This window comes from Salvelinus namaycush, chromosome 15 (genome assembly GCF_016432855.1).
Source record: "Salvelinus namaycush isolate Seneca chromosome 15, SaNama_1.0, whole genome shotgun sequence".
Taxonomy (NCBI): Eukaryota; Metazoa; Chordata; class Actinopteri; order Salmoniformes; family Salmonidae; genus Salvelinus; species Salvelinus namaycush.
In genome coordinates, this window is record NC_052321.1 from 24,280,612 (window position 1) to 24,413,618 (window position 133,007).

At 43.0% G+C, this 133,007-nt stretch overlaps 2 protein-coding genes and 2 pseudogenes across 3 annotated transcripts; 3 read left to right on the forward strand and 1 right to left on the reverse strand.

The window, feature by feature from the left end:
• The first annotated feature begins 8,413 nt into the window (after positions 1-8,413).
• LOC120060007 lies at positions 8,414-14,332 on the forward strand (annotated as a pseudogene).
• A 2,595-nt stretch (positions 14,333-16,927) lies between these two features.
• Positions 16,928-44,707, forward strand: LOC120060008 (ATP-dependent RNA helicase TDRD9-like). Its single transcript, XM_039009081.1, has 33 exons — positions 16,928-17,052; positions 19,876-20,057; positions 22,013-22,080; positions 22,582-22,803; positions 23,793-23,915; positions 26,289-26,369; positions 26,467-26,631; positions 27,416-27,519; positions 27,664-27,783; positions 27,897-27,981; positions 28,065-28,122; positions 28,229-28,333; positions 28,549-28,646; positions 29,301-29,432; positions 29,867-30,032; positions 30,113-30,176; positions 30,326-30,434; positions 32,224-32,277; positions 32,356-32,472; positions 34,251-34,358; positions 34,482-34,582; positions 34,749-34,922; positions 35,490-35,601; positions 35,788-36,003; positions 36,119-36,208; positions 36,968-37,225; positions 37,422-37,589; positions 37,982-38,052; positions 38,144-38,253; positions 43,731-43,827; positions 44,035-44,173; positions 44,274-44,465; positions 44,609-44,707. The coding sequence occupies exons 1-33, from the start codon at positions 16,928-16,930 to the stop codon at positions 44,705-44,707; spliced, it is 4,113 nt and encodes a 1,370-aa protein (XP_038865009.1).
• A 722-nt stretch (positions 44,708-45,429) lies between these two features.
• On the reverse strand, positions 45,430-98,241 carry LOC120060339 (reticulon-1-A-like). Of its 2 annotated transcripts, XM_039009558.1 has the most exons (9): positions 97,803-98,241; positions 64,617-65,333; positions 59,869-60,543; positions 47,876-48,083; positions 47,603-47,741; positions 47,268-47,337; positions 46,544-46,590; positions 46,398-46,456; positions 45,430-46,228 (listed from the first exon to the last, which is right to left on the reverse strand). In XM_039009558.1, the coding sequence occupies exons 1-9, from the start codon at positions 98,020-98,022 to the stop codon at positions 46,186-46,188; spliced, it is 2,178 nt and encodes a 725-aa protein (XP_038865486.1). In that variant the 5' UTR covers positions 98,023-98,241; the 3' UTR covers positions 45,430-46,185. The 2 variants fall into 2 exon arrangements, with proteins under 2 accessions (XP_038865486.1, XP_038865488.1); XM_039009560.1 differs by lacking the exons at positions 59,869-60,543; positions 64,617-65,333; positions 97,803-98,241 and adding an exon at positions 50,627-50,674 and having other exon boundaries at positions 46,172-46,228.
• Positions 98,242-107,842: 9,601 nt separating this feature from the next.
• LOC120060009 lies at positions 107,843-121,869 on the forward strand (annotated as a pseudogene).
• Positions 121,870-133,007: the final 11,138 nt, after the last annotated feature.

Consider the following 133,007-nt stretch of genomic DNA (forward strand, 5'->3'; position numbering starts at 1 on the left):
TTTAAAAAAAAAATTTTTTTAAATGTATCCTCATCAATCTACACACAATACCCCATAATGACAAAACAAAAACAGGGTCTTAGAAATTTTAGCAAATTTCTAAATAAATAAATTAAACATAAATACCTGATTTACAGTATACAGTATTCCGACCCTTTGCTGAGACTCGAAATGGAGCTTGGGTGCATCCTGTTTCCATTGATCATCCTTGAGATGTTTCTACAACTTGATTGAAGTCCACCTGTGGTAAATTCAATTAATTGGACATGATTTGGAAAGGCACACACCTGTCTATATAAGGTCCCACAGTTGACGGTGCATGTCAGAGCAAATCAGGCCTTTATGGTAGAGTGGCCAGACAGAAGCAACTCCTCAGTAAAAGGCACATGACAGCCCACTTGGAGTTTGGCAAAAGGCACCTAAAGGACTCTCAGACCATGAGAAACAAAATTCTCTGGTATGATGAAACCAAGATTGAACTCTTTGGCCTAAATGCCAAGTGTCACGTCTGGAGGAAACCTGGCACCATACCTGTGGTGAAGCATGGTGGTGGCAGCATCATGCTGCAGCATCAGCGGAAAAATGAACGGAGCAAAGTACAGAGAGATCCTTAATGAAAACCTGCTTCAGAGAAATTGCGGTGGGTACCATGAAGCCACGTCTTTCGAATGCCCCACATGGGTGAAAGAGAATGAGGTGGTCAAAGTCAGGGTTGTACAGAGCATTTCATATGCAGCAGCTGTGAAAAGGGTTGAAAGTTTGAATGGTGCACCAGAAGAGTCCATTGTGGTGGATAGGCCTACACTGCAGGCTGCAGGGGTTGCCTTTCACCAGCAGGATCCTGACATTTTAAAGGTTAAGAAGGTGGACTTTGTGGCCTTTAAAGCTATGGTAATTAATGGCAATGCCAAGGTGGGGAGACGGTCCAGGAAGATAGAAATCAAAGTGGATGCGGCGAAGCAGTTCCTGGGGCTGAAAGATTTCTCAGCGAAGGAGTTACATGGCGCAGCGGTCTAAGGCACTGCATCTTGGTGCTAGAGGCGTTACTACAGATCCTGGTTCGATTCCAGCTTGTATCACAAACGGCTGTGATTGGGAGTCCCATAGGGTGGCGCACAATCGTCCGGGTTAGGATTTGGCCGCGGTAGGCTGTTTTTTAATATTTTTTATTTCACCTTTATTTAACCAAGTAGGCCAGTTGAGAACAAGTTCTCATTTACAACTGCGACCTGGCCAAGATAAAGCAAAGCAGTGCGACACAAACAACAACAGAGTTACACATGGAATAAACAAACGTACAGTCAATAACACAATAGAAAAAGTCTATATACAGTGTGTGCAAATGGTGTGAGGGGGTAAGGCAATAAATAGGCCATAGTAGCAAAGTAATTACAATTTAGCAAATTAACACTGGAATGATAGATGTGCAGATGATGATGTGCAAGTAGAAATTCTGGTGTGCAAAATATTTAAAAAAATACATAAAAACAATATGGGGATGAGGTAGGTAGATTGGGTGGGCTATTTACAGATGGGCTGTGTACAGCTGCAGCGATCGGTAAGCTGCTCAGATAGCTGATGTTTAAAGTTAGTGAGGGACATATAAGTCTCCAACTTCAGCGATTTTTGTTTATAATATTTTTATTTCATTTTTTTTTTTTTATTATAATTTTTTAAATTTATTTTAGACATTTTTTGCAAATCGTTCCAGTCATTGGCAGCAGAGAACTGTAAGGAAAGGCAGCCAAAGGTAGTGTTGGCTTTGGGGATGACCAGCGAGATATACCGGCTGGAGCGTGTGCTACCGGTGGGTGTTGTTATGGTGACCAGTGAGCTGAGATAAGGCGGAGCTTTACCTAGCAAAGACTTATAGATGACCTGGAGCCAGTGGGTCTGGCGACGAATATGTAGCAAGGGCCAGCCGACGAGAGCATACAGGTCGCAGTGGTGGGTAGTATATGGGGCTTTGGTGACAAAATGGATGGCACTGTAATAGGCTGCATCCAGTTTGCTCAGTAGATTGTTGGAGGCTATTTTGTAAATGACATCGCCAAAGTCGAGGATCGGTAGGATAGTCACTTTTATGAGGGTATGTTTGGCAGCATGAGTGAAGGAGGCTTTGTTGCAAAATAGGAAGCCGATTCTAGATTTAATTTTGGATTGGAGATGTTGTAACGACTTTCCTCTTCTTCTGACGAGGAGTAAGAGATATCGGACTAATGTGCAGCGTGGTAAGTGTCCATTTTAATATATAAAACTGAACACTACAAAAATACAAAATAACAAAGTGAATGAACAAACGAAAATCGAAACAGTCCCGTATGGTGCAAACAGAGACACAGGAAACAACCACCCACAAAACACACTAGAAAACAGGCTACCTAAATATGGTTCCCAATCAGAGACAACGACTGACACCTGCCTCTGATTGAGAACCATACTAGGCCAAACACATAGAAATAGAACAACAGAACAAAACATAGAAAAACAACATAGAATGCCCACCCCAACTCACGCTCTGACCAAACTAAAAAAAAGACATAAAAAAGGAACTAAGGTCAGAACGTGACAGTACCCCCCCCCCCCCCAAAGGTGCGGACTCCGGAACCTATAGGGGAGGGTCTGGGTGGGCATTTACCGCGGTGGCGGCTCTGGAGCGGGACCCCACTCCACATAGTCTCGGCCCACTTCTGTGATACCTTAGGAGCGGCGACCCTCGTCACCGACCCTGGATTTGAGACCCTAGTAAAGGGTACCACTGTACTGAGGGGCAGCTCCGGACAGGAGGGCGACTCCGGTGGCTCCGGACAGGAGGGCGACTCCGGCGGCTCCGGACAGGAGGGCGACTCCGGCGGCTCCGGACAGGAGGGAGACTCCGGCGGATCCGGACTGGAGTGCGGCTCAGGCGGCTCAGGACAGACGGGCGACTCAGGCGGCTCAGGACAGACGGGCGACTCAGGACAGACGGGCGACTCAGGCGGCTCAGGACAGACGGGCGACTCAGGCGGCTCAGGACAGACGGGCGACTCTGGAGGGTCCGGACTGGAGGGAGGCTCTGGAGCATCCGGACTGGAGGAACACACAGGAGACTTGGTTCTTAGAACAGGCACAGTACTCACCAGGCTGGAGAGATCTACTGGAGGCCTGGTCCTTGGAGGAGGCACAGGATAGACCGGTCCGTGGAGGCGCACTGGAGGTCTCGATCTAAGGGCCTGAACAACCCGTCCTGGCTGGATGTTGATTTTCGCCCGGCACTTGCGGGGCGCAGGCACAGGACGCACTGGGCTGTGCAGACCCACGGGAGACACAGTGCATAGGGCTGGTGCCATATAACACGGACCGAGGAGACGCACTGGAGACCAGATGCGCTGAGCCGGCTTCATTAGTCCTGGCTCGATGCCCACTCTAGCCCGGCCGATTCGAGGAGCTGCAATGTAGCGCACCGGGCTACGTATGCACACTGGGGACACCGTGCGCTTCACCGCGTAACACGGTGCCTGCCCTGTCACTCTCTCTCCACGGTAAGCACGGGGAGTTGGCTCAGGTCTCCTACCTGACTTAGCCACACTCCCCGTGTGCCGCGCTGCCGTGCTGCCTCCTCATACCACCGCCGCTCAGCTTTCGCTGCCTCCAGCTCTGCCTTGGGACGGCGATATTCCCCAGCCTGTGCCTAGGGTCCTTCTCCGTCCAGAATCTCCTCCCATGTCCATGAGTCCAGAGATTTCTGCTGCTGCCCGATACCATGCTTCTTGGTCCTTTTTTGGTGGGTGGTTCTGTAACGACTTTCTTCTTCTTCTGACGAGGAGTAAGAGATATCGGACCAATGTGCAGCGTGGTAAGTGTCCATTTTAATATATAAAACTGAACACTACAAAAATACAAAATAACAAAGTGAATGAACAAACGAAAATCGAAACAGTCCCGTATGGTGCAAACAGAGACACAGGAAACAACCACCCACAAAACACACTAGAAAACAGGCTACCTAAATATGGTTCCCAATCAGAGACAACGACTGACACCTGCCTCTGATTGAGAACCATACTAGGCCAAACACATAGAAATAGAACAACAGAACAAAACATAGAAAAACAACATAGAATGCCCACCCCAACTCACGCTCTGACCAAACTAAAATAAAGACATAAAAAAGGAACTAAGGTCAGAACGTGACAGATGTTTAATATGAGTCTGGAAGGAGAGTTTACAGTCTAGCCAGACACCTAGATACTTGTAGTTGTTCACATATTCTAAGTCAGAACCGTCCAGAGTAGTGATGCTAGTCACAGATGGGCATATTGGACTGTTTTTCTCCACTACAACACCGGATTCCTGCCATAAGCCCTGGAACACTACTCCTGATCTTCGTAGCTAGCTAGCTGCCACCGGGTGGCCCCGCCCCGAAGCTAGCCTTGAGCCAGGCCCATGTCCCGGCCTGCTCAGTGGACCCTATGATCACTCGGCTACACAGCTGATGCCTCCCGGACTCTTCACTAACACGACTAGAAGCCACTACATCTCCGGATTCCTGCCGTAAGCTCTGGACCTTTGCATTGGATCATCGCAGCTAGCTATCTGCTACCGAGTGGCTATAGTGGCTAACGCCCTTGTCCCGAAGCTAGCACCAGTTAGCCTCAAGCCAGGCGCATCTCCCGGCTAGCAAACAAAATTACTCCAGCTACAATACCTCTTTTGCCAATTGGCCTGGACCCTTTGTCGACACGGAGCCCCACCGATCCATCACGACTGGTCTGCCGATGTAATTTTGTCCGTTGTGCCCTCAACCGGCCTTCGCCGGACGTTGGTGAAGACGCTTCCGCTAGCCCCGGCCTGCTATCTTTATGTATGCCGTGTCTCCCGCTTGCTAGCGTAGTAACGACTACCTAACGGCTTCCATGTTTCATCTATTGCTGTTCACTGGACCCTATGATCACCTGGCTACATAGCTGATGCCTGCTGGACTGTTCATTAATCACGGTACTCCATTTTGTTTATCTGTCGGCCCCTGCCTCGAACTCAGGCCCTGTGTGTAGTTAACTGACCCTCTCTGCCCATTCATCACCATTTTACCTGTTGTTGTCTTAGCTGATTAGCTGTTGTTGTCTTACCTGCTGTTGTCTTAGCTAGCTCTCCCAATCAACACCTGTGATTGCTTTATGCCTCTCCCTAATGTCAATATGCCTTGTATACTGTTGTCTAGGGTAGTTATCATTGTTATATTTGACTGCGGAGCCCCTAGCCCCACTCAACATGCCTCAGATACCTCTTTTGTCCCACCTCCCACACATGCGGTGACCTCACCTAGCATAACGAGTGCCTCCAGAGACGCAACCTCTCTCATCATTACTCAATGCCTGGGTTTACCTCCACTGTACCCGTACTCTACCATACCCGTCAGTACATTATGCGCTGAATCTATTCTACCACGCCCAGAAATCTGCTCCTTTTATTCTCTGTCCCCAACGCACTAGACGACCAGTTTTGATAGCCTTTAGCCATACCCTCATCCTACTCCTCCTCTGTTCCTCGGGTGATGTGGAGGTTAACCCAGGCCCTGTGTCCCCAGGCGCTCTCATCTGTTGACTTCTGTAACCGTAAAAGCCTTGGTTTCATGCATGTTAACATTAGAAGCCTCCTCCCTATGTTTGTTTTACTCACTGCTTTAGCACACTTCGCCAACCCTGATGTCCTTGCCGTGTCTGAATCCTGGCTTAGTAAGGCCACCTAAAATTCTGAGATTTCCATCCCCAACTACAACATTTTCCGTCAAGATAGAACTGCCAAAGGGGGAGGAGTTAACCTGAAAAGTTCTGTCATACTTTCCAGGTCTATGCCCAAACAGTTTGAGCTTCTAATTAAAAAAAATAATCTCTCCAGAAATAAGTCTCTCACTGTTGCCGCCTGATATAGACCCCCCTCAGCTCCCAGCTGTGCCCTGGATACCATATGTGAATTGATTGCCCCCCATCTATCTTCAGAGTTCGGTCTGTTAGGTGACCTAAACTGGTATATGCTTAACACCCCAGCAGTCCTACAATCTAAACTATATGCCCTCAATCTCACACAAATTATCAAGGAACCCACCAGTTACACCCATAAATCCGTAAAAATGGGCACCCTCATAGATATTATCCTGACCAACTTGCCCTCCAAATACACCTCTGCTGTTTTCAATCAGGATCTCAGCGATCCCTGCCTCATTGCCTGCATTCGCTCTGGTTCCGCGGTCAAACGACCACCCCTCATCACTGTCAAACGCTCCCTAAAACACCGCTGCGAGCAGGCCTTTTTAATTGACCTGGCCCGGGTATCCTGGAAGGATATTGACCTCATCCCGTCAGGTCCTAGAGCCTGAGAAGGGAGATATGGAAAATTAAAGGAAGAAGTGGGAGTTTTGTTTGTTTTGGCAATATACTATTTTTATTAGGGTGGACTAAGTTAGTTTCACTATTACCTTTGTATTTGTATTAGTTTATTTTGGGGGTTTCAACCTTTCCAGTTGGTGGCGACAATAACGTTACACCTTTTGGGGTGGTAGTCCTCCATAAAACCCACAGAAGATGATGGTCGAACCCGCCAAAGTCAAAGATGGATTTATGTAGATGATAGCTACACTAATGTTTTGACATTAGGTTGCAACAAAGCAACATGAATAAGAATGGAAAGGTTAGGTTACCTTAACGTTCAAATTTTCAAATTAACTTTTGTTTAAACTAACAGTAAGCTAGCTATTGGTTTGGCTGAATATTAGGATATTTGTAGGCAACACCGGCTTTGAGGGCATTATACAATGTGTTACCAACATATTCAAATAATGATGGACATATTTCCATTAACGTTATTTTAGTTGAATTTATTAATTCTATTTCATCCTTCCACAAGATATAGTCCCGACACAAATCTAGGGTTGCTACCCAAGTCGGCTCGTCGTTCGTTCTATCAGTTCGGTTGCCAGAGACGCAACCCAGTCAAGTCTGTTCAGTCTTTTTGTTCTGTATCTATGGACACAACCCAGTCGTTCGTTCTGAATGTTTTCAGTGATATTTATTTTCTATACATCCATAACAATGAGGTAATGAGGCACGATTTCGCCTGGTATTGAAAATGTGCCCTGGTTAGGACACTTGTTCATAGGAGCTAGCCAACAACACAGATAACACAACCACTTCAAACTGAAGCTGGAAAGGCTGCAAAAGAGCTGCACTTCGTTTCTTACCTTTTTTTAATTTACATTTTTGTATATATGCATAAAAGACTGAACGACTAGCCGGCTTCTTCTTCTTGGGTGGGGTTTGTCGGCGGTTGGCATCCAACATTCTGGTGTACTGTACTGGAGGGTGTGCCAGAGATAGGGAGAAACTAAATTCTACCTGCCAGCCGAGTTGCTCTTAAAAAGATAACACATTTGAGACTATATCGAATGACATTCTACTCAATATACTCTTTAAACTAATTTCCTGTATCCCCTTCTCCCTCATACTAAACTCAGCAAAAAAAGAAACAGCCCTTTTTCAGGACCCTGTCTTTCAAAGATTATTTGTAAAAATCCAAATAACTTCACAGATCTTCATTGTAAAGGGTTTAAACACAGTTTCCTATACTTGTTCAATGAAACATAAACAATTAATGAACATGCACCTGTGGAACGGTCGTTAAGACACTAACAGCTTACAGATTGTAGGCAATTAAGATCACAGTTCTGAAAATTTATGACACTAAAGAGGCCTTTCTACTGACTCTGAAAAACACCAAAAGATAGATGCCCAGGGTCCCTGCTCATCTGCGTAAACGTGCCTTTGGCATGCTGCAAGGAGGCATGAGGACTGCAGATGTGGCCGTGTGTATTAAAGTAGTCAAAAGTTTAGTATTTGGTCCCATATTCCTAGCATTCAATGATTACATCAGGCTTGAGATGCTACAAACTTGTTGAATGCATTTGCTGTTTGTTTTGGTTGTTACAGATTATTTTGTGCCCTTTAGAAATTATTGGTAAATAATGTATTGTCATTTGAGTCACTTTTATTGTAAATAAGAATAGGATATGTTTCTAAACACTTCTACATTAATGTGGATGCTACCATGATTACGGATAGTCTTGAATTAATCGTGAATAATGATTAGTGAGTAAGTTACTAGTATAGATGCTATTTCAATGACGGGAGGTTAGCATTTTTGGGGTGGTATGATATTTATGCCTGTAAAGTTCTCACTCATCATTATTCACAATTCATATAGGATTATCTGTAATCATGGAAGCATCCACCGCACTTTAACCTCAGTCATTGTATCATTTCAAATCCAAGGTGCTGGAGTACAAAGCCAAAACAACAAGTGTCACTGTCCCAGTACTTTTTAAGCTTGCTGTATACGTCTCTGTTATCAGATTCAAAATCTGGCAGTTGCTCAATGCAGCATGACCAAGTAACCAACAGGTAATGTGGCTTAATGTTATTGCTAATTTCTCACAAGAGCTGGCCATTGTCTCCAATTTAATAATAACGTGACACACTCTACACATACTGACACGAGTTGCCCTGCCTCATTTGGAAACTTATACTGCCAGTGGCTCATGTTTGTCATGACAATTCTAGAAGAAGTTGGCAAGAAAGTAGAAACTGGTACCCAGGCTGATAGTAAATTGTATTAACCCTTTAATGTTTGTGTTCTGTAATGTAGTGGTGACACTGACTCGATTAAAGTGTTTGTGCGGGTGAGACCTCTGATCCATGGGACCAGCCTAACCACTGATGGATACCAAGGTCTCTGTCACCTCTCCGAACACCATCTGCCTGCACATCAAGCCGGTGGGCAGACATTCACCTATGACCATGTTGCTGACATGGACGTCACTCAGGTCTGTGTTGGTGGACAGACTGTTACAGTTGCTGTAACCTGGAGTAATTCACACATCAGTGGATAGAGGTTTAAGTCAAACCAAGCTAAATTTTAATTGATTCATTTATTCCGTCTCTCTCTGTGTGCAACAGGATTCTGTATTCTCCAGTGTGGCCAAGAACATTGTCGTGTCATGTATGAATGGATACAATGGCACCATTTTTACCTAGTGAGTGATGTTCTTATTGTTTTAGAGTTTCATGCTCATTTATGTTTTATTAAGTGCTGTAATATCTCGCAGATTTTTCAGTGCTGAAATAGATTTTTTTCACAGTGGGCAAACTGTTTTTTTTTAAGACACCTTCATTTCTTTGAAGTGACTCAGTACTAAAGGTTGCGTGCGTTCTTTCCTGAGGTCTGTCTGATTTCGAAAACTTCACTGATGACCAACTGGGGGGTTATCCCTCTATGTTTTGAGTACCTGTTGTTCCTCATCAGCAAGGAGGTAGAAAGGGTGAGCAGAAAGTAACTGACATTGAAATATGAAAAGTGCCAGTGATTTTGTTTTATCGGTTCTCTCAGATTGATGATTTAATTAACCTTGTTTTTCCTGACAGTCTGGAAATGCCAAGAGCTTCCTGTGCAATTGCTCCTTCATTGAGATCTACAACGAGCAGGTTTATGACCTGCTGGACAGCGCTTCAGCCAGCCTGTTCCTCAGAGAGAACATCAAGAAGCGGGTGTTTGTGGAAGGGGCTGTAGAAAATGTTGTCACTTCAGCTGCTGAAGCTAACCAGGTACTAAATCATTTCATGTGATTGATCCAATGACTTGCTTTTGTCATAGCGTAAATTATACTCGCTTAATTTCTTGTGTAGGATTGATTTGACTGACGTTGAACTGTTGGCGTTGAATTTGTTTCTCCTGCTTCCCTCTCAGGTGCTGTCAATGGACTGGTGTAATAGGTGTGTGGCTTCTATCTCCATGAACAGGAAGTCATCGCAGTCCTATGTAGGCTTCACCATGACTCTGCAGTCCAAGGAGGTGGAGGTGGTGAACATCCGCACATCCCAGCTGAACTTGGTGGACCTGGCTGGGTTGGAGAGGCAGAGAGAGACGCACACACACACACACACACACACACACACACACACACACACACACACACACACACACACACACACACACACACACACACAGAGGGTTCCAGACTCAAGGTGATGCAGGAGTACTGTCCGCTGACTGAACATTCACAGCACACAACAAACCCTTTAGAAGGCTAAATTCCACCGTGAATCTGTTATTGTGTACACTCATTTGTTATATTGTTATCAGTTCTCTGAGATCAACCCCCTCTTTTCTCCTCTTTCAGGAGGCAAGCAGCATCAACCGCTCCCTCGTGATCATGACACTGGTGGATGAGTCCAATGGGAATAGCCGGCATATCTGCTACAGGGACTCCAAACTCCCCTTCTTGCTTTGGGTAAATTGAGTCTAAAAAAGCTCTTGCTTTCTTGGTGTTCCTGTTGTGTGCTAACATAACAACTATTTCCTGCAGGACTCTCTTGGAGGTAATGCTAAGACCTAGATTATAGCCAATGTGCACCCAAGTGCTTTGTGGAAACTGTATCCACCTTTCAAATCGCCCAGAGAGCCAAGTTGATCAAAAACAAGGTTAGTATGCAAAGTTGTATTTATCGCAATAGTTATTAAATATGCTACTAAACCTTTTCTCCATACAGGAGGGGAAGGGGAACCCTAGTCAGTTGCACAACTGAATGAATTCAACTGAAATGTGTCCTCCGCATTTAACCCAACCCCTCTGAATCATAGAGGTGCTGGGGGCTGCCTTAATCTACGTAATTGGCACCCGTGAGCAGTCATTGTTGAGGGTTAACTGCGTTGCTCAAGGGCAGAAAGACAGATTTCTCCATCTTGCCATCTCTGGGATTCGAACCAGCGACCTTTCGGTTACTGTCCCAATGTTTTTAACCGCTAGGCTATCTGCCACCATGATACTGTGTTGCTGATTGTAATAGATATTGTATCTGTGGTAGTTTAGTGAGCATCTTCTCATGTGATTCCTTGTGCTTTATCAGGCCCTGATCAACGAAGACATGCATGGGAACGTGAGGCAGCTACAGGCTGAGGTGAAAAAGCTGAAGGAGCAGCTAGCTCTGGCTCTCTCTACCCAGACACAATTGTACTTACACCATAGTAGTTTGCAGACTCATCTCACCCCCTCACATTTTCTCTCTCGCTCTCCTTTAGGCGGGAGTGGGAGCAGCCCCTGGGGCAGCAGCGGTCCCTGCAGGATGCCTTTGACCAGATCCAGGGCGAGGCCAAGTTTGAGGCAGACCAGTCCAGGCAGCAGCTAGAGGACAACCAGCAGGACATCATAGCTCAGCAGGCCCAAATCACTGTCAGTCAGCTCCTTTTTAAACCAACCAAGCCCGCTTCTCTGTTAAGGACATTCAGAGCCTACCTGTCTCATTTGTATGAAATTACAGTTTAACCCCTATGGAGGATTGAGTGTGATTAGTTTTTATTGATGAATATGTTGGTTGAATTGTAGGAATTGACAAAAGCTTTTCAGTCTGAAAGAACACACAAACCAATATGACCGCCCAGTTGAGAGAGGCTAGAGAGAGCACTTTAGAGTGAGTGGGTATAAAGGCGTATTTTCTATTTGTGCATGATGAGACCTTTTTGAAGTGTATTTTAAATGTTTTGTTGACATGTTTGATTTGTTTCTCCCCAGAGAGCTTGTTCAGAATATGGAGCAGAATGTAGTGCTAAAGAAGCAAGTGTCTGAATGGACTACACAAAACCAAAAACAGACCTGTCATTCATTCATTGTTATTGTGTACATGGTGGTTAATGTAGTGTTTTATTTATATTTCTTAGAAATTGTTATCACTAGTATGTGTTTTTAGTTTTGTCAAATACAGTTAAACTATTTGACATAATTGGATCTTAATCTCCAATCAACTGTAATTGGCCCGGTCTTCGTTTGTATTTTTACTTTGAAAGACTTCCAATATGGCAAGCCTTGAACCAAATCTGACAACTGCCAATGGGACCATATCCAGCCTTGAGAAAAAGTTTGAACAAGAAAAAGTAAGTCTGCTCACTTAAATTACCTGCCATTAATTACTATTATTTGGGGATATAATTCAGTTTGCATGTATTTGATACATCTAATCTCAGAAGTCTCTTGTTTTGTGTTGTTTGTCCTGGAGCTGATCAACCAGGCCATGGACCTCTGCAGTAAGCTGGGCCTGGTAGGATCAGGGCCTTGCCATGCTGTCTGCAGGTGTCAAGGACCTTACGGTACTGACTCAAGTCATTTGTGTACCTCTTAATTCATTATCATTTTTAACTTGTATACTTACATTTTTTACTGTAGTTTACCAATGTATTTATTTTTTACCTGGTTTGTTGTAATAGGATATGTACAATGCTCCTTGCACCGAGATAGAGGAGCTCAAGGAACACAACTCCATGATGCAAGCAGAGCTCCAGGACCAGAGAGAAGCAGCAGAAAGGAAGGTAGCTTCTAATCAGAGAGGTAAGACTTGGAGTATATTTTAAGCATAACAACTAGCGGCATCTTGAGCTTTGATGCGAGTTGCCCAGTGACGTGAGCCTACCAGACGGGCTAAAAGTATTTTTATGCTCGCTTCGAGCCAAGCAGCACTGAAGCATGCATGAGAGCACCAGCTGTTCCGGACGACGGTGTGACCATGCTCTCCTTAGCCGATGTGAGCAAGACCTTTAAACAGGTCAACATTCACAAGGCCGCGGGGCCAGATGGATTACCAGGATGTGTACTCGGAGCATGCGCGGACCAACTGGCAAGTGTTTTCACTGATATTTTCAACCTCAACCCCAAGTCATAGACTGGTCTCTCTGCTACCGCATGGCAAGCGGTACCGGAGCGCCAAGTATAGGTCCAAGAGGCTCCTAAACATCTTCTACCCCCCAAGCCATAAGACTGCTGAACAATTAATCAAATGGCCACCCAGACTTTTTGCATGCCTGGATTCCACCATTATGACAACGTCTGGATGGATGTTTTGTCCTCAGGTCGTGGTGTTACAGGAGGAGCTGGTCTATGCCACTGAGGAGGTGGAGCGACTCACCAAGGTGTTAGATGAGCAGGCAGGTCTTCTCCAAGCTTCACAAGATCAGACTGCCCAGAAGGAGGCTACCACTCTCCAGGGGAAGGTACCAGGCCATTTTTTTTCTATGCACTGAAAACAAATCAAGGGCTACAGTAGCATGGAAAATGTCCGATTTTAGACCAAACAAAATAGATTGTACAATTATCTCTACTTATGTGATTTCCCTACCTGCTTTTCACCAGTTCAAACAACAGCAAGAGGCGGTTGAGAGGACTGTCAGAGGTGAGAGTACCAATCATGTTCCACAGTCATCCGTCATCCCTAAAGTGCTTCCACAGGTAATGGATGCTTGTGTCTGATGGTTTTCCCTCCTGTATACTTTACTAGGGAACTCTGTCTGATCAAGAGAGGGTTTAATCGCTTATCTGGTTGATTTATCTGTCGGACACCTCACACCCCCTGAAGCTTCAACCCTGACCTGACTCTGGTGGTGGAGAGCCAGGAGAAGGAGCTGGAGAGCTGACGCTGCTCCATGATGACTATGGAGGTGCCCCTCACTGAGCTTAACTATGAAAGGACCGCCAAGAACGAGGAGATCCAGAAGCTCAAGGTGTGGTTTGTTTACTGCATGTCATGATGAATGCTAAACATCCACTCTTGAAACATTTAATTAACACATTGATATAACACATATGGTGTTTAACTAGTCTGTGATGATTTCCCACAGGGTCAGCTGAATGAGAAGGAAATGGTGCGAATGGAGATTCAAGCTGTTCTTGACGAGTTCTACGCCAAGCAGAACCAACTGGCTCAGAATGGGACACAAATGGGTTAGTCCATTCAAATAAAAATTTTACCGATGGATTTTTGCAACCCAAGTGTTATCAGGCTGTTGATTTGTGAAGTGTCTGATGTATATATTTTAATTGACAGGGATGTTTTAAATGAGGCCATTCATCAGAATGTCTTGAGAGAGCTGCAGGAGGAGAGGAGTGCAATGGTCTGTGTATCAATCACTCAACTCCCTTGTTCAACTGAAAATGTAGTTTTAGTAATTTGAAAATACCATTGTTTATAATAGGTGCTTTTTCATATTTCTTAATTTCCTTTCATTTGTAGAGAATAGTCATACAGAGGCTCACTGAGGCTCATGAAAGGTATGCAAATAACACTTTGTTCTCTTATCACACAGATTCTATGTGGAATATACTTGTGTAGTGTGTATGCAAATGCATTTTTTTGTTTCTTTTTTGTTGGTGTTGATTAGACTGACGAGTCAGGGATCCCTGTTGGCCCAGCCTCAGACCAGTGTCCAGGAGCTGAGGAACCACTGCCTAGAGGTGAGCCGAAAGGAGCGAGACCAGGAGTGACTGCTTCAGGTGAGAAGGGCATCAGGATCTGCTGGGGTTATTGTAATTGTATGTCGTTTTTAATAAATTAAATTATTAAATGGAATGCAGAAAATGGCAACTTGCTCTAGTTGACAGGCTGGATAATTTTATGGGAGGCTGTAACGCTCATCGGAAGGATGAGACCAAGGTGCAGCGTGATACGTGTTCATGATTCTTTATTAAATCCGAACTTGTAACGGATTTCCTCTTCGTCTGAGGAGGAGTAGCAAGGATCGGACCAATATGCAGCGTGGTAAGTGTCCATAATAGATTTTTAATAACTCAAAATGAACACAGAACAAAAATAACAAAACACGAACAAACAACCGAAACAGTCCCGTATGGTGCAAACACTGAAACAGGAAACAACCACCCACAAAACACACTAGAAAACAGGCTACCTAAATATGGCTCCCAATCAGAGACAACGACTGACACCTGCCTCTGATTGAGAACCATACTAGGCCAAACACATAGAAATATAACAGAACAAAACATAGAAAAACAACATAGAATGCCCACCCCAACTCACGCCCCGACCAACTAAAATAAAGACATAAAAAAGGAACTAAGGTCAGAATGTGACAGAACTCCAAACAAAACAACAACGAACGTCACTTTCCGTAGGCTACGCAGAGCTAACAAAAAATAACATCCCACAACCTAAGGTGGCAAAACAGGCTGCCTAAGTATGATTCCCAATCAGAGACAACGATAGACAGCTGTCCCTGATTGAGAACATACCCGGCCAAAACATAGAAAAACAAAACATAGAAATAAAGAACATAGAATGCCCACCCAAATCACACCCTGACCAAACCAAATAGAGACATAAAAAGGCTCTCTAAGGTCAGGGTGTGACAGAAGCATCAATCTCCATGCTGCTCCAGACGTGGCAATGATATCAGCTGCTGTCTTAGTCCATGATTTGCTTTAAGAGGGTCCCTTTGTAGTGAATCTAGCTAATGTGTGGTGATTTTAGTGAGATGCCTGAATGTCGGCAAACCTGTCCCCTACCTGTCTGAGGGGAACTGCAAGCTTGTGGGCCATAAGAACCATAAGCAGAGGATTGAGTACCTGGTCAAGCTCAAAGAAGAACACCAAACTTCAAGTGGTAATAATCATATTTAACATTTCATCACCTGGCTGCATGTTTACTTTTTGTAAGTGTTATAGTTGCCATCAAGAGACTTGGCCTCAGCAGTGAAATACTGAGGGGGAATTTCACTGCATTTATAGACTATAAGTAACAAACACAATTTTTCAAGGGAAATAAAACCTCAGATCTGAAATGAGTATCTGAGAAAATGCTTGGAGAGATTCTCATTGGCTGCTCAACATTTCTTGTTGACTGTGAACATGTCCCCCAAACAGAAAGCCTTTTCACCCTTTTTTAAGTTGACTAATAACCGTGTTATTGCATCACATAATAGGATAAACTGGTCAGTACAGTACATTACCTGTTTCAAATATTGTGATTCTCTAAGAAAAATGTCTTCATGTTTTTTCATATTTCTGTATGAATATTTTTCTACTAGGGCTGGGCAATCCATTGTGTATATTGTGATATGTATAATTGTGATATGCATATCATTGGATCTTAGTATTTCACTACCTCTCTGCAGCAACTGTAGCCTCCCTGGGTTACATTCAAAGGGAGGCTGTGCCACAGGCTCAGCTGCGTCTTCATTTCAGATATTCATTTCAGCAATAAGGCCCGAGGTGGTGTGGTATATGGCCAATATACCACGGCTAAACCCCTGAGGTGCCTTATTGTTATTATAAATTGGTTGCCAACATAATTGAGTAAAAATACATGTTTTGTCATACTTGTGGTTTATGGTCTGATATACCTCAGCCAATCAGCATTCAGGGCTCGAACCACCCAGTTAATAATTATGGTTAAATCATCATCCTTCATATTGTATTATATGAATTTTGGTGGTCCATATATCGCCCAGCCCTAGTATTTACCACAGGGGCTGACATGATTGAACAACTGTTATGCTGGATGAAATATATTTTAGAACTGTAAATTGACTGTGTATACATTTAGTCAGATCATCATTCATAAAGGCAAATTCCGGATGTTTTCCTAGTTGATTCTGCCCTAGCAACAGATCTATTTTGTTTTTGCTAACATCTGTATCTTGTCTATTTGTACAGTTGTGTGACCAATAAAATGTGATTTTAGTTTTAATGTTAATACTGAGTCTCACCTTTGTCCTCTAAATTCAGAGAATAGGTCCTGTGGAGATAATTCCCTGTTATTGGGTCTACTGCTTTTGTATGGGTTCTGTCTACTCATCATTACTCTAATTATGTCTTTGTAATATGGTTTATGTTATTTATATAATCGAATAAATGAATATATTTTAGTTTCTTGTTTACATTAAGAGTATGAAAGGACAGTACCCCTAGCTACCAGATGGAATGTTTGATTCAGACATAGAGTCAGCAGGTGTACTACTGTCACGTGTCTTTGAACCGATGATTTAACTAATTTAGAATTCTACAGCAACATCCACCCTTGAAAACGTATCAGCAGTCTCTGTAGTGAACAACATATGAAACATGAAGAAAGCAATAACTGCAGAACAGATAACAGAATGGTTTACATTAGGGACCCATTTTGCTAACATTCTAATCACGGATGAAGTTCCAAAAGAAGTAAAGTTAGAGGAGTCATCAATACAGAGGTGAGTTCAGTTGGCTAGCTAGCTAACGTTAGCTAGCAAAATGTAGATGGAATTGCTAGCTAACGTTAGCTAGCTTACACATGTTCCCTTGCACCATAGACGGTACAGTCTGCCTGTAGTAACCAGATTTCCCTCCAACCATTTTTATGCTATTAAAGTACGTCAGATAAAAAAATGCATTGACAGGCCAGATGGAAACAAACATTTTCGGGAAACTTCACATCTCGAAAAAACTAAATTTGCTAGACAAGGTGGGATATTTTTGTCTGTAAATTTAACTATGATAGAAATGTAACGTTAGGTGGATTTTTTTTAAATAGCAAATATTGATAGAATAACCATATCGAAAAAAAATGTGGAGTCACGTGATGACGCGTGGTCCTCTCACTAGATGTAAGTTATCGGAAAAGCGTGCAGTTTCAGGCTACATATTAAATACATTTAATTTTACAGGGTGGTGAAAGTGCAAGGTGATGAGTTTAATGCACATTTTAATAAATATCGAGCGTCTTATTCAGGTGACATGGTCATCGATGATTGGCTGCCGCGCTTGTCCATAATCTTATAATGTAGGCTATACATGCGCTCGGAGCGTTATCTACGTGCTGTTGTCTAGAGCACACGTGTTAATACCAGAGTGGGCACAAGCTATATAACCCACATTTTTTTTGAGAACCATCAGTAGAGTTAAATGCGATGCAAACACATTTCACTTGTATTTTTTATTCGGTACTTGGGAATTGAACCACACAATGTATTTGTATGTGCACTACGTCATTACGCACAGGCTTTTAGCGGCAACAAAACCATTTGGTAGAAAAATCTGGTGGGAATCTGTTGCCAATTGGATGGAACCTAGAAACTTTCACACATGTTCACATTTGTTGGCTGGCTAGCTAACATATGAAAGGAACGTTGCTTTAGTTAGGTACATAGCTAACTACTTACTTTTCTGTAAATATTAGTATTACTGTAGTAGCTAAATAATGCTAACACAGTAAAAGTAGCTAACTAGCCAGGTGCCAAAATTCCTAGGCAGGGGTTGATTTATTAAATCAGTGCAATTAAGTAGCTTTCTAACTTACAGTAGTAGCTAGAGTAACCGAGTAGTCTATTGAGATGCACCCCTAGTCCAGTTAGCTAGCAGTATCTATTGTTGTATGTATGAATCTGCCCCCATGCAAGTGCTGGTCCAGGGCAATATTTTGTTGCAGACCCATGAATTAAAATGAATCTGTAACATATTTTTTTAAGATGACAACTCTTTCAGTCATGAGCTAGTAAGGTCATGAGTTGGGTACTATTTTACTACCCAACCTGCTCTTACAGTGGGGTGCTGTAGGCCTCTGTGGAGTTGTGTGGCACTGGATAGTAGTAGGGAAGGTCCCAGACCCTATGGGCAGTGAAAGGATAAGAGCCTCTCATGGTACGGTCCACATAGCCAGAGATGGTTGGGATCTCTTCTCTTTGGGGCTCACCACAGTTGGGCACAGTAGGTGTGACAAATCCCTGCTTCATTTGGTATCGGTTGGTCCAGGCCTCCATTGGCCCAAGCAGTTCTGGCTGCGGCATGTGATCCTCCTCTTCTTCCCCTTCCTCTTTGTTGAGGAAGTCTCTCAGCACCTGCTGGAAGACGTACACCAGCTCCCAGGGCAGGATCTTGTTGCTGGCCAGCACGTCATGGAACCTGAGAATGAGATAGTGTGTTAATAAACTATTTAACCCAAACTGCATTATCCATAATAATGAAACTGTTTGGGCTTTCAATTATCCATTAGGCCTAGCTGACCAAATGATGCTGAAACTATTTCATCAAAGTATCATGTATTGTGTGAGGTGATAAGGCTGAGGTCGTGTTTATGCGCCCGCTCTAATTTCTAGTTGTCAGGAGGACATTTAGCAAAGAAGACAAAATAAATGCAGTGAAAGAGTCACACCAAATAATATTCCCGGAATAATCGGGCGATCTTGTTACTGTTGTGATGTGATTATGCAAACAGCCACCCCTGAAGAGGAGTGGAACAACATTCCACAGGCCACAATCATCAGCCTGATCAACTCTATGTGAAGGAGATGTCACTCTGCATGAGGCAGATGGTGGTCACGACAGATACTGACTGGTTTTCTGATCCACGCCCCTAACTTTAAAAACAAAATTATCTGTGAAATCCATAGAGTAGGGCCTAATTAATATATTTCAATTGACTGATTTCCTTATATGAACTGTACCTCAGTAAAATCTTTGAAATTGTTGCATGTTGCATTTACATTTTTGTTCAGTATAATTTATAGTCATTTTTACTAGACCCATGGTGGATTTAAAGGTTATTTAAAGTATGATTCCTCAGTTAGCCCCTCAGAAATACCAAATTCAGTCTGTTCATACAAATGTCACCATCACTGTAAAATGTTGGGGTCTGTGTTTTTATTTTAATAGGGATATGATACTGCTAATGGAAAACTCTTTCCCTTTGGGTTGTTTTTGCTGTGCTCAGCCCCATAGGGTCCCCTTCACCTTTGCATGATCACACCCCATGTAACCTACTTCTGTGACAATAACACAAAGTGGCTTCCCTGGCAGCTTTGCTCTACCCCCCCTCTCTTTGAGACTCTTGTCTCTTTCGCCTATTGTCATCCCGGTGTGGGGGCAGTACTGAATGAAGAGTGGTGTACGATGTACCTGGAGAGCACCGTAGCGGTGTGCATAGGGTGGATCTGGGCACACAAGTGCTCCAGCTGGCAGCGCTCCGATGCGGGGATCAGCGTGCGTAACCTGGGGTAGCTCTGGAGCCAGTGGGGGTATCCCGCGGTGTTGTGGGCCAGCTTGTGTTCCTGCTCCACCTCCCGCGCCATGCACTCCCTCTCCTCTACGTGCCACAGCAGCTCCCTGATCAGTGTGCAGCTGGGTGATACCCCTGTGGACGCCCCCTCATCCTGCGCCTTTTTTCGTTCAGAACGCGACCATTTCATCCAGCTGAACAGGGGCATGGTGGAGGAGTGCTGTGGTTACTGCAATGAGAAAAAAAGTATTTTACATCTGAAGCAAAAGTATTGACACTGCTGCCACGAGTATTGTACACTGCTGCCACGAGTATTGTACACTGCTGCCACGAGTATTGTACACTGCTGCCACGAGTGTCAAGGAATACCCCTCTGTTCTCCCAAAGTCTGTTTTAACAGAACAATTCAAAGGATTGCAATTGTACTATTGACTGATCTGCACTCATTGAAGACTCAACTTTTTTGAAAGTGAGAAATGGATCACCTCCACACAAGCTGATCCCTGGTCCCTGACTCTCTGTCATCATCAGTGTTTGATTTGCCTTCAGTGGCATTCTCACTCAGGTGAGGATGCCCAGGTGTGGGTGTGTAGTAATCTCCTCAGACTGATTGTTCTCTCTGTACCTCACACCTGAGCTACACACAGATTTGACAGCCTGGGGTCACAGGTCATGCTACGTGAACAGAGCACGCAGTGCTGTATACTTGACAGCAATGTCTTAAAGCACAATAAAAATATTTTTTGTTATTAAACCTGCCTGTCCTAGCTAATTTCTTCAAATAATGCAATTGAGATTCCTGATTTGTGCCTATTGTCTAGATGAGTGCTTTTTTTTATTGTTGGAACATTCTGATCATTGCAAATAGCCTATGTAGTGAGGAAAGAAAAGAGAAAACAAGCCATTGCATGGTTGGTACTTACTGTTGAATGCTGCAATGATGAGCCAGATGTAGACAGAGAGATCAAGGCAGGCGTCTCACAGAGTACCATCTCCAGGACTCTGTCTCCATGGGTCTGTCCGTGAGGTCTCCATTCTCTGGTTCTGACTGGACTCTGCTATCCGTCTGTAAGCAATCAAATGGTTCTCTTTCTCTCCTCTCTATACTGCGTAATTGTCCTCTTCACTTGTCCCTGTTCTTCTGTCCTCTGGACTGTTTACAGCAGAGTTACTCACTGTTCTCCTCTGACTCAGTGCTGTCTCCTCTCCTTTCACCTCACTCTCCTTTGTGCTGCTTTGTTGTAAGGTCAGCTGCTTTGTGGTTAGATGCTGAAGTGCGTGTGTAAGTCAGTCAACGCGTGTGCATATAAATGTGTGTGTGTGAGCTGCTCCCAGCTCTGACAGTGTGTCTGCCTGATATGTAGATAAAGTCCTCCTCTTGCCCAGAGAGAAGCTGAGATGACTGGGACTGCTCTCCCTGCCACACTGCCCCAGGCTTGACTGGCCCAGCCACGGAATGAGAGGAGTGGGAGAGATGAAGGGGAGGGCGAGTAAGAGACAGAGGAATGTTAGAAACCGAGCAAGTAGTGAAAGGGGGATTTCAGTGCAGAGGATGGAGAGGGAGGGTGATGTGAGGGGAGAAGGTAGTTCAGAAAGAGCAAAGGGGAGAACTATTTGACTTGACGAAGGCTCATTAGCATTACTCACATAACGTTACTTATTCACAGTGACAAAGCCACATTATCACCACTCACTACTAGTGTGCTTGCTGAGACAAAACACGCACGTTTTTCCCAAGCCATTTTCAGACTGGATTCTTCACACGTCTGTTGCCCTGGAGATGGCTTTGGTTTGTGTATTTGAATATGAGCCGAATATGAAGAGCCTGTTGCTGTTTAATAGTAGACCTATGGGGGGCGCTTTGTTTGACCTACCTTTTTTCCCTTTGATGCTTAATTGCTTGTGTGTGTGTTTACACTGAAATGTCAGACTTTTGATTTGACACACATGTTTCTTTATAGCCCTGCAAAAGCTTCCCAACAGCAGGGTAGTCCAAAGAGGGATGACTCAGATGGAGGACTGAGGAACAAGACAGGAAAGCCTGACTTTTTGGCGAGTGAGTTACACATTTATATAATCTTCTAATTAATTTGGCTTCCAATTGGATGCCTTTTGTTCCTCAACGATGAAGAAAGGCATTGAGCAAACCTTTCTGTGTTACCTCATCTCTCCAACTCTAGGTTCACCTCCACCTCCATTGACCACTTATGAGTACCCCAGCTTGCCCATCACAAAGAATAGACAGGAGGTAAAATAGTTTAGTAGCCTCACACACGCATTCAAACTGACACACGCATGCTTTTGTTCCTCCTGCCATGTCAGGACATTTTCAGGTCATAGACTTGGTCATCAGCAACAGTTCCTCAGGTCATAACACCACTCAAGGTTTTACAGTGTGCTTCAGATGAGCTCTGATTCTATCTGATGGAGCCATGAGTGCAATAAGAGGGGGAATAGCCCACTGAATGTCTTCACATGCACACAAGTAGGGCCATTAGTTGGCCATTGGTGAAGAGATGTGTTTTTCAGACTTTCATTTCATACTCAGATTCACATGTATTGTCCTACAATACCAAAATCTGAATGTTTTAATGTTATTGTGACTTTGTGAATATAAAAAACAGATTAGAATACTTTATTATAATTTAGATTGTTGAATCATATATTGTGTTCATCTTTAAATGGCTACAATATGTTCTTTCATTCCTTCTACTGAGTTTGATGTGCAGTTCTGTGTTTGTATTTCCAGCTCATCTCTCTGATTGAAAACAACTCCGTGGTGATCATCCGTGGAGCCACAGGCAGTGGGAAGACTACCCTGCTGCCCCAGTTCATCCTGGACTACTACAGCGAGAAGAATGCCCCTTGTAACCTCGTGGTCACCCAGCCTCGCAAAATAGGCGCCAGCAGCATCGCCCGATGGGTCGCCAGAGAGCGCAAGTGCACCCTGGGTAGTCTGGTGGGATACCAGGTTAGTGACTCACAGACACCTTGTTGATGATACCATTTTGTTATATATATCTATATCCCAAAAAACACATGACCATGCGTAGTATGTTACAAAGTCTGATTTGTGTACACATCCCTTCGTGGAAAGAAGATGGAGAAAAAGGTGCAAGAAACCAGAATTGCGTGTTCATGTTTCATAACAAGGGGCAGTGTACTGAGTCTTGCATCTCCAGCAATATTATTACCCCTTGATGAAGCTCTGTACAAAAAGACCATTTGAAGTTTCTCTTGCAGAGGGAGGAGTGGGGTGGACACTTCCATACTGGACTCTTTCCAGGCTGCCTAGTTGCTCTGTTTCCAGCTCTGGAACAGGAGACACAGTCTAGTTATAACTCCCTGCTCCTCCTCTGTCTGCTCTGCTGCGGTTTGCAGAAGCGGTGATGTCACTATTAGGCAGACAGTGAGTGAGACAGTGATGAGCTGACCTGATGAACACCTAAGTGCTTGAATCTGGGCCTTGAGGATGTATGGAGAGTAACAGAGCATTATCCACTTTCACAGTGACCTTCCCATGACACTCCTGCCATGAGAGAGGGCTGTTTTTGTACATTCCTCTGAGCATCAGCTTTGTCTGACTGTCCTAAGGGTAGTGTGATGGATGTTTACAGTACTTTCTATCTCTGTCTTTCGTTTCTTACTGAGAGTTTTGTGAAAGTCTTGCCTGAGTTTGTACTTGGATTTGAGTAGCAGGACATGAGAGCAACTCCTCAGGGAGAAGAAATGTTAGGATGGGCAATTTGTCTGATCTCTGAGAGTCACGTTGTGTGCTGAATTTGTTGTGAAGGTGAGTTGTTCAACAGAATGTTTGACATCACATAGCTAGATAGATAGATAGATAAATACCTACAGCTACAGTAGATTTTAAATCCTCACGTCTGCCTTTAGGCTTTAATTGTCTGTGTATTTTTGTGTTTATGTGCTTGTGTGTGAAAATGTATTTCTCTGTTTCAGGTGGGCCTGGAAAAGATGGTCACTGAACACACAAGACTCATCTACATGACCACTGGGGTGCTGCTGCAGAAACTGGTCGGAGCAAAGAGCCTGACTGAGTACTCCCACATCTTCATAGATGAGGTAACTGACACTCAGACTGGTCATCATTTCAAAGTGATTTCATTTTCATTTCATTTCATTTTGACTTTGATACCAGGTTTAGTATCACGATACTAAAACGATACCAACAAAAAAAGGTATATTAGCCAAAGTCACAAAATGGCACTTGATCCAGACAGATAAACTAATATACTGCTCTGTTCAATCATTGGGCATCTTTTGAGTTCAATTTCATTCCAAAAAATGTACGTCAACATCTTTCTGAGATGTATATGCATTAATTAAACAATCATACAATCAATTTGATTTTGTTTTTACCAATCTAACTACTTAACAACTTAATGGTAATCAGTTATTTCAATGGTAAATCTCTATTGATAAACTGGGTAAATCAAGATGTATCCTAGGCCTATTCACAATACAGGTGAATACATATTCAATAGGACTGTGTGCATGCATTGAGTTTTTGAGCTAGTTTTGGCTGATTTCATTGAGGTACAGATGACAATCTGTTTCACTTCCATTTGGGACTCATTTTATTGTACTGATCAACAACATTTGCATAGAACCGTCAGAGCCCTATTCACACACTCTTAGGCAATAGATCATCTTTGGCTGATGGAGAGATGTGACGGAGAGACCAATTTAAGTGAATTAATCAAGTTTTTGGTGGCAATCAGCTTTGAAATCAGCATATTTAGCTTTATGGTTTGCATATTATAAACAAAGTACAAGGGTAATGAATTGATGTTAGCTTCAGCTGTAAGCTAGCAATGAAAGTCTTACCATAGATTTTTAAGACAATTTAAGTAAAAACTGTAACTAGGCAACTCAGGAACATTCAATGTTGTCTTGGTAAGCAACTTGGTAAGCAATATATATTTGGCCTTGTTTTAGGCAATTGTCCTGCTGAAATATGAATTTGTCTCCCAGTGTCTGTTGGAAAGCAGGCTGAACCAAGTTTTCCTCTGTGATTTGCCTGTGCTTAGCTCTGTTCCATTTCCTTTTATCCCCCCACAAAACTCCCTAGTCCTTGACGATGACAAGCATACCCATAACATGATGCATCCACCGTCATGCTTGAAAAAAGGAAGAGTAATGTGTCGTGTTGGATTTGCCCCAAACATAACGCTTTGTATTCAGGACAAAAAGTTGTCTTTTCCAAATGTTTTGCAGTATTACTTCAGTGCCTTATTGTAAACAGGATACATGTTTTGGAATATTTTTATTCTGTACTGGCTTCCTTCTTTTCACTCTGTCATTTAGGTTAGTATTGTGGAGTAAGTACAATGTTGTTGATCCATCCTCAGTTTTCTCCTATCACAGCCATTCAACTCTAATTGTTTTAAAGTCACCATTGGCCTGATGGTGAAACCCTGATCGGTTTGCTTCCTCACTGGGCAACGGAGTTAGGAATAGCACCTGTATCTTTGTAGAGACTGGGTGTATTGATAAAAATATCCAAAGTGTAATTAATAACTTCACCATGCTCAAAGGGATATTCAATGTCTGCTCTTTTGTTTTTACCCATCTACCAATAGGTGCCCTTCTTTGCGACGCATTTGAAAACCTCCCTGGTCTATGTGGTTGAATCTGTGCTTGAAATTCACTCCTCGACTGAGGGACCTTACAATTATCTGTATGTGTGGGGTACAGAGATGGGGTAGTAATTTAACAATCATGTTAAACACTATTATTGCACACAGAGTCCATACAACTTACGTGACTTGTTAAGCATATTTTTACTCAATTTATTTAGGCTTGCCATAACAAAGGGGTTGAATACGTATTGACTCAACACATTTCAGCTTTTCAGCTTTTATTAATATGTAAAATTGTCCAAAAAAAACATAATTCTACTTAGACATTATGGGGTATTATGTGGAGGCCAGTGGCAAACAATCTAAATGTAATCCATTTAAAATTCAGGCTGTAACACAACAAAATGTGGAAAAAGTCAAGGGCTGTGAATACTTTCTGAGGGCACTGTATAAAGAGAAGAGGAGCTACCGGTATCTTACTGCATTGTAAAGTGTTCTGTGCAGCATGAGTGGGGAGCTAACATGAGGCAAACCCCGACTCCCAGTGCAGGCTACTAGTAATGAGTAAGTGGAGCAGGTATGGTGCACGCCTCTGCTAAAAGGGGACATCGGCTGCGCTGATAGACAGAGTTTGTGAGGCACATTTGACAGAAGTACCGAAAGTAGCAACAATTCTTGACACTATTTCAAAGTAGTCTACAGATATGACTTGACTGGTAATGATGATGTCCTATCTGGCGTACATTGTGTCTCTTAGTACCCAGTAACATAATTCAAGCTGAAGGTGAGTAACATCTTTTTACCATGGCGAGGATGAACCAGTCAGTAAGCAGGGTGGTTCTGTATGTTTCAGGTCCATGAGCGGACAGAGGAGCTGGACTTCCTTCTGTTGGTTGTGAGGAAGCTCCTCCATTCCAACTCCCGTTACATCAAGGTGAGCCCACGCTTCTCATCTCAGCATTCACCACCATGTGATCCTAAACCGTACTGACTGAACAGACACACACCGCCTCCCTTCCCCCTTTATGCAGGTCATCCTCATGTCAGCCACCATCAACTGCAGGGAGTTTGCGGAGTACTTTGGCACCCCCATCCGCAGCCAGATGAACCCAGCCTATGTGTTTGAGGTGGAGGGGGCTCCCTACGCCATCGAGGAGTTCTACCTGGAGGACCTCTGTAGCCTGATTCCCTACAGGGTGAGAGGGGGAGCGCCAAGCCTAGTCTGTGGATGTAGCTGGTACTCATGGTTTAGACTAACCTAACACATTTACATTTTACATTTAAGTCATTTAGCAGACGCTCTTATCCAGAGCGACTTACAAATTGGTGCATTCACCTTATGACATCCAGTGGAACAGCCACTTTACAATAGTGCATCTAAATCTTTTAAGGGGGGGTGGGGGGGGGGGGGGACAGAAGGATTACTTTATCCTATCCTAGGTATTCCTTAAAGAGGTGGGGTTTCAGGTGTCTCCGGAAGGTGGTGATTGACTCCGCTGTCCTGGCGTCGTGAGGGAGTTTGTTCCACCATTGGGGTGCCAGAGCAGCGAACAGTTTTGACTGGGCTGAGCGGGAACTGTACTTCCTCAGTGGTAGGGAGGCGAGCAGGCCAGAGGTGGATGAACGCAGTGCCCTTGTTTGGGTGTAGGGCCTGATCAGAGCCTGAAGGTACTGAGGTGCCGTTCCCCTCACAGCTCCGTAGGCAAGCACCATGGTCTTGTAGCGGATGCGAGCTTCAACTGGAAGCCAGTGGAGAGAGCGGAGGAGCGGGGTGACGTGAGAGAACTTGGGAAGGTTGAACACCAGACGGGCTGCGGCGTTCTGGATGAGTTGTAGGGGTTTAATGGCACAGGCAGGGAGCCCAGCCAACAGCGAGTTGCAGTAATCCAGGCGGGAGATGACAAGTGCCTGGATTAGGACCTGCGCCGCTTCCTGTGTGAGGCAGGGTCGTACTCTAACACGGTGTCTATTAACTATCAGGTGGATACCCGCCGTCCAGATGACCCTTACATCACTGTGGAGATGTACAATGTGGCTGTCAGCCTTATCCAGAGCTTTGACGAGCTAGAGGCCAAAGATCAGAGGTGAGGGATCAACAGCTTTACTCTTCATCTTAGCTCGCTTGATAAATAAACCATTTATTCACTATTTGTTAATTACTTAGATGATTGACTTAGATTGACTTAGGTGTCCTATAGTTGTCCTGGTGTGTTTGTGTATCTCAGCAGTAGGACTGCGAGGGAGGGAGGCCTGTCTCTGCCAGACCGGGGCAGTGTGCTGGTGTTCCTCCCTGGTCTGGGTGAGATCCACTACATGCAGGAGGCTTTGTCCAAGCTGGTGCGCAAGAGGTGGGTGCTGTGTGTGTACATGTGCACTTTCAGTGGTGGCGTCTCTGGAGCATGACTGGTAGTGTCCGGTGCATAGTAGAAACTTGATGGGGCTGTTATGGTGTATGTTTCAGACTGCAGGTGTACCCACTCCACTCCTCTGTCACTCTGGAGGAGCAGAATGGGGTGTTTCTGGTGCCTGTCCCAGGATACAGGAAGGTAACTATCACACCACAACCCAGTCTACTGAATAGACTTCTAGAACGCAAAGTGTTTTTGATGTTTTGTCTCTGTCTCAACAGATCATCCTCTCCACCAACATTGCAGAGAGCTCTGTTACAGTCCCAGATGTCAAATATGGTGTGTGTTTTCATTTTCATAATGTTTACAGACCTTTCTTGCTGTATGTACTGCCGTACTGTATTCACTCCACATGTCTGAGTTTGTGACGTATTCCTGTTGACAGTGATTGATTTCTGTCTGGCACGACACATGGTCTGTGACAAAGAGACCTGTTACCAGTCCCTCCGCCTCACCTGGGCCTCCAAGACCAACTGCAACCAGCGTAGAGGTACAGTACAGCAGGGTTTCTGGGGCCCCCCTGGGTGCACATTTTGTTTTTTGCCCTAGCACTACACAGCTGATTCAAATAATCAAAGCTTGATGATGAATTGGTTATTTGAATCAGCTGTGTAGTGCTAGGGTAACAACCAAAATGTGCACCCAGTGGGAGAATTAGAATTGCCACTGAGGATTTGTGACTCACGTCTCCTCTGTCCCTCTCAGGCAGGGCTGGGCGAGTGTCTAAGGGCTACTGTTACCGGCTGGTGACCAAGGAGTTCTGGAGGAATGAGATCCCAGACTATGTGGTTCCTGAGATGGTGGTAAGAGAGTCGAACATTAGGTCAGCCCTGATGGCAAAGAACCAAGTTCATAACTATGCTCGACAGTATGATGTTTTACAACTGCAAAGTTGATGGATTTATTTGTTGATGGATTGATGCACTGTATGTGATTACTGAAAGACAAGGCATGCTACTCTACTAGACCTACATTGAGTATACAAAACATTAGGAACACCTGCTTTTTGGTGAAAGTTATGATTCCTTATTAATGTCACTTGTTAAATCCACTTCAATCAGTGTAGATGAAGGGGAGGAGACACTTGAAACATGGATTGTGTATGTGTGCAATTCAGAGGGTGAATGGGCATTGGTAGTAGGTGCCAGGCGCACCGGTTTGTGTCAAGAACTACAATGCTGCTGGGTTTTTCATGCTCAACAGTTTCCCATGTGTGTATCAAGAATTGTCCACCACCCAAAGGACATCCAGCCAACTTGACACAACTGTGGGAAGCATTGGAGTCAACATGGGTCAGCATCCCTGTGTAATGCTTTTGACACCTTGTAGAGTCCATGCCCTAATGAATTGAGGCTGTTCTGAGGGCAAAATGGGGTGCAACTCAATATTAAGAAGGTGTTCCTAAAGTTTTGTACACTCAGTGTATAAAACTTCTATTTTATTCGGACTATTCCCAGCGTGCCCCCCTGGCTAACATCATGCTGAAGGTGAAGCTTCTGGACATGGGGGACCCCCGCTCCCTCCTCTCCACTGCTCTCTCACCCCCCCAACTCAATGACATTGAGAGGACCATACTCCAGCTCAAAGAGGTACCTCACTGTGGACCTTATCACAAACAACCATTGAAGTCATTGGATTCCTGTATTTGTGGAGAGGTTTCCAATAAGAATCTTAGATACAACATTGCTGAACACCCAAATCTGTCACTGTGTGTTTGTGATGTTGCAGTGGTTTCCTAACGTTGGTTCTGCTGTGTCAGGACCTCTGCGTCAGCTAGCATTAGCTCTCTCAGTGGTGTTTGTGTGTGTGTTTGTCAGCTGTGACTTAGCGGGGCGTAAAGTGTTTTGATTAAGTCTGTGTATGTGCTGTGGATGGGCTCTTTAGCTGGAAGGATTGATGGACAGAGCCATTTATGTATTTTTTATTACTATTTTTGACTGTGTGTGTGATGCTTAAGTATTTTTGCAGTCACTTGTTATTATTGAGGTAATGATAATTGTCATGACGTGTGTGTGAGGTGTAGATGGGTGCACTGTCTGTGGGGAACGATGGTCAAGGCCAGAAGCGTTTTGATGGAGAGCTGACGTTTCTGGGTCGGATCCTGGCTCACCTGCCTGTGGACCTGCACCTTGGGAAGATGATCGTGCTCGGCCACGTCTTTGGCTGTCTGGAGGAGTGCCTCATCATAGGTCAGTGGGGTCTGTGGTTTCTGCTTTGTCTGTAGGTGTGTGTTCAGGCCACGACTCCTCAACCTGTCTCTCTCCCTTAGCCGCCTCTCTGTCTCTGAAGAGCTTCTTTGCCATGCCCTCCCTGCAGCAGCTGGCAGGGTACAGGTGAGTCAGCACTTGAAAATATATTTTCTCTCATACAGCAAAAAATATATAATAACACTTCTACAATATCTACCTCGTCACTGCCATTTGAGTTATTGTCTGCTGTAAGACTGTCATCCCTGTCCTCTCTTAAATGTTTGAATATTCAGGAGCAAGCTGTCGTTCGCACACGGTGTGCAGAGTGATTCGATTGCTTTTGTCAACGCATTCAAGGCTTGGCACACGTCCAGAAGCAAAGGAGAGTTGAGGCACCCAAAGGTGAGAGCATTTACAGTTGAAGTCAGAAGTTTACATACACTTAGGTTGGAGTCATTAAAACTCGTTTTTCAACCATTCCCCAAATTTCTTGTTAACAAACTATAGTTTTGGCAAGTCGGTTAGGACATCTACTTTGTGCATGACACAAGTCATTTTTCCAACAATTGTTTACAGACAGATTATTTCACTTATAATTCACTGTATCACAATTCCAGTGGGTCAGAAGTTTACATACACTAAGTTGACTGTGCCTTTAAACAGCTTGGAAAATTCCAGAAAATGATGTCATGGCTTTAGAAGCTTCTGATAGGCTAATTGACAACATTTGAGTCAATTGGAGGTTTACCTGTGGATGTTTTTCAAGGCCTACCTTGAACTCAGTGCCTCTTTGCTTAACATCATGGGAAAATCAAAAGAAATCAGCCAAGACCTCAGAATTTTTTTTTGTAGACCTCCACAAGTCTGGTTCATCCTTGGGAGCAATTTCCAAATGCCTGAAGGTACCATGTTCATCTGTTCAAACAATAGTACGCAAGTATAAACACCATGGGACCACACAGCTGTCATACCGCTCAGGAAGGAGACGCATTCTGCCTCTTAGAGATTAATATACTTTGGTGTGAAAAGTGCAAATCAATCCCAAAACAATAGCAAAGGACCTTGTGAAGATGCTGGAGGAAACGAGTAAAAAATTATCTATAGCCACAGTAAAACGAGTCTTATATTGACATAACCTGAAAGGCCGCTCAGCAAGGAAAAAGCCACTGCTCCAAACCCGCCATAAAAAAAAAATAGACTACGATTTGCAACTGCACATGGGGACAAAGATCATACTTTTTTGAGAAATGTCCTCTGGTCTGATGAAACAAAAATAGAACTGTTTGGCCATAATGACCATCATGTTTGGAGGAAAAAGGGGGAGGCTTGCAAGCCGAAGAACACCATCCCAACCGTGAAGCACAGGGGTGGCAGCATCATGTTGTAGGGGTGCTTTGCTGCAGGAGGGACTGGTGCACTTCACAAAATAGATGGCGTCATGAGGGAGGAAAATTATGGGGATATGTTGAAGCAACATCTCAAGACATCAGTCAGGAAGTTAAAGCTTGGTTGCAAATGGGTCTTCCAAATGGACAATGACCCCAAGCATACTTCCAAAGTTGTGGCAAAATGGCTTAAGGACAACAAAGTCAAGGTATTGGAGTGGCCATCACAAAGACCTAACCTCAATCCCATAGAAAAGTTGTGAGCAGAACTGAAAAAGCGTGTGCGAGCAAGGAAGCCTACAAACCTGACTCAGTTCCACCAGCTCTGTCAGGAGGAATGGGCCAAAATTCACCCAACTTATTGTGGGAAGCTTGTGGAAGGCTACCTGAAACGTTTGACCCAAGTTAAACAACTCAAAGGCAATGCTACCAAATACGAATTGAGTTTGTGAACTTCTGACCCACTGGGAATGTGATGAAAGAAATAAAAGCTTAAATAAATCATTCTCTCTACTATTATTCTGACATTTCACATTCTTAAAATAAAGTGGTGATCCTAACTGACCAAAGACAGGAAATCTTTACTAGGATTAAGAATTGTGAAAAACTGAGTTTAAATGTATTTGGCTAAGGTGTATGTAAACTTCCGACTTCAACTGTAGATCGTTATGTTACGTCAATTAACTTTAAACATGGATAATACATAGACGTGTATGTAATAAAGGAGGTTCCTAAAGACATTAGACAAAGTTCCAGTATCTTGCTGAGATGGCTGCAGTAAGGTGTGTGTGTGTTCTTCCTCCCAGTCCGAGCTGGAGTGGGGCAAGGAGAACTGCATCCAGATCAAGAGGATCAGAGAGGTATAGAGACCAGCATCTCACGAAACACACACCAGGTGACCCCAATCCCTGACCTGACCCTGCCTCTGTGACCCCCAGGTGGCTGAGCTCTATGAGGACCTGAAGGAGAGAGCGTCCCAGTTCAACATGCACGTGATTGAGAACCCAGTGCCAATGGACTACTCCAGCCTTCACAAGCAGAGGTTCATCCTGCAGGTGAGACTGAGGCACATGCCAGTATTCTGGAGCTCTACACCTTACTTCCAACGTAAAGCTATATGGTTATTATTATGACACTATAATATTATCTGTTGTACCAACCCCTGCTATTCAGAATATCATTCGGCAGTGCTAACACTGTAGCCCCTGTCTATTTGATAGATTCTCCTCTTCTCTTTATACAGTGGCTTCAGAAAGTATTTATACTCCTTGACCTATTCCACATTTTGTTGTTACAGCCTGAATTGGAAATTGATTAAATTTATATATTTTTTCAGCCATCTACACACAATACCCATAATGATAAAATGCTAACATGATTTTAGAAATGTTAGCTAATTTATTGAAAATGAAATACGGAAATGTCTCATTTAGGTAAGTATTCACACCCCTTTGCTATGACACTCCAAATTGAGCTCCGGTGCATCCAATTTCCTTTGATCATCCTTGAGATGTCACTACTTGATTTGAGTCCACCGGTGGCCAATTAAATTGTTTGGACATGATTTAGAAAGAAACACATCTGTATATATAAGGTCCCAAAGTTGACAGTGCATGTCAGAGCAGAAACTATACCATGAAGTCTAAGGAACTGTCTGTAGATTGCTGAGATAGAATTGTGATGAGGCATATATCTGGGGAAGGGTATAACATTTCTAGAGTGTTGAAAGTTTCCAAGAGCACAGTGGTCTCCATTATCTGCCTAGAGCTGGCCGTCCGACCAAACTGAGCAATCAAGTAAGAAAGACCTTGGTCAGGGAAGTGACCAAGAATCCAAAGACCACTCTGACAGAACTACAGAGTTCCTTGGCTGAGATGGGAGAACCTGACAGAAGGTCTCTACAGCACTTCATCAATCTGGGCTTTATGGGAGAGTGGCCAGATGAAATCCACTCCTGAGAAAAGGCACATGACAGCACACCTGGAGTTTGCAAAACGGCATGTGAAAGACTCTGAAAGCATAAGGCGAAAGATTCTGGTCTGATGAAACAAAAATGTAACTCTTTGTCCTGAATGCAAAGCGCTATGTCTGGAGAAAACCAGGCACAGCTCATCACCCGCCTAACACCATCTCTACCGTGAAGCATGGTGGTGGCAGCATCATGCTATGGGGATACTTTTCAGCGGCAGGGACTGGGAGATTGGTAAGGATAGAGGGAACAATGAATGGAGCCAAATACAGGCAAATTGTTGAGAACCTGCTTCAGAGTGCAAACGACCTTAAACTGGGGCGAAGATTTATGTTCCAACAGGACAATGACCTTAACCACACAGCTAAAACAACTCTGGCATGGCTTCAGAACAAGAATGTGAAAGTCCTTAAGTGGCCCAGCCGAAGCCCAGACTTGAATCCCATTGAAAAGCTGTGGAAAGACTTGAAGATTGCTGTTCACCCCACCGCTCCCCATCTAACCTAACAGAGCTTGAGAAAATCTGCAGGGAAGAATGGGGGAAAATCACAAAATCCAGATGCGCAAAGCTGATATAGACATACCCAAGACCACTCAAAGCTGTAATTGCCACCAAAGGTGCTTCTAAAAAGTATTGACTCAGGTGTGAATATTTATGTGAATATGTTATTTAATTTGAAATACATTTGCAAAAATGTAAATAAATGATTAAAAAAACATGTTTTCATTTTGTCATTATGGGCTATTGTTTGTAGATTGGTGAAAACATATATTTGAATCAATTTTGAATTCAGGCTGTAACACAACAAAATGTAGAATAAGTCGAGGGGTATGAATACTTTCTGAAGGCACTCCATCTTTCAGGTGGTTATTGCTGGTGCCTACTACCCTAACTACTTTTCTCAAGGGGAAATGGATGAAGAGCTGGCCTCCAAAGACCTGTCAGGCCATGATCCCAAAAAAACTGTGCTGGTATGATGCCATTACCCCCTATCCCTGATTCCCTGATTTATCAGATTCCTATACATTCATGAACAATGTTTGTATGTTGTGAATGCTAGACCACTGCCATGATCTTTGATTGTCTCGTCTCAGGTGAGGAACCTGCCCCCCTACAGTTTCCTGTACTACAAGCAACTGCAGTCCCTGTTCCGCCAGTGTGGCCAGGTCAAGTCCATAGCCTTCGATGGATCCAGGTAACAAACGGATCAAACCTCCGCTGGACTTAGAATAACTCATCATGTTACCTGTTTCATAGATAGATACTTCATAGATGTTTTGACCTAAATGGTCTTACATAGCTTATAGAATACCCATAGTCCATTGGTAAGACAGAAAAACATTTGTTGTGCGTTCCTTCAGAGGGCATGTAGAGTTCTACCGGACGACTACTCGAGGGTCGGGGGTGCTCCCTGAGGTGTCACTGGCCCTCCTCTTGGCCCACCAGAGGCATCCTCTGGACCTTTTTGTGCATCCCAGTGACGAGGTGGAGACCTTTGCGGGGAGCAGGACCATCTGCCACATGAGATACGCTCGGTAGGGAGCCTATACATCCGTCTCAAACTACTAATCCACTCAGCTGGGGTTTTAATCCTTGTTTGCTACATGGGTGTAACATCATCTAACCCCAACTTCTCAAGAGGAATGCATTTAGCGGAGTGAAAGTCAGTCAGACAGTTGATGTATAGGTAATGCCAGCTCTGGCTCAGGGCCAAATACCTCTTCAGGAAGGTGGAGGTGTCCTGTTAGTGGTCATCTGGGTTTGGGGGGAGTGGGCTTTGCCCATAACCCTGCAGGCCTGCACCCCTCCACACTGGGCCTTGATGTAACCTGACATGCTTGCACTCTGGCTGACCCTCTACAGCCATCACACATCCTCTGAGAGGGTAGATTTAGGCCGAGTCAGACCCTCTCCCTCCTCCTCACACACATTTACAGACAGTGCTGTCATGAGTGAGTTACAGTCAGTTAGGTCAGTCCCATAGACTCCCTAATACAATGATGCAGCTCAGTGACTTTGACTGTTACACTAGCACTGTGTTCCCCCTTTGAGGGATCCTCCAGGCTTTTTAAGCATAATTCATTCTGTCCTGTGGTTTTCAGTGTGAATGTGGACTTCCAGAACAACTCGGTCTACCCAGTGGGGTTGCTGAGCAGCACCATTGACCCAGACAAGCTGCCCTCTAACCCCATCTTTGTGGTCAACATCACAGAGGTTCGTCAGGCTGAGACTCCTCTTTCAGTCAAATTTCTGGGACTTGTTTTTGTGTAAATAAGTAATCTGGTGACGATTCTATCTAGAGGAACTGAATTTAGGTGATCACATACCCTCCATTTTGGCTATGCATAGTCTGTAGTGGAGGTGGTAACCAAGCATGCCTCCTTCATCTTGGCTCCCTAGGTGGTGGAGGTGGGCCACTTCTGGGGCTTCCAGGCGGACGATGCCAGCATGGAGAAGCAGCGCCATCTGACAGCGGAGATTAATTCTCATGAGCTGTGTCCAGTTCCTGTCTCCCTCTACCCAAACCTGCTGTGCCTGGCACCTTTCTCTGAGGGCGACGAGCAGGGCCTCTACTACCGTGCCAAGATCCTGCATGTCTGCGGCAGCTCTGTGGAGGTACAAGCACATGCTCACTAAGCTCACTAGTACACACAATCACTCCCAGGTTGATTACAGTTGCAGTTTTAGTGGATGAACCATGTAAAGTATATGTGTGTTCTGAATGTTCAAGGTTTTCTTTCTGGACTTTGGAAACACCACTCTGGTGTTGTGTAGCTGCCTGAGGAAGCTACCTGCTGATATCATGGCCCACCCATTCCAGGTACAATGTTTTATTTAGGCAAAATGGTAAACATCTTTGGGCAACATCCTAATCAGGAGAGTTGATCTAGTATCCCTATATACTGTTAGGATTGTGTTCTGCCCTGTCTCCTCAGGCCCAGGAGTTCCAGATTAGGATTGTGTTCTGCCCTGTCTCCTCAGGCCCAGGAGTTCCAGATTAGGATTGTGTTCTGCCCTGTCTCCTCAGGCCCAGGAGTTCCAGATTAGGATTGTGTTCTGCCCTGTCTCCTCAGGCCCAGGAGTTCCAGATTAGGATTGTGTTCTGCCCTGTCTCCTCAGGCCCAGGAGTTCCAGATTAGGATTGTGTTCTGCCCTGTCTCCTCAGGCCCAGGAGTTCCAGATTAGGATTGTGTTCTGCCCTGTCTCCTCAGGCCCAGGAGTTCCAGATTAGGATTGTGTTCTGCCCTGTCTCCTCAGGCCCAGGAGTTCCAGATTAGGGTTGTGTTCTGCCCTGTCTCCTCAGGCCCAGGAGTTCCAGATTAGGATTGTGTTCTGCCCTGTCTCCTCAGGCCCAGGAGTTCCAGATTAGGATTGTGTTCTGCCCTGTCTCCTCAGGCCCAGGAGTTCCAGATTAGGATTGTGTTCTGCCCTGTCTCCTCAGGCCCAGGAGTTCCAGATTAGGATTGTGTTCTGCCCTGTCTCCTCAGGCCCAGGAGTTCCAGATTAGGATTGTGTTCTGCCCTGTCTCCTCAGGCCCAGGAGTTCCAGATTAGGATTGTGTTCTGCCCTGTCTCCTCAGGCCCAGGAGTTCCAGATCTCTGGGATGCGTCCATCGGCCCAGTCCATGATCCTGGGGGACCAGTGGAGCAGCCGTGCCCGCAACCGCTTTATCACGTTGGTGAACGGCCACCCGCTCATAGTCTCCCTGTTCTCCATCCTGCACGGCGTCATGCGCGTGGAGCTGCTCATCAACACTGACACGGTCACCTCCAGCGTGGCTGACATCATGATGCAGGAGGGATACGCCATCAAGGCCGAGGAGAGCTTTGAGTCTAAGGTACCTCAAACACAGGCCAGCGTTCTGTCTGTCTTCGCTGCAGCTTCTAGGGTGTTGTGCTCATGGGGAATTATTCAGTTATAGTATTCCTGTCAGGCTTGGCTATAAACATAAATCATTTAGTGTTTCCTAGCTGTCCAGCAGTAGAAACAAAGGCTGTGACCCTGACAGTGCTGTGTGGTTGTGTGTCTTGCAGCAGATCCACGACGTGCTGGTGTCTCTGTACAAAGACCTGCAGGACGGCACCTTCACTCCCAACGCTACCAGCAGCTCCTGGAAGACTAGCAAGGAGGAAGAGAAGCAGCTAATTGACAGCCTGCTCCAGTCCTTTGCCAAGACCAGCCAGTCCTCTCTGAAGAGCAAGGTAAGAACACTGGCCAAATGGCTGACTCACAGTTCATAGACTGCTACTGTGTTCAATAGACTGCCTGTCTGGTTTAACCAGGAGGTGTTGTTAGTTGTTCACCACAAGAGGGTGTCATCGTCTTTCTGCCTTTTGCCTGCCTCCTGTCCAGAGGGTGGAGACATTTTGGTAGTACGCGAGCTGGTGTACATTTTGTTCTACGGTGTATTAGTGGCTGTGGGCCAGGGCCACACATTCCTCTCAGGAATTCGTGGAACACAATTTGTTTCTGGGGGATGTTTTTACTGTTAACATGTATTAAATAATTGTGTATGAATGTTAATGGCTACAGGATGCCCATTGTGTCTTAATGCTCACTGTAAGTAAAGTGTTGCTGATGCTGTTTCCCACAGGTTCGTGTGCATGGCCCATCCAGTCCTCACAAAGTCAACTTCCACAGCTTTAGCAACGTCACCAACTACAGGTTAGTCAGTGTCACCCAGATCAGGTTAGAGTTTGGCCCAGTGCTGGTGACACTATATACCAGTGCTAATGAATGTGTTAACTCCTTACAGGTCGGTGATCATAGAGAAGGACAGCATCAACTCCATTGCGTTGAATGACAGTCCTCAGGACAGCCATCAGCGGATGCTGGTGGCTGGCTCCGTGTCTGTCAGTGCGACAGGTACAGTACTGGGAATGGGATATGATCTGGGACATAATAAGCCCATTAGAATAAGGGTTAGACCATGGGTGTCCAACTCATTTTGCCCTGCGGACTGCATTCGGTCTTCACCGAGGTCTGGAGGAACACCTTCCTAGTATTGAGTTGCAGATCCCCCCCCTTTGCCCTACGAACAGGATCAATTCGTCAGGGCATGGACTCTACAAGGTGTTGAAAGCATTCCACAGGGATGCTGGCCCATGTTGACTTCAATGCTTCCCACAGTTGTCAAGTTGGCTGGATGTTCTTTTGGTGGTGGATAAGTCTTGCCACACAGGGAGACTGTTGAGTGTGAAAAACCCAGCAGCGTTGCAGTTCTTGACACAAACCGGTGCACCTGGCACCTACTACCGTAACCCATTCAAAGGCACCCTCTGAATGGTACACATACACAATCCATGTCTCAATTGACTCAAGGCTTAAAAATAAATATTTAACCTTTCTCCTCCCCTTCATCTATACCAGGTATTCCCAAACTACACCAGGTATACCCCCAGGGGTACACCAAATACATGTGATTCACATAATAAAAAAAATATATATATATATATATTTATTAATATTATTTTTTAGACTTTTTTTTTTCTTCACATTTTCAAACAGTCCATTTATATTTCCCAACAGGGCTATACATTTTAGGCTTTTTTCTCACCTGAGTAGCTTGTTTGAGTTTTTTTTTTTTTACCATCTAGTGTTCAGCGAAATTACACAATGTCAAATACAGGTAGCCTAGTCAAATAATTAACATCCAATCACATTAACCGTTACTCTCTTGCGGGAATTCCACTAACGGTCTGTATGTAGCCAAACGTAGCTGATGCTCATGTTGGTATCTGCACTGATGGCGCAATAGCCATGACAGGGAGACATAGTGGAGTGGTAACGTGCATGCAAGCAGTTGCTCCCAACGCCACTTGGGTACACTGCAGCATCCACCAAGAGGCTCTTTCTGCCAAGGGAATGCCTGACAGCTTGAAAGATATTTTGGACACTACAGTGAAAATGGTTAACTTTGTTAAAGCAAGGCTCCTGAACTCTCGTGTATTTTCTGCACTATGCAATGATATGGGCAGCGACCATGTAACACTTTTACAACATACAGAAGTGCGCTGGTTATCAGGGTGCAAAGTATTGACACTTTTTCTTTTATTGAGAGACAAGCTTAAAGTTTTCTTTACATTTTCACTTCTCTGACCGCTTGCATGATGATGAGTTTCTCACACGACTGGCCTATCTGGGTGATGTTTTTTCTGGCCTGAATGATATGAATCTAGGATTACAGGGTCTCCGCAACTATATTCAATGTGCTGGACAAAATTGAGGCTATGATTTAAGAAGTTGGAGCTCTTCTCTGTCTGCATTAACAAGGACAACACACAGGTCTTTCCATCATTGTATGATTTTTTTGTGTGCAAATGAACTCAAGCTTACAGACAATGTCAAATGTGATATAGTGAAGCACCTGAGTGAGTTGGGTGCGCAATTACCCAGGTACTTTCCCGAAACGGATGATACAAACAACTAGATTCGTTATCTCTTTCATGCCCTGCCTCCAGTCCACTTACCGATATCTGAACAAGAGAGCCTCATCGACATTGCAACAAACTGTTCTGTGAAAATTTAATTTAATCAGAAGCCACTGCCAGATTTCTGGATTGGGCTGCGCTCAGAGTATCCTGCCTTGGCAAATCACGCTGTTAAGACCATGATGCCCTTTGCAACCACGTACCTATGTGAGAGTGGATTCTCGGCCCTCACTAACATAAAAACTAAATACAGGCACAGACTGTGTGTGAAAAATGATTTAAGACAGACTCTCTCCAATACAACCCAACACTGCAGAGTTATGTGCATCCTTTCAAGCACACCCTTCTCATTAACCTGTGGTGAGTTATTCACAATTTAATGAACAAATAAGGTTTTATATGTAAGATGGTTAAATAAAGAGCAAAATTATTATTTGTGCCCTGGTCCAATAAGAGTTCTTTGTCACTTCCCACTCATTCTTATGTTTAATAAATGTATCGTATAGTGTGTGTGTGGCAGGCTTACAGTGATGGCAAAAAACTATATTTGAGAGTGCGCTGACCCTGGTGCTAAAGGGGGTACGCAGTTGGAGTTTAAATGTTTGAAGGGGTACGGGACTATAAAAAGTTTGGGAACCGCTGATCTACACTGATTGAAGTGGATTTGAAGGGCTGTCCCCAACGGATAAAAAAATCTTAGTCGACCAAGTTGTCTGTTCTTTTGACCAATCAATTGCTCGACATTTTTAAACGTGTATGTTTCCATAAATAGACACACTCTGTGTTTTAATAAAATCAACTACGTGCAATGAGCTTGTCTGATGCTTTAAGCTTACGGTTTGATGCCTCAAGATGTCGCCAGAGATCTAGATAACCAGAAGGGGGAAAAATGTAGCCTGACCCAGCTATTCTCCTCCCGCTCCTGCTGGCTTTCGCAGATTCTACCATCATGCTCCTGAAGTTAATAGGCTACACGAGGAGTCGGCAACCTTTCTCATGTGCAATGCCAATTTATCTAACCTTTTCTACCGATCTGCGTGCCAGTTATGGTTTTCATATGCACATTTTTGTGAGACAGCTTAATTTTATAATAATGTCTTTATCTCAAAATCATTGTAATTTGGTAAATCAAATGTCTATCCAAATGAAAATGATACTAACCTAAAAAGTAACTTTATTGCCAACAAATATAAACATTGCAGCCTGCATGTAATATCCTGATTTAAAAAAAAAAAAATATATATATATCCTCATTACCGGCCGTAACTGGGAGTCCCGTAGGGCGGCGCACAATTGGCCCAGCGTAGTAGGTGTTAGGGAAGGGTTTGGCCAGGGCGGCTTTACTTGGCTCATCGCGCTCTAGAAACTCATTGTAGCGGGCCGGGCGCCTGCAGGCTGACATCGGTCGTCAGTTTCCTCAGACACATTGGTGCAGCTGGCTTCTGGGTTAAGCAAGCGGGTGTTAAGAAGCTCTGTTTGGCGGGTCATGTTTCGGAGGATGCATGATTCAACCTTCGCCTCTCCCCCAAGCCCATTGGGGAGTTGCAGCGATGAGACAAGATCGTAATAACAAAATTAGGGAGAAAAAACCCTTTACTCAGTACTTTGTTGAAGCACCTTAGGCAGCGATTATAGCCTCGAGTCTTCAAGCTTGGCACACCTGTATTTGGGGAGCTTCTCCCATTTCTTTCCTGCAGATCCTCTCAAGCTCTGTCAGGTTGGATGGGTAGCGTTGCTGCACAGCTATTTTCAGGTCTCTCCAAACATGTTCGATTTGATTCAAGTCCAGGCTCTGGCTGGGCCACTCAAGGGCCCGAAGCCACTCCTGCGTTGTCCTAGGTCCTAGGCGCTCTGGAAAAGGTTTTCATCAAGGATGTCTCTGTACTTTGCTCCGTTCATCTTTGCCTCGATCCTGACTAGTCACCCAGTCCCTGCTGCTGAAAAACATCCCCACAGCATGATGCTGCCACCACGATGCTTCACCGAAGGGATGGTGCCAGGTTTCCTCCAGATGTGACGCTTGGCATTCAGTCCAAAGAGTTACATCTTGGTTTCATCAGACCAGATAATCTGGTTTCTCATGGTCTGGGAGTCTTTAGGTGCCTTTTGGCAAACTCCAAGCGGGCTGTCATGTGCCTTTTACTGAGTGGCTTCCATCTGGCCACTCTACCATAAAGGCCTGATTGGTGGATGACTGCGGAGTTGGTTGTCCTTCTGGAAGGTTCTCCCATCTCCAAAGAGGAGCTTTGTCAGAGTGACCATGGGTTCTTGGTCACCTCCCTGACCAAGGGCCCTTCTCCCCCGATTGCTCATTTTGGCTGGGCGGCCAGCTCTAGGAAGAGTCTTGTTGGTTCCAAACTTCTTCCATTTAAGAATGATGGAGGCCACTGTTCTTGGACATTCAATGCTGCAGAAATGTTTTGGTACCCTTCCCCAGATCTGTGCCTCCACACAATCCTGTCTCGGAGCTCTACGGACAATTCCTTCTACCTCATGGCTTGATTTTTGCTCTGGCATGCACTGTCAACTATGGGACCTTTTTATATAGTCAGGTGTGTGCCTTTCTAAATCATGTCCAATCAATTGAATTTACCACAGGTGGACTCCAATCAAGTTGTAGAAACATCTCAAGGATGATCAATGGAAACGGGATGCACCTGAGCTCAATTTCGAGTCTCATAGTAAAGGGTCTGAATACTTATGTAAATAAGATATTTCCGTTTTTTTATTTAATACATTTGCAAAAATGTCTAAACCTGTCATTATGGGGTATTATGTGTAGATTGCTGATAATTTTGTTTTATTTAATCTATTTTAGAGTAAGGCTGTAATGTAACAAAATAAGGATAAAGTCAAGGGGTCTGAAAACTCTCTGAAGGCACTGTATATGTATATATCAGTGGAGGCTCCTCAGAGGAGGAAGGGGAGGACCAACCTCAGTGAATTTCATTTAAAAAATAATAATAAAGTTGTCCTTTTTAGATAAAACTCAACTAAATATATTCACGTAACCATATAATTGATTAAAACACACTGTTTTGCAATGGTCTATAGTATCCTCAACAGTAGGGTAGCACCATAGCGTAGCCGAAGGACAGCTGGCTTCCGTCCTCCTCTTGGTACATTGACTTTAATGCAAAACCTAGGAGGCTCTTTGTTCCCATGCCCTTCCATAGACTTACACAGTAATTATGACAACTTCAGAGGACGTCCTATCAGAGCTCTTGCAGCATGAAGTGACATGTTGTTCACCCAATCGAAGGATCAGAGAATGAATCTAGTACTGAAAGCATAAGCTACACCTAGCTAGCACTGCAGTGCATAAAATGTGGTGAGAAGTTGACTCATGCCAAGAGTGTGCAAAGCTGTCATCAAGGCAAAGGGTGGCTACTTTGAAGAATCTCAAATATAAAATATATTTTGATTTGTTTAACACTTTTTTGGTTACTACATGATTCCATATGTTATTTCATGTTTTTGATGTCTTCACTATTATTCTACAATGTAGAAAATTAGTAAAAATAAAGAAAAACCCTTGAATGAGTAGGTGTGTCCAAACTTTTGACTAGTTGTGTGTGTTTTAGTCGAGCAATAACACAATCTCGGTCAACCAACAGCCTAACGACCAAACAATCGACCAGTCGATTAATTGGGGTCAGGCCTAAAGGGATCATAGCTGTCACCTGGATTCACCTGGTCAGTCTGTCATGGAAAGAGCAGGTGTTTAATGTTTTGTCCATAATTTCTACACTGTTTTGATTTGAGTCGTTTCCATGTCGATTGCGATAGTTTTCTCATCAATTTTTTTTTTTTATCACTCAAACCACCCACGCTGTTAGTTTAGACAATACCAGAAATGTAAATTTGTCTTTGTCATAACAGTAAGATGCGTATATGTGTGTGCTGATCTAGGCACACAGATTCTACTGAAGGAGACCACACTGATGCCTCACATCCACGGCCTGCCTGCACTCATCACCATGCTCTTCACCCCTGCCATAGAGCTACGGTCAGTCTGCTTGGAGATGGTATACTCATCACATTTAATCAAATTACCTACCGTAGGGAATGTCAAAGGGAATGTGAGATCTTATAGGGAATGTAAAATGATGGGCGGGTTTTATTAAATGTTAACATAAATCATTTGTCATATTCACGTCAAATCATGCATTTAGTCATAAAGATCTGTTAATGTAAATTTGCCTGTTCTCTGCAGCACCAATGAGGAGAGGACCAGCTACACTGGTGCCCTCTGTGGTCTGGGGTGGAACGTCCAGTCTCAGGCAGCTGCCCTGCCTGAACATGACATGGAGCTCGCCTTTGATGTCAAATTTGATGTAGAGGACATCACCGAGGTAGCTAACATCCATATAGTTCCTCATAGACCCTTCATATCCATATGTATCGTGTTTTAAAACTTTCCACATATAATCAGTGTGTTTTGTGTTGGATCAGATCAATGCGTTGCGTGGTGCCATTAACCGTCTGGTGTGTGAGGGGTCCAACGGTCCTCTGCACCTGGGGCCTGACAGGATCAACACCCTGCAGGAGGACTGCCGCGAACGCCTCGTCAGTCTGTTTACAAAGTCACCCCCTCGAGAAGACCTTGTTCCTGTGTACCATGAGGAACCAAAGCAATGGAACCAGGTATGGCTTGAATTCATGGTGTAATGTTAGTTTTCCCCACTTCAATCAATTCTGTCCTGAGCTTTTATAGAGCGTAAGGTCCATACTTAATCATAATTTCTAGTGTTAAAACAACTCATGTTGAGCTTGTATGGTGTGTACAGGTGGATCCCAGTCAGAAGATGGAGATTGTCCAAAAGGAAGATGGAAAGAGCAAAGGGGTCCTGTTCCAGCTACACCCCGTCACACTGCTCAACATATGAGACCATTATAAAGCAGCAACCAGAAGCACAGCATGCTGTCCTGTTTTCACCTCCACTACTATTATGTTTTACAAGATTCTTGCTTATGGTAACCCTCAGGAGGGACAATCTCTTTTGATAATTCTTATTTCACTTTTCTTTTCTTTTTTGCAATTGTTATGACTTATTTTACTTAAGGTCCTGCCATGCTTCTCTGTCCTGTGTTATGTTGTTCAGCTTTTCTATTGCTGTGCTGGTGTAATTATTCTTTCCAAACACCTATCCTTTTCTATTTTGATAATTAGTGATATTTAAAACAATAAATGAATCTGACTTAGTCTGAAGGTATGGTGCTGGTTTCAGTTCGGTACTGTACTTACAAAAATACACATTTGAGTGCTTACAACAGATGAGACTTGTCTGTCACTGTCGGTCTCCATTCAAACTCAGGTTACTCTGACGGACTATTCCTAACAGCCAAGTTAAATTTGTCACCTCAGCATACTGACATGCGCATGCAGGCATGAAAGGGTCTTCTGTGCCAGAAGGAATCAACGTGTATTTATAGAATGTCATTTCAAATCCCTTTGGAGATTTTCCAAGTGTTGTATGCACCATGTACCCTACGAAACATGAACACCTCATATGTCCTCTTATTTCTAACAAGACTAGACTGTCCTAGTCAAATTAAACATTTTTGTCTTGGACCCCATTTTCAGTAAAGCGTCTGAAAAACTATAACATAATACATCAAGGAACATTTATTTTTCTTATTCTGTAATGAAATACATACTGTAAGTGCAAATAGTTAGTCCAGGGTCTAACAACTACATTGAGTATAGTTGGACAGTTAATTCAAACAAATTAAATATCAGATATTCCTTGTCTTCATAGTAGTCAAACAACGGTACCTAAAACACCAGCTTGTGTATAGTTCCTTATAGTTATACAAAAGCAAAAACCCTACAATTACCACATCTAAAACACATTGTCAAATTATTTTGTGCTTGAAAACACCAAAAGGAAATCATTTTATATATATTGTCATACTGAGAGAAGCCCCACCAGCAAACTCGAACATGAAGCGGTATTTCACATTGGCAGCAGAGCATTTCTGTAGGCATATCTCTTTTTTGTGCCAAATCTTAGTTTGTTGTAAGCACAGCAAAAAAACATAGCATGAAAAACTGCACAAAATATATCAAATATTTACTCAAGGCTTGACGTCATGCACTTAATAACAAGCAACACAAAAGAAAAAAAGGCTGGTTCTTTTTGTTGTTCAGAATTGTGTACTTGTCTACCTAGACATAAGATCTTGAACATGAGTGATTTTACTTTGTGTTAACCGTTCTAGACAGTTTTGGGGTCAGGGCTTCTTCAGTGGTTGGTTTTAGAGAACACCTAGATGAAATAGTACTACCCCACAGATAATGACAAGGCTCTCCAACAATGATCAAGCTGTCTGAGCTGGACCTCGCTGTTAGCTAGACTCGCGTCTACTCTTCCTTTCGCTTGGCCCCGGGGATCTTCGCCTGGATCCTGTTGCGACAAAACATGAGGTCAACTCGGATACAGTACTGATTTATGTCAGTGTAGTCATGAACCTTTTCTAGTTTGTATCAAGATGATCATTAGAATCTATTTCTTAGGTGGATGTTCCAGAAACTACCATGTTCATTCTTGAGTAGAAAAGGTCATAACCACTTACTTCCCCACTACGGAGTTCACTTGGGTCCGTATTAGTCCAACATATTGGTCAATCTGTGCCTGAGACAGAAAACAATTTAGATTCAATAAAAAATGTTTTTGTGAGTTAACAAAAATGCATTCGAGAGAGTGAGGGTAAATTCTTACCTGGTGTTTCTCATAGACGATGGGCATGCTAAACATGGACACCACGGCTGTAGGGGAAGAGAGAGGGAGAGACGGCGTGTTAAAGCAGTTTGACCTCGTCACCCCCTGGGAATATACTCAAATATGCACACATTGTGTCCACAGAGCCCCACTCCAGCTCAGAGACTTATCTACACTAGGTTAATAGAAAAATAACACATATGAGATACTTTATGTCTTCAGTTGTGAATGAAACCTTTGAACAAAGCCCTTCATAAATAACCTTTGGAATTTCATCACATGGATCTTTTTGGGAAGTGAAGCCGACTGAACTTTAATCTAAGATTAAAATCAATTGTTTTTGCTAAAAAGGGCAGAAGGGAGTAATCCACTTTGATAAAGAACTTAATTGATACAGATTGCAGTAAAACTCTGGTTCCATGAAGAACCATATGTTGTGATCTTGTCAGGTCGTGTGTTCTCTCTGTGTTGGGTTAATCATTTACTGACAATGGGGTACTGTGCAGCGTGCTTATTACAGCCCACTCCCCTGATTATAGTAAAAACTCATACAGACTGGCTTTGTGATCTTGTAGATTGAGAGGTTCCAATATGATGCATTATATTCAATTTTGATGTTAGAAGAGACAAAATATGAGCTGTATGTCAGGCTCAACATGGTGGGAAGGCAGTAAAGGGGTGCAGAGCTGAGTAGAACAGTAGCTAGTCATTGGAGGATCCTCACCTAGAATAAGCAGTGTCAGGCCATTGAAGAGAGCGCCCACATAGGTCAGCAGCCACATCAGCACAGCAAACTGCAACACAATGTAAAAACACTTAACTCTTGGCACTGCTTCACCAAACAAGCCCAACCCCACAATTTATGGTATGTGTATTTGATGATTGACAGAAGGTATAAAATACAAAAATAATTAAATATTTTAGGTTTTAACGTGTCCATTGATGACTTTTGACAGTAGAAATAGTAGTGAGATTACAGACATTAAAAAGTGGAGTGTTGGTAAGGTGTTTGTGTCCATGTCATTCTTGTAAAAGCCAAGAGATGAGAGAGAGGCTGACCTTCAGTGAGTCGATGAGGTCCTGGACCAGGAAAAGCCTACGGAGCTCCTTCATACAGGTATTGGCGTAGAGCAGAGCCTTGTCAGCATAATTACCAATCTGATCCTGGGACAGAGAGATCTCCACTTCCAGATAGGATCTGTCAGGGAAAAAGTACAAGAGACTGTTGGTGTCTAGGCTAAAGTGACTTTGTAAAATTGATTTGTTAATGTAAATGGCAGCTTTTTTATGTGCCGAGAAAACCTCTATCATCTTCTATCCTCTCTCACTCACTTGAACGGGTGTCCTTCATCAGTCTTCTGCACAGCCTGAAGCACAGACTTGTAGATCCTGAAGCTGATGCTGGCAGAGAGGGCGGCCAGGGCTAAGTAGGCTCCCACACTGACCACACTGAACTGGGTCAGCGAGAAGAGCAGCAGGAGCACGCTGCCGAACACAGCTCCAGACTGCTTCACGTTTCTCCAGTAGAGCAGGTCAATGGCTGGGGGAGGACAGAGACAGGAGAGCAGTTAGGATCCAGAGTTAGGCCCAGTATTACACAGTGACAGTATGATGACCTAACCGTAAGGTCACCCCAGCATGACACAGTATGACCCAACCATCGGTCACCTCAGCATTACAGTGATAGAATGACTTCGGTGCTCAATTTACAGTGTTCCTGTCTACATTGTGATATCACTTACAGTGCCGTAATCCCGTGTGTCCCAGGCATTTAGGTCAAATAACTGGAAGCCCATAGCAGCCAGAAGTCCTCAGAGACCCCTGACGTGTGGGATTTTGCTCTAACCTATATTATTATTGCGTTTGATTCAGCTGTGGATTCATAAACGTAGGTGTGAATGCATGTAAGTGAAAACTTTTCTATCCGGCTTCTTTTCCCCTATATATAGAATGACCTTTGCCAATGATAATAGCGAGCTGACTACTACTTGTTGAACAAGTGTCACTCAATTTATGTTGCCACACACCGGTGGTGGCACTCTATCTGCAAGTGACGTGTGATTATCAGTAGTAGTGGTCAGCACTCGGCCTGGTCACACACACAAGCGACCCTGCAGTACCCTAACACAACCTGGTTCCCCAGTAGTACAACTGTACTAGCCATTCACAGAGCTGGGTTAATCATTGACCTGGGGGCCTGTGGAGCCAGTGGCATAAATAGATCCAGATAGTGTCCAGAGATAACAGCTTAAAGTGACCTGGTCATTCTACAGCTCTACGGTCAGAGGAATTAGAGCACAGTAACAGATGAGAGGCCCATTTGGGACCATAAGAATGAACAAACTAGGCTACATCATAAGCCACACTAGTCAACACCCAAAGGAGATACAGCCTAGTTAAATTAGGGGATACAGCCTAGTTAAATTAGGGGATACAGCCTAGTTAAATAAGGGGATGCAGCCTAGTTAAATTAGGGGATACAGCCTAGTTAAATAAGGGGATGCAGCCTAGTTAAATTAGGGGATACAGCCTAGTTAAATTAGGGGATACAGCCTAGTTAAATTAGGGGATACAGCCTAGTTAAATAAGGGGATACAGCCTAGTTAAATAAGGGGATGCAGCCTAGTTAAATAAGGGGATACAGCCTAGTTAAATTAGGGGATACAGCCTAGTTAAATTAGGGGATACAGCCTAGTTAAATTAGGGGATACAGCCTAGTTAAATAAGGGGATACAGCCTAGTTAAATAAGGGGATACAGCCTAGTTAAATAAGGGGATGCAGCCTAGTTAAATAAGGGGATACAGCCTAGTTAAATAAGGGGATACAGCCTAGTTAAATAAGGGGATGCAGCCTAGTTAAATAAGGGGATACAGCCTAGTTAAATTAGGGGATACAGCCTAGTTAAATAAGGGGATGCAGCCTAGTTAAATAAGGGGATACAGCCTAGTTAAATAAGGGGATACAGCCTAGTTAAATAAGGGGATACAGCCTAGTTAAATAAGGGGATGCAGCCTAGTTGGCAACCTAAATAAGCTTTCTTTAATTTTTACTATTTCATACATCCAATTGAATTATGTCTTAAAAGACTGGTGCCATGTCCTGCTATCTCTGTTTTTTAGGGCATCCGTTTTCAGCCCCCAACAAAGATGACAGGTTTATCACCCCTGGATTCCAGCTCAACTCAGGTGACCCATACAACCCTCTCCTATGTTGGCTGTTAACACAGGCTTGTTTCCATGAGAACAGTGGCTGGTTCACCCACATTAGTGAGCTGTCTCCTCCACATCCAGTGACTGTGGCTCAGTGTAAATCCAGCAGCCAGCTGTTGATGTCACACCTGCAAGCCCTCTGTTTTACGAGGAGAAAAAGTCAGTTCCAGAGAGCTTGTGCTCCTGTTCTAGAGAGGAGTAAAACACTGCTGGGTCTCCTGGGTGTCTTCCTCCCTAAGCCCTCCTGCCTGCTTGCCCGCATGGACTAATTTTAGCCGTGGAGCTGTGAACAGCACAGAAATGACGGCCATCTTTATTTTCTACCATAGGCATCTATGGATGAAAAAAAGGCGTTCTAAAACAGGGTGCTGAAAGACACTCGTTTTACCGCCTCTCTGTGGGTGACAGGTGCAATGCTAGGCACGTTCTGCCATTTCCCCATAATCATCTACCCAAGTCAGCAAGACTGAGCTGCCCTCAATAACCAATACTGACTGACCTCTGTCCCTGTAATCAATAACTCTAATCAATCAGGCTGGATTACCTCTATATATCTGACTGAGTGCCACTCCCTTTAAACCAAGTACCAATATCACTAGTCACTAACCCACTCTCTATGATTTTCCATTTATCTACAGTATTGCTTGTAATGGAGATGCTCAACAACAAAAACACACACACATTCACACACACATTCACACACACATTCACACACGCACCAAGCAAAGCAGCTGTAAGACAGACAGGCAGGACAGCAACGCCGGAGAGACTTGACAAACAGCAGCAAATGTGCCTCATGTGCCTTGTGATCTGATCTACAGATTGCACAGAGAGAAAAGCTTTAGCTAGTGCAGTGGAAGTGTGTGTACTGACCTGCGGCTCCCATGGCTGAACAGGGAAAGAGGCAGCTGCTTTATCCACAGACAAAAGGAGAGCACTGAAGGGGGACTACCCCCCCTCCTCTCAGCCGGGGAGGGGAGGGGCCACAAGCACGCAGGCTAATCATCCTTGGTCTAGGCAGGTGGGTGGGCGTTAAGGGGAGCGGTTGCCAGAGAGCCGAGCTGCAATCCAACACACACGCACGCACACACACTCTCTCTCTCTCTCTCTCTGTGAGCTCTTTCATACCCTGGTTTTAAAGCACAGCCCCACTGACAAATGACAAAGACTGCCAAGCAAGGACCAAAATAAGGAGACTGTATCCGATTCAAAATGGTGGATGGGTATCTCCCTCCACCATGCAAGAAGATGGAGTTCTTTACGATCATTTACTTATTATCTTATCAATAGCCCACAGCATGTGACTTCATTGGCAGTGTAGCATCTTGTGAGTGGGCATCGCAGCAGATCTGCAAGGTCTGTGAAGGTGTTATAGGACTGTATACTGAGGATGAAAGATGCTACCTGAAATATACTGCTCTATTAAAATGCTTCAGCTCTCTCTGTGAGGATCTGTTGAGCGCCTGCCTGATGCAGTTACCATAGCTACAGTGCTCCATTTTCTCCCCCTCCACTCACAGAGAGAGAGAGGAGGGGGGAAGCAAGGAAGGAGAGAGATGGAGGGAGGGCGGGCGGGCGGATCGTGAAAGCACTTCCTGGAAAACAGAATCAGATTCACTTGATTTGTCTGAATCTAGGGAATGAGGGACACGAACTTTGTCTTCACCAACACACACCCAGTCACTCCCTTTATAGTTCAACACAAAAGGACAAGGGGCCGTTTAAACATGGAGGCAGGCATTAGTCAAAACAAGACTGTACGTCATGGTCATGGTGTGAATGGGTTTCGAAACGTAGCTGATAGAATATGACCAGGTTTAAATCCCACTATAAAAAGGGTAAATGGAGTCTGATGGCTGAATTAGGTTTAAAAATGTCAGATCATGACTCACATTAGGAATCATGCAAAAGTCTGGAACAAGAGACAATGTGGTTTTTTTATTCACTGAAAAAATACCTCCGTCCGAGAAATTATCTGCTTATCAACATTTATTTTTAAACAAAACCTAAGCTACTGGTGAACGAGACCGCTTCAAATAATATGTTCAATGCCCTTTTATTAACCCATTCATGTCCATAACGGATCATTTCCTTTAGTAAATACGTTCTCTGAGCTTTCTAATGGACAAATCTGAAAAATATAATAATAAATTGGCCAAAGTGTTTGTCTACAATGTGAGTTTTTGATATTGTACTACATTTAGTCTTTGGACACATGGTGTTTTTACGCATTTCATGAACCAAGTCCAGGGAACACATGTTAAAGTGATCAGATCAGAATAATATATATAAAACAATATCTAAAGAAATCCACACACACCACATGCAGTGTAAGCAAATCCAACGCAAGTCAATGGAGACTGAAGAGTGAGTCATTTTATAGTAAGTTCCCTATTTCTCAGATCTTTAAACATGTTCAGATCTTAATGTTTGGTAGATAGTCAGGACCAATATATAAATAAATCCACACACACACACACACACACACACACACACACACACACACACACACACACACACACACACACACACACACACACACACACACACACACTCACACACACTCACACACACTCACTCCTAGAGTATATTATACAGCATAAGCAAATTGAATGCAAGTCAATGGCGAGTGAGGCCTGCTACAGCATTCTCCCTCTTTCTCTCCCTCTCTCACAAGCACACCTGTGTACACACATACCACAGAAATCAATGCACACCCGCGTGTGAGTGCGTGTGGATTGCTTTAGATATTGTTTTTATATACACTGAGTGTACAAATCATTATGAATACGTGCTCTTTCCATGACAGACTGACCAGGTGAATCCAGGTGAAAGCTATGATCCCTTATTGATGTCACCTGTTAAATCCACTTCAAATCAGGGTAGATGAAGGGAGGAGACAAGTTAAAGAATGATTTTTAAGCCTTGAAACATGGATTGTGTATGTGTGCAATTCAGAGGGTAAATGGGCAAGACAAAATATTTAAGTGCCTTTGAACAGGGTATGGTATTAGGTGCCAGGCGCACCAGATGTGTCAAGAACTGCAACGCTGCTGGCTTTTTCACACTCAACAGTTTCCCATGTATCAAGCATGGTCCACCACCCAAAACACATCCAGCCAATTTGGCACAACTGTGGGAAGCATTGGAGTCAACATGGGCCAGCATCCCTGTGGAATGTTTTCGACACCTTGTAGAGTCCATGCCCCGATGAAGTGAGGCTGTTCTGAGTGCAAGAGGGTGCAACTTAATATTAGGAAGGTGTTCCTAATGTTTTGTACACTCAGCGGTCCAGATGTTTAAGATCTGACAGAGAAAAAAACTGATAAAATGACTCCATAAATGTGCCGGGGGTGTGTGTGAGAGAGAGAAGGGGGGGGGGGGGGGGGGGGGGGATTTTTATATATTGGTCCAGACAATCTATATACCAAACATTATTAAGATCTGAACATGTTTAAGTTCTGAGGAGAAAATGTAAAATGCTTATCCCTCCAGTCTCCATTGACTTGCAATGGATGTGCAAATACTGCATGCACTTTAGGGGTGTATGTGTGAGAGAGTGTGGATTTCTTTCAATATTGTTTTCATATACCGTACCAGTCAAAAGTTTGGACACACCTACTCATTTGTGGATTTTTCTTTATTTGTACTATTTTCTACAATGTAGAATAATAATGAAGACATCAAAACTATGAAATAACATATGGAATCATGTAGTAACCAAAAGAGTTAGTAGCCAACGTAGCCAAAAGTTGATGACAACTTTGCACACTCTTGGCATTCACCCAGCCAGCTTCATGATTAACAGGTGTGCCTTGTTTTATTATTTAACCTTTAGTTAACTAGGCAAGTCAGTTAAGAACAAATTCTTATTTGACAATGATGGCCTATCCCGGCCAAACCCTCCCCTATCCCGGCCAAACCCTCCCCTAACCCGGACGATGCTGGGCCAATTGTGCGCCGCCCTATGGGACTCCCAATCACGGCCGGTTGTGATACAGCCCAGGATCGAACCAGGGTCTGTAGTGATGGCTCTTGCACTCAGATGCAGTGCCTTAGACCGCTGCGCCACTCAGGAGCCCCAACTTTTGTTAAAAAGAGAAACGACAGTCCATCATTACTTCAAGACCTGAAGGTCAGTCAATACGGAACATTTCAAGTACTTTGAAAGTTTCTTCAATTGCAGTTGCAAAAACTATCAAGCACTATGAATGAAACTGGCTCTCATGAGGACCGCCACAGGAAAGGAAAACCCAAAGTTACCTCTGCTGCAGAGGATAAGTTCATTAGAGTTAACTGCACCTCAGATCAAGTAACAGACACATCACAACATCAACTGTTCAGAGGAAACTGCGTGAATCAGGTCTTCATGGTCGAATTGCTGCAAAGAAACCACTAAGAGACTTACTTGGGCCAAGAAACACGAGCAATAGACATCTGTGCTTCGGTCTGATGAGTCCAAATTTGAGATTTTTGGTTCCAACCGCCGTGTCTTTGTGAGACACAGAGTAGGTGAACGGATGATCTCTGCATGTGTGGTTCCCAAAGTTAAAGCATGGAGGATGAGGTGTGATGGTGTGGGGTTGCTTTTCTGGTGATACTGTCAGTGATTTATTTAGAATTCAAGGCACACTTAACCAGAATGACTAACACAGCATTCTGGAGCGATACACCATTCCATCTGGTTTGCGTTTAGTGGGACTATAATTTGTTTTTCAACAGAACAATGACCCAAAACACACCTCCAGGCTGTGTAAGGGCTATTTGACCAAGGAGAGTGATGAGTGCTGCATCAGATGACCTGGCCTCCACAATCACCCGACCACAACCAAATCGAGATGGTTTGGGATGAGTTGGACCACAGAGTGAAGGAAAAGCAGCCAACAACTGCTCAGCATATGTGGGAACTCCTTCAAGACTGTTGGAAAAGCATTCCTCATGAAGGTGGTTGAGAGAATGCCAAGAGTGTACAAAGCTGTATTCAAGGCAAGGGGTGGCTACTTTGAATAATCTCAAATATATTTTGATTTGTTTAACACTTTTTTGGTTACTACATGATTCCATGTGTTATTTCATAGTTTTGATGTCTTCACTATTATTCTACAATGTAGAAAATAGTAAAAATAAAGAAAAACCCTGGAATGAGTAGGTGTATATATATCTCAACAAGTATTTACATAACTTGGTTCGTGAAATGTGTAAAAAACAGTAACCCCATGTGTCCAAAGACTAAAATATATAGTACGATACAGAAACAGCTGTAGTTCACAAATGACAATGAGTTTAATCATATATTTGGCATATTTGGGCTTAGAACAAGTCAAATAACAATATTATACGCTTTTAAACAATTTCATTCTGAAATGTATTTCAAAAATACAAATGCTAACATCATTTTAAAATCCCAACTTCGATTGACACGTATTATGTCATTATCTATCAATCTTAAAACGTCAATGTGGCCTGTCTAGACACTATGTTGACACCACATTTCATGCATTAACACCAAACATAATGTGTTCAGTGGCGCATTTTGATATAGTACAAGGACGTGAATGATAATATGTGGATGGTACTCTGCACAGTAAATCATTAGTAATAGTAGTAGGCCTAGGTTATATTTCACTTAGGTAGTGACTGAGTGTACAGTCATGGGTGAGGCTTGCTGCCAAGCTCTCTGGTCTGTAGAGACCCTGGGGATTATTACTGTCCCTCCCAGCCAGCATGAACACCTGAAGTGGAACCAGAACGTACAAGAAGTACCGTGGCACGCAGCCAAACACTGATCACTGATACAGGCCTGGATCATTTCTGGTTCTGATCATCAAAATCAACAAGCTGATGCAATATTTATTATTCTTCAGGTTTGTCAATGATGTTCTAGACTACATTTTTGGGTAGAAGCAGAGTGAACCAGTTTGAGGCTGACCCGATTAGACAACTAAAGTTATCGATAGTGCCCCAAGCTAGCATGTGTAAACATGTAGACATGCCTGTATGTACAGTACTTTGCTTTAACAGCTTATTCAAACTAAATAACACCCAAATGGTCAATTTCACCCTTGGGTGTGTTGACTGTATCAACTTTTATTGGCAAGAGGGAAAGAAAGTGAATGTTTTAAACAAACCCAGTCAGAGAGATGGTGACACAGGCCTTTTAATAAACACAGCCTAAAAGCTTATTTCAGGCCATAGTGAAAGCTCAGTGAACACAAGCTATTCTGCTCACAACTCTGTGATGGAATAAAAATACCTACTTATTGTATCCCCAGGTTTATGTGTGGCTCCTTCTGTGTATTTTATTGAAGATAATGTAGGCTATAGTCTTACATTTTCATTTGGTAGATTCTATTCTCCATTCTAAATACATTCTTAAAATCACCCACTGTCATTCACAGGTAAGGAAAAGGCAGACCAACCAACTCCATCTTACACACAATACAGTATAATAAACATGGCTGCTATAGAAAATTACAGCCAGTTGGAAAGGCAGGGAGGAGGAAGGTAAACCATTTTCTCTCCCCGTCCCTCTTCCTAACCCAGAGGTGATACTAATGCACACCATGATGGAGAAAGAGACAGACGGAGGCTGTGCCTTTCTCTCCCAGTAGCTGCAAAGTGCCCTGGCAGCCGATGGATGAGACTGATGTAATCAGGATGGGTGCGCCCTGGTTGCCATGGAGACAGTCTGTCAGTGCTGTCCGGATGCTCCGACAGCCTCGCACACAAAAAACAACTCAAAGACTCTGAAAACAGCTTCCCCGCAGAGCCCTCAGACCGGGAGAGTGATAACAATGACACACCCTGGTTTCACATTAACACACGCATATAAAAACGCACACAGAACACACACAACACAGACGGCTCACAGCATGTGTGTGTACATTCATCATTACGTCTCACACCTACCTTTGCCCTTTGTCTCACACGGCAGAGAGAGAGCGTGATCAGGGCGTGTCTGCTGTCACCCCCCTGGTGAAGGTAAACAGCTCAGCCTGATCACCCAGGCCCCGACTAACACACACCTTGAATACCCCCCACAACCATACATGCAACATCCCCCTTTCATACATACACACAAACTACAGCTGCACTAGAAGCATAAATACACATGCTCCTCATACATACATAATTTCACCACTCACAGCCTAGATACACAAACGGAGATACACACAATAAACACAGCAAACGCGTCAGTACCCTGGCCTTTCCAGCTGCTCCAGGAGCACTCCTTCTTGGTACCGTCTGCAGTGGACTGCATGCTGATGATCAGTTATCTCCCTGATTTCCCTTTCTTTCAGTTCTCTGTTTTCTTCTAGCTCGTCCTCTTCTTGTGCCACTGACTCACTCAGTCATCCCACAATGGCATGAATGGTTGGAAGGATGAGATGAGGGAGAGATGCGGAGACGAGAGGGAGGGAGGCAAGGTTTTCAAGGTACTGGTTGGCTCGCAGAGCACAGACTGATGCTGTGGAGCAGTGTTGGCGAGAACAGAAGGAGGAGAGGGAGTGATCGAATTGTAAATACAACACCACAGTTGCTACTGCAGCAAATCATCCATGCAATGATTTAGTGCCTGGGGAGGGGGGGGGGGTAGTCTTTTTCAAGAAAGGGGAGGTAAGCACTATTTCACAATAAAAGTTCCCGTGCTGATCCTGATTCTCAAAGCAGACTAGGGCGGTGGGCAGGGGGAATTGGCAGTGAAAGAGTTAACCAACATGCCCTTTGATGAAGCTCAGTCGGAAATAGGCATATATCCTAGCCCACCCCAGGCTAGTTTTATCATGATCCATATTGTATATAAGATCATTTACAGATAAAGTGCAAGGTTGAAATTACGATGTAAAAAAATCTGACGTCATCTTTTACAGCGTTGAGACTAAAGACTCCGCCATGAAAACAGCTCTCCCGCAGAGCCCTCAGACTGGGAGAGTGATAACAATGACACACCCTGGTCAACCTACCGTTTCACATTAACACACCTATGAAACACACACAGAACACAGACTCACAACAGACGGCTCACAGCATGTGTGTACATTCATCATTATAAACAGAGTTTTGTGTTAGGAACTGAGGATTCTATAGGCTACTGCTGGGGTATGGACCTAGTGTTGCCAATGAATAATCTGGCAAATAGTCAACTCCTCTGCCCCTTGGTACAAAAGAATGTTTAAGTTTGCAGTCAATATCACGCAAATACTGTAGCTATTTTCAATATGTCTCACTAAATATTGAACAGCCTAAGTGCTGGTCTTTTCAATAATTCATAACCATCACACTGTAGCCTACAGTATAGCCCTGAATGTTCTTTTAGGTTTACTGCGTTCAGGCTGTGGTTCAGTTTGTGCTTCAGGTTTTTCCACCAGGATGCATTATCAGGGCAAATGGCCTGACAAACAGCTATGGACTCACAGTGATGCATGGAGGCATGTAACGAGCTGTGTGCAACGGACAGTATCATGTCTAAACAGTGTATGTGGGCTTGGATAGAGAATAACCATATCCTCATGATTTATAATGTTATATACATTGACCCCCTCTATTTCAGTGACATTGGTACAGTCAGTCTGTGCACAGACAGCCCTGTCGACGTCCCCGCCACACCTTCTGCTCACTGCAACCATAAAAAATATATGAGCCTGTGCTGTGTGCTCCCCCCTAGGAAGGTGTTGCCATGGCAACTGCGGTGGAGCTGCACAGGCTGTGGTACATGATGTCTGCTCTGCTTATCTTCTCTCCTCTCCAGCATACATACGGACCTCTGTTATAGTCTATGGTGCCCTGCACCACCAAGTGGTGGAAGAATATAAACTTCATCAAATGGGTTGACCTGCTTTTAGGAATTCGAGAACCTTCTGTGTGTGTGTGTGTGTCTGTTTGTAAACACCAGGAGAGGGGAGCTTCGGCTTTTACTCAAGCACATCCTTAATGTTTTCATTCCTCTTTCCTCTCTCCAACGGAATAAAAGAGCGGCAGTTACATACCACAGGTGGATATTGTGCCGTGACAGCTAAAGAACCATAGAATAACTGAAATGTGATATTTCTATCACTGCATCTAGCCATACATAAAGTGAATCCTCCTAAGCTTAAGTCGATGCTTGTGTTCCAGATTTTACATCACAGGGTTATATAAACCCACTGTTTACAAGAAGGATGAAAAAGAAGCAAACAGAAGAAAGACAAATAATAAATGCCAAAACAAAATGTCCGGCTTAACACACACAAAGAACTCTGGCTCGATGTGGTGCAAATTGGCTGGCGTGATCTGTGATGATATGTCTGTCTGGGTTACTTCCTGACATGATGATGGTACTGGGTGTTAGGAGACAGATGGTCTGTTTGGGATTTGGAAGAGAGAGTCAAGGCTGTGTCTAAAAATCCTATATGAGAGTGAGGGATTAGTTATGATACCTTCAATGACGTAGAATAGATAGAGGCTCATCCTTTGTTGATTATCATCGTAAAAATGCTGTTCTCAGACATGTTTTGTAACTGTAGCCTACCACCAGAGGGAAGCAGATCTTGAAATCATGCAGCAGCTCATAATCCAAGACGCTCACACCCATCACAGCACAGAGAGAACGGAATCAGCCATCTCACAGCAACACTTTCATTTCCTGACCTTGTCAACAAAGGCACTATAACAACACACCATGACCCTCCATGTTATCTCTTCTGGTGCATCACACACTCAGGGCAGTAAAAACAGTACGTGAACAACGTGCTGTAAGAGGGATTCCATAGTCATACCAACAGCCTGGTAAAAAAACGTGCAGTTACTAGTGTTAAAACACGGCAACCGAACAGCCACTGGATCCTCCACTGACAAACAAATGCACCAACAGATTCCATACTACCTGTTCCATAAGCTGGTTGAGCAATTTCTGTAGTGTTGTGATGATATAATGCAGATGCAACACAACTGCAACAAGGAAAGATAAGTTATGAAGATAACATGGTTTCAAGGAGGGATAATAGTGTGACTACAGTAGGTAGGTTTATCACTACAGATTGTATGTTGGAATGCAGGGTTCATCATGGGCAGCACGATTCCAGAAATAACATACAAATTCTGAATCAACAGACGAGTTAATGAATTACAGGACTTACTTTTCTGTTTGTCAAAGCCCTCCATAAAGACAGGCGCAGCAGGTTTAGCCAGGTCTCCTTTCCCCTCAGTGGCGTGCTTGTCGTCCAGGAGGGGCTTTTCGGACCTCACCTCCGGGGGCACGGTCGCCATGGGGAGCTTGGGCTTAGTTGGGCGATCCTCCTCCATCTTCATGGGGCTCTTGCTCTTTTCATTGGATGATTTAATCATTGAGCTCGTCACAGGCTCTGCTGGGACCAGTTCTGGGGCAGGGCGGGTGGGGGACGCGGCGGTGAGGATCAGAGGTGAAGGGGTGTTGACCCCCTGTTTGGGGCCGGACCCCTCTCTCTTGGGGCTCTCCTCATTGGCAGACTCAATGAAGAGCTCACTGTCCAGCTCAGCCTCCCTCTCCTCCCTCAGGATGCTGTAAGATGTGGGTCCCTTGGCGCTGGGGGGGTTGTCGAAGGGGTTGCCAGCCTGGCTGAAACCTCCCTTGCTGCTGGGAGACTGCTCAAAGGGGTTGTTACTGGACTTGGTGCTGGGGGGGCTCCGCAGGGGGGGCTCCTCAGAGACCAGCTCTATCTCAGAGTCCCCAGACTCTGCACTGCTGCCGTCCTGCTCACTGGCTTTGGTGGAGCCCGGGGTCGGCTTGCTGCTGGGGACAGCCGTGAACAGGTCTTGGGAAGGGGATTCTTTTTCTGCAGAGATAGAGAAAAAAATGAAAGAGACAAATTAGAGTACTAATATGAGACATTGAATGCATCTTTAACATGTTTTTATGTCCTTTTATGATTTGTTGTAAACCTATAAATTAGAGAGTGATGCATGCTGAACACTAAACGAGAGAGCTCGGTTGAGAGGGCTCGGTTTGTTGTTTTTGTAAAGTTGTGACAGTGTTTCCTCAGAAAGTTTGGTTTATATACTTAATGATTTTGGATCCCGCGATGCGGTTAGCCTCACTTGCTGTGACCGCTGCTATCTGGCCCGGGATCCTACCAAACCAAAAAGTCTGAAGCTGTTTGGTGTAGCTAGCTACCAGCCTCGTTTCCCTGTCTTGTGGCTGTATTCCCTGCTGCCGTTTTCCTGCCACCTGACCTAGCTTTAACTCTGTTGTATTGCTACCAACGTTACCTATTTTGTGTGTTTTTTCACACTGTTTGTTACTTATTTTGTACATAATGTTACCGTCTCTTATGACCGAAAAGAGCTTCTGGATATCAGAACAGTGATTATTCACCTCCAACTGGACTAAGATTTTTTCTTTAATGAGTCTGAAGGATATAACTGCTCACTTTCGGTTATTTGAAAACGAAATCTCCAAAATATAGTTACTTTTTAAACAATCCATAGAAAGTTGGTTGCAGTTTCAGTTTAATCCACCAGAAAAGACAGAACAAATAATACAACAAATAATGTGGTTACACTCAAATATACTAATTGATATCTATCCAATAGAGAGGGGTTTCTTCAATGGAAACTTCTCTAATGTAAAACATAAAGCTGTTCATACTGTTCTCTATTTTTACTAATGATCTACCACGAGCATTAAACAATGTCTGTGTGTTTATGTACACTGATGATTCAACCTTATACATGTTAGCAACCACAGCTAGTGAAATCACTGCAACCCTAAACAAAGCTTGCATTCCGTTTTGGAATGTGTGGATAGTCAAAAACTAAAAGCATTGTATTTGGTACAAACCATTCCCTAAGTTCAAGACCTCAGCTGAATCTGGTAATGAATGATGTGGCTCTTGAGCAAGTTGAGGAGACTAAACTTCTTGGTGTCACCTTAGACTGTAAATTGTCAAGGCATATTGATTAAATTGTTGTAAAGATGAGAGGGCTGTCTGTGATAAAGAGATTCTCAGCATTTTTAACACCACCGTTGACCAAACATGTCCTGCAGGCTTTAGTTTGATCTAATCTTGACTATTGCAAGGTGATATGGTCAAGGGCTGCAAAGAAGGACCTAGAAAAGCTGCAACTGGCCCAGAACACAGCAGCACATTTTGCCCTACAATATACACAGAGGTTTAATCTCAAGAGTATGCATGTCAGTCTCTCTTGTTTTAAAGTAGAGGAGATACTGACTGCATCAATTCTTGTTTTTGTGAGAAATATTAGTGTTCAAAATTCTAAATTGTCTGTATAATCAACTTACATATAACTCTGACAGACATACTTACCCCACCAGACATGCCACCAGGGGTCTCTTCACAGTCCCCACATAATTAATTCAAGGCAATGCAGAGTATTAATAAAGCCATGATCTCAAATTACTCAAGCAAACAGCAAAAGTTGATTAAAAACATAACGTCTCTCCCATATCTCACCTAAATAACTCTAACATGTTGCCAAACCGGCACTGCGTATGCGTCTCCGTGTGCCATCGTCTAAGTGTTGCTTTTGTCTGTCCCCACCAGATACGCAGGTTAAAATATCAAAACCAACTGTGAACCAACTATATTAATTTGCGGACAGGTCGAAACACACATGAAACATTCATGGACATTTAGCTAGCTTACTGTTGCTAGCTAATTTGTCCAGGAAAATAAACATTGGGTCGATAACCCACGTGGGTACAGTTGAAGTCAGAAGTTTACATACACCTTAGCCAAATACATTTAAACTCAGTTATTCACAATTCCTGACATTTTATCCTAGAAAAAAATCCCAGTCTTAGGTCAGTTAGGATCACCACTTTATTTTAAGAATGTGAAATGTCAGAATAATAGTAGAGAATGACTTATTTCAGCTTTTATTTCTTTCATCATATTCACAGTGAGTCAGAAATGTACATACACTCAATTAGTATTTGGTAGCAATGCCTTTAAATTGTGGGTCAAACGTTTAGGGTAGCCTTCCACAAGCTTCCCACAATAAGTTGGGTGAATTTTGGCCCGTTCATCCTGACAGAGCTGGTGTAACTGAGTCAGGTTTGTAGGCCTCCTTGCTCGCACACACTTTTTCAGTTCTGCCCGCACATTTTCTATAGGATTGGGGTCAGGGCTTTGTGATGGCCACTCCAATATCTTGACTTTGTTGTCCTCAAGCCATTTTGCCACAACTTTGGAGTATGCTTGGGGTCATTGTCCATTTGGAAGACCCATTTGCGACCAAGCTTTAACATCCTGACTGATGTCTTGAGATGTTGCTTCAATATATCCACATAATTTTCCTCCCTCATGATGCCATCTATTTTGTGAAGTGCACCAGTCCCTCCTGCAGCAAAGCACCCCCACAACATGATGCTGCCACCCCCGTGCTTCACCGTTGGGATGGTGTTCTTCGGCATACAAGCCTCCCCCTTTCTCCTCCAAACATAACGATAGTCATTATGGCCAAACAGTTCTATTTTTGTTTCATCAGACCAGAGGACATTTCTCCAAAAAGTACAATCTTTGTCCCCATGTGCAGTTGCAAACCGTAGTCTGGCTTTTTTTATGACGGGTTTGGAGCAGTGGCTTCTTCCTTGCTGAGCGGCCTTTCAGGTTATGTTGATATAGTACTCGTTTTACTGTGGATATTGATACTTTTGTACCCTTTTCCTCCAGCATCTTCACAAGGTCCTTTGCTGTTGTTCTGGGATTGATTTGTACTTTTCGCACCAAAGTACGTTAATCTCTAGGAGACAGAACGTGTCTCCTTCCTGAGCGGTATGACGGCTGCGTGGTTCCACCGTGTTTATGCTTGCGTACTATTGTTTGTACAGATGAACGTGGTACCTTCAGGCGTTTGGAAATTGCTCCCAAGGATGAACCAGACTTGTGGAGGTCTACAAATGTTTTTCTGAGGTCTTGGCTGATTTCTTTTGATTTTCCCATGATGTCAAGCAAAGAGGCACTGAGTTTGAAGGTAGGCCTTGAAATACATCCACGGGTACACCTTCAATTGACTCAAATGATGTCAACTAGCCTATCAGAAGCTTCTAAAGCCATGACATCATTTTCTGGAATTTTCCAGGCTATTTAAAGGCAGTCAACTTAGTGTATGTAAACTTCTGACCCACTGGAATTGTGATACAGTGAATTATAAGTGAAAGAATCTGTCTGTAAACAATTGTTGGAAAAATTACTTGTGTCATGCACAAATTAGATGTCCTAACCGACTTGCCAAAGCTATTGTTTGTTAACAAGAAATTTGTGGAGTGTTTGAAAATCGAGTTTTAATGACTCCAACCTAAGTGTATGTAAACTTCCGACTTCAACTGTATATGCTCCTAAAAAAAAAGAGGAGATGGGAGAGGCTGGACTTGCAGTGTGTCAAGCATATAAAATAAAACAAAGTTCTATTTTAGCCCCTGGCAATGAAGACACTCATTGACCTGCGCGAGCAGTTTAGATGAAATGATTGAATAACATATATGTCTATATTTACTATGCAACGCAAACGGTGTTGTCAGCATGTTTGGCATATGTATATGTACTGATGTGTTGGTAGCTGTCAGCAATGTGTGCAGCTGTCAATATAACTTTTTTTTGGTTCTTATTTTAAATGTATGTAGTTCAGTCCTTGAGCTGTTCTTGTCTATTGATGTTCTGTATTATGTCATGTTTTATGTGGACACCAGGAAAAGTAGCTGCTGCTTCAGCAAGAGCTAATGGGGATCTGAATAAGATACAAAAAAATACTTAAATATAGATTTGTTTTTTACCAACTTGAAAACTGTACATAAATTGTAATTAAACCATAGTCCAAGACCATAGACCGTGGTTATGGTGAACTCTAACTTACAAGGACACAGTGGGAGTGCGTGGGCGATAGATACCTGTTGGGGATGCATTGGGGGATGAGTTGGGGCTGTCGTCCTCTGGCTCAGAGAGCGTAACCGTGGGGACGCCCTGCAAGCCCAGGCTGAGGATGTTGTCAGACACGTTTGCCTGTGGGAGGATGGGTTTGGGGGCAGCAGGTGGGTGGGACTCGGTCAGGATGATCTTCACAGGGCTAGCGGTCTGAGGGGTGCCCAGGTTGCGGTAGGAGCGGTAGTCAGACAGCTCCTCATCCTCAGAAGGCTCCTCAACGTAAGGGAAGGAGTGGGAGTCCAGCGCCGGTCCCAGGTTCTCCTCCTCTTCTTCCTCGTGTCCTGCAGGGCTCTTATCCATGTAGCCTCCCAGGGAGTCCAGGCCAGACAGCCCGGCGTCCACCAGACTGTGCAGGGGTGCTGGTTCTGGACAGCTCAGGTTATGGACGTCATCACCATGGCTGATATCCATGTAGTTGTAGGCCTCCGTCTTCAACTCAGAGCTACCCAGCAGGGACTTGGGCATCTCATCAACCAGGTCAGTGGTCATCTTGGTGTGGGGGGAACCAAAGATGCCGTAGGAGTCGAAGGGGTCCTGGGAGGAGTGGTCAGAGGAACGCTTCAGATCATCAGACAGGTAAGAGGCATCCTGGCCTGAGGGGTAGCTCTGATTGGACAGGAGTGAGGTGTACAGTTCACCATCATCACTCATGGGCTTCCTAAAAAGGTCAGACATGGCATCACCTAGAAGCAGAAAAAGAGAAGATGGACATTGGATTTAAATCACAGACCTCAGAGACAATTGGATTAGGCAAACTTAAAAGTATAGAAAAGTGGATAGATGAAATAGGCAGAAGATAGTGTCACAGGCAACATAACATGTCATTGATAATTCAGTCAAAATTCAAAAGGCACTCGCACATCTGAGCAATCTTATTTGCAGGTACATGGCAACAATTGAACAAGATGAAGGAAAAAAGAAACCGCACACTGCTCTTGATAGTATCACTGATATTTAATAAGCTTACGTATCGACCACACGGCCTTCGTCAGAGCTTTTGTGATTTTTTGAAATTTGCACCCTTATGTAGACCTGGCCCCACCCACATCCGTTCTACACATCGAAGGGGGTTGGAGGCAAAGGAAAAACAAATAAGTGCTACCAAATATAACAATATGCATTTCATAAATATTATAAAAGTGTATAAATAAGGTGTATTGAACACGTCTGTAAAATCTCAATGAGGACATAGCAAGTTTTCATTAGTCATTGGGTACATCGTACAAAAATGTCAGAATAATCTACAAGAGACACATATTTCATGTTCAAATTCACAACATAACATACATAGGCATTTCATCATTAAGTCCTTTAGGAAATAATGTCTGGAGTGTGAAAATACAAAAACATTCTCTTTTACTCAGAGTATTATTAATATCTCCTCCCCTGTCTGATATCTTAACTTTCTCTATGCCACAAAATCTAAAAAGGTAGAAATGTCATGCTTTAGGTCATTGAAATGTACAGCAACTGGATAATCCCTGTCGTTTCTCCTGATTGAACTTTTATGTTCACTAATTCTCTGTTTGAGAGAGCGGGAGGTTTTACCAACATAGCTGAGCCCACATGGACATTTAATAATGTAAATAACATGGGTGGTGGAACACGTAATAATGTCATTTATTTGGAACCGTTTTCCTGTGTGTGGGTGGCAGAAATTGATAGAATTGATAATTCTGTCAACAATGAACTGGTGCAAATATGAAACTGTTGCGTCAGAGCTGAAATTATTAAAAACAAGTTCTACAATCAACTGCTGAACAGTTCCAATAAACTGTTAAATTGGCAATAACAAGATCGTTACATTTGTGTACGCCAGGCCTGATAGTGGAGACGTGTGGGATTGTGAGGAGAGTATGGGAATCAGTTGGGAGATGGCGGTGCAGATCAGTGATGCAGCACTAACAGAGGGCACTTGTGCCCTGAGCGGGACAAAGGCGGATTGTTCAAACCCCAAAACTCATCCTGCCAGCTCTTAATCCTCAGACAGTGAGGTGCGGGGGAAGGGCTCTGTATTCATTCACATCTCGTTTGTATTCGTAAATCTCCTCTGACAAGATGGCCGATTGTGTCACTGAGGCACACACACACACACTACTGTACCCTGTCCTTTTCTGTGTGACTTGCCACCTAGAGTAAAGCATGTCCAGTACGGCATGTAATGTAGGCTACCACAGCATGAGAGCATTGCAAAGGCATCCCAACAATACGGTACAATTCCACAGTAATTGAATTACGCTTTGACTCAGTTTTTTCACTTTAAAATGTATGCCAAACAAAAAACATTGATTTCAAGTTTAACAAACCATACAATTATGCACAATGACGACTTAACAATTTCCACTGAAAAATGTACAAAAACTAATTTAGTGGAAGAACTGTACAGATGCAAACTTTGGTAACGGAATTAAGGTCAAATCTCCCTCAGGTTTTTATGCAACCACGTTTTCCAAAAACTCTTAAATATCAGTTCCGTTTTAAGATTCAAAGATGTGCACAGAAAGAATGGGATGTAAGCTATGACATGGCACCTTGAGTTTGTAAAAAAAGAAATATTGGTTATTGAACTACAGTAAGTGAAGTGGATTTACACCTGGTAACGGAATTACATCATGGGTCCCTGATCTGAACTACACAGAAATGCATAGTTATGGATATGAATGTCATTCTCCTCATGTTTCACAAGTTTGGACATCACAGTGTAGCAGAGCACAGTGCAGTACAATACACCACAGCGCAGCACAGCTGAGCAGAGTAGAGTTCAGAACAGTACAATATACAGTTGAATCCAGACGTTTACATACACCTTAGCCAAATACATTTCAACTCAGTTTTTCACAATTCCTGACATTTAATCCTAGTAAAGATTCCCTGTCTTAGGTCAGTTAGGATCACCACTTTATTTTAAGAATGTGAAATGTCAGAATAATAGAAAAGAATGATTTATTTCAGATTTTATTTCTTTCATCCCATTCGCAGAGGGTCAGAAGTTTACATACACTCAATTAGTATTTGGTAGCATTGCCTTTACATTGTTTAACTTGGGTCAAACTTTTTGTGTAGCCTTCCACAATAAGTTGGGTGAATGTTGTACAATTCCTCCTGACAGAGCTGGTGTAACTGAGTCAGGTTTGTAGGCCTCCTTGCTTGCACACACTTTTTCAGTTCTGCTCACAAATTTTCTATGGGATTGAGGTCAGGGCTTTGTGATGGCCACTTCAATACCTTGACTTTGTTGTCCTTAAGCCATTTTGCCACAACTTTGGAAGTATGCTTGGGGTCATTGTCCATTTTGAAGAACCATTTGTGACCAAGCTTTAACTTCCTGACTGATGTCTTGAGATGTTGCTTCAATATATCCACATAATTTTCCTCCCTCATGATGCCATCTATTTTGTGAAGTGCACCAGTCCCTCCTGCAGCAAAGCACCCCTACAACATGATGCTGCCACCCCCGTACTTCACAGTTGGGATGGTGTTCTTTGGCTTGCAAGCCTCCCCCTTTTTCGTCCAAACATAACGATGGTAATTATTTTATCTTTATTTAACTAGGCAAGTCAGTTAAGAACAAATTCTTATTTTCAATAATGGCCTAGGAACAGTGGGTTAACTGCCTTGTTCAGGGGCAGAACGACAGATTTGAACCTTGTCAGCTCGGGGATTCAAGCTTGCAACCTTTCGGTTACTAGTACAACGCTCTAACCACTAGGTTACCTGCCGCCCAATTATGGCCAAACAGTTCTATTTTTGTTTCATCAGACCAGAGGACATTTCTCCAAAAAGCACAATATTTGTCTCCATGTGCAGTTGCAAACCGTACTCTGTCTTTTTTATGGCGGTTTTGGAGCAGTGGCTTCTTCCTTGCTGAGCAGCCTTTCAGGTTATATCGATATAGGACTCGTTTTACTGTACTGTAGATATAGATACTTTTGTAGCTGTTTCCTCCAGCATCTTCACAAGGTCCTTTGCTGTTGTTCTGGGATTGATTTGCACTTTTCGCACCAAAGTACGTTCATCTCTAGGAGACAGAACGCGTCTCCTTCCTGAGCGGTATGACAGCTGCGTGGTCCCATGGTGTTTATACTTGCATACTATTGTTTGAACAGATGAACGTGGTACTTTCAGGAGTTTTGAAATTGCTCCCAGGGATGAAACAGACTTTTTTTTCTGAGGTCTTGGCTGATTTCTTTTGATTTTCCCATGATGTCAAGCAAAGAGGCACTGGGTTTGAAGGTAGGCCTTGAAATACATCCACAGGTACACCTCCAATTGACTCAAATGATGTCAATTAGCCTATCAGAAGCTTCTAAAGCCATGACATCATTTTCTGGAATTTTCCAAGCTGTTTAAAGGCACAGAAAAATTAATTGTGTCATGCATAAAGTAGATGTCCTAACCGACTTGCCAAAACTATAGTTTGTTAACAAGAAATTTGTGGAGTGGTTGAAAAACGAGTTTTAATGACTCCAACCGAAGTGTATGTAAACTCCCGACTTCAACTGTATATACTGTACTCTAGTCTGTACTATATTATACTCTACTTTTCATTACAGTACTACTTATTGGACTGTACTCTTCTGTGCTCTACTCACTGTACTCTATTCACTGTACAGTAATGTGCTGTACTCAGTACCAGGGATTGGAACCGGTTCAGGGAACAGAACCAAAAACTGTAAAAGAATGACATTATTCAAGGAACAGAAACGGAACAAAAGTGATCCATACTGTTCCGGAACAGAATCATTATTTTAAAAGCATGGAAACCGGTTAATAAAGTTAAATTATGTTCCAGGCATTTTTTCTAGTCTCACAAAAACATGCAAGAAAGCCCTCTCATTCATTCAGAAACTTATTCCAGCATCTGCCAGGAAGCTGAAAATCTTTACCACTGTGTGTGTGTTTAGGCTACATGCCCCTTCCCCCTCTGAAGCAAAGCATAGACTACTGTACTGACGTTAGAAGCATGAGGAGATTTTTAATAAACTAGAGAAGAATGGATTAACTTTTTCAATGCTAGTTAAGGATACTATAGGCCTAGTTATCAAGTTCCACAATAGATTTATTAACTACAAAAAGGTAAGATGTGTTTTTCATTCTGGTGCCTCTCTGCACTCACAAGCTTGTTAGCTCGCTAGCTAGCTCAAAGAACATTAAAAGTTCCTTCATAGAAGCCACTTCTCCTAGGTATAATTCTGTGGACCTAATTCAGATAATACATCTCTCCCCACCTGTAAAATGTCTGTCACATCTTGTGCCATAGGCTACACTTTTGTCTGTCATTCTGGCATGTAAACAACTAGCTTGCCTGCTATTTCTGCACTGATTGGTGAAGTAATTTAATGAGCTAAATGTAAAAAATCTTGATTTCACAGGTTAAAAAAGTAACAGAAAGGAACAATATAAATCAGTAATTTTTGGGGGGGTTTGAACCGGTTCAGAACTTTATTTAGCTGGTCGGAATTGTGGAACGGAACGAAAAAAATAGTGTGTGTGTGTTCAGAACGAAGCAATTGGACACTGATTTTGTTTCCAACCCCTGCTCAGTACTGTACTGTATTGTACTGTGCTCTCCTCACTGTACTGTCCAAACTTGTGAAACATACATAGTGCATTAGGAAAGTATTCAGACCCCTTCACTTGTTCCACATTTTTGTTACATTACAGCCTCAATCTACAAACAAAACTCCATAATGACAAAGCAAAAACAGACTTTTATTTTTTTTTGCAAATGTATAAAAAAAATGAAATATTACATTTAAACAAGTATTCAGACCCTTTACTCAGTTCTTTGTCAGCGATTACAGCCTTGAGTCTTGGGCATGACGCTACAAGCTTGGCACACATGTATTTGGGGAGTTTCTCCCATTCTTTTCTGCAGGGGCTTCCGAGTGGTGCAGCAGTCTAAGGCACTGCATCTCAGTGCTAGAGGTGTCACTACAAACCCTGGTTCGATTCCAGGCTGTATCACAACTGTCCGTAATTGGGAGTCCCATAGTGTGGCCCAGAAATGGCCCAGCGTCGTTAGGGTTTGGCCGGGGTAGGCTGTCATTGTAATTAAGAATTTGTTCTTAACTAACTTGCCTATTTAAATAAAGGTTAAAATGTAATTAAAAAGATCTTCTCAAGCTCTGTCAGGTTGGAGGAGAGCGTCGCTGCACAGCTATTTTCAGGTTTCTCCAGAGATGTTCGATCGGGTTCAAGTCCGGGCTCTGGCTGGGCCACATAAGGACATTCAGAGACTTGTCCCGAAGCCCCTCTTGCGTTGTCTTGGCCGTGTGCTTAGGTTCGTTGTTCTGTTGGAAGGTGAACCTTCACCCAGTCTGAGATCCTGAGCACTCTGGAGCTGGTTTTCTTCAATGATCTCTCTGTACTTTACTCCATTCATCTTTCCCTCAATCCTGACTAGTTTCCCAGTCCCTGCTACTGAAAAACATCCCAAAAGCATCATGCTGCCACCACCATGCTTCACTGTAGGGATGGTGCCAGGTTTCCTCCAGACGTGACGCTTGGCTTTCAGGCCAGAGTTCAATCCTGGTTTCATCAGACCAGAGAATCTCAGCTTCCGTCTAGCCACTCTACCATAAAGGCCTGATTGGTGGAGTGCTGCAGTGATGGTTGTCCTTCTGGAAGGTTCTCCCATCTCCACAGAGGAACTCGGGAGCTCTGTCAGAGTGACCATTGGGTTCTTGGTCACCTCCCTGACCAAGGGCCCTTCTCCCCCAATTGCTGTTTGGCTGGGCGGCCAGCTCTAGGAAGAGTCTTGGTGGTTCCAAACTTCCTCCATTTAAGAATGATGGAGGCCACTGTGTTCTTGGGGACCTTCAATGCTGCAGGCATTTTTTGGTACCCTTCCCCAGATCTGTGCCTCAACACAATCCTGTCTCTGAGAATTCCTTCGCCTTTATGGCTAAGTTTTTCCTCTGACATGCACTATCAACTGTGGGACCTTATATAGACAGGTTTGTGCCTTTTCAAATCATGTCCAACCAATTGAATTTACCACAGGTGGACTCCAATCAAGTTGTAGAAACATCTCAAGGATGCTCAATGGAAACAGGATGCACCTGAACTCAATTTCGAGTCATAGCAAAGGGGCTGAACACTTATGTAAATAAGGTATTTCTGTGTTTTATTTGTAATAAATTTGCAAAATTTTAATTTAATTTTATTCTGAATGCACTACAGTCTGGTCAATCTGTGGATGTTAACAGGCATGGGTGGACTGACCAAATGTAAACTTTTCAACGTCCATGGACATCCGCTGTTGGTCGGTTCTCAGTGGGCGAGGATGCTGGACACAGTAAATGGAAAGAGAGGGGGCTCATGGGAGAGGTGTCAGTAAGAACCGGGAGAGGTGACATTAACTGGTGAGTGAGTGAGTGATCGAGAGAGAGAGAGATTGTCCAGACAGACTATTTTAACACGCTTGGTTTGACACCTAGACAACAGAAAGACAAAGAAAACAGTTATGAGCAGAACATAACAGTATGCAGGTGGAAGGGAGGAGAGTAGCAGGTGGCCCAACTGGTTTGGTACTATTATAATTTCCCATTATAGCCAATTCATTTGCAGTAATAACGTTACTGATTTTTGGGTAATTCCGTTACCAATCACTTCATAATTGATAAACAAAATTGATATCAGTTAAATCACACTAAATTGGTAGATTTACCATTACTTTACACTTCTGTGAACTTTCAATATACTCCCTCATGAGGGAGAGAAATTAGAAAATATCTTAAAGATATCTGGGTTTTTGGTAAAGGAATTACAAGGCACAAGGCGATATTTCCTAAACTTACAGAAGGTAAACAATTTCTCCAAAACTAAATATAAGTGTTGATATTAGTTAGCAGGGGTCTTAACTTCAACATTATTATGTTTTAATGTATTTCTGATACCTTTTAAAACTTTCTGGTAGATGTTTTCTAAGACCCCTTTTCTATCTGTTTATCAAGAAATCAGATGGAAAATTGTAAAATAAATGTTTTATCTATACCTTCATTTCAGATTTAATTTGACACCCAATTAGATATGCTCCTATGACTTCATATGTTGGTGCTCATGGGTCTTTTTCGATGGAAATTACTGTAATCTTTTGTTTACATCATGTGTCGTCTACTGCCAAAAATCCAAAGCTTAACTTGAAAATAAATATTTGGTTTCCGTGAACTTGATAGATCAGACTTACAGTGCAGCAAGCCAACATTTTTGTGCAAAGTGATTGGACACAGGTTGCACAGGCAGTGAGGCCCATGGCTGGAATGTGTGCTGTGTTGCACAGCTGAGTGCAAAGCGTAGTTTACTCCCCCACTAACTGTGCTGGGAGCGCCTCCCCTCCCTCCCCAGAGCTGCTCTACAGTCTTCAACTCTCACTGGGCAGCGGTGCCTCTATAAATAGGCCGAGTCCAGCTGCTGGGGTGGGTGAGGATAAGGATAAGGGATTTAAATAGGAACTTTCAGGCTCTCACAGAGAATGTAGGCTGAGTACCCTACCGTTCAGGACGTCCCTTCCCATCCTTCCCCCCCGTTCTGTTCTCCCTGCAGGTCCTGCTCCCTTTCCTCATGGTATTGTACAACGTCTACAATGTCCTTGTCAGTAAATCATACAAAACACAATGTCCTTAACACTAGACTACACCCACGATCCAGAGAAAACACAAACACTCTAAAATGAAATAACATGGTGAGATCCTAAGCAGAGCAACATGGCAGCAGGCTATTCTCTGTTAGGTAGAATGTAGTCAGGGCAGCATATGAAATGTCTGAGCATCATCAGGCTGTTCCTAAAGCAGATGGGAACAGCTGTGGTTTTGGTGTCTGGAGTTCAGTGGGGTTCATGAAGCCATAGATCTACTGACAGCCAGCCTACTACTGTATAATCCTCTTATGGCTCTCATTTCGCCCCATTCTGCCATCCCCCTGACAATACCAGCAGCATAATCTACCATTGACTGAGTCACATTAACTACACAGAAGAGGGCAGGACTCTGGACTCATAAATACAACATACTGTGAAGAGAGGTGACCTCTGGAACTGGTTGCAGTTGATTTCTGGCAGTGGGTCACACGCACCCCCCATATTCTCTCTCCACACCGCTGGCTGCTTTAGAGAATGACAGTGACGTAGCGCTGAGCGGTTGCTTGCTAACCACTCCTGGAGGCATCGAAGCAGCAGAATGATGGGAATAGACTGGATAAGTGTTCAGCAGACAGACATCAAGGCAGCAGCGGCTGTAAGAGGCTGCTCAGACAGACAGGAGAGCTGTCTACTGATCCACATCTACATACAGCAGCGGCCATTGTGGCGCAGCAGCAGTACCCAGACAGTCAGACACTGGAAAAACCCCACAAGGCCAAGCGAGCGCTTCAGCTCATTCAGACAGGATCAGACGTGACAGCACATAAACTCTCGTTTCAGAATTTGCCACAACATAATCATGCTTCTGAGTGGATAACACAGTTAAATCAATCATCTCTGGTGGATGTGTTGTGAAGGGGCAGTCACATTGTTAATCCTACACACAAGCAACACAGCCATTAACCTAATGCACCCTGACAATTGTTGCTACGCTAAGCCCAGGCATCTCTAATTATATGGCTGGAGACAAAAACGTGATAACAGATGACATCAAAAGTATTGGCTATTATGTATAGGCCTGGAAGCAGAGGTTCAATGAACTGCATGTAGGCGGCTGCGGCCTGATGCATTCACTCCACAAGACTATGCCATTGAACTCATGATAATGACAGTGATCTTCAATATCAACCATCTTTTTCTCTATTGTGTTTGGCTGCTCGCTAATTTGATATTTATAAAATGAAAGGCAAACCTGAACAACAATCAAGTTGATTTTAAATCCAAGAGGGTCATGTAGTCTTGGTTTGTTTTCCTAATGGCTTGCAGTTGCATACAAAACTGTCAGTTCTCCTCTAGCTTTTGAGAGCCCCACTCCCGCAACCTCTCCACTCCCTCAACCTCTCCACTCCCTCAACCTCTCCACTCCCACAATCTCTCCACCTCTCCACTCCCTCAACCATGCAGCCTTCTGGCCCTGAGGGGGACATAGGAGATGCCGTGCTGTATCAGCAGAGCTCTGGAGCACGAAGGCCTTTAATAAACCTCCACTACTTCCATCTAGCCTCTTCCGATGAGAAGAGAGACAGCCTATAGGGAGGTCTGTGACCTGGCAGTGTGTTGCCAGGACAACAACCTCTCCCTCAACGTCAGCAAGACAAAGGAGCTGATCGTGGACTACAGGAAGCTGAGGGCCGAGCACACCCACATCGATGGGGCTGTAGTGGAGCGGGTTGAGAGATTCAAGTTTCTCGGTGTCCACATCACTAAGAAATTAACATGGTCCACACACACCCCACCACAGTCGTGAAGAAGGCACAATAACAATTATTCTCCCTCAGGAGGCTGAAAAGATTCAGCATGGGCCCTTAGATCCTCAAAAAGTTCTACAGCTGCACCACTGAGAGCATCTTGACTGGATGCATCACCGCTCGGTATGGCAACTGCTTGGAATCAGACCGCAAGGCGCTACAGAGGGTAGGGCGTATGGCCCAGTACATCACTGGGGCCAAGCTCCCTCCCATCCAGAACCTCTATACCTGGCGGTATCAGGGGAAGGCCCTAAAGATTGTCAGAGACTCCAGCCACCCAACTCATGGACTGTTCTCTCTGCTACCGCACAGCAAGCACTACCGATGGACCAAGTTGGGAACCAACTAAGACTGCTAAATAGTTAATCAAATAGCTGCCTGGACTATCTGCATTAGGGCTGTCCCAGAATAAATAAAAAATATTGGTTGACCGAAAGTCGTCTGTTCTTTCGACCAATTGATTGCTAGAAAATTTTAAACGTGTATTTTTCCATATATAGACATGGTTTTTATTTTTTATTTAACACATCCATTTTGTCCTCTCCGGAGTACAAATATATTTTTTGTTTTTTAAAATATGTTCTGCTACATGCACAGTACCAGTCAAAAGTTTGAACACACCTACTCATTCAAGGGTTTTTCTTTATTTTTACTATTTTCTACATTGTAGAATAATAGTGAAGACATCAAAAATATGAAACAACATATATGGAATCATGTAGTAACCAAAAAAGTGTTAAACAAATCAAAATATATATTTTATATTTGATTCTTCAAAGTAGCCACCCTTTGCCTTGATGACAGCTTTGCAAACTCTTGGCATTCTCTCAACCAGCTTCACTTTTGACTGGTACTGTACATACACATGTTGCATTCATGGTACTTTTATATAAAGCAATGACACAACAATAACACATTACCAAACATAAGCTCTTTAATCCCACCCCTCAGCCACTCAGCCCATCCCAACTATCACCATATACCACCCTTGTTTGGTTTCCATGTGCCATATATTAATTGTGCTGTGATGTTTTACATAAATGTTGAACCTTTCTAATCGTATACTATCCACAGATTGTGAGCTAAAGTTGAAAACCTTTCCTACGAGTATTATTATATTATTTATTGACTGACTATGGTTTTCCAAATCACCCAACACTGCTATTTGTTTATTTAACTATAAGTGAATGTTGTGATTTTTATACATTCCTGAACCTGTGACCAGAAACAAGCTACCAGAATAAGGGACCTAGTGATTCTGTCTCTTCGCAGCTGAGACTGTCGAGATTGTCGTATGCCCCATATATATAGCATTTTGTTGGTGGGAAGAATTTTGTACAATCATTTAAATTGAAAAACTCGAAGCGCTGCATCAAGTGTTGTTTTTTGTACCAGTTCATAAACCATGTGCCCTGCCATGTGTTTTAATAAAATCAACTATATCCATTGAGCTTGTCTGATGCTTTAAGCTTACGGTTTGATGCATGAAGATGGGCCAGAGATCTAGATAACCAGAAGGAGAAAAAGAAATGTAACCTGACCCAACTATTCTCATCCCGCTCCTGCTGGCTTTTGCAGATTCTGCCATCACTCTCCTGAAGTTGCTGGTAATAACTACACGAGGAGTCGGCAACCTTTCTCATGTGGAATGCCAATTTATCTAACCTTTTCTATCGATCTGCGTGCCTGTTATGGTTTTCATATGCACATTTTCATGAAACAGTTTCATTTAATTTATAATAATGTCTTTATATTTCAAAATCATTGTCATGTGGTTAATCAACATTCTATCCAAATCTAAATGAAAAACCTAAAAAGTAACTTCTATTGCTATTGCCAACTATGTAAAAATAGCCTACATAAAGCCAACAAATGAAAACATTGCAGCCTGCAGGTAGAAAATATCCTGATAAAAATAAATATCCTATAAAAATCACATTGGCTACGCATGATCTGTCTGCAACTAACTTGAAACATTGTATCAACTATTAACTTGGGTCTCCCCCCTGCCAGAATCCCCCCCCCCCCCCCTTCGAGCTCTTCATTGCTGCGACTTGCTTGTTGAGATTTCTGCTCTTCATTCCGTCGTCAGTTTAGCCTACATTTCACTTATCTTAGTTTTCGGTTTGGCTATTTGTTTCAAGTGTATGTGGCGGTTCTAGCTTGTATGGCGCGCTGGGCGAACCCCCCCCTTCAGCATGCGCACCCGCCTGCGCACCCGAAAGATGCAGCCCTGGGCGGCTGCCCATGTTGCCCGTACCTAAATCCGCTACTGATTTGTATTAGTCTATAAATAAATCTCTTTGCCAAAATTCGTCATCTCTCCCATGTCTTATTCGACTCGTATTTTTGAAAGTGTAAGGATAATAATTCAGCCATAGTTGTTCTGAAATGTTTATTGCTTGCCAACATTTTACTCCCTCTATGTTTAATATAAACACACATACATTAATTATTAATTTCGGTTGCCTATCCTGACATGAATTTTGATCTATAGAAAGTATTTGACTCTGATGTGTGACACAAAAGTATTTGACTCTAGCTACAAAATGAAGGAAATTAGAAGGGGGAGAATTCTGGCAGGGGGGAGATTTAGGGAGGGGGGAGAATTCTGGCAGGGGGGAGATTCAGCACAACACCTGAACCTATTTCAGTCCAAGTCCAGCACTGATAAGAAGCCTTTATGACATTTCACTGGATCAGAGCATGACATTTTTCCCTTTCACGCTGAGTGGTTATCGAAAGGAAGAGAGCTGGAAAGATTTTTCAAATACATTGAGAAACTATTGTAATTCTCAATGGATGTAGAAACAGACTTCCGTTTGCTTGCTGTTTGAGGTGAAGAAAACATTACTTTGACAAGCTCCACAGGTCATTAGTGGTTGTGTGTTAAGCCAATCAGAAATACTATCAGATCCCAAAATGGGCACATTTATATGCCTACATTTGCTCGCAGGCCAGGTAGCCTATAGGCCTACTTCTATGTGTGCACGTCCTTACTCAACATTGACAGGAGCGCTCCAAACAAAAAACAATGACTAAATTGACAGAACTCATGAATGGAATTAAAGAAACCAAAACTTGTTTCTCACAAGTGTAGCATAGGTTGTGCACTCTGCAAACAATGTGTCCACTCAGACAAGGAGAACAGGAAGACTGGAATAATAATATTGAATGCATTAAAATAAATGACCATAACCAAAGTAACAAACATTGTAGATTAGAAATGATAGGAATTAACGTTAAATGTACTACTGGTGATATATGTAATGGGGAATTGATATACACTAACAATCAAACGCAAACAATTCATACAATGAAGTTATGAAACAATGAATATGCACTAATTGTCGCGAAGGAGCGCATTCTGGAGAAAGAAGTGCATTGCGCATCTGGGTGCATGGTCAATCCGATGTCTGCATTGGCCATGCAGCATTTATGGTGATATGGCCTCAGCAGAAGTCAGGGCATTCATACTTCTTGTGCTTTATGGAGCAGTGCAGCACTGTTGTCAAGGAAGTGAGTTTGTGTTGATACAGGATGTACCACCCCACCTACTGTCAACTAATCATGTCAATTCAGAGCTATACATAGCCTCCGCATTGTTACAAAATTTGGGAGACGCCTGGCGACGCGGTACAGAGATATTTGTTACAGCTCGACTAAAACAGTCTTGGTAGACCAACAGCCTAACAACCAAACAATCAACTAATTGGGGTCAGCCCTAATCTGCATTGACCCTTTTTGCACTAACTCTTTTGACTCATCACATACACTGCTGCTACTGTTGATTATCTATCCTGTTGCCTAGTCACTTTAACCCTACCTATATGTGCATAATGCATCTACCTCCATTAGCTCGTACCTCTGCACATCGACTCAGTACTGGTACCCTGTGTACAGTGGCAAGAAAAAGTATGTGAACCCTTTGGAATTACCTGGATTTCTGCATAAATTGGTCATCAAATTTGATTTGATCTGATCTTCATCTAAGTCACAACAATAGACAAACATTGTGTGCTTAAAATAATAACACACAAATTATTGTATTTCTTGTCTATATTGAAGAGATCATTTAAACATTCACAGTGTAGGTTGGAAAAAGTATGCAAACCCCTAGGCTAATGACTTCTCCAAAAGCTAATTGGAGTCAGAAGTCAGTTAACCTGGAGTCCAATCAATGAGACGAGATTGGAGATGTTGGTTAGAGCTGCCTTGCCCTATAAAAAACTCACAAAATTTGAGTTTTCTATTCACAAGAAGCATTGCCTGATGTGAACCATGTCTCGAACAAAAGAGATCTCAGAAGACCTAAGATTAAGAATGTGTTGACTTGCATAAAGCTGGAAAGGGTTACAAAAGTATCTCTAAAAGCCTTGAAGTGCATCAGTCCGCAGTAAGACAAATTGTCTATAAATGTAGAAAGTTCAGCACTATTGCTACTCTCCCTAGGAGTGGCCGTCCTGCAAAGATGACTGCAAGAGCACAGCGCAGAATGCTCAATGAGGTTAAGAAGAATCCTCGAGTGTCAGCTAAAGACTTACAGAAATCTCTGGAACATGCTAACATCTCTGTTGACCAGTCCACGATACGTAAAACAAGAATGATGTTCATGGGAGGACACCACGGAAGAAGCCACTGCTGTCCAAAAAAAACATTGCTGCACGTCTGAAGTTTGCAAAGGTGCACCTGGATGTTCCACAGCGCTACTGACAAAATATTCTGTGGACCGATGAAACTACAGTTGAGTTGTTTGGAAGAAACACACAACACCTTGTGTGGAGAAAAAAAGGCACAGCACACCAACATCAAAGCCTCATGGTTTAGGGCTGCATTGCTGCCTCAGGGCCTGGGACAGCTTGCTATCATCGACGGAAAAATGAATTCCCAAGTTTATCAAGACATTTTGCAGGAGAATGTTAGGCCATCTGTCCGCCAATTGAAGCTCAACAGAAGTTGGGTGATGCAACAGGACAACGACCCAAAACACAGAAGTAAATCAACAACCGAATGGCTTCAACAGCAGAAAATACGCCTTCAGGGGTGGCCCAGTCAGAGTCCTGACCACAATCCAATTGAGATGCTGTGGTATGACCTCAAGAGAGCAGTTCACAACAGACATCCCAAGAATATTGCTGAACTGAGACAGTTTTGTAATGAGGAACAGTCTAAAATTCCTCCTGACCGTTGTGCAGTTATGATCCGCAACTACAGAAAAACGTTTGGTTGAGGTTATTGCTGCCAAAGGAGGGTCAACCAGTTATGAAATCCACGGGTTCACATACTTTTCCCACCCTGCACTGTGAATGTTTACACAGTGTGTTCAATAAAGACATGAAAACGTATAATTGTGTTATTAGTTAAAGCAGACTGTGTTTGTCTGTTGTTGTGACCTAGATGATCAAATTTATGAAGAAATCCAGGTATTTCTAAAGGGTTCACATACTTTTTCTTACCACTGTATATAGCCAAGTAATCTTTACTCATTGTGTATTTATTCCTCTTGTTATAATAAAATTCTCCCTGCATTGTTGAAGGGCGGCCCGTAAGCATTTCACTGTTAGTCTACACCTGTTGTTTACGAAGGACCTGACAAATACATTTTATTGTATTGACGCTCAAAACAACTTGTGTTTTCCAGACACTGTAGTTCATCTTTACTGTACAATGCTATAATTACTAGATTGACATGTCTCTTTAAATAAAAGCAACTGAAAAGTGAATGTATGCCTGGGTGATTCTAATGAAACCAGTTTTAATGTCTGTAGCAAAACCATGATGCATCTGCATTTCCCTTCCTCCGCTGAGACTAATGCTGTGTTCAAAACAACTGGGAACTTGGAAATGTCTGACTTCCGACTTCAGTGCATTCAAGACAACTGAGAATTCGGGGGAAAAAACGAGATCTGACTGGGGAAAATAGTTTTGAATGGTCATCCAACTCGGAATTCCAAGAGCTCCGACTTCCCGACCTGATTGACGTCATGATTTGACCTAGCTATCCCCCCGAGTTCCCAGTTGTCTTGAAAGCACCATGACCATCAGATGCAGGTACCATCAGTCCAGTAAAATGTAAAAAAGCTAATTATTTCAATTTGTTCTACACCAACTGATCTATTTTGTTATCAAAGCTCGAGTTTTTAAATATAATATGGTCTGAGAATAACAATATTGGCAGGCCAGGCATATAGCCAATATGCTATGATAATTTATTAGGCATATGGCCCAAACCTCATTCCTACAGATTTGTTTATACTAGGTTAATGTAAAAAATAAAAAAATAAAGTAATGTTTAAACATTTATGAGCGGTAGATCTCGGCTTGCTTTTTGACTGTGAAAGTGATCTTGACTCAGATAAGGTTGGTGACCACTAATTTTGAGGAGTAGTCCTTAGATGTGCACAAGTTAAGTTAATTTATAGCTCAGGTTGGTAGAGCCAAGGTAGTGGGTTCGATTCCCGGGACTATCCATATGTAAAATTTATGCACGCATGACTGTAAGTTGCTTTGGATAAAAGCATCTGCTAAATGGCATATATTATTACATTATATGCCTTCAGAATGAGGTTCTTATTCTCAAACACCCCCTTTACCCCACTTGGCCATCTCATTAGCGAAATGGCTAAAGAGCTCAAATTGGGGGAAAGTCTGATTTAATTTTATAACAGTTGTATATTTTCATTTGAAATATTTATATTTTCAGTGTTATGTTTTAACTCAGGCTTTTTCATTAGGGGAGCATGCCAAAAATATTACAAATATTGATTTGATTATTACTTTTTTGGACTTCAAAAACGATTACTGTAATGAACATTGTGAAAATGTTGGTCAAATGCATATCTGATAAAAAAACATTTTTTAAAAATTAAATAGATAAGTACAGATCCTAATATGAGGAATTCAAGAAGAAACTTTGTGAAAAATGACTCGTGATAATTTTTAAAAAACAGTTTAGTGAGAATGATTTGCCTATAATGTAGTGTATATAGTGTTAATCTATGTTCGACCTGTGTGATGTTTCCTTTCAAGAGTCCTCTCCCATTTCTGCTGCATGCTACAGCAAACCAGCCAAACAGAGGGTGAGAGGGGCCTTACAAGATCATAGAGGCTGCTGTGTTGTTAGCTCTTCAAATTGAAACTTAAGAGAAGAGGGTAGGCTTTAGGCAGCAAACTAGGGGTGACAATGAGAAGGGGGAAGAAAGAAAACAAAAAGGTGTTGAATTGAGGGAAGTAAGCAAGCAGCTACCACGAACACACAAATATAAGTGGCTCAAAAATTACAACGGGGATATGAATACCGAAGGAGGTCGATAGGTAGGTAGGCAGCTGAAAGGTCAGAGGATACAGTTGCTCATGAGCTATTGTTATCCACCATCTTCTTAAACTCCCATGATGGCTGGACATTGTTATTGTCAACTGGGATGAGAAAATGCTATAAAAACAGTCAGCCTACACACAAGAAGTCTTATTGCATTGAAGTTGTGAAGTCAGTGGAAGCTTTGGTTGCCACCTGTCACTTATCGATCCCAGCAAAGTCTTTACCTGAGTGGAATGGTGAGGATAGATTATCTGAAGATCCAGACGGAGTGTCTACAAGCTGTCAGCTTTGGAGCCCAGCTGTCAATTAACTGTGTTGTCTTACTTCACTTCCATTGTTAGCTTTAGCCAAGACACACACACACACTCAAGGACACACACGAGCACACACACAAAGGACACGTAGGATAGAATACCTTTCTTTTGTCTACAGTATTTGGACCAAATGCTGAGGACAGTGGCAACTGACTGCTAACAGCTCTCTGCATCAAACTACCAAGAGATGTGGACAGAGTTGAGTCTTTAGAGAAGCCTAATTAGCACTATTTAGCAATTCAGCAAGTAAAATTCGAGCCTCTCTGCATAGCTTTTTTTTTTATAAAGCCATTCAAGCAGACTGGCAGGTGGAAGGTTTGAGAAGCATTAGGCTAGATTCAAAGATGGTGCAGAGTTGTCTGTCGGGGGATTGAAAAAGATTTGGAGAATAATCTATTTAGGCCCACAGTTCACGACAGCTGACATACTGTGTTGTCCCCTGGGGTGGAGCTTTCCTGACCCTGTCCTTCATTGCTTTATCTGTGTCCTTCCCACAGCATTAGCTAATTGGCTCTGGAAGCTGAAGAAGACGAATGAGATTTGAAGGCAGGCTGGCAAGAAACAGGACAAGCAGAGGGGCCCAAGTAATTCTGTGAGGCAGCACAGACAGAGACACTAGCAGCACAGTCTCCATCTTCATCATCCTTCCTCCCGGCAACAGCCCAGGACTGCTGGGGCTCTGCGAATAACAGCAGAGCAGAGATCTCCCAGGTTGATGAACATGTACCCTACTGTTAATGTAGACCTAAGTAAGGCTATGGTGGTCATGACATTTTGTCATGCACATTTTCTGGCAATGCTCCATGGCAGAGGCTGTAGGCTTGTTTGTTGAGCTGACAAGATCTGCTTATCGTCCAACGGCATTATTTTATATTATTTTATAGGAAGAAAAATATAATTTAACGTAGCTGAATAAAATATAAAGGATATCTTTCCCATTCCGGAGCGTGTGCATATGAAGTGGCTATGTTGAGCATAAAAGTGATCATTTGAAACAGGTTTTATATGCTAGAGTCATTTGGCAACGTTAGTTGTGAATGATACAGCCCTTAGAATGTCTTAGAAATCCAAACATATACGGGCTGTATGACGCGAAAGTATCAAAAAAGATTGCGCTCTGTGCCTTGCCTCAGGCTGCACAGCTGTTCTCTCATCAAGTAATCATATTTTCACCCATCAGACAATTCTCAATTTATTATTGTCATTACTAATATTTAAAATGTGTTTCGATTTAGAATGGCACATTATCAAATGGGCAGGGTAATAAAAATACGTAATCTGTATACACTTGAATAGCAAATGGAGGCCGCGCGATTTCCTGCCGGTCAGTTTTTCAATGATGACAGGGAGGCCACTTCGGTTGTATATCGGAGCATGCGCGTAACATGAGCAGCTGAGAAATAAATATAACACTTATTTCACTCCACCCATTAACCACTGTTTGAGGAGCATGCTCTTGCTGCGCGACAAGTGATATTCTGCCCAAATGTTGTATGCCATGGGCTCTCCAACCTTGTTCCTGCAGCTACCCAGTGCTTAAATTTGGGAAACCAACATCGATAGTAACATGTTTTCGCAACAAACCATATGTAATGTAATTGTTGACAGCTCCTCTGCGCGCTCAAGTAAGGAAGAAAGGAAAGAGAGGAGATGGAAACGCATGGTGGTGAGATATTCTGTATAGCTAAAGGTAACGTGTCACCCAATTATTACTAGGCTATTCAAAATCGCTCTGCACAACCAATTACATCGGCTAGGGCAACTTATTTATTTGTTATTTTACCAGGTAAATTGACAGAACACGTTCTCATTTACAGCAACGACCTGGGGAATAGTTACAGGGAGAGGAGGGGTATGAATGAGCCAATTGTAAACTGGGGATTATTAGGTGACCGTGATGGTTGGAGGGCCGGATTGGGAATTACGCCAGGGTTAACACCCCTACTCTTACGATAAGTGCCATGGGATCTTTAATGACCTCAGAGAGTCAGGACACCCATTTAACATCCCATCCAAAAGACAGCACCCTACACAGGGCAGTGTCCCCAATCACTGCCCTGGGGCATTGGGATATTTTTTAGACCAGAGGAAAGAGTGCCTCCTACTGGCCCTCCAACACCACTTCCAGCAGTCTCTGGTCTCCCATCCAGGGACTGACCAGTACCAACCCTGCTTAGCTTCAGAAGCAAGCCAGCAGTGGTATGCAGGGTGGTATCCTGCTGGCAAATTTACTATACAGTACGTTATCTCCCAGACTAGTGGATATACATTTTGGAGCATACCATAAGGTAACCAGTCCATCCAGTATGCATAATAACACAGTCCACACTCAAAGGAAGTTACTCTAATTTGTTTAATTTTGGAGTATAGGGTAGACCAGTTATGTACCATCTTAAATCAGTTTTGTTTTATGTTTTTCTGCCATATGTAATATCTGCAGTAGGCTATGTACACTGCTCAAAAAAATAAAGGGAACACTTAAACAACACAATGTAACTCCAAGTCAATCACACTTCTGTGAAATCAAACTGTCCACTTAGGAAGCAACACTGATTGACAATACATTTCACATGCTGTTGTGCAAATGGAATAGACAAAAGGTGGAAATTATAGGCAATTAGCAAGACACCCCCAATAAAGGAGTGATTCTGCAGGTGGTGACCACAGACCACTTCTCAGTTCCTATGCTTCCTGGCTGATGTTTTGGTCACTTTTGAATGCTGGCGGTGCTCTCACTCTAGTGGTAGCATGAGACGGAGTCTACAACCCACACAAGTGGCTCAGGTAGTGCAGCTCATCCAGGATGGCACATCAATGCGAGCTGTGGCAAGAAGGTTTGCTGTGTCTGTCAGTGTAGTGTCCAGAGCATGGAGGCGCTACCAGGAGACAGGCCAGTACATCAGGAGACGTGGAGGAGGCCGTAGGAGGGCAACAACCCAGCAGCAGGACCGCTACCTCCGCCTTTGTGCAAGGAGGAGCACTACCAGAGCCCTGCAAAATGACCTCCAGCAGGCCACAAATGTGCATGTGTCAGCATATGGTCTCACAAGGGCTCTGAGGATCTCATCTCGGTACCTAATGGCAGTCAGGCTACCTCTGGCGAGCACATGGAGGGCTGTGCGGCCCCACAAAGAAATGCCACCCCACACCATGACTGACCCACCGCCAAACCGGTCATGCTGGAGGATGGTGCAGGCAGCAGAACGTTCTCCACGGCGTCTCCAGACTCTGTCACATGTGCTCATGTGCCCAGTGTGAACCTGCTGTCATCTGTGAAGAGCACAGGGCGCCAAAGGCGAATTTGCCAATATTGGTGTTCTCTGGCAAATGCCAAACGTCCTGTACGGTGTTGGGCTGTAAGCACAACCCCCACCTGTGGACGTCGGGCCCTCATACCACCCTCATGGAGTCTGTTTCTGACCGTTTGAGCAGACACATGCACATTTGTGGCCTGCTGGAGGTCATTTTGCAGGGCTCTGGTAGTGCTCCTCCTTGCACAAAGGCGGAGGTAGCGGTCCTGCTGCTGGGTTGTTGCCCTCCTACGGCCTCCTCCACGTCTCCTGATGTACTGGCCTGTCTCCTGGTAGCGCCTCCATGCTCTGGACACTACGCTGACAGACACAGCAAACCTTCTTGCCACAGCTCGCATTGATGTGCCATCCTGGATGAGCTGCACTACCTGAGCCACTTGTGTGGGTTGTAGACTCCATCTCATGCTACCACTAGAGTGAGAGCACCGCCAGCATTCAAAAGTGACCAAAACATCAGCCAGGAAGCATAGGAACTGAGAAGTGGTCTGTGGTCACCACCTGCAGAATCACTCCTTTATTGGGGGTGTCTTGCTAATTGCCTATAATTTCCACCTTTTGTCTATTCCATTTGCACAACAGCATGTGAAATGTATTGTCAATCAGTGTTGCTTCCTAAGTGGACAGTTTGATTTCACAGAAGTGTGATTGACTTGGAGTTACATTGTGTTGTTTAAGTGTTCCCTTTATTTTTTTGAGCAGTGTATTTTATAATAGCACAATCATACTTCCAATTCTGTTTTTTTTCTGGGGGGGGGGGGGGGGGGGGGGGGGTGCTTGGGCTCATAAGCCTATGCATAAGCTCTAATATGGGTGTGGTTAGAGTGACAATAGAGCCCTGAGTACCAGGCCATTAGGACCATGGTTTTAGTAAATTGGGTTTTTACTGAGGTCATGACTCATGACTGCCGGTAATATGGTCACCTTATGAGCCCTTGGCCTAAGTGCCTTCTCTCTCCTGGTTATGGAAAGGTCTCAGGCAGTAGACACCCTCTCTCATGCTTTATGCTGAGATGCAGAAGAAGCACAAGTAACCCATTAGTCACTGTGTCAAAATTAGGCTAGTGCGTAAAGATTGTTGTGCTTGATATGTCTGGATGGGAGATGTATAGAAGGAATGTACTAGTGGCCTAATATTTTATCTGCAGAGAGTAAAATGTGTATTTCACAGACAAATCAGGAGCATTACATAGGAAGGTGGGAACACTACAGAAGCTCTACAACAGGGACTATTGATGTGAAATATGCATACCGTGAAACAGTCCTATTGCCTTAAATCCATTGGCTCTCGGAATATCAAACACTGACTTCAAAACATAAAATATTCACAAAAATAGAGAAGAAATGCCCAAATTCTCTAACTTTCAGCATGGGGAACCCATTAGATGCACCATCTGCTGTGAATATAATGAACAAGTGAAGCGATGTCCTCATGTGCATTTCACAGCGTGGTCAGATCTGGTCAGAATTCTGGATGTCCTGCTCATCATTAACACATTGTTTTGTCATCTTTCTAAGACATCGTTGTGTGCAACATCTTTATGTGCAGAGGATGGGGATGATTGGGCATCACTTAGCCTTAGGAAGAACAGGCATGCTGTATGGCTAAAGATTTTTCTCCACATGTCCTGCTGCTGTAATTGAATATGTGCAGCTGAGACCAGCACTATCTATGGCCTGAACGGGAGAGGACTAATGTACAGTAAGTAGCCTTACTGAGGTTCTGTGAGTTACAGGAAATGATGTCCAATAAGTATGCAGTTTAATTTCCTGGAGCATGATATCCACAGGCGAGAGTGAGATTGTGTGAGTACATTGTTGCATGGAGAGGGTCAGGCCCAAGGTCCTAGACAGGACAGAACCGGCTAGGGCTTTTCTGCTCCAAACACTATCCTAGATCTGGCTGGTCAGTGTCTGGTTAGTTGAAAGCAGTGTAGATCTGTAAAGATCCACATTGTGCCCACCAAGACCACAAGTGTCACAACAGATTACTTCTATACTGTAGACAGGGCCCAGCAAGCATGGCTAAAAGGCAGTTATGTTTGCCTTTTGATGATTTTCTGAAATGGCTGCTGTGTGTTTGCATGTGTCCGTGTGTGTGTGTGTGTTTGGGAACAGGTCAATCCTCTGTCTCGAGCTGTGAAGCCACAGTCAGTAAACTATTAACACACACCTTTTATCTTGCCGTAAGGGAAAATAATCTGGCAGGCTGAACTGTAGCCATGTTTAGAAGACACCTTCAGTTTCTGAACAACAAAAACACCAATGTTTTTGTAAACACTGATATGCAATACCACACTTACTAAAAGACTGCATTAAAATCAGATTACAGGCTTAAAATAGCCTAGATGCCTCTGTTAATGTAGCAAAAAACATTCATCTTAAGACTGACAGGGCTGAAAGAGCTAAAGAAAAGGCCTGGGTTAAGAAGAGAGCAAGCTAGTCATGGATTTTAAACACCATCTTATGAATATTTTAGAGGGACCGTGAATGAAAATGCAAGTGCAGGACTCCAGTTCCCTCCTCTACAAGCGGATGGTGAGCCCTGTTTTTCCAGGATTAAAAATAGCAGTATGAGCTGAGCTCTGCTGAAGAGGGTGACGGACTTAGAGATGAAGCATGAATGATGCTCCCACAAAAACACTGCTTTGAGGTTCTACAGCAATCTGCTTAATCAGTGCTAGCAAACCTTACTAAATTCATTGGCTTACATGTGAGATTCCATGGCTACAAATAGCCTCAACTTGAAATAAACTCACAATTAAGTTTATGTTTAGGGACTAGGCCTATGTTATGCAAATGTTAGATTGATCCACAACCCGGATGAGAAAGAGAATCTCTTTTCTCATAGAAATCAGCTCTGGCAATCTATCCTGCCCAGTATCACTCCGACCTTGCGGGGGTCCAGAGAAACTGCGTTACGCCAGTGACCTAGATGGGAAACTATTGAGAAAGGTAGCAGACTGTATTGCCACCTATTTGCTATGTCTTTAATCAAAGCCTAAAGGAGTGTGTGTCGACAGGCATGGAAGGAAGCTAGAGTAATTCCTCTACATAAAAATAGTCAAGCACCCTTTGCTGGCTCTAACAGCTGCCCAATCAGTTTGCTGCCTCTTAGTAAAATGACAGAGAAAATTGTGGTTGAACAAATACAATACTATTTTTCGAAGGACAAGTTCACAATTGACTTTCAGCATGTGAATAGGGAAGGGCACTCAACTTGTACTGCACTGACTCAGATGACTGATGATTAACTAAAATAAATGGATAATAAGATGATAGTTGAAGCTGTATTGTTAGATTTCAGTGCAGCCTTTGATGTTATTGGTCATAATTTGTTATAGAAAAAACTAACTTGCTATGGCTTTACACCATCTTACATAACATGGTTGGAGAGTTACTTATCCAATAGAATTTAGAGTATTCTTCAATGGAAGCTTCTCTAACAGATATGTACAGTGCGGTATCCCTCAGGGCAGTTGCCTAGGGCAGTTACTCTTCTCTATTTTTACAAATGATTTGCCACTTGTCTTACAATAAGCTAAAATGACTATGCACACTCTACACATCAGCACCTAAAGCCAGTGAGCGCACTGAGACTCTTAGCCAGGAGTTAGTCAAATCACATTTTATTGGTCACATACGTGATTAGCAGATGTTATTGCGTGTGTAGCAAAATTCCTGTGCTTCTAGCTCCGACAGTGCAGTAATATCTAACAAATTACACAACATATACCCAATACACACAAATCTATGTAGGAATGAATTAAGACTATATACATATGGACGAGCGATGTCAGACCGGAATGGACTAAGGTATAGAATATAGTATATACATATGAGACGAGTAATGCAAGATATGTAAACATTATTAAGTGAATGAGATACCGTAGAATAGTATAGAAAACAGTATATACATATGAGATGAGTAATGCCAGATATGTAAACATTTAAGTGATAATTAGCAAACTGGTCTTAATTACATCTAAAACCAAAAGCATTGTATTTGGTACAAAGCATTATCTTAGACCTAAACATCAACTGAAGTTGTGCATAAAGTGTGAACATTGAACAAATTGAAGAAGCTGAACCCCTAGGAGTAACATTGGATGGTCAGTTATCATAGTCAAGTTGTTGTGAAGATGGGGAGAGGTGCACTACAGTTGAAGTCCCTAGTTTACATACACTTAGGTTGGAGTCATTAAAACTCGTTTTTCAACCACACCACAAATTTCTTGTTAACAAACAATTGTTTTGGCAAGACATATAGGACATCTACTTTGTGCATGATAGTTTATAGACAGATTATTTCACTTATAATTCACTGAATCACAATTCCAGTGGGTCAGAAGTTTACATACACTAAGAAAATGATGTCATGGCTTTTGAAGCTTCTGTTAAGCTAATTGACATCATTTGAGTCAATTGGAGGTGTACCTGTGGATGTATTTCAAGGCCTACCTTCGAACTCAGTGCCTCTTTGCTTGACATCATGGGAAATCTAAAGAAATCAGCCAAGACCTCAGGAAAAAAATTGTAGACCTCTACAAGTCTGGTTCATCCTCGGGAGAAATTTACAAATGCCTGAATGTACTACGTTCATCTGTTCAAACAATAGTATGCAAGTATAAACACCATGGGACCACGCAGCCGTCAAACAATTTAAAGGCAATGCTACCAAATACTAATTGAGTGTATGTAAACTTCTGAGCCACAGGGAATGTAATGAAAGAAATAAAAGCTGAAATAAATCATACTCTGCTATTATTCTGGCATTTCACATTCTTAAAATAAAGTGGTGATAACTGACCTAAAACAGGGAATTTTTACTAGGATTAAATGTCAGGAATTGTGAAACTGAGTTTAAATGTATTTGGCTAAGGTGTATGTAAACTTCCGACTTCAACTGTATATATACAAAAGTATGTGAACAGCCCTTCAAATTAGTGGCATCGGCTATTTCAGTCACACCCGTTGCTGACAGGTATATAAAACTGAGCACAGCCATGCAATCTCCATAGACAAACACTGGTAGGAGAATGGCCTTACTGAAGATCTCAGCGACTTTCAACGTGGCCCAGTCGGCCACCTTTTCGTCAAATTTCTGCACTGTTGAGCTGCCCCGGTCAACTGTATGTGCTGTTTGCATTTTTATTAATTATGGATCCCCATTAGCTGCTGCCAAGGCAGAACCTGTTTTATATATCAAATTTTACTGCTTGCATCAGTTACTTGATGTGGAATAGAGTTCCATGTAGTCATGGCTCTGTTGTACTGTGCGCCTTCCATAGTCTGTTCTGGACTTCGGGATTGTGAAGTGACCTCTTGTGGCATGTCTTGTGGGGTATGCATGGGTGTCCAAGCTGTGCACCAGTAGTTCAAACAGACAGCTCGGTGCATTCAACATGTCAATACCTCTCATAAATACAAGTAGTGATGAAGTCAATCACTCCTCCACTTTGAGCCAAGAGAGATTGACATGCATATTATTAATGTTAGCGCTCTGTGTCCATCCAAGGGCCAGCCGTGCTGCCCTGTTCTGAGCCAATTGCAATTGTGGCACCTGACCACACGACTGAACAATAGTCCAGGTGCGACAAAACTAGGGCCTGTAGGACCTTCCTTTTTGATAGTGCTGTTAAGGTAGAGCAGCGCTTTATTATGGACAGACTTCTCCCCATCTTAGCTACTGTTGCATCAATATGTTTTGACCATGACAGTTAACAATCCAGGGTTTCTCCAAGCAGTTTAGTCACCTCAACTTGCTGAAATTCCACATAATTTATTACAAGATTTAGTTGAGGTTTAGGATTTAGTGAATGATTTGTCCCAAATACAATGCTTTTAGTTTTAGAAATATTTAGGACTAACTTATTCCTTGCTGAAACTAACTGCAGCTCTTTGTTGAGTGTTGCAGTCATTTCAGCCACTGTAGTAGCTGACGTGTATAGTGTTGCGTCATCCGCATACATAGATACACTGGCTTTACTCAAAGCCAGTGGCATGTCGTTAGTAAAGATTGAAAGAAGGGGCATAGACAGCTTCCCTGGGGAATTCCTGATTCTACCTGGATTATGTTGAAGAGGCTTCCATTAAAGAACACCCTCTGTGTTCTGTTAGACAGGTAACTATCTACAATATAGCAGGATGTGTAAAGCCATTACACATACGTTTTCCCAGCATCAGACTGTGATCGATAATGTCAAAAGCTGCACTGAAGTCTAACAAAACAGCCCCCACAATCTTTTTATCATCAATTTCGCTCAGCCAATCAGTCATTTGTGTAAGTGCTGTGCTTGTCCTTCCTATAAGCGTGCTGAAAGTCTGTTCACTGTAAAATAGCATTGTATCTGGTCAAACTATTTTTTCCCAAAAGTTTACTAAGGGTTGGTAACAGGCTGAATGGTCGGCTATTTGAGCCAGTAAAGGGGGCTGCTTAGGTAGCGGAATTACTTTTGCTTCCCTCTAGGCCTAGGGGCACACACTTTCTAGTAGGCTTAAATTGAAAATATGGTAAATAGGAGTGGCAATATTGTCCGCTATTATCCTCAGTAATTTTCCATCCAAGTTGTGAGACCCCATTGGCTTGCCATTTTTGATAGACAACTATTTTTTTCACCTCTTCCACACTCACTTTACGGAATTCAAAATTACAATGCTTGTGTTTAATAATTTGGTCACATATACTTGGTTGTGTCAGTGTTTTTTGCTGGTATGTCATGCCTAAATTTGCTAATCTTGCCAATTAAAATTTTATTAAAGTAACCATATCAGTCGGTTTTGTGATGAACGAGCCATTTGCTTCAATGAATGATAGAGCTGAGTTTGCCTTTTTTTCTAAAGATTTCATTTAAGGTTCTCCAAAGCTTTTTACTATCATTCTTTGTCATTTATCTTTGTTTCATTTTGTAGTTTCTTCTTCTTTCTATTCAGTTTAGTCACATGATTTGTCAATTTGCAATATGTTTGCCAATCGGTTGTGCAGACAGACTTATTTGCCATTCCTTTTGCCTCATCCCTCTCAACCATACAATTTTTTAATTCCTCATCACTCCACGGGGATTTAATAGTCTCGGTAGTTGATAGGCTTGAAGTCATAAACAGCGCAATGCTTGAAGCACAACAAAGAGCTGCTGGCAAAACGCACAAAAGTGCTGTTTGAATGAATGCTTACGAGCCTGCTGCTGCCTACCACCGCTCAGTCAGACTGCTCTATCTAATCAATAAATACGAGCCTTAGGTCATTAATATGGTCGAATCCAGAAACTATCATCTCGAAAACAAGACGTTTATTCTTTCAGTGAAATACGGAACCGTTCCGTATTTTATTTAACGGGTGGCATCCATAAGTCTAAATATTCCTGTTACATTGCACAACCTTCAATGTTATGTCATAATTACGTAAAATTCTGGCAAATTAGGCGGCCCAAACTGTTGCATATACACTGACTCTGCGTGCAATGAACGCAAGAGAAGTGACAATTTCACCTGGTTAATATTGCCTGCTAACTTGGATTTCTTTTAGCTAAATATGCAGGTTTAAAAATATATACTTCTGTGTATTGATTTTATGGCATTGATGTTTAGGTACACATTGGAGCAACGATACGCACCGCATCGATTATATGCAACGCAGGACACGCTAGATAAACTAGTAATATCATCAACCATGTGTAGTTAACTAGTGATTATGATTGATTGATTGTTTTTTATAAGATAAGTTTAATGCTAGCTAGCAACTTACCTTGGCTTACTGCATTCGCGTAAAAGGCAGTCTCCTCGTGGAGTGCAATGAGAGGCAGGTGGTTAGAGCGTTGGACTAGTTAACTGTAAGGTTGCAAGATTAAATCCCCCGAGCTGACAAGGTAAAAATCTGTCGTTCTGCCCCTTAACGAGGCAGTTAACCCACCGTTCCTAGGCCGTCATTGAAAGTAAGAATGTGTTCTTAACTGACTTGCCTAGTTAAATAAAGGTGTAAAAATATATATATTTTTTAAATCGGCCAAATCGGTGTCCAAAAATACAGATTTCTGATTGTTATGAAAACTTGAATCGGTCCTAATTAAAATCGGCCATTCCGATTAAGTCGGTCGACCTCTAGTTTGGGTCATTGATAAGTCATTGTCTCAATGCAGCCTTATAAATGCTGTGAAAGGATCCAAGAACCCAAATGATTTGGGTGGCTCTCATCCTCCTTATAAAACATGTTTGTTATTGTGAAGTGGAAACGTCTAGGAGCAACAACGATCTAAGGCACTGCATCTCAGTGCTAGAGGTATCACTAGAGTGCCTGGTTCGATTCCAGGCTGTATCACAACCGGCCATGATTGAGAGTCCCATAGGGCGGTGCACAATTGGCCCAGCGTCGCCCGAGTTAGGGTTTGGCCAGGGTAGGCCGTCATTGTAGATAAGAATTTGTTCTTAACTGACTTGCCTAGTTAAATAAATAAAATAAATAAAAACAACCACTCAGCCGCGAAGTGGTAGGCCACACAAGCTCACAGAACAGGACCGCCAAGTGCTGAAGCGCCGTAGCGTGTAAAAATCGTCTGTCCTCAGTTGCAACACTGACTACCGAGTTCTGCTGGAAGCAACGTCAGAACAAGAAATGTTCGTCGGGAGCTTCATGAAATGTGTTTCCATGGGCGAGCAGCCGCACACAAGCCTAACATCACCATGCGCAATGCCAAGCATTGGCTGGAGTGGTGTAAAACTCGCAGCCATTGGACTGGAGCAGTGGAAACGCGTTCTCTGGAGTGATGAATCACAGACGAATGTGGGTTTGGCAGATGCCAGGAGAACGCTACCTGCCCCAATGTATAGTGCCAACTGTAAAGTTTGGCAGAGGAGTAATGGTCTGGGGCTGTTTTTAATAAAGCAGCACGCCTTGCCCTTAACTGCACACATGGTACTAACAACATGCATGATAGTCTTTCATGGTTGAGAGTTGAGAAATTGACTACTTCTCTTCTATCCTTTTTAAGAAACATGTATGTTGAAAATGTCTAACCACTCGATAATCTATTGGCATAAACGTCAAACAGAAATGCATACATAGCCATAGTGGCATGTCTGGTGGGTTATCTTCACGGTACCCAAACCAAAACCAGATGTAATACGTTGCTCAGTTATGTACAGTGGGGAGAACAAGTATTTGATAACCTGCCGATTTTGCAGGTTTTCCTACTTACAAAGCATGTAGAGGTCTGTCATTTTTATCATAGGTACACTTCAACTGTGAGACGGAATCTAAAACAAAAATCCAGAAAATCACATTGTATGATTTTTAAGTAATTAATTTGCATTTTATTGCATAACATAAGTATTTGATACATCAGAAAAGCATAACTTAATATTTGGTACAGAAACCTTTGTTTGCAATTAGAGATCATACGTTTCCTGTAGTTCTTGACCAGGTTTGCACACACTGCAGCAGGGATTTTGGCCCACTCCTCCATACAGACCTTCTCCAGATCCTTCAGGTTTCAGGGCTGTTGCTGTGCAATATGGACTTTCAGCTCCCTCCAAAGATTATGTATTGGGTTCAGGTCTGGAGACTGGCTAGGCCACTCCAGGACCTTGAGATGCTTCTTACGGAGCCACTCCTTAGTTGCCCTGGCTGTGTGTTTTGGGTCGTTGTCATGCTGGAAGACCCAGCCACGACCCATCTTCAATGCTCTTACTGAGAGAAGGAGGTTGTTGGCCAAGATCTCGCGATACATGGCCCCATCCATCCTCCCCTCAATACGGTGCAGTCGTCCTGTCCCATTTGCAGAAAAGCATCCCCAAAGAATGACGTTTCCACCTCCATGCTTCACGGTTGGGATGGTGTTCTTGGGGTTGTACTCATCCTTCTTCCTCCAAACACGGCGAGTGTAGTTTAGACCAAAAGCTCTATTTTTGTCTCATCAGACCACTTGACCTTCTCCCATTCCTCCTCTGGATCATCCAGATGGTCATTGGCAAACTTCAGACGGGCCTGGACATGCGCTGGTTTGAGCAGGGGGACCTTGCGTGCGCTGCAGGATTTTAATCCATGACGGCGTAGTGTGTTACTAATGGTTTTCTTTGAGACTGTAGTCCCAGCTCTCTTCAGGTCATTGACCAGGTCCTGCCGTGTAGTTCTGGGCTGATCCCTCACCTTCCTCATGATCATTGATGCCCCACGAGGTGAGATCTTGCATGGAGCCCCAGACCGAGGGTGATTGACCATCATCTTGAACTTCTTCCATTTTCTAATAATTGCGCCAACAGTTGTTGCCTTCTCACCAAGCTGCTTGCCTATTGTCCTGTGGCCCATCCCAGCCTTGTGCAGGTCTACAATTTTATCCCTGATGTCTTTACACAGCTCCCTGGTCTTGGCCATTGTGGAGAGGTTGGAGTCTGTTTGATTGAGTGTGTGGACAGGTATCTTTTATACAGGTAACGAGTTCAAACAGGTGCAGTTAATACAGGTAATGAGTGGAGAACAGGAGGGCTTCTTAAAGAAAAACTAACAGGTCTGTGAGAGCCGGAATTCTTACTGGTTGGTAGGTGATCAAATACTTATGTCATGCAATAAAATGCAAATGAATTACTTAAAAATCATACAATGTGATTTTCTGGATTTTTGTTTTAGATTCCGTCTCTCACAGTTGAAGTGTACCTATGATAAAAATTACAGACCTCTACATGCTTTGTAAGTAGGAAAACCTGCAAAATCGGCAGTGTATCAAATACTTGTTCTCCCCACTGTATATAGTTATGTCATTGTGGAATGCTCTGCCACAAGAGGTTACTCTGGCAAAAAGCAAGTTTAGCTTTAAAAAATATATTTAAAAAACATTGTATCACAGCGCCTCTCCTCTTTCTAAAGATCTAATGTAACTAATGTATATAACAATATTCATATGAATAGAGTGTAAATTGAATCTTATGTTCTTGTCTAACTGTTCTGTACATTTTTCAAGTATTTGTAAAAAAAAGTGTGGACCCCAGGAAGAGTAGCTGCTGCAGGTGTAGTAGCTAATGGGGGATCCTAATATACTAAACAAGCTTAGGCGGTGATGAGCTTAGGCTGTGAGTGACACATTGTATCCCAGCCAGGCTGCCTTTGTAAACAAACAATTAGGGCTATTTTTGAAATTTAGGCCTATACCAGGACCTGTTTATCGTCAGGGGAGAGCTAACAATTTCAGTTAAGACTGTTATGGAAACACCCGAAAGGTATTACTGTTAGAATATTCAGAAACTTTCAGTTTAACATTTGTGATATAGCTATGCAACTATTTTTCCCAGTATGTTGTTCCAAGCTTTAAGAATGTAAAACTTAAACTAAAAGGACTGCACCCTACCAATGTTTGTAGCCTAATAAATAGGCCTATGTCTAGGCCATAGAGTGCCTGTTGTTTTCTTGGTCTGTTCTGTTTCTCTGAGAGACTCATTTCAATTTTATGTAGACCTAGATTTCATAGTCGAAAATAAACACAGTTATGAATTTTATACACATCTCTTCTATTTTGTACCCACTAATAGGACGTCGACTCCATTACCAGACTTGCACTTTCAAGCACATTTCCCAGCCAAACCCATGGTTCGATATCCTAAACTTCTCAGACTTCGTGAGAAGGTACAGAACGCCTGGCACACTCTGCGATGACGAAGGTTCCATCTCAGACTGCCTCATACTACACCCCAAAAGGCTGCCTGGGTGAGCATGTTCCGCTATGAGATGTGTAAACAGCCAAATGCAAATTACACACTACATATCTATATAAATGCAAGTATAGGCTATGAATGATAAAATTAATGTTACTGATAAATGTTATTGATAAACCGTCTTACCTGTAGATGCAGTTTCCATAGCAACGGGAGGCCTTTTCCCATCGTCCTCAAATTTGTGGATTTGTTGATCCAGGTCGCTCGTCTCTTCCCTGCTTTTCGGTTTTAAATCTTCACGTAGCTCAAACAGAGGTGGTGTACTTCCAAATAGGCCATTTCTTTCACAATCGTTCCCAAACCATTTCCCTTCCGAACCTAGTTCGTCACCGGGCTTCGAAGACATGCTTTTAGGGAGAGGTTCAGGTTGCGCGAGAGATAATAGGCACTGAGGCACAAGCTTTAACGCGGGCTACACAATGGATATTGGGTTGATCTAAGCAATAAACAGGAAATTATGATTTGAAATCTGACTGGATTTACAAATGTATGCTTAAATTGATATTGTAAAATTCTAATGGCTGCGCGGTCCAGTCCGAGAGCACAAGTGAGTGAGGTTGGTTTGTTTTAGTTCAGCGCTTCTATGCTGACGTCATGTCTGTGTAGCTTATGGTTGGCACTTATTTGGGGCAGTCAGCGTGACTATTATAAGTGTGTGAATATACCATGGAAGTCTACACAGTATATTTACAAGAGTACAGCATACATAAAATACATTTTAGACCTTGAAGCTTATTTAAGCATATTTCAGGTTTGCTTAGAGACCATTAAATTATTAACGCAAATTGTACAATTTTTGAACATACAACACTGTTGTATTTTTATTTTTGTTAAACGCTTACAAGTTAGTAGCCTATGGATGCAAGTCATTTCACTCTTATGCGAATACCCAGGGGGACTTTCATTTGTTCTTCATGCAAGTTTGTTCTCAAATTACTCGTGCTGCAGCGCCCTCGTGTGGGGTTTATCAAAAGTACAACGAAAAAGTTAAAGGGGACGCACTTGCCTGGATACGGGTTGATGACAAAACCATGCTTGAGCATGCTACAGTAGCTAACTTACATGTGCATACTGTTTATCATATAAACACACAAATTATAATTTATTTTCATAAATATAATAGCAGCAATAACAGATGTCTGAAACAAGTATGACGTTAGTTGTCTGAGCAGACAGCGAACTCTTGTTCAGCTTCAATGTAAGTAACTTACATTTGGTTAGATAACTGTTACAGTTAGCCAGCTAACATATAGCTAACGTTAGCTTACTAAGTAAGCAAATGTTTTTGTTCTGTGAAGTAAATTAGAAAAATAGCTAGCTAACTAGCTAGTAACATAGCTAATTTGTGAGTCAGACAGAAATCACACATTGTTGCTCTTTATACTTGGCCTCCTGAGTGGAGCAGCGGTCCAAGGCACTGCATCTCTGTACTTTTCAAATCCAGGCTGTATCACATTCGGCCGTGATTGGGAGTCCCATAGGGCGGTGCACAATTGGCCTAGCGTCATCTTGGTTTGGCCGGGGTAGACCGTCATTGTAAATAATAATTTGTTTATAACTGACTTGCCGGGTTAAATATTATTATTTTTAAATCTTATTGGTCTATTAACTAATTTACCCAGGAAGGCCAAAACTCCGTTCCACCAAAACTAGCAGAAATGTTCAAACAGCTCTTACGCTAAAAGGGCATTATTATTATTTTCACAGTATTATTTCAACCTCGCAGTGTGGAAATATATATATATATATATAAAACACATGAAATTCACTTTTTTGACAGCACTGGGCCTTTAAAAAAAATCATTAAATAGCTTCAAACTCACCTGTTTATCTTTTGCAGTGATGATGAATACATGGATGTCTCATGGTATGGTGGGATATGCAAAATGTGTCAGCTATGGGCACCTTTATCTCTTGAATGTTTTGACATTCAGGTTCAAAAAGTCACTTTATGACCACTTGTACCATGGGCAAATATGTATTGGCATTTTAGTTCAAATCAAAAGGGGTGTGGTCAAAAAGTGATTGAAATCAAATGGAATGGCCCTGTAATTACTTTTTCCAGATGTTTGTTTACTGATACAGTCAGTGTAGCTTGTACCTTAACCTAATTGAAACCCTCAGACAACACCCCCAGTCCCCAACACAAGCTAAGTTTAGCAATGTTCCTTGCTTGAGCTACTTGACTTGGTCAACAGTTGCTTATATTTCAGCACAGAAAAACATGATGAAGAGTGAAAAGCAAAGACATAATGGTGAGGAAGAGGTTATCAAAGAACAGGTATGGTCCTCCCGAGTGGCGCAGCGGTCTAAGGCACTGCATTGCGGTGCTAGAGGCGTCACTACAGACCCGGGTTCGATCCCAGGCTGCGTTGCAGCCAGCCACGCCCGGGAGAACAATGAGGTGGTGAACAATTGGCCCAGCGTCGTCCGGGTCAGGGGAGGGTTCGGCCGACCGGGATGTCCTTGTACCATCGCGCTTTAGCGACTCCTGTGGCGGGCCGGACACATGCTGACTTTGGTCACCAGTTGTAGTGTTTCCTACGACACATTGGTGCTTCTGCGGCTTGGCAAGGTCGCGTTTTGGAGGACACATGACCTTCGCCTCTCCCGAGTCCGTACAGGAGTTGCAGCAATGGGACAAGAAAAAGGGGTTCAAAGTTAAAAAATAAACAAAAAATCTAACTGGTGAGTAATTTTGTCACAATGTCGTGTATAATTTTCAGAGTTTGGCTATCGAAGACACCCTTTTTTGTAACTCCTTGCAAACAGGGCATCTTATGAGAAGATAACCCAGGATGGTAACAGCATCACATCCCTGGAGATGTTCTTCTCAGGTTATCCGCGTATGGTTGGACTCCCTTTTCCTCAGGCTGTGCCAGCTGACAATGGTAGGCCAGAATATCAGCCACATCCAGGGCCTTGAGTCTTGTCCCCTGTTTCAGGAGCACTGATTGGTGGAATGGCAGCTGACAACAAGATCCAGGTTTCTCTTCATTCCTTCATGATGACATCTTGGAAATGTGTGTGTAGAGTTTAATCTAAAGAGTATCTATATAGAACAGAATTATATTGTCCATCTTTGATTTCTCGATTCAGAATAGACTCCAAAATGTCTGCAAAATAACTAATCTAGCTATGATTTGCATTATTATCTTTAATACCAACAATTTTGGGGGGTATTTATTTTCATTATTGCAAGCCATTTCTGGATTTAAGAATTGCCATCAGCTACATAATCTGTGCCTCTATGATAATCAGATCAGTGATATTGAGAATTTGGAGTCACTTGTTAATCTACAGGTGCTGTGGTTTAAGAATAATTTACTGAGAGGTATGGATGCTTTTCTGTGTCATGCGGTGTTTGTAAAGTACCTAATAATCTGAATAGATTGGTTTTGTTGAAATCACCCATTTTGTTGTCTCATCCTTTCTTCATAACTGTTTAAAGGGATTGAACACGCTTCAAAAGATGAGAGCTGAACCTAGCTGACAATAACATTGAAAAGATAGGTAAATTGAAGGGTCATCGCCAATGACTGTAAACTTTACGTCTTTGATATACTTTATAATAATAATTGTTCAATTATCTGTTAACTGTTTCACAGGATCCTAATATCAGCCATGAAAATCCTAAAATCCTGATCCTAATATCAGCCATTGAAAATCTGAATTTATCTGGGAACAAGATTAGCTCAGTGTGAAAATTAAGTTAAGAAGTTAAGAAAATTCACTTATTTTCAATAATGCAAAGTTGTAATTTTGCACTTTCTCAATCTAATATTTGACTACGGCCTTTGCGTATGGTCAATTACAGGCTTGCTTCTCAGTCAAATATATTGATTGCCTAATCTATGGTAGATTTATATAAATATGTGACCGACCGGCTCAAATCAGTCTTATGTAGATACACTACAGTTGATGAACAATGGGAAGTTTATACATCTTTGAAAGTTGATAAACTTGTAAACTCCCTTTTGAGAAAATGTCCTCTGAATGATTTGGTACTATTACTGGAGACCCCTTCTTTGTCTACACCCATTCAGTGTCGTTCACACCCTCTTAAGCTTTATCCCCACCCATCAATCAATCAAATGTATGGATGATCCAAGCGTTCTGTACTAACAGCAATCATGCACCCAAGCTAACTTGCTAGCTATTTCCAGACACAAATGAGAACAGCTCACTGAACATTACTCGCCCTAGCAGAGCTGGTTAGGCTGTTATGTTATCCAGAGCGTTGGTGACTGCAACTGTGCTGTCAGTTTGTCCATATAATGAATTTTCATTGAAACCTTTATCCTAGTCGACAATGTAGAAATCAGTAACCCAACAAAGGATTGGCTATTATGTTTGATTGGCCGTCAGTCTGGATAGTTTCCTATTTTCCCAGTCTCGGATTGATTTTAAAAGATCTGTACAGCAATTCCCTGCATTTTGTTTATTGAAGCTCTATTATTAGGGCAGTTCAGAAAAGATCTGCTGATTTTTACCTGTTGCACAATTCATCTGAAGCTTTCCATCTTTGTAATTTTGATGTGGCATTTATCCTTTAGTAGCCCGAGTTGTAAGTATGGTTAAAGAAAGAAAAATAAGAAAAGAAAATAAGTCTTGCCCTTTCAAATAATAGAAACACTTATTTTCATTCACTCAGACACTAATTTCATTGAGCTGCATGAATTGTCTGTCAAATTTGCATGTTTCTTTTTTACTGTGTAATCAACAAGGTAGGGTTGAAGGAGGGATTCCATGAAGTGGTGCATGAAATTGTTTGTCTCATCCATAATTTTTTACTATTTTCTTACAACATATTTGAAGTCAAGTATGGCTTTTAGGTGAAGAAACAGTTGGTCCTCTCATGAAACCTCAGATAAACCCTCTACCAACAAACAAGTGGGAATCCTATCATCTCATTAATTATGTTAATGTCCATCGCATCCATTAAGGAGATGCCGTCCTCTCGGATTTACAGTGCATTCGGAACGTATTCAGACCCCTTCACTTTTTCCACATTTTGTTACGTTACAGCCTTATTCTAAAATTGATTAAATAAAAATGTTTCCTCATCAATCTACACACAATGCCCCATAATGACAAAGCGAAAACAGGTTTTTAAAAACAAAAAATGCCTTATTTACATAAGTATTCAGATCCTTTGCTATGAGACTTGAAATTGAGCTCAGGTGCATCCTGTTTCCATTGATCATTCTTGAGAAGTTTCTACAACTTGGAGTCCACCTGTGGTAAATACAATTGATTGGACAAGATTTTGAAAGGCACACAACCTGTCTATATAAGGTCCCACAGTTGACAGTGCATGTCCGAGCAAAAACCAAGTCATGAGGTCGAAGGAATTATACGTAGAGCTCCGAGACAGGATGGTGTTGAGGCTCAGATCTAGGGACGGGTACAAACAAATTTCTGTAGCATTGAAGGTCCCCAATAACACACTGGCTTCCATCATTCTTAAATGGAAGAAGTCTGGAACCACCAAGACTCTTCCTAGAGCTGGCCTCCTGGCCAAACTGAGCAATTGGGGGAGAAGGGCCTTGATCAGGGATGTGACCAAGAACCCGATGGTCACTCTGACAGAGCTCCAGAGTTTTTCTGTGGAGATGGGAGAACCTTCCAGAAGGACAACCATCTCTGCAGCACTCCACCAATGAGGCCTTTATGGTAGAGTGGCCAGATGGAAGTCACTCCTCAGTAAAAGGCACATGACAGCCCACATGGAGATTGCCAAATGGCACCTAAAGGACTCAAGATTCTCCGGTCTGATGAAACCAAGATTGAACTCTTTGGCCTGAAAGCCAAGCGTCACACCTGGAGGAAACCTGGCACCATCCCTTTGGTGAAGCATAGTGGTGGCAGCATCATGCTGTGGGGATGTTTTTCAGCTGGAGGGACTGAGAGACTAGTCAGGATCGTGGCAAAGGTTGTAGCAGTATTTATTAGAGGGGTAAAGAAAGATTTTGTTCAGGCGCCAGGCAGGTATTAACCATGCCGAAAGGCGGGCATTAACCATGCCGAAAGGAAAAGAGTAGAATAGAGAGAGTACCACTACCAGACCCACACGCATCAGCAGAAGAGACTGCCTATAGTGTAGCCTGTTTACCAGATAGCCAGTGGAGAGAAAAGAGAATACACACCCTATAAAACCCACATCACAGCACAGGGGTAACCTCACCAAGAATACCTCATACAATAATAATAATAATAAATAGCAGAGCAATTGAACAGCAACTTCATACAAGAAAGAACCCAGTCAGAGGATTTGCAGTAATATGTATTATCTTCCAGTGGAGGAGTGCAGAGGGTATGAATGTGGGGGGTGTTCATAGACACAACAAAGGCCTTAAAAATGTCCACAATCTTCTCGGCCACATGTCATTAGTACACCCCACCTGAATACAGTTCAAATAACAATACACAACTTGTAAGCAACCTCCATTTTAACTAAAATGTCCACCCAAATACTTCTGTCAGGGCAATACTAGTCCAGCTCTAATGAACTTCAATGGGAAGTGCATTTGAAAAATAGAAAGTCTGTTGCAGGGTAAAGCACTGGAACGATAGAGTGAAGAGAACAAGAGAGATCTTAGCTGTGGTCTTCAGGCGTGCCGGTGTACTGTCTGACCGTCCGATGGTTTGTTGGTTTCTACGTTAAAGCTTCGCAACAATGTAATCCATGCGATCCATAACCGGCGCGGTCCCAAACGAAAACAACCACGACCTAGAGCGGTCACACCGATGATTGAGTTAAATACTTTATAATCTACACATGCTGTAAACAAACCTTCTGCAGCATAGCACACACAATCAAACTGTCGCGCCACCCAAGAGCTCCTCCCCAAAGATCTGAACGAGCTGTCTATTTCCTCCTTCCTTACTGCTGATGCGCTCTTAAAGTGGCAGCGCACGGTGAAGGCTCCGTGCAGGATTTCTCCACAAGGTGAACGGAGTAAAGTACAGGGAGATCCTTGATGAAAACCTGCTCCAGAGCGCTCAGGACCTCAGATTGGGGTGAAGGTTCACCTTCCAACAGGACAACGACCTTATGCACACAGCCAAGACAACACAGGAGTGACTTTGGGACAAGTTTCTGAATGTCCTTGAGTGGCCCAGCCAGAGTTCGGACTTTAACCCGATTGAACATCTCTGGAGAGACTTGAAAATAGCTGTGCAGCGACGCTCCCCATCCAACCTGACAGAGCTTGAGAGGATCTACAGAGAAGAATGGGAAGAACTCCCAAAATACATGTTTGCCAGGCTTGTAGTGTCATACTCAAGAAGTCTCAAGGCTGTAATCACTGCCAAAGGTGCTTGAACAAAGTACTGAGTAAAGGGTCTGAATGCAATAAGAATATATGGAAGATAAATACACAACACAGAGACAGAGGACTAGAATTAACGATCAATGGAAATAGTGTTTTTTTCTGTAATAGGGAATTAATTAGCAATGGGTTAGAGACATGGAATTTGTCTATATATTGAGCCTGAAATAGGATACTTGTTATTTGGCCATTGGCCCAGTTTTATTGCAAGGAATTCTAATTGGTCAACCACGGGCTAGGGCTGGGTTAAAAACGACATCCTGTCCCTTTATTCTGGAGCGAGAATCACTGGAGAGAATCTCTGAGGACAGGGGAGAATGACCGTATGATTTGTCCTCTTCGAATATACCTATTTTCCTCCCCCTGATTTGCTTTGGGGTCTGTGTTATTAAAGAATGACATCAACTGCTAACAATACTTATGTAAATGTGATATTTACATTTTTTATTTTTAATAAATGTGCAAAAAACCTTTCACAACTTCTGTCACTGTGTGGTCTCCAGGGCTCTGATACTCTCTACTCCTGAGAGATTACAGCATTTGTTTAATGAGTTGTCCCTGAACTCTGATGATGGGTGTATTTTTCAGGTGTTGCATTTCTTCTAATCTTCTAGTGTAATTACAGTCCAATGAACTAAACATGTATGCTATGAATAAAGGGGTTCCATTGCACACAGTACATACAGTTGAAGTCGGATGTTTACATACACCTTACATACATTTAAACTCAGTTTTTCACAATTCCTGACATTTAATCCTAGTAAAAATTCCCAATCTTAGGTCAGTTAGGATCACCACTTTATTTTAAGAATGTGAAATGTCAGAATAATAATAGAGAATGATTTATTTCAGCTTTGATTTCTTTTATCACATTCCCAGTGGGTCAGAAGTTTACATACACTCAATTAATATTTGGTAGCATTGCCTTTAAATTGTTTAACTTGGTTCAAACGTTTAGGGTAGCCTTCCACAAACTTCCCACAATAAGTTGGGTGAATTTTGACCCATTCCTCCTGACAGAGCTGGTGGAACTGAGTCAGGGTTGTAGGCCTCCTTGCTCGCACACGCTTTTTCAGTTCTGCCCACAAATGTTCTATAGGCTTGAGGTCAGGGCTTTGTGATGGCCACTACAATACCTTGACTTTGTTGTCCTTAAGCCATTTTGCCACAACTTTGGAAGTATGCTTGGGGTCATTGTCCATTTGGAAGACCCATTTGCGACCACTTTAACTTCCTGACTAATGTCTTGAGATGTTGCTTTAATATATCCACATAATGGGCCTCCCGGGTGGTGCAGTGGTCTAGGGCTGCGCCACCAGAATCTCTGGGTTCGCGCCCAGGCTCTGTCACAGCCGGCAGCGACCGGGAGGTCCGTGGGGCGACGCACAATTGGCATAGCGTCGTCCGGGTTAGGGAGGGTTTGGCCGGTAGGGATATCCTTGTCTCATCGCGCTCCAGCGACTCCTGTGGCGGGCCGGGCGCAGTGCGCGCTAACCAAGGGGGCCAGGTACACGGTGTTTCCTCCGACACATTGGTGCGGCTGGCTTCCGGGTTGGAGGCGCGCTGTGTTAAGAAGCAGTGCGGCTTGGTTGGGTTGTGCTTCGGAGGACGCATGGCTTTCGACCTTCGTCTCTCCCGAGCCCGTACGGGAGTTGTAGCGATGAGACAAGATAGTAATTACTAGCGATTGGATACCACGAAAATTGGGGAGAAAATGGGATTAAAAAAAAAAATATATATATATATATATATCCACATAATTTCCCTTCCTCATGATGTCATCTATTTTGTGAAGTGCACCAGTCCCTCCTGCAGCAAAGCACCCCCACAACATGATGCTGCCACCCCCGTGCTTCACGGTTGGGATGGTGTTCTTCGGCTTGCAAGCCTCCCCCTTTTTCCTCCAAACATAATGATGGTCATTATGGCCAAACAGTTCTGTTTTTGTTTCATCAGACCAGAGGACATTTCTCCAAAAAGTACGATCTTTGTCCCCATGTGCAGTTGCAAACCATGTCTGGCTTTTTTTATAGTGGTTTTAGAGCAGTGGCTTCTTCCTTGCTGAGTGGCCGTTCAGGTTATGTCGATATAGGACTCGTTTTACTGTGGATATAGATACTTTTGTACCTGTTTCCTCCAGCATCTTCACAAGGTCCTTTGCTGTTGTTCTGGGATTGATTTGCACTTTTCGCACCAAAGTAGGTTCATATCTAGGAGACAGAACGTGTCTCCTTCCTGAGCAGTATGATGGCTGCGTGGTCCCATGGTGTTTATACTTGCGTACTATTGTTTGTACTGATGAACGTGGTACCTTCAGGCATTTGGAAATTGCTCCCAAGGATGAACCAGACTTGTGGAGGCGTACAATTCTTTTTTCCTGAGGTCTTGGCTGATTTTCTTTTGATTTTCTCATGATTTCATGCAAAGAGACACTGAGTTTGAAGGTAGGCCTTGAAATACATCCACAAGTACACCTCCAATTGACTCAAATTATGTCAATTAGCCTATCAGAACCTTCAAAAACCATGACATAATTTTCTTGAATTTTCCAAGCTGTTTAAAGGCACAGTCAACTTAGTGTATGTAAACTTCTGACCCACTGGAATTGTGATTCAGTGAATTATAAGTGAAATAATCTGTCTGTAAACAATTGTTGGGAAAATTACTTGTGTCATGCACAAAGTAGATGTCCTATCCGACTTGCCAAAATTATAGTTTGTTAAGAAGAAATTTGTGGAGTGGTTGAAAAATCAGTTTTAATGACTCCAACCTAAGTGTATGTAAACTTCTGACTTCAACTGTAGTAACATCTGTTCCTTTCAGTCCACGGTGATGAAGAAGAAAATGATGTACTACAACATGCATGTGCGGACAGCCCAGAGGAACCTGGCAGAGAACCAGGCCAATCTGCTGTAGAACAAGAGGAATCTCTTACAGCTGCCAGAGGACAGCCCAGAGGAACCTGGCAGAGAACCAGGCCAATCTGCTGTAGAACAAGAGGAATCTCTTACAGCTGCCAGAGGACAGCCCAGAGGAACCTGGCAGAGAACCAGGCCAATCTGCTGTAGAACAAGAGGAATCTCTTACAGCTGCCAGAGGACAGCCCAGAGGAACCTGTCAGAGAACCAGGCCAATTTGCTGTAGAACAAGAGGAATCTCTTACAACTGCCAGAGGACAGCCCAGAGGAACTTGGCAAGAACCAGGCCAATTTGCTGTAGAACAAGAGGAATCTCTTACAGCTGCCAGAGGACAGCCCAGAGGAACCTGGCAGAGAACCAGGCCAATCTCCTGTAGAACAAGAGGAATCTCAATTACACCCTCAGAAATGTCAGTACAACGCTATGCCTTCAAAAATAGACTTTTGATACGTTTGTCATTCATTTACAGTGGTGCTTAATATGATTGTTGTGTTGGTGTCTTGAGCAGCTGGAGTGTGAGCTGTCTGAGGTGCAGGCCTTGTGCCGGAAGTCAGCCCGTACCTGGGAGAATGGACTGTCCTCGCTGAGTGACGGCTCTGGACCGCAGTGACACCCCTGCTAATATTACCCACGACCCCAGCCTGGGATCCTCTCCAAGCTAGACGCCCTGTAGTCCATGACCTGACAAATTGAGGCTTTTCTGAGGGCAAAAGGGGGTGCAACTCAATATTAGGAAGTGTTCCTAATGTTTTGTACACTCAGCATACATGAATAATGGATTAGACCTCCAAGAGAGATCTTTGAGTTTAGAGGGGCTGAATACAGTCTGATTTTGCATTGTTGTTTACATGTAAGCTTTCTATTGGCACGTAGATAATCAAGTGTAAAAAGTAGAGTTATTTTGCCTTGTTTTGCAGGTATGAGTCCTGGGAACTGCGGGACTTGACCCAAGCCACCAACAGGAACGAACTGATGATCCACTTTCTGCTGATGGAGCTTGAAACAGTGGGGAATATTTGGTTTGAAGAAGGCTACTCTACAGACCCCTGGTACAAATGAACTCCTTTTACATAATTGTGGCATTATGAGTTTACTTCGTTTGTGTAGGTTCTATGTGTATGTGATTTGCATGCAGCGTTTAGCTACTGAGTCCACTGTTTTCTCTCTCCCAACAGGTTTACTTCCTTCCGGTTCTGTGTGTAGGACTACAAGGCTTATGGCATTACTGGCATCAAGATCAACAGTATCATCCACATCCATATCCGCTCCCTGTGGCTTCGCTTCGAGGACAAGCTTCATACCCTGTTGGCCAGCGAGGAGTTGACAATGTTCTCACAGTGAGTGCCCATGATGATACTGGGAAATCTTAAAATGGCACCTTTCTCCTTTACTCTGTGATATTCACCTCAGGTCTTCAGTGTTATGTGTCTGTTTAAAATTAGAAATTGGAAAAAAACAAGTAGGCCGAGATGCAAAAATATACTTAATTACAAAATAACACTTTGCACTTTCACCTTTTGTATTCTTTCTAGCATGGATTAAATTAAGTATAATTTTGCATCTTGGCCTCCTTGTTTTTTCCATTAAAGGTTGGAGTCGAGTACCTTTTCTCACGCACCAGCTACCCTTCAATCTAGCCAGAGCGCAGTTCCTCATACTGGCTATCTATGTCTAAAATAATGCAGAAATAGTTGAAGAACAGACTACATAAACTGCAATATTAGACCTGTCAGTAGCTCTGTTTGAGACAGATCCTTATGCTTTCTGTACTCCTAATGTTTGGGCAGTAATTACAAACGCTGGCTGGAGTATCTGTTCTATGTGTCTGATCCTGAAAGAACCAGTAAGAAAAAGGAGATGTTGCACATTCCAGAGGACGGCTTTTAAACAGCAGATATTTATAAGGTATTATTTAGATTGTACGCTATGCCTGTGATTGGGCCATTGTTTTAGGGCCTGTGATTGGGCCATTGTTTTAGTTCCTGTGATTGGGTCTTTGTTTTAGTTCCTGATATTGTATCTTGTGTCTGTGTTAGGCCCTGGGCAGAGAGAGGGTTGTACTCTTTTCTAACAGCCGGAGTGTGACGGACAGGCCTAGGAGTACACACAGTGACAGGCCAACGAAGGTACCTCCAAGCAGAGCATAGATCCTCTCCTTTTCAGACACGATCTGTATGGTCCTATTTCATGTTTCACACAATTCAATGACTTTGTATTGCTAATGAATTCTTGAGGATATAAATCAGGATAAAACTGTAAATGTGTTTACGATATTAATTTGATTTAGAATTTGATGTATCAGAGAAACATAAATGAAATGTCCTCCTGTCCTCCTGTTTCCAGGTCAGATCATTGATTCCAATGTGTTCCTGGGCCGCAGCATCCCTAACAGAGAAGGGGATTCAGTGGACCCCCTCAACTACCCTAAAGCTCATTCTGTTTACCACAATGTGAGCCCAGAGCAGGGCCATAAGACAAATGGAGGTAATGTAATTTGAAATATCACAGCTGTTACTTTAGAACAAAATAATTCTTACTGGTGACACTACTCTCTTAATGAAAACAACCAGCAAAAGTCAACATACTACTGTTCCATCCTCCTGTTGACAAACCTGAGACTCTTATCCATATAGGGAGACCTTGCTCCTCCAAGATCCACCGCGGCTGTGAATGCAGTCTATTTGACCATGAGCTTGTCCTGCTGGAGTACCTCATCGACTTTGAGTATAACTCCCAGGTTGGAAAAAGTATACCATGTTTGTCTTTCGATGTTCCAGCAGCAGATGCACAGAAGACCCCCCTCCCAATGATATCAACCTGGATGAGGAAATACTGAACATGGATCCCATGGTCAAACTGTGGCCCAAGATGCTGAGCCTGGATGAGAAGACTTTACTCAATGTAGCCAGGGCCAACAACGTCCTCAGTCAGATTACAGTAAGGGTTGAGGAACTACAGTTAATGGTACCATAGACTCACTAGGTTTAGCACTGATATCCCGTCTGTACTGTGACGGTGCCGCACTTTCCTCTTTCTTCCCTGGTCAAAGGTGTTGAATCTCCATGGCAACAGTCTGAGTAAGCTGAAGAGATCTCTCGTGTGACCAACTAGATGACATCTCCCACACGGTGTGTCTGATGTTTGGGGTGTTTACTGGTCAACCAACCTACATCAAACAATTCTCCATTTAGAGTCCTACATACATTATGGTCCCTGTGTTCCTTCAGCCCAACCAGTTACAACCACCTGCTCTCCCGAGAGGGGCTGAAAGGACTAGGGCGGCTCAAGCAGCTGGACCTGCGCTGGAACCAGCTGACCTGGGCCAGGGAGGAGACGGCTGTGCTCCGGAAACACGCACCCGCACAGCTGCGACTCGACTGAGCACCCATTACTATCCCTGGCACAGGGTAATACTACAGCACACACTAACACCTGCTCTAACATGAGGTTTAGAGTGCCCATGATCTGCACATTAAGACCAACCAGACACTGTGGTGATGAAAGTGATGTTTTTGTCCCAGCCCGAGGCAGTGAGGATGACTCTTCTGGGATGTCTGATGACCCTCACACAACTGGATGACATGCTTGTGACAGAGGGTTCTTTCCAGTGCTTCATCTGCAGTACAAGTGCAGCCTTTTTATTTAACAGTGACCTCTGAACCCTGTGAAGATCACAGCCCTTAACCTTGACAGCCAGAGACTCTCCAGGCTCATCAACCTGGGCAAACTGGTCAAACTGCGCTGGGACTCCTTCAATGACATCTCTAAAGTGGAGGGTCTGGACAACTGCCAGCATCTAGAGGAGCTGTCTCTCAACGACAACTTCATCTCTAGGCTAGACGGTCAGTCATAATCTCATTGGTCCCCACAAAAATGAGAGCGAAATAATTCACAAAAGAGAAAATGTGTCAATGACAAGGGAATCATGTCCATCACAGATGAATGTGGTTTCCCCACCCTATCTTTGTCCTGTCAGGTGTGTCCAAACTGCATCAGCTCTCTAAGTTCAGTGTGAATGGGAATCAGCTGTCCTGTCTGGACGGCACAATACTGGACTGGCTGTCCAACCCGCACTTCCTGTGTGTGGAGAACTGCATTGGCCGCCTGTACGGGGTACAGAGGACCCGCTCCCTCTTCAAGCTATATATCGGCAACATCATCATCATAACACGAGACATCTACCACCTGAAAATGAGCAGAGCCTCACACAGCCAAGCATGATATCATGTTTGTATATTTTGGTTCTTTTTTATTTCGAGACCACCATTTTTTATTTTTTTCTAGGCTTTGGGAAAATTAATCATTCTGGATCTGTACAGGAATCCTTCAATGGAGAAACTGGAAAACGATGGGAAATATGTGGTGTTCCACTTCCCCTCTCTAAAGGTACTGGATGGGACTGCAGTGATATGTTTACATCATAATCAAAACAGTTCTGAATCTGTTTGTTGAATTGAGAGAAACAGAAGTGATGATGTCATTGAGATCTATAGAAAATGACTGCGTGTGAGAATGCCAAGGATGTGTTTGGTGGACGCCTGACCCCTGACATGGTGGCAGTGAAACTGGGACACTAACTATTCTGACATCGCTGATCTCAACCTGCAATCCTGTGCAATCAGGTTACATAGCATACTGTACTGGGTAGTACTACATCACAGTATTTGTCACCTTTAGATGAGTAGAAGAGAGAGTAAAACAGAGTGAGCGTGTATAAAGTGTTCCCTTTCTCCCCAGGATGGTGGATCTGGCCCCAGAAGACCTGATCTACAACCTGCACAGTGTCAACCTGGAGCACAACAATCTCACCTCCTTCAGTGGCCTTGTCTACCTGACCAACATCAAGGTGTGCCAACCGGCCAGAACTAACCAATGTGGTGTTTTGATTCCTCCCACAAGCTTGTCTGACTCTTCTATCTATGATATTTGTCAAATATTTTGATTCTCACTTTGTCAGTTGCACAGTTGGGTTAAACAATTAACAAAAACATTTGTCTTCCTTTCTTCCATGTAGGCACTGTGTTTAAACAATAACCACATAGAGTCCATCCTGCCAAGGCAGAAGGCCCAGGCCCACCTGACTAACAGACAGATTCTCTCCCACAAGGTGAATTCCATTGGTTACGGCTAGCAGGGCTCCTCAAAGGCAGTAGGTACCAGCACTACAGATGAAAGTCTATTATTTGAACATAACATTTAAATGTATTACTTTTTAAACACAGTTTGTGATCTGGAAATGAACAATTCATGAAAATCTTTAACCATTTATGTTTTCTCAGTACAGTGGCGACCCATCATTTAGGGGTTTGCTACAAAAACGAAAAAATGTAACATGTTTTGCATGTTATTTTGACATTAATACATGTCACATATCAGTTTGCAAACAATGTAAAAAAAAAAATCTTTAATAAAGCAGCATACAAACTTGGTCTCTTTTTTTGCTTTCTTGAGCAAGGCAGCTCCAAAATGCAGGTGTTTCAGCCTAGCTCAGTGCATTCTGTGGTGGTGGGGCAGCCAGCAGAAAATACAGAGCGTAGGGGTTGGTAATGTTCTCTAGATGTGCCGTGATTGGCTCGGTGTTCTGTCACTCATGGGGACACTACGTAGCTGCAAAATCTATGGGTAGAGTTAAAAAATTCAAGCCCCTTGGGTGCTGCCATAGTTACTTTAAAAGTGTCCATCCAAGAAGGTTCAAGGTCATTGGCCACAGATAAAATTATATCAAGTTATTTCTACAGTAGCTTTGATTGGACTGATCATATCAACATCATACTTTCTAAATCTTAGCTAGCAGTCATCATTATTTATCAAGTCGACAATCTACTGGCAAATCCTTTTCAATCCTTGTCATATGACGAGAAATAATTAAGAGAAATGATAGATAAATGTATCGGTGCTCATCGGCCATTGGACATAAACATTACACAACAAGTTGGAAATCGCAAATTTAACAATGAGAGGTTTGGAAGGAATCAGGGGCTAACTGCAAGCATTGCAAAGCAATCACTAGCCTGCTATTCAGTGAAGTGGGTGTGTGGTGTGTTTTTTCCAAGCTTAAATGGATCAACATTCAACATTGGCCATACTGTCAATCCAGCATGACTTCTGCCACGCTCAAAACAACTGGAAACTCAGAACTGGGGAATCTGACTTCAGGGAGTTCAAGACAACTGGGAACTCAGAATAAAACAAGCTCCGACTGGGGAAAATACATTTTGAACACTTATCCAACTCGGAATTGCAAGTTGGGAACTCGTGCCACTTTCTAGAGCTCTGACCTGAAGATCACTGATGTCATCATGATTCGACCTTGTTTTTTTCCGTATTGCCAGTTGTCTGAAAGAACCATAAATCCAGAGAATGCCAGACTTTGACGCCAAAATTTGCCCACGAAGGACCGCCACCCCACCTTCCTGTTCCAGTGAGCACAGCACAACAAGGACCAAAAAGTCTAAAAATGTATTGTATGCTGCTGCACAAATGATGTAATATGCAAGGGAAATATGTATACTGTAGCTAAGAAAGTAATACTAAGTGTATGCTGTGTGGTAAGCTGTTAGTAGCCCATGTTCCTCACCCTAATAATTTGGTCCCTTTTCCCCTCATAATTTAGACTACTGTTCTGACTTGGTGGTGCACATGTAGCCTATAGCCTCTTTTAGAGAAATGTAATCATCAAATATTGTAAGAGCTTTCATTGTCTGCTTGTATGCCCCCTTTATTTATCCTACGGTTCTGACTTGGTGTACAGGGAGAATACTGTAAGAACGGCCCATGTTCTGAATTCTGTCACTGTACATTTCAAAAGTGCTGAACAAATAGTTATATTGACTACGTCCGTCCTAACTTGCTCATTAATGTCTTAATCTAAATTACAGATTGCCTCTTATAAGCTCGTCGTCCCCTTAAGCCATAATCTCAATTGTCAGTAAAAAACACATTTCTTTAAGCAAATCAGCCATATCAACTATGTTTTTTTTAAAGGAAGTAAATGAGGCTGAATAAACGGTTTCGCTGTCAGACAAGGCTCCACTGATAGCCAGGTGTTGCAGTGGTAAGGTGATGGGACGGCTGTTGGGACAGCTTTATGTAGGCCCTAACAGTTTGTGGGCACAGTTTGTCACCGTTATAGTGCAATTAATGTATTGTTTAGTGTTGTGTTTTATAGTGTAGTGGCTTTGCTGGCATACATCTAAAACATTTTTGGATGAGTTTGGCCGACCCAAGATTTACATGGTAAAATTGCCACTGTCTCATGGTTGGTATAGGACTTATTTATTTTCTCTGTTGTAATATAGTATTTTCTACTTTCAGACACTTGGGGGCAGCACTAAACTGTTGCACTGACAAAACTCAGGCGTCTGCTAGCTGTTTTCAGAAAAGCACAAATCTCCCTTTTCACTGGTACTATTGAAAAAGACAAGAGGAGAGTTCACACAAAGTAAACAGCACATAAAAGAGGTTTCAATTGGGAAGAGGGTTGGGGGGTCAGGCTTTTGTGTGTTCTGCCTGTGCTGTGATTGCCTTGAGTTGCTGTGCACCTGTGAGGTCTGGCCTTCTAAGAGAAAGTGCAGTGCATTCAGTTAGAGGCAGCTAACTCTGAGTGCCCACTCTGTCCCTCTCTTTCAGGGAAGTGGACCCTGCGGACAGCCTGGAGCCACTGATGGGCAGCCTGGAGGTGCTGCATTTGAGCCACAATGGCATCTCCAATTATTGCCAATCTGCAGCTCAGCAGGCTCACCAATCTCAAAGCACTCTTCCTCCAAGGTACAGTAACAACTTCCTTCAGGTTTTAAAGCCCATGAAATGTACAGCTCAGTCAACGGAGAGGCTTTCTCAGCCCTGTCCAGGTGGGAGATGAGGCAACAAGAATAGAAACTAAATGGGCATGCCGATGGGTCACAGGAACACAGTACCTTTTTCTGTCTGCCATTGTTTGCATTTGATTATTTTTTTCTTCAGTTGGGTGACTGTCTGACCCTAATCCCACCCTGGGTCGTTTGATGAACCTGTTGAGACATCTTTATACAGACCACACTCACCTTCCAGTTCCACAGACACAGTAACTGAATGGGGCGGCAGGTAGCCTAGTGGTTAGAGCGTTGGACTAGTAACCGAAAGGTTGCAAGATCAAAACCCTGAGCTGACAAGGTAAAAATCTGTCGTTCTGCCCCTGAACAAGGCAGTTAACCCACTGTTCCTAGGCTGTCATTGAAAATAAGAATTTGTTCTTAACTGACTTGCCTAGTTAAATAAAGGTAAAATAAAATTGCAGAGTTTATGAAATTCAGTGTTGTAATTTGCAATGATACCAGACAAATCATATGGGGAAGAGGGGTAGCTGTAGTCATGTAATTACCTACTGATTTCATATCCCACCTTCTCCTTTCAGATCAGACAGGTGGAGGGCTGAGAAGGGCTGCACTGGTTGCGGGAGCTGGTCTTGGACCCGAACCGGATCAAGACCCTGGGGGAGAACTCCTTCTTTGGTCAGGCTGTCCTGCTGGAGCTGCACCTGGTAGAGAACCGCCTCCGGGAGCTCAACCACCTCCAACCCCAAAATGAGGAGGCTGTTCCTGGGCATGAACAAACTACAGGTACCCCTCCTTCAGCAGCCCTTTCTGGCAACACTGAGCCATTCCTTTGCACTCGTACACTGAGTATACCAAACATTAGGAACACCTTCCTAATATTGAGTTGCAGAGGGATGCTGGCCCATGTTGACTCCAATGCTTCCCACAGTTGTGTCAAGTTTGCTGGATGTCCTTTGGGTGGTGGACCATTCTTGATACACGCAGGAAACTGTTTAGCGTGAAAAACCCAGCAGCGTTGCTGTTCTTGACACAAACCCATGTGCCTGGTACCTACTACCATACCCTGTTTAAAGGCACTTAAATCTTTTGTCTTGCCCATTTACCCTCTGAATGGCACGCATGCACAATCCATGTCTCAAGGCTTAAAAACAAGTGATATCAATAAGGGATCATAGCTTTCACCTGGATTCACCTGGTCAGTCTGTCATGGAAAGAGCAGGTGTTCTTAATGTTTTGTATACTTAGTGTATACTGTAATGAGGAATGAATTCACAGTGTGTAAATGTCCACTAAGTTCAGTCTGTACTGCACTTATTGAATTATGGTGATGCACTCATCATGTGCAAAGTACATTTGGCATCTAAACTGTTTTATTTTGATCTGCAGTGTTTGCAAACTAAGGGGTGAAAATATAGTGCCATAATTATAGATCGTTACCACCCTGGCGTGTGTGGGGTAGCTAGTATTAAGGAGAATCGACATTGATTGAAGGTCAGGGTTATGAGGAACAATCAAGCCAACGTGTAATCAGGGTCTCAGCCTACATCTCATTCTCACCCCAGGCGGGTGATTTGCACTTTGTCGCTCGTTTTTTTCCACTTCCCTTTTTCTTTCTTAATCTTTTCATGTTTTCAATTAAGACATGAAAATGCAGCAATCAAACCCAACACACCACCCTTCACAATGGGGGTCTGTGTGAGTCACATCAGGGCTCAGTCATGAACCGTGGGGGAGAGAGACGCCCCCGTTCCCCTTTTGCGTGCCCAAACTCTCATGAGATTAATGAGAGATCATATGTGTAATCTCTCCCATCAGCTGCCTCCCTCATAGCTCCAAAATGATGATGAGGTTTGGCCCTAATGGATATATCTCCATGGTTATTGCACAACATGCTAACAAAAATGTGGGGGGGAAATGTATGCTTCTGATGGGTAGATTATTCTGGTATGAAGTGAGTAGGGAAGGAAAAATGGAAAAGCATGAAATGGTAGTGGACATACAGTGTAAAGCTAGACGCCTTCCCTCCCTGTTTGAACTGTCAGTTGTAAGGAATTCTTTGAGTTACATTTTGTTACCAGTGGTTACAACCTTGCATGTCTACTGTAAGCTACAATTACTACAATCAAGCAATGACTCAGTGAATTGTTTTACCCCCTTGACAGAATGAAAATGGCCAAATGACTCCCCTTATGGATCTCCTTCACCTGTATTTCAGTATGTGTTAATTTTGACTGGAAAGCCCCTGAGTTCTGTGGGCATTGGAAATCCAAGAGACCAAACCTGACCTACAAATATGTGTACTGACACACACACACACACACACACACACACACACACACACACACACACACACACACACACACACACACACACACACACACACACACACACACACTCTACCTCATTTACATCTACACACAAATTCTCACACGCAAGCTCACAGATTCACTTTCACCAAAATACACACTCAATGCAACTCTGTAGTTCTAAATTAAGCGATTACATGATGGGCCGTCTGCTGTGCCTCAAACTGGCCAGCATCAGAGACAAATCCGCTGACCAAATGGTAGGGCCGTTATCAGACACTATTGGCCTAGGTTCAACACCCATCTGAAGCCCATGGATCAGTGCAGAGGGCTTGCCATCTATGGAGCCTGCTCAGCTGTGCCAGCCTGTTTACCCCACAGCCTCCATCCCCCTGTCCTGTCCCTTCCCCCAGGGAGCGTAATCCTGCTAGGGTGGAGAGCCAACAGCCGCTCCAGAAACAATACCTCCTGCTGTCAGCAGCATGAGATCACTGCTGCACCCATGTGCCCTGGCAAGACCATCTCTCTTCTCCTCTCCTTCTCCTTCCCTCAGCCTTCCCTCCTGCTGGGACAGACAAGGCTCTGACCGGAGAGGATGGCTTTGTCCCCTGGCCAAGGGGGAGCAGAGAGTACCATCAGCTGGACCAGGGAGAAGGGGAGGGCGGCTATCAGCTGGAACATTGGAGATGATAGAAGTGTGGTCTCTGAGGGTGGTGAATTCAGAGAACTGTGTTGGACTCACAAACAGCCCCATGCCAGTTTAGTCCTCTCAGGACAGCCTTGCAGCCTTCACTCGGAGTTCCTACATGAGCAAATGCTTTCTGTTGTCCCAGGGGACAAGGCAAACCCTCCATAGGCCGGCGGTAGTATAACACCTCTCCAGGCTGAAGGTTCTGGATGAAGTGATGGTCACCCTGGAGGAGAGGACCAGGGCTGAGCTACTCTGCACAGAGGCCCAGGTGAGAGCGTATTGACCGAGAAATATACAGACAGAGTTATGGTACTGCCTTTGTGTATCACTTGCTTGGTAAGAGCTTTGTCTTATCTGCAGTGGTCTGCAGTAGAAGATGCAGTTATCTCCATGCCCTTTATGAGACTGACCTAAAAAGCCACAAAGGCCTCATTTCTCTAAAAGCCCAAATAACAGGCCATATCATGTCAACTGCAATGCAACTTGAAATCAAACAGCGGACAGAAAAACAACAACCAAACAGCAACTACCAAAAACAAGGATCAAACTCCCAATCAGTCTCCCTGATTTGATCTGCACATAATGAGAGATTGGGGCAGTAATGCTCCTCCAGCGCCGAATTAAAAGCAGCCTAAGCCATCTCAGTTCATCCTGCTGATTAGATGATGCCACGGCCGATAATGCACCAATGGATTTGCCCCTTATTAGCTGGGTCAACCCGGCCCCCTGTACTCGTTACCAGAGGATGTAGGAACGAGAGAGAGAGGGGGATCCTGGGCTTTCTCATTAAACATAAACAAAACCCTCTCCTCTCTCTTGACCCCCAGCCCTCTCGTTTCAGGCTAATGCCTGCTCTCACCCGGCTCTTGCTTTTGTTTTCATTCAACCGTTGTAATTATTATTGAATGATCATTATCATTCTCGTATTAGATGCTTAAACATGATGAAAGACAGCAGAAATGTAGTCATCCATACTGTAACGTGAGTGTGGGTATAGCAGAGACTAGCGAGTGCAGTGAGGCAGGAAGCGTAGGTAGGAGGCAGTGCAGGACTCATTAGTGAGGTCAGAGAGACTTGAAACAGTGTTGCTGAAGTGTCCCCATGTGCACTTAATATGGAAACCCAATAATATCACCTGTAAATTTGTGTATACAGTATCTCTTCTCTTGTGGTATTCACCGTCCCTCCCTCTCTCCCCACAAATTCCCATTCCCATGGCTCTGCTGCCCCTCATGTCCTAGGCTGCCCCTCGGTGTGGCACCAGTCTGAGTGGAGCACTGAAACACTTCCTGAGTAATGAGATCCTGATACCAATATTCCCTCAAATTGTTTCGGCACTGAGCAAATTTCAGGTCTGCTGAGCGCAAACTTGAATATTGTGAATCTTCTGTGCGACTTCTGCCGCGCATTTACTCTGAACACTGAGGCTGTACCTGTACCAAGTAGGCTACTGTGGCTATTTGATCATGATGTAGACCTACCATCAAAAACAATGGAGAAAAGCCTCCCGAGTGGCGCAGCGGTCGAAGGCACTCCATTGCAGTGCCTGAGGCGTCACGACAGACCCAAGTTCAATCCCATGCTGTGTCACAGCCGGCCGTGACCGGGAGACCCATGAGGCGACCTTCGCCTCTCCCGATTCCGTAGGCGAGTTGCTGCGATGGGACAAATTGGGGAGGAAAAAGGGGTAAAAGAACCCAAAAAACTATGGAGAAAAATGCATCACATAACATTTTAACATGGAAATAGCTGTTCTGTTATTCAGTCTACAGTAGCAGCAAATGTGTTGTGTTCAATGTAGGCCTACATTCAATGAGACTTTTGAAAAAAAACATGCAGAGCTTGACATTAACCTGTTTATCCACTTTTCCAAGGAGGTGACTGAAAGTGTTTTTTGATGCAAGAAACCACTTTACAAAATACAATTTAAAAAATACAACACTGCCCCTTTAAGACAGGAAAAAAAGCTCTTTACCTGACTTGTTTTTCAAAGATGGTTTGAAATCCATACGTTTTGTGCTCTTGTAGGAAGCAACCACTCCCCCATTGCTGACTAGAAATGAGCTATAACTGGGCTAATAACTCACTTACTAGCAAAGAATATGAACAAATGTACACACCTGGCTACATGCAGCTCTTGCTTTGATCTCAAAACAAGCACATCTACTCGCCACCACTCATGCTGTAAACACAGTCCAGTTCAGATTGAATGGCACAGATCCAAATATGGCGATGGTCTATTTGCATATAGGTATACTGTAGCTCTGATTGGTTATGGTGCACCGGTCTGTGTAGAGTATGGGCCTGAGTCGTGCCTGTCAATGCAATAGAATCCTACTCCAATGCGCTCTGCCTACAAGAAAATCTATTGCATAGTTAATTTTGTTTCGGTATGTTGCATTGAAAATGGCTATTGCGTTGATTCAACCACAATTCACACAGTAAAGGGAAATGTTGATTGTGTTAACTAACGGGGAAAACTAGAAAGTTGAGTGAAGTTCAACCTCGTGCTTGGCTGATATTTCTTCTGCACAGCGGTCCCGGGGGAGCTGCATGCCCGCGCACCGCACAGTTTAGAGGGAACATTGCCTGCAACTTGGACTAAGCACTGCCCCACGACACGCCAAACATTAGTTAGCACTCCTTGTCATCTGTCACACACAGTAGATCTGCACAGTGCATCATGATATCAATATTATTGAAATACCAACATTCTAAAATACAGGTGTCTTGTAATGCGGAACACTGATGTTTCATTCACCTCCATGATGGGCAGAGGTGTGATGTTAACAACTGATGACTTTTATGTAGGTTAGCCAACACAGAGATCATACTTCTCACTCTCTCTTTGCTTATACTGTGGGACTCATTATGCTCGGTTCTCCAGTCCTTAGTGTTTGACACTCTCATCCTGTCAGAGGCAACACTTAAATTCACACAACTGTGTTAATTCCCATCTCAGATGAGAAACAAAAGCACAGCAGCACTGCCAACCACGCCCGCATTGCCCATGCAGTGAGGACCTTCAGGCAGATCAGAAGAATGGCAAGCACCCTGCCAACCACCGGCCTCCTGCCGAACGGGTACAGGGCCCTTATCACCTACCCCAACCAACAGGACAGTAGGTAGGTAAATAATCTAAACTCAGTCTCTTGTGTTGCAGCACTAACTGTTGCAAAAGCTACTACCTCCCTCTATTGCAGGTTGATCCACTTAATATTGTGCATGCTGATAGATAGTCATGCTTGCTAATGTGATTACTCTTTGTGATAATGTGATATGATTATATTTTACATGTCAGAGGATACACTGCAAAACCTTACCGGTGTGTGTGTGTGCATGCTATTCTGTTACATATTCCAGAGCGGTGGTGCTCCTAAACCCGCAATCTAAGCCCCCAGTACAGCAATGGGATGATCCTGATGCTCCTGTGTGTGCAATTGCACTGACAGAGAAGTGGTGAGAATGTTGTTCAACTCAAATCCGCTGAACTTCTGCTCTATAGACTGTATATAACTCAACTGCAGATTACGTCCTTTACTTTGTTTGTTTAGAATTTATACATGTTTATTTTTGTGACACACAATGTGACGCAAACTGCTGTGTGATTTGTCGAAATATATGTCTATATATATTTTTCAAGTAACGTATTTTTTGGGGGGAACCAACGCATTCAGGACCAATGAACATACAGTACCCCTATGTTAGGTGAGTGTGGCATGAACAACTGCCTCTTTCTATACACAACTGTTATTCTCCAACCAGTCACCACTGTAATCTACTTAATACTGTGAGGTTTGAAGTCACGTCCATCATACTCCTTTCCTCGCCTCCAAAACTGGAAAAAATTGGAAAAACACCCACAGATGCAAGGGCGTGTGAGGCTGGCATGTTGTGTTCATCGGGTCAAATGGATCCCCAACAAGTGGATAATCCAGCTTTAGCACACCTCTCTGTGGACAATAATCTGCAGTCACTCAGATGGAGCCATAACCTTGAATGAGGTCCAAATGGATTGCAGAGATCTGTCAGTTTCAGCATGTTAGCCTCTTTTTAAAGGCCCAGTATGGTTTTCCCTCTAATATGCGTCTTTCATGGACTGTTACTGCAAATAAACCAGTGATCTCTTACAGTTGGCCCTTTGGTTGATGTGCAAGCTGACTTACTTGCCATTATTGCCGTATTCATGTTACTGTTGCTCAGTACTATAACTTTTACCAGAAACAAGACTTGTCCTCTGATGAGTACAGTATTTAAATGAATAGTTCACTCAAATTACAAAATAACATATTGGTTTCCAAACCCTGTATGCAAGGGGTATCACACTCATTCCACGGAAGGCTGAGTGTCTACAGGTATTTGGTTTTTCCTTTCAATTAAGACCTAGACAACCAGTTGAGTCGAGTTCCTTACTAATTAGTGACCTTAATTCAACAATCATGTACAAGGGTGGAGCGAAAACCCGCAGACACTCGGCCCTCCGTGGAATGAGTTTGACACGTGCTGTCAGCAGTCTATGGCAAGGTATGACAGCAATCCATGTTTTGGTTTAGTTTCCCTGGCACTGTTTCCACATGCATTTCCACATTTGTGGCACAAATCCCATTCATGACATAGATGTTACCGATTTTAGCATTTTTCGTGCATCAAGTCTAAATCACCTGAAAGTATCTCAAATTAATTGAATCTCAACAAAGTCACTAATAGATGATTTGGACATGATGCACGAAAAATGCTAATATGGGATTTGTGCCATAAATGCTAAAACGTAGTTTCCCTGGCACGTGGAAACTGCCAGGGAAACGAAACCAAAGCATGGATTGCTGTCTTACCCTGTCATCGACTGCTCACAGGGTTAGGAAACCAATGTCATTTTGAACTATCCTGTTAAGCACTGAAACTTCCCCGAGGGAAATAAAATGTACTCTGGGTGTAACAAGCACATGTATGCCCTATTTGTGCCCCCAGCTAATGATAAACACCACCATGAAGCAAGTGTTAGTTTCCCACACATAGTGACACCATTGTGACCACTAGGTGTCCCTAGTGTTCCATCCTCCCTGCCCTCAGACCATTGTCAGTCAGTCTACTGTAAATTCTATTCCACCAAGTAACACTGATTCAAGGCCAGGTTGAGTCGATGTTCAGTAATGCCCTAGGTTATGCTTACAGCTAACGTGACCTGTTCAAAACGTATGGAACAACAACCAGTTCCTGCAAGAGTGAAATGCTCTCTACCCTAAAGAGCTCCTCTAATGCATGTACTTAACTTCACTTAATTTGTGTTAACTCCCAGCATTAAGCAGGGCTAATGACTGAGTGTGTAAGTGCACTGTCATTACCTTGCTTTGCTTGACATCAAATGGCAGCTGATGGGCCCTCACTGAAAAGCACAGTAATGCACAGATTTGGGGCTTGATGCGAGTTGTCTAATGCATTAGATATTCCAATGGATAAGTGCACATGACTCATTTAAGTACAGTATGTGTGGATATGTGATATGTGTAAATGTTTGTATGTACAGTATGTACATAGGTCTAGATACGCACTAAGTAAGTCCTTCCTACAGTATGTTTGTCCCTTGGATATATCTGTCCGTATTTTTTGCATAAAAATTACATTAGCATAAAGATTGTGAATAATGCATTAGTCTTGGTGAGCCCAGATGCACTTGGCCGTCACCCCCCTCCTATCTCCTCTCTCTTCTCCTACCCTCTCTCCCCTCTCTTTCTCTCTCTCTAGAGCACATGGTTCATAGCTGGTTTAATGGGATGGAATGTGACAGGTTATGTTTTCATCTGCCTGATATGGAGCCTGGGAGGGGGGAGTGGTAGGGAAGAGTGAGTGTGAGTCTCTGCAACCATAGTATAGCTTCATCATTAGACATGTTTGCACTTGTCGAGAATTATGCTTTATACCCCACACCTCACACACATGCTACACACACACACACACACACACACACACACACACACACACACACACACACACACACACACACACACACACACACACACACACACACACACACACACACACACACACACACACACGCTGCACACACACACTCTCTCTCTCTACATGGGGCCATTACTGCTGGTCCACTGACTCTCTACATTTTGCTGTGTCTGTGCATTCAGAGTACCATTAGCCAAAGACTCTGTGAATAATTGCTGAATGAACCATATTTTCAGTGCTATCTACTCAGTTTCCAGTGCAGGGGGTTGGGGGTTGTGGGTTAAGTGAAAGGGTTGAGCAGGTTAATGGATGTTTTAAGCCCAATCACCAAATAATACAGACTATACAGCACAATTAACACTAAAATGTGTCCAGGGGTTGAAGAAATACCACGATTTTGGGAAGATATAGCCTAGTTCTATATTAATTATAATGGAAAATATTCTGGGATCAAGTCATGAGGAACAATATATTACACATTCATAACACACTTTGAAGCTGTGTGTGATGTAGAGGTTACAATTACGGCAACACAAATCAGTTTCCTTGAATGCTTATTATGAAATTGTATTTTACTATGGCAACCAAGTGTCTTTCCACAATGCAGCAGCATCAACATTTGACTGTATTATTCTTCAAGAGGTACGTTTTATGTTGCCAAGTCGGTTTTACAGCCCCACAAGCAAACACCCCATTCAGAGACCATCTTAACATAATGCCCTCTGTAAAAACCTGTCATTGTGTTTTTGTTGTGGTCGGTCAGTCTCGTTGTAATTAATTTCCTGTCTATCTCCCTGGAACAAAAAAGAACAGACAGTAAAGAAGAGAGAGAGAAAGGGAAAATGAGAGAGAAGGGGAAAATACACCTGATTCTGTGTGGATATACTACTCAGGAAGCATAATCTTATCCTTAGAAAAAAGCAACATTATTTATTCTTTCAGTTGATATATTATTAATTTGATTATAAGCTCATACTTGAATGTGCTTTCAATGACTACAATGACCGAGTATAATTTGCATCAACTGGATGCTTACGGGCAAGAGCATCCATGTTAACACTATATCTAGCACCACAAATATTCTGCGACCGTTTGCAACTCTACGCTTAACCATCCCCTGACCATAACCAGTCTCAAGCCCAAACATAGACATACATTACTGCTCCATTGAGGAATCTGTACTGTATTTCTTTGGGATCTCAGATTGAGATGAATGTAGGCTACAGTCAGAATGCACTGCGTTCAGTGTGCATTATGCTAGCTTTATCTCAGTGGTCTTTGCAAATTCCCAGCATTATGTTTAGCATGGATGTTGCTCCTTTCCTGACCCTGCAAGTTTTAATTCATAATTTGTTATCCCACTATCAGCCTATACAGTGCCTTCAGAAAGTATTCACACCCATTGACTTTTCCCAAATTTTGTTGTGTTACATCCTGAATTTAAAATGGATAAAATTGTGCTTTTTGGGGGGGGCACAGGCCTCCACACAATACCCCATAATGTCAAAGTGGAATTGTTTTTTTATTTAAAAGAAATAAAATTAAAAATGTAAAGCTGAAATGTACTGAGTCAATAAGTATTCAACCCTTTGTTATTGCAAGCCTAAATAAGTTCATTTTGCTTGATTACCTCATCTCTGTACCCCACACATACAATTATCTGTAAGGTGTCTCAGTCGAGCAGTGAATTTCAAACACAGATTCAACCACAAAGACCAGGGAGATTTTCCAATGCCTCACAAAGGGTAAAAAATAATAAAAAAAACAGACATTGAGTATCCCTTTCAGCATGGTGAAGTTATTACTTAAACTTTGGATGGTGTATCAATACACCAAGTCTCAACAAAGATACAGGCGTCCCTCCTAAGTCAGTTGCTGGAGAGGAAGGAAACTGCTCAGGGATTTCATCAAGAGACCAATGGTGACTTTAAAACAGTTACAAAGTTTTTAATGGCTGTGATAGGAGAGAACTGAGGATGGATTAACAACATTGTAGTTACTCCCCAATATTCACCTAAATGAAAGATGGAAAAGAAGGAAGCTTGTACAGAATAAAAGTAAACTCAGCAAAAAAAAAAAAGTCCCTTTTTCAGGACCCTGTCTTTCAAAGATAATTCATAAAAATCCAAATAACTTCACAGATCTTCATTGTAAAGGGTTTAAACACTGTTTCCCATGCTTGTTCAATGAACCATAAACAATTAATGAACATGCATCTGTGGAACGGTCGTTAAGACACTATCAGCTTACAGACGGTAGGCAATTAAGGTCAAAGTTATGAAAACTTAGGACACTAAAGAGGCCTTTCTACTGACTCTGAAAAACACCAAAAGAAAGATGCCCAGGGTCCCTGCTCATCTGCTTAAACATGCCTTAGGCATGCTGCAAGGAGGCATGAGGACTGCAGATGTGGCCAGGGCAATAAATTGCAATGTCCATACTGTGACACGCCTAAGACAGCGCTACAGGGAGACAGGACGGACAGCTGATCATCCTTGCAGCGGCAGACCACGTGGAGCAACACCTGCACAGGATCGATACATCCGAACATCACACCTGCGGGACAGGTACAGGATGGCAATAACAACTGCCCGAGTTACACCAGGAACGCACAATCCCTCCATCAGTGCTCAGACTGTCCGCAATAGGCTGAGAGAGGCTGGACTGAGGGCTTATAGGCCTGTTGTAAGGCAGATCCTCACCAGACATCACTGGCAACAACGTCGCCTATGGGCACAAACCCACCGTCGCTGAACCAGACATGACTGGCAAAAAAGTGTTCTTCACTGACAAGTCACGGTTTTGTCTCACCAGGGGTGATGGTTGGATTCGCGTTTATCGTCGAAGGAATGAGCGTTACACCGAGGCCTGTACTCAGGAGCGGGATCGATTTGGAGGCGAGGGTCCGTCATGGTCTGGGGCGGTGTGTCACAGCTTCATCGCACTGAGCTTGTTGTCATTGCAGGCAATCTCAATGCTGTGCGTTACAGGGAAGACATCCTCCTCCCTCATGTGGTACCCTTCCTGCAGGCTCATCCTGACATGACCCTCCATTATGACAATGCCACCAGCCATACTGCTCGTTCTGTGCGTGATTTCCTGCAAGACAGGAATGTCAGTGTTTTGCCATGGCCAGCGAAGAGCCCGGATCTCAATCCCATTGAGCACGCCTGGGACCTGTTGGATCGGAGGGTGAGGGCTAGGGCCATTCCACCCAGAAATGTCCGGGAACTTGCAGGTGCCTTGGTGTAAGAGTGGGGTAACATCTCAAAGCAAGAACTATCAAATCTGGTGCAGTCCATGAGGAGGAGATGCACTGCAATACTTAATGCAGCTGGTGGCCACACCAGATACTGACTGTTACTTTTGATTTTGACCCCCCTTTGTTCAGGGACACATTTATTCCATTTCTGTTAGTCACATGTCTGTGGAAATTGTTCAGTTTATGCCTCAGTTGCTGAATCTTGTTATGTTCATACAAATATTTCCACATGTTAAGTTTGCTGAAAATAAATGCAGTTGGCAGTGAGGGGACATTTCTTTTTTTGCTGAGTTTACAACAAAACATCCATCCTGTTTGCCACAAGGCACAAATGTATTACTGCAACAAATGTGGCAAAGAAATTCACCTTTTGTCCTGAATACAAAGTGTTATGTTTGGGGCAATTGTAATACAACAAATTACTGAGTGCCACTCTCCATATTTTCAAGCATAGTGGTGGCTGCATCATGTTATGGGTGATAAAGAAACGTAATGAAGGTAATCACAGGCAAAATCCTAGAGGATAACCTGGTTCAGTCTGCTTTCCACCAGACACTGGGAGATGAATTTATCTTTCAGCAGGACAATAACCTAAAACACAAGGACAAATCTACACTGGAGTAGCTTACCAAGAAGACAATGAATGTTCCTGAGTGGCCAAGTTACAGTTTTGACTTAAATCTACTTGAAAATCTTAGGCAAGACCTGAAAATGGTTGTCTAGCAATGATCTACAACCAATTTTACAGAATTTGAAGAATTCTGAAAAGATTAATGGGCAATTATTATTATTATTATTTTTATTTTTTTCACCTTTATTTAACCAGGTAGGCTAGTTGAGAACAAGTTCTCATTTACAACTGCGACCTGGCCAAGATAAAGCATAGCAGTGTGAACAGACAACAACACAGAGTTACACATGGAATAAACAATAAACAAGTCAATAACACAGTAGGAAAAAAATGAGTCTATATACATTGTCTGCAGAAGGCATGAGGAGGTAGGCAATAAATAGGCCATAGGAGCGAATAATTACAATTTAGCAGATTAACACTGGAGTGATAAATCATCAGATGATCATGTGCAAGTAGAGATACTGGTGTGCAAAAGAGCAGAAAAATAAATAAATAAAAACAGTAAGGGGATGAGGTAGGTAAATTGGGTGGGCTGTTTACAGATGGACTATGTACAGCTGCAGCGATCGGTTAGCTGCTCAGATAGCAGATGTTTAAAGCTGGTGAGGGAAATAAAAGTCTCCAACTTCAGCGATTTTTGCAATTCGTTCCAGTCACAGGCAGCAGAGAACTGGAAGGAAGGCGGCCAAATGAGGTGTTGGCTTTTGGGATGATCAGTGAGATATACCTGCTGGAGCGCGTGCTACGGTTGGGTGTTGTTATCGTGACCAGTGAACTGAGATAAGGCGGAGCTTTACCTAGCATGGACTTATAGATGACATGGAGCCAGTGGGTCTGGCGACGAATATGTAGCGAGGGCCAGCCGACTAGAGCATACAGGTCGCAGTGGTGGGTGTTATAAGGTGTTTTAGTAACAAAACGGATGGCACTATGATAAACTGCATCTAGTTTGCTGAGTAGAGTATTGGAAGCTATTTTGTAGATGACATCGCCGAAGTCGAGGATCGGTAGTATAGTCAGTTTTACTAGGGTAAGTTTGGCGGCGTGAGTGAAGGAGGCTTTGTTGCGAATAGAAAGCCGATTCTTGATTTGATTTTTGATTGGAGATGTTTAATATGAGTCTGGAAGGAGAGTTTACAGTCTAGCCAGACACCTAGGTATTTATAGATGTCCACATATTCTAGGTCGGAACCGTCCAGGGTGGAAAGCTCTTAGAGGCAAACCCCAAAAGACTCACAGTTGTAATCACTTCCAAAGGTGCTTCTACATAGTATTGACTCGGGTGTGAATACTTACTATGTAAATGAGATATTTCTGTATTTCATTTTCAATACATTTGCAAACATTTCCAATAACATGTTTTCACTTTGTTATTATGGGGTATGGTGTGTAGATTGGTGAGAAAATACAATTTAATCAATTTTCAATTCAGGCTGTAACAATAAAATGTGGAATAAGTCAAGGGGTATGAATACTTTATGAAGGTACTGTATGTAAAGGCAAAACGGGGACGAGGGTTATATTTGAGTTTCACTGTGGCAGGATTACAGGGTGTAATATGGGTTGTTGTGACTGCTGAGGGGTTTTTCCTTTAGTGTCTTACATGGTGCATAGATTGCTTTTTTCAAGATGACAGAAGAGCATAACCTCCTGTCCAACCCCATCCTCTCAGTCTTAGCCAACAACAATTGTAATCTCCTTTGCTCTAGATGATCTTTCTTTGTGTTCATATTATATATTTTTTAAATCTTGATTACTCCCCATGATCCTTCTGTTTGGCCTCCTTCCTCTCTTCCCCTGACAGAAAAAATAACATCTGGAGGGGCCAGACAAGTTATAAACCGCAATCACTTTCATTATACTAAAATAACAAAAGGAGCTGAGGATTTGCTCTTTTGTATTAAACGATGATAACAAGGAGTTAAAACGTAATATTAATATTAGTAATCCTTTGAATCTTCTGTGGTGAGCGCATAAACTCTAGGAATTAAAGACACTGGCAAGTGCCAAGGTAAAAAATTGCTTAGATAAGAAGCAAAGACTGAAGCCATGTATTTTGATGTCATTCTAATTACAGCGATGGATGTGCTTTTCATTGTTCCTGAGGGAAAACAAAGGTAGTAAAATCCCTTTGTTTTTGACTTTGCCTGAACAACAATATCTGTGCTATTTATTTGACTCTTACATACAGTACCAGTCAAAAGTTTGGACACACCTACTCATTCAAGGGTTTTTCTTTATTTCTACTATTTTCTACATTGTAGAATAATAGTGAAGTCAACAAAACTATGAAATAGCACACATGGAATCATGTAGTAAACAAAAAAGTGGTGAACAAATCGAAATATATTTTATATTTGATTCTTCAAAGTAGCCACCCTTTGCCTTGATGACAGCTTTGCACATTCTTGGCATTCTCTCAACCAGCTTCATGAGGTAGTCACCTGGTATGCATTTCAATTAACAGGTGTGCCTTCTCAAAAGTTAATTTGTGTAATTTCTTAATGCGTTTGAGCCAATCAGTTGTGCTGTGACAACGTAGGGTTGCTATTCAGACGATAGCCCTATTTGGTAAAAGACCAAGTCCATATTGTGGCAAGAACAGCTCAAATAAGCAAAGAGAAACGACAGTCCATCATTACTTTAAGACATGAAGGTCAGTCAATCCGAAAATGTCAAGAACTTTGAACGTTTCTTCAAGTGCAGACGCAAAAACCATCAAGCGCTATAATGAAACTGGGTCTCATGAGGACTGCCACAGGAAAGGAAGACCCAGAGTTACCTCTGCTGCAGAGGATAAGTTCATTAGAGTTACCAGCCTCAGAAATTGCAGCCCAAATACATGCTTCACAGAGTTCATGTAACAGACACATCTCAACATCAACTGTTCAGAGGAGACTGCATGAATCAGGCCTTCATGGTCGAATTTCTTCAAAGAAACCACTACTAAAGGACACCAAGAGACTTGCTTGTGCCAAGAAACGAGCAATGGACATTAGACCGGTGGAAATCTGTCATTTGGTCTGATGAGTCCAAATTTGAGATTTTTGGTTCCAACCGCAGTGTCTTGTGAGACACAGAGTAGGTGAACGGATGATCTCCGCATGTGTGGTTCCCACCGTGAAACATGGAAGAGGAGGTGTGGGGGTGCTTTGCTGGTGACACTGTCAGTGATTTATGTAGAATTCAAGGCGTACTTAACCAGCATGGCTACCACAGCCTTCTGCAGCGATACGCCATCCCATCTGGTTTGCACTTAGTCCCACTATCATTTGTTTTTCAACGGGACAATGACCCAACACACCTCCAGGCTGTGTAAGAGCTATTTTACCAAGAAGGAGAGTGATGGAGTGCTGCATCAGATGACCTGGCCTCCACAATCACCCGACCTCAACCCAATTAAGATGGTTTGGGATGAGTTGGGCTGCTTTTCCTTCACTCTGCGGTCCAACTCATCCCAAACCATCTCGATTGGGTTGTGCTCAGTATATGTGGGAACTCCTTCAAGACTGATGGAAAAGCATTCCAGGTGAAGCTGGTTGAGAGAATGCCAAGAGTGTGCAAAGCTGTCATCAAGGCAAAGGGTGGCTACTTTGAAGAACCTAAAATCTAACATATATTTTGATTTGTTTAACACTTTTTTGGTTACTACATGATTCCATGTGTTATTTCATAGTTTTGATGTCTTCACTATTATTTTACAATGTAGAAGGTAGTAAAAATAAAGAACAACCCTTGAATGAGTAGGTGTGTCCAAACTTTTGACTGGTACTGTATAGTAATGGTCTTGTCCTATTTTGCCTCTAAAAACAAGGGGTCCACCCCCACCATCTCATTATACCTAAAGGACTTGTTGTTTACTGATGACTGTTTTAAACATCAGCTGGTCAGTGAAGATTTTCATGAGATGAAGCCATTTCCATCCTGTTTAACCCCAAATTATCTCTTTGAAATAATTGTTGAGGGCAATAACAAAATCTGCTGTGAGTAGTGCTTTACTGACACTGTATGGAATCACCCCCTTTTACACGTCTACAACTCCCAACATCTTGATCCTTTTTGGCCTTATCACAATCCAAATCCCTGCGTCTCAGAGGTGGCTCTCAAACAACCCTGAACTATGAGTTGATCTTGACCCCAGTGAACTGACTACGGTCCCTGTTTGTATACAGTAATGGGAATGGAAATCCCTTAACAATTATCACCCATCATAATACTTAGCTATACCTATCCATAACCCTATGAGCACAATATGATGAAAAGACGTTGAAAAGACGTCTTTCAACCAATTTTGCTCTCTGGGTGGGAAGGCAAATAGGAAAAGAGCAGTTCAATGCAAACATCAAGAATAACCCCTGCTATATGACATATGTCATCCTATTATTCATCCCATGTCTGAATCATTCTGTGTAT

What these genes read in the sequence shown, in the direction of transcription:
- LOC120060008 (XM_039009081.1), top strand. Translation starts at nt 16,928, where the DNA reads ATGAAGAAAGCAATAACTGCAGAACAGATAACAGAATGGTTTACATTA. An exon ending in ATCCCAAAAAAACTGTGCTG is followed by an intron (nt 34,359 to 34,481) that starts GTATGATGCCAT and finishes GTCTCGTCTCAG; the next exon opens with GTGAGGAACCTGCCCCCCTA. An exon ending in ATGTAGAGGACATCACCGAG is followed by an intron (nt 44,174 to 44,273) that starts GTAGCTAACATC and finishes GTGTTGGATCAG; the next exon opens with ATCAATGCGTTGCGTGGTGC.
- LOC120060339 (XM_039009558.1), bottom strand. Translation starts at nt 98,022, where the DNA reads ATGTCTTCGAAGCCCGGTGACGAACTAGGTTCGGAAGGGAAATGGTTT. An exon ending in GGGCTTTGACAAACAGAAAA is followed by an intron (nt 48,084 to 59,868) that starts GTAAGTCCTGTA and finishes GTCCTCCCCCAG; the next exon opens with CCATTGACCTGCTCTACTGG. An exon ending in TCGTCTATGAGAAACACCAG is followed by an intron (nt 46,457 to 46,543) that starts GTAAGAATTTAC and finishes TTTCTGTCTCAG; the next exon opens with GCACAGATTGACCAATATGT.